The 112,642-nt window shown below is 38.8% G+C and overlaps 1 protein-coding gene and 1 pseudogene across 2 annotated transcripts; one reads left to right on the top strand and one right to left on the bottom strand.

Annotated features, from left to right (window-relative positions):
• Positions 1–6,405: 6,405 nt before the first annotated feature.
• FBXO34 (F-box protein 34) lies at positions 6,406–89,050 on the bottom strand. 2 transcript variants are annotated; one of them, XM_063091476.1, is made up of 2 exons: positions 88,908–89,050; positions 6,406–9,583 (listed from the first exon to the last, which is right to left on the bottom strand). In XM_063091476.1, the coding sequence occupies exon 2, from the start codon at positions 9,571–9,573 to the stop codon at positions 7,444–7,446; it is 2,130 nt and encodes a 709-aa protein (XP_062947546.1). In that variant the 5' UTR covers positions 9,574–9,583; positions 88,908–89,050; the 3' UTR covers positions 6,406–7,443. The 2 variants fall into 2 exon arrangements, with proteins under 2 accessions (XP_062947546.1, XP_062947547.1); XM_063091477.1 differs by lacking the exon at positions 88,908–89,050 and adding an exon at positions 88,538–88,645.
• Positions 89,051–105,389: 16,339 nt separating this feature from the next.
• LOC134372759 (large ribosomal subunit protein eL31-like) lies at positions 105,390–105,750 on the top strand (annotated as a pseudogene).
• The last annotated feature ends 6,892 nt before the right edge of the window (positions 105,751–112,642 follow it).

Below are 112,642 nucleotides of genomic sequence, written 5' to 3'. Positions count from 1 at the left end.
ACCAGTGTGACAATTTTTTTCTCAGAGAGGATGGTAAAACAGCAAGAGCCACATCAGTGACATTTTTGTTTGTGCCTTTTGGTGGGGGGGGGGGTGGGAGGCAGATCTGAAAGTGGGCTAGAGCCAGTTGTTTGAAAAAACCTCAGAGGCATATCGTATGGCTGAGGTATTAATACCTCCAGATCCATATCAGATTGTTCCTAATCTCCTTCCACCCCTTTGGGTGTGGCTTTATTTTTTTTTAGCACTGATTGTATGACTTCAGAAGAAGACACCTGGATTTTAAAGAAAGAGCTTTCTTACCCTTTCCAGCAGCTTATTCTCCTAAATTTAAAAAAATCAGGAAGACATTTCTGAAACATAAATATGTGGCTCTCAATTTGAGTAAGAAAGTATCAAGTGGTTTGGAAGTGGTAAATGGAAGAGACACACCTCCCAGTCCAAGGCTGATTAAGGAATGATAGGAGCAGAGCGTATCTTCTGTGATCGGCAATTTAGTAGTTGCCTTCAAAGTAGGGAGGAGTATGTCTAGCATCCACAGGGGCAAATACCTGTTTTCTGGTTCAGGGGACACTGGTACCGGCTTAAGGGAGTTCTGCTACCCTCTTGATGGCCTTTGAGAAAAACTCTTCTAAGAGCTTGAGAGCTCCATATAGAGCTCACCATGCCAAAGGCCCTTTTGCTCCTAAATTTCTCCAGATCTTTGTTACTCATGGTGTGATCCTTGGAACTGCAGAACTGACATCACCTGGGAACTTGTTGGAAATACAGGATTTGGGGTACCATCTCAGACCCACCAAATAAAAATAGTTTCAGTAACTCATATGTGCGTTAATGTTTAAGGAGCACTGATCTAGAACAGCGTTGTTAAATGGAAATAGTGCAACTCAGATTTTAAATTTTCTACTCATTTCATTAAAAAGGTAAAAAGCAACAGGTGAAATTTGTAATTCAATATCCAAAAGTATGATTTTAACACGTAATCGATATGAAAAAATACGTATTTCATAGCACATCTATTTTGGACTAGCCAATTTCAAGTGCTCAGTAGCCACCTGTGTGTGGCTAGTGGCCAACACTGGATGGCACAAATTCTATTGAGCTTGGTGAGCACCTTCCCTTGTGTGCATTTAGGGCCTCTCAGTGATCGAGTTTTGGGAAACAAGTTCCCTTCCTCCCCAGGCACAGAGGAGGACAGACATCTGCAGTGGCCTTTAGGGAGCCGAAGGAGAGCCGGGGAAAGGCTTGTTCTGACATAATAGCCTCTGGTCCTGCTTGAGATTTTCCCACAAGGCCTTTTCTGGTCATCTCACATTTGCACTCCGAGATCCAGTCCCTTCCCTCCTTCATCCTGCTCACTGCCAGGTAGACTGTGCTTGGTGGGCTGTATCAACAGGCGCCATGAGACTTTTGACGGTCAGGGTGTTTACCTGGCTCCTTCTCTGCCATGTGTCTAATTCTTTCCTCCCTCTTTCTGGTCCCAGAGACCACTCTCTTCCTTCATCCAGGACCTAGGAACCCTCAGCCCCATTACTGTGCTCACCCTGTGGTTCTGTTACACATACCAGTGGTTCTCAACCTTGTCTGTATCTTAGAATCACTTGGGGAGCTCCCACCACCAGAGGTTGATTTCATAAGTCTAGGATGGGCCCTAAGCATTGGGCGTTTTAAAACCCCACAGGTGACTGATTCTATTTTTGTTTTTGGTGGCGGGCCTGTATAGGGATCCAAACCCTTGACTTCGATATTATCAACATCATGCTCTGACAGAGTAAGCCCCACCACACGATTCTAATGTGCAGCCAAGATTGCAACTCACTATCTGGCCAAGGCAACTGGGGCTCCTGCACATTAGAAGGGCCCACCCCCTTTGGCCTTCCTTCCATACTCCTCTCTCCATGGGCAAGCAGTTGGCAGGGGCAAGGGGGCAGGCTCTCCCAGAACCTACATTCCCCTTACAGACCATTATCTGCGTTCCTAGAACCCCAGGGTCCTCAGAGCCCTTTCCCCAGCTTTGTCCTCCAGAGCAAAGTTCCCGTAAGCCTGAGGAGTGGCCAAGGCAGAGTACTGTGCAGAGTGGGAGGTGGCGGCTAGGGTGAGGGACAGAGTGGGGTAGGGAGGATAGGCTGTAGGAGGGTTCTTTTTGTCCTGGGTCCCTCAAATTTTGGGGAGGGCTCGCCCCTATATCTACATCCTTATAATAAACCCTTCTTGAATTTGCTCATTTCAAATATGCAGCAGTTTATGTCGAGACCCAGCACAGAGCACAGACTTAAAAGTTGAGGGGCCTGAAGCCAAGACTACTGACCATGGAAAAGAAAAAGGTCTTGCAAGAGCCAGCTTGGACACTGGGGCAGCCAAATCACCATCTCTGCTTAGAAGGGGAGTAAATAAAGACTGGAATTCTACAGGAGGTGGAAGGAGAATTGTTCATGGCAGGCCACATACCTGCAGCAGAATCATACTGGGTTGTCTGCATAGAGGAGGATTGGTGAGGAAGGGCAGAGTGAAGGGCAACAGCTCAGTTCCAGAGTAGGGAAGGCTGAGTGGGCCAGGCCTGGCTCCATCCCCACCCCCACCCTCAACCAGACTGCAAACAGTCACACGAAATGTGTCCAACTTCACAATGGATAGAAGACAGATGCAATTAAATACAACCATGCTTTCCATTTTACTGATTGTTTGGCAACTAGTTCATTTTGATTCGGGTTTTTTAAGAACTTCAAACTCTTCATATTACTTAGTAGACCTCTGAGACTTCAGTGCCAGTTCATAAAGCAACTATTTGGTTTTCTGATACAGTGAGGAGAGGAGGGGAACAGAAAGGAGGGAGATAATTTAAATAGCACAGGTGATGCTGCTCCGTTTACTGGGAGATGGGATCTGCTATTCCTCATGTTGCAGCGCATACTCATTGCTCACCACTCGGCCTTAGCGTCTCATCTTACACGGTTTAGCGTGCATTGCATGCCACTGTACACTACTGTATAGGTACCTTCTGATGAGTGGTGGACACAAAGTGTTTTTAAGAGTAATTTTAGCCATGTGCCATTTTCCCCTAAATGCTAACTAACTTGAGAGCTTAATTCCCACTGTGTTTTATCATTCCAAAGAGAAAAACATTTAGTAGAGACTTCAAATTTTAAGCTCAAAAAGAATTTGAAACCAAGGGTCCCAAAACAAATTTGTTCTGAAGCCTGTTCTCTGCTAACTGAAGAGTGGATGGCGGGCCTTTGGAGAATGGAGAGGAAAGGTTTCGTTTTGCTTTTTAAAAAGGACATCACCTACCACAAGGGTTGTTGTGGCATAAGGACTGCCATCTCTGCTCCTAACCCAGGTCTTTTCTCCCTCCCCACTACCAACTCTGCTCCCCTAAAATAACACCAAGGTCAAACCAACCACCTAGAATGGTAGTGCTGCCTCACTGTGGTTTTTCTTAAGCCAGTTTGGTATAAATACACTGGATGTCACCCAAGGGTGCATAACCACAATGTTTGCTCTTCCCATGAGGTTGCGCAAACATCAGGTACAAACTTAGGAATGACGTGCATGTCGGTAGAAGGGACTACACATCTCCTACAGGTACTTGCACCAACTCAAAAAGATTGCAACGCTAGCTTATTTGAACCTAAAGGAAAAACAACAGAGAGAAATGATCAGATTCCCCAAGTGCCAAACACTGCACAGAAGAGAACGCATTTAATGTGGCATGGTACCCAACGTATAGCTAAGCAACATCAGCTCTCATTAGTGCAGTCTGTGGTGTACATAAAGAAGGGTTTGGTGCAGACTGGCTTTATGACGTTTTTGAAGCAGGCTGTATGAAGGAGGATGAATAGCCAGTCTGCTGAGTGAGGAAGGAATGATGGCAGTTGAAGCCATGGAAAATGCCTGGGAATAACCCACATAAAAACAGTGTCTGAGGCTGGTCCAAAAAGCTTGGCAGGGAGGGTCTGACAAGCCCAAGTTACAGGGGGTAACTGGACGAAGCCCAGGCAGGGGAACCCCTAGGTCATCCCATAACCATCAGCCCTCAGCCTGTTGCCTGGGGAGCTACTGGCAACAAGAGCCTGGATTATACCAAATACACAATGAGTTACCTCTCATGGCTGCTGCAGGAGTTTCCCGAGCCAAGAATGCTCCCATGGGACCAGCTGTGGCCAGAGGAAAAGATCTTTCCAGACCGCTTTGTCCCCACCCCCCACCTTCAGGTTTCTCATACTAAGACAGAAAATTACAGTATGGCCCAGAACAGTCAGAACCTGCCAACACCCCTCACAGTAAGATGGCCACTAGAGAGGAATGTGTACGTTTTATGGAGTGCATACTGTGTGTGAGGCACTGGGAGTGGTGACACGAATAAACTGCCCTGAGTCCAGTGTGCAGTGGGCAAGAGAGCTCTGTATTCAGTGACATGCAAAGGTGGCATGCGAAAGGCACCCAGCCAAACAAAAGGCAAGCTGCGGGGACAGAGTTGGATTTCCAAGGGAAGCGTTTCCTGAGCACAGGACTGTCAGTGTGCTTAGGCAGGGTATGTGGTAAATTTTGAACGGTCCTTTTTAACACCGGAGTCATTTTGACAAGGACCAAAAAGGCAAATTTTAACCTTAGCCCTTTTTCCATTTCCACTCACTCCTTCCTTCAGTTTCATACACTGGGCAGGGGACAGGGACGAGGAGCTCTCTGACTCCTGGTTTCTCTTTCAAACAATCAAGTGTGGGCTTGAAGTAAGAGGTTGGGGAAGAAGAAACTAAGCCAGGCGTATCAGAACCTCTGAACGAAAGCTGGAGGAGGAAGTTTCCCTTTTTTGCCAGGGGTGGGAGAGACTAGGGGCCTGGTGCCCACATTGTTTCCTTTTTAAGTCTGTGATCCTACAGCAATGCAAGAAAGCAGGTAGGGCTGCATTGTTGCAGGAAATAATGTGGGCTGTTTCCACCAGCTTGGCACTAGGGGGCCCTGAAGCACAGGGTCTTTCTCCTAAGATACACTAGAAATGAAGACCGGTGGGGGTTGCACTCTGATACCACCTGCTTTCATTCGCACAGCACCGGGAATGGGTCCTGCTACATAGTTCAAAACAGGTCATCAGTGATTTCTGAGGGCTCCAAGTACTGCAGGCCAAGTGGGGTTGGGAAATTCTTATTGTACCCTCCACTCTTGGTCAGTTCAACCCCAGTCACAGCTCTGTGTCCCACGTGAAAACCAGATCAGGAATGGGTGACTCATGACAACAACTGAAAGAGTTGTTTATCTTGTGTGCCCACACTGGGCAAATGCAGAAATGTAGCCAACAAGTGATAGCTAACATTTACTGGGCACTTTCTAACATCCCATGCTGAACTCTGAAGTCCTTTATGTGCATTAACTCTTAACCCTAAATTACAAATCATAACAAACCTATTAGGAAAGTGCTACTGAGATTGCCAGTTAACAGCAAACCAAAGGGGAGTAGTCCAGGGGACTCCAGGATTTAGAAGCATTTTCCAATGTACCTCAGCTGGTGAGTCATGAGGAAAAACACTGATCTGTAGAAGGCAAAGCAAGCTGTTCCCAGCCTCCTCTCGGTCCTGTGTCACAGACAAATCCAGTGAGCTTGCAGGCTCCAGCCTAGTATGTCAGAGGGCATCATGTGCCTGCTGGGGGAAGACTTGTTCAGCACCAGTAGATACTATTTTCAGATTTAGTACCCTCTTTTGAGGGAGGAAGCAGTTACTGCTAAGGATAGGACAGAAGAAACTGCAGTAGATTCCTGCTTGTGCCAATTTACTGCCTCAGCCACAGGTGAATCTGGCTCCACCCAACTCTGGTCCTGCCCCACTCTGCCTGGCAGACCTGGCCGAAGTCTGCTCAACCTTTACATCTTTTTCCTTGGGACAATATAGCCCTCACTCATCACTTCCACATCAGTACCTCCCCCCAGAACATTCACTATCTGTTCTCCACAGCTTGGAGCTTCCATTGGGCACAAAGTTTTTTGGTGGCTACTTGATTTCAAGCCAACCTGGTTTTAAATCCTCCACCCACAGCAGCTTTAGATCTTTTAATGACTTCCAAATAATTATGCACGGACAAGTTGTAAGAATATACTAGATAATACCTCATCAAAACAGGAAGTATTGTGGCTGCTGGACAGACAATAAACTCAAAAGTATGTGTTAAAGGATTGCAAAAACTTAAGCTTATAGTGTTAAGTGAAGAGGGTCTCTTTTCTGTGGCAGAAAACTTTTTAAAAAATCTCTCCCACCCCCAACTAAAAAAATCCTTAATTCTTACGACTCAATTCACAAGAACCTTCTTCATATTACATCAAAAAAAGAAAAAAAATCTTTGCAAAACTCAGGTCCCATTTAAGATGCACGTTTTTATTGAAGTTTTTAAAAAAAATTTGTAGCCAGACAGAAAGGATAGAGTAGACAAGAATGTTATATTCTGACTATATAATATTCTCTCATTCTTGGTGGATCACTAAAATATAACAAGGGATTGTTCTCTATGCTAATTTTAAGGTTGTCCAGTTAAACCATTATTTGGTATCCTTTGAACAGGTTAACCTTTTAACTATTTAGAGTTTCTTCTCAGAAACATTTATATATTATACAGAAAAACATTCATAGTTTATTTGGGAAACATTCATATTTTACACAGGATATACAAATTTGAAACAAGACAATAAAAAAACACAATTGTAGCCGCAACACTATCCTAGCTGCATTGTGGTGAATATGTTCAGTCAGCTGTCCATTATATACAACAGGATTTTCACTGTGTTATTTACAGAGGGGCCAAAACACTCATCTAAAGGTAAAGGCGCTCAGGTTTAATGTGCACTTTCATAGCCCTATGAAAACACAACCATTATATATACTGTAAACACCACAGGGCATGAAATCCATCTCCAACCACAAACATCAATCTCACAGGATCAAGCATACAATATCTAAGGTAAAGTGCCTGACTTTTCCTTTTTTAGCATACTTTTCATCCAAGAGTCCTGCTATTCTTTTCATAGGACACTATTCACTTCTTTCAAATACGGTGCCAATGCTCGAAACATTTCTGGAACCCCTTTTTGGGGGACTGCCTACAGAGTTTGTGGTAAACTCTTCTGCATGTCCTTGATAATAGCAAGTCTTCATTTTTTGAGGATGGATCTGATGCAGGAAAACTGGCAAAGTTATTCACAATCCAGTGATTCAAACTGTGGGACACCACCCTGGAACAAACGTGAGGTGTCACTATAAAGCAATGAGGCCAATTTTCTTGTACAGCTCGTAAATTAAGAATTTTTAAAAACGCCTGAGCAAGGGCAGTCCTGATGGAATAAGTACAGATTCTCCTGGAGTGGTGACTCTGAGAGGCTAGAAGGCAACAGTCACTTGAACGGTATATCTAGGTGTTTTGCAGTTTTAAAACTTGTTCCTTTTGTTGCCTCTCACGTGGACTTTAGTATTCCTCTTCAGTTTCAGTCCCTTTTGCTTTCTTATGGATTGCCCGATTAAAGCTGTGACAGGCAGGGACCCAATGATTGTCATGAAGCCCCAGCTTACAGCCAGGGAAGCCCTTCTGAGACCGGTGGCAGCACATCCAGTACCCTGGCCCATAGGGCAGTGCCTGGCAATATGGCTTGGGGTGCCACCGGCACAGGGACACATCCCCTTTCACATATTTTTTCTTGCACTGCTTGCAAGGATCCTCTCTATAGCGTGGATCTCTAACCCAGCGAGAATCTGCTGGCCTGATGTTGTAGTATTCAATGATAAACTTGAAATAGCAGCAGGTACACTTAAGAGCAACTAAACTCTTGGTGGGAAGTAACCTGAAGATTTTCACCATAATGTGGTGGGGCAGAAAAGCCATGTACTGCTGAGGCTCCAAAAGCTGCTGGATTTTAAACCTGGTCTCCAGAAAGTCATGAGATACCTGCTTCTTCCAACTGGATGCCTCCAGCACACGTATTGTACTTTCCACAGAGGAGGCCGGTGGTACAAATGGCTTAGCTGAAACACTTTTTTCCTCAGATGCACTGTCACTCTTAGCAACATCTTCAAGCTGGCTGGCCTCAGAAGACTCTCCTGTTGTGCTTTCATTCAAGTGGGAACAGTCTGACTGGTGTTGACCAGGTGGCAAAAAAAACAACATCCCTGGAAGTGGGTCTTCACAGGAGTTTAAACTAGAAGGCTGCTCATTCTCAACCTTGGACACAGTGATACTAATGCACAAAGATTCTTTTCTTCTCTGATCAGGATTTTGGCTAGGAAGCAGCACAAGCTCTGTGTTCATATAATCAACAGCATCTGTGGACAATTCAGTGGCTTGGTGACAGGTGTGAGAAGGAAAACGTAACCCAACAAGTTCATCTGTCATTTCCACATCATACCTGTTGCTGTTTTTCATGGCAGTTTGCTGACCTGGCCCTAGTTCTGCACTGTCCATGAAACTCACACCTGCTGGCAATGAGGGGCAGCTCTGAGGAGCACTGTCCCAGGCCTGGTCCCCCTTAGGAGAATAATGGTCAGCTTCTGAGGGGCCACAGTCCACCGATACAGACCCCACAGGATGTACCTGAGTGTCAGGTGCCTCCAAGGTGCCTCTTCTTGTTTTACCTTCATCATCCTGAGTGCCATTTGCAAGCAACACCCTGCCCACATTTCGACGGAAGCTATTATTCCTTGAGAGGCTCCCAGGCTCACGCTGGTTCTGCCGCTTGAGGCACTCTGACTCCAGCCTGGCTACCATGTCGAGGACACGAACTGGTTCACTCTGTGGTTCACCAACCTCAGGATTTCCCCTTTCCGAGGGTTCTTCACAAGCTCCTGGGGCACAGAAGGGCTCGGAGGCTGGGGGCACACCTCTGGATTGGCCAGAAAACCTCACAACGGTAGGTGAGTTTGTACAGTTTTTTGCACAACTAGCTAGTAGAGTACTGGCTCTTTGCTCCAGGAAAGCAACCATCTGTATAACTGACAGATGCCTCCCAGCATAGACCCCGTCCCCACTGTCACTCACATAATGCACAGAACAGTGCTCAATGCCACATGCAAAAGGCTCAGGCTGGTAGCACCTGCTGTTGACTTCTCTCATCCTTTCTAACTGTATCTTTGCTTTAAGATCTCCTGATTTTTTCCTTCTTTTAGTAGCTCTCCCATCAATATCCCAGGAGCTTTTTATTTTCATAGATCCGATTCTATTGCTACATTGGTGGGCTGCAAAGAATGCAATTTTTTCCTTGGTATTTCCAGGTTTTACCACAGCCCAGATATCAAGTGGTCCTTCTTCACCCTGGTGGATAGTTGCAGATGGTGCATTCTTTTTGGTTTTAACATTCAAGCTGCTCTCTACAGGACTCTTCCCACTCATATTGCACAGAACATTTGGAGAAAGGATCCCAAAAGGCTTTCGTGATGATGCTTTACCAAGAGAGGCTGAAGGAAAAACACTTGGTTTCATGTACCTAGCTTTGCATTTTTCATCATTTATGGCCTTTTGGAGGCTTATAGGAGTTCTCAGTGTTTCCCTGTTGACTTCCAGAGGGTGCTCTGTCTTCTGGAGTTTCCAATATGGCTTTAGGTGCATAACAGAAGCCCTATAGGAAAGAAATACACATTTGATTTAAAAAAATCAATTTTGTTTTCAGAAAAGTTTTTTTTTTAAAGCTCAGATGGTTCTAGCATGTAAGAGAAACATTTTCTACAAGCTTACTAAATCTTTACCAACTCTCTCATTCCAGCTAGTTTTTAATGCACAGATCAAGAATACAAAAGCAAAATAACCACTTTCCATAGTATATAGGCCAGAAAATACATTAGTTTTTGGCTGATGAATTTCAGAAACTGACAGTTAATGTTCTATACATAAAATTAATCCTCAAGAAATTTGAACTTACTAAAAATACCTAAGTATTAGGCATAATATAGGAGAAAGGAAAGTATAAAAGGAATTCCTACACAACCCCTAGTGGATTTTTTGAACCCAAGCAGCCTGGCTGCAGAGTCTGAGCTCCTGACACCCTGGCCATACCTCCTTCCCCAGTGGATTTTTTCAACACGATTTCCTTCTAGGTCATCACAACTAGCATTTTATTAGTTGCAAAATAGTCCTTCAAAATTATTGTATTGTTTTCTAAACTATTCCCATACTATTGAATATTTTGAAACTTTTTCACTTGTTTGCTTATGTACTTTGCCCATCCACTAGTCTTAATTTTCTAAATAATGTTATTTGTATAAACACAAATGTCATTTCCTACAACTACAGTCATGTACCGCACAATGACATTTTGGTCAATGACAGACTGCATATATGACTATGTTCCCATAAGATTATAATGGAGCTGAAAAATTCCTATTGTCTAGTGATGTCACAGCTGTCATTATCACCTTAGCACAATGTTACTCATGTTTGTGGTGATGCTGGTGTAAACAAATCTTCTGCAAAGTATGTTGAGGATGCATGCCTACCTTACCCACCAGGTGACCATCCCAAAGGCTGCTCAGATCTTTAAGACTGAAAGCCAAGCATCCGACACATTAGGTCTAACGCCAAGTGAAAGGTTGTCGACTTTAGAATTATCACATTTTTAAATGATTCCCACCCATCCCCATAGCAAAATAGTTAATAACTGTTAGCTAACACTTACTGAGTGCCTGCTGAGTGCCAAGCACAATTCCTACCTATAATTTAACTTCATAACCTTGTGGGAGTGGTATTATTCTAATTCCCATTTAATGGATGAGGAAAATGGGGCACAGAAAATCAGTAACATATTTAGAAGGCCCACATTCATTTAAGTAGTGGCCAGTGTAAATAGGAAAATTCACCGCTGTTTCCTTTCATAATACACTTTTGCACAACGACAAAATCACCTAACAACGCATTTCTCAGAATGTGTCCCTGTAGTTAAGTAATGCATGGCTGTATCTTTTCTTTTCCCACCACTGGCCAGTACAAGGATCGAACCCCAGACCTTGGTGTTATCAGTACCACACTCTAACCAAATGAGCTAACTAGCCAGCTGCATGACTATCTTAAATCAAATGTAGAACCTATAGCCCTTATTAATTCTAAAAACCATTTTATCTAGTTTAGAAAAACAGTACCTAGTTTCATTCCCCAATGAGGGGTAGAGATGGGACCCATTTCAGAAACGAGACAGAAAGATGATATATAATAATACCTGTGTTCTAGTCCCTGGCATATCACTGATTAGCTAGACAGGGTGATTATACCTTGGCCAACTCACATTTTCTCTGGGTCTGACTTGTTAAATGAGGGGTTTAAACACTAAATAATCTAGTGATCTTGTTAGTTTACATGCCCAAATAGCCCACTGCTACACAAAACACCCTGGATTGAGGAAAATATGTTTTCTAGGGATACCTGCAAAATAAACCTGAAAACCAAAACAAAGACCTGCAGTTACAGGTTGGTGGGAGTGAGGCAACAGCACCTACAGCTCCAAGCACATGAAGTTTCACCTACTCCCACTCACTGGGACAACAGTCTAAGACATACATCTTGGGCATTCTCATTTGTCCCACACTTACCAAGTGCCTACAGTGTGGCAGCCTCGACGATAACTGCTTTCACATTTCAGTTTTAATTGTCAAGAAAGAAAGTGACCACCTGGAACAAGTTTACTTTTCATTTCAACTTTTAATTCCTAGAGTCCAGTCTCAGGTAAAAGAAGAAATATGGACATGAATTATCTTCTAGCCAGGAAAAGAGAAATCTTGCATTTAAAGCACACAAAATATCTTTTAAAAGATACCCCTGAAATAGAACATATCAGGATCTTTCTGATCTTTGGCAATTTGTATCCTAGCCATCTGTAGAGATCTTCCCCCTTTCTGCACTGTAGCATTTTTAATAGCTTTCTATCATGACATTCTAAAACTTAGTCTTATAAAAAGAACCATCCCGAATTCTTCAAGAATGGGATGACATAAACAAATAGTGCTGTCTCTCTATGCCAACTACTTTATGGTTTTTCATATGTCCCTTCAACCCCTCTAAGTGAAGTGAAAGAAATGGAGGTTGCTGGAAAAAAATAAATAAATCCTTATATAATAATTTCAGTAGACTGTGAATAAATTTAATTTAAACTTCAGCAATGTGTGTGCCATTCTGCACTGCACAGTATGTTCTCTTAGCCTTCCTCCCTTACACATTATTTTAGGTGCTATTATTGATAGACAAGGACATTAAGGAAAAGCTAATATAATTACAGAAAGCTTTTGTTTGCATTTAACCTGTAAAATCAGCTCAATTGACACATTACTTGTATACAAGGTTTTAGCAAGATTAAAGTAGGAGATGATCCCAGGGAACAGAAGGGAGGGAAAGGTTCAGCAGGGAAGGAGAAGAGCCAATAAGAACACATAATCAAAAGGGGGGGGGGGGTGATTCTGTGGGGGCTGGAAAAGTGAGGGCAATTCTGTGGGACCCCTGAAGGAAGCAGAACACTTAGGCACTGGCTAGTATCCCCCACTGGTTGAAGGCTGCCTGGGGTTAACCTCTTCTCTTCCCTTGCTGTGTTTGAAGGCCCTGGGGCAGAAAATAGGAAGGTGCTGAACTGCAAAAATCTGAGTTTTGGTTGAAATCAGTGGTGGACTAAAGGATATGATGCAGGGGCACCAGAGACATCTGCTGCAAAAATCCATAAAATAAAAACTTTAAATAGCCAACAGATTATACCAGATGGCAGCACTTTGCCCCCGCCCCCAACCCCCCAGCAGAAAGCTCCAGCTAGGTTTCCATGGTCGATAATCTCTTCATCACAATTATATTTTATATTTTAAAAGTTCACTATAATAAAGTCCTGCTCTCTTGCATTTAAATAAAATGCAGGTTTATAGCACCTATACATCAGTGTTCTTCAGACTCAGAAAGGCCCTTATAAAAAATTAAGGTCCCTGAGCCCACTGAGTCAGTGTTTTTGGGACTGGGGCCAAAATCTGTTTTTAGTCTAAGACTGAAATTGGAAGGGGCTTCAAAGGTCCCATGTTAGATCCAATATAGGAGTGTCAGTGGGGCTCTGGATTTGGGATGGGGTTCTAGGCTACTGATAAGGGTAAGGTAGAAATGCCCAGCAAAAAGCCAAGCAGACAGTCCAAACTGAAGCATCCATTCTAAGGGCTGAGTAAAGACAGACCCATTTCCTTACTTATTATATTAATGGCCTTTTTATTGCCAAATTCCATTTTCAGCTCCAACCCAGCTTCTTTGATATACTCTTCCCAGCTCTTTTCTTCTTTCCCAGCCCTTAAACATCAGTGTTCCTCAGAGTTCTTTCTGTTTCTACACCATTATTCTTCTTAAAACTATATATCTAAGTGATTTCTTGTAGTTTTAACTCCCACATGCTGATGACTCCCCACCCTACATTTCCAGTGGCATACTCTCCCCAAACTTCATATCCTACTGCCTGGTAGACATGTTCACCAGGATGTCAAAAAGAATCTCAAGATCAACACTTCCAAATAACGACACCTTCAAGTATCTAGTCCATCAACCCAGAAACTTGAGTCACTTAGATTTCTACTCCCTGACCCCTGAAGGAAACCAAATATATGCTACCCCAAAATATACCACTTTGGCATATTTCTAGATGGCTATTCAGAGGGGCTGCAAACACAAGGACAGCCTTGAAAAGCTGTCTTTTGTGGGGCATATTTGCATCTGTAGAGGAAATCTATATTAGTGAATAGCACTAATATATAATAAGGCCCCCCTTACCTAAATCTAGGCAAGATAAACTCACAGGAAAAAGAGATAAAAAGTCTAACACTTTTAAAGGTGCAACAAAAATTTTTACTACAAGATACCCTCTATTCTTTCTAAGGGCTTCATCTGCATAACAAGACAACTTTTGCTTACCAAGCTTTCCTTCCCCCACTCTCTCAGTGCTGACACCTCTTCCCCCTCCACCTCCCCCCCACCAGGAAGCCCCAAGCCCCTGTTCTTCCTGTAACCTCAGGATGGTATGAAAATTTCAGTCATCTGGCCCCTCTTTTGAGTCTCATACTTTGTGCGTGGCTCCCGTATTTATGCACATTAATAAATTTGCCCTTTTTTCCCTGTTAATCTGTCTATTGTCAGTTTGTTTTATAGACTCAAATTATCAAATTTTCATGGGGGAAGGAAATTCTCTTTGCCCCTACAGTTTGGCATAGTCAGCAGGATGACAAATCACTCTCCTCATTTTGGAACCTACAAATGGGGATCCTGAGACAACTAACAAAAAAGCCAGCATGAAAAGGTAAGATATTTTACCAAAAGTCAGCTCCACAGATCTCTGCCTGTAGTGCCCAGTCAAGTGAGGATGGTAAGAGTCTTGCTCTTTTTCCCTTTCCAAAAATGGGTTAGCAAGGGGAAGAAAAGTATGTAAACTAGTTCACTTTTGAAACAAATGAACTGGCTATATTTATAAGACAGCTTAACCAAGTCACTAAAATGTACTCTCCTCCTCATCCCTAGCACAACTGCCCTAGCTGAAGCAGCCACCTTATCTGCTACACTGCTGTCAGCTGAAGGAAAGCCTAGTCTCTGTCAATGCAATACAAAGTGCTAGAACACACCCCAGCCAACCTATCCGCTTCACTCCTACTTTGCCATACCATACTTCAAACTTTGAAAGCTTGTTCACAGAACTGTGACTACAGGACCAGGTAGGTAAATGCCAATCATATCACTAAATTACAATTTAAAGGCAGCCAGGATCATAAAACTAACATAAGAGACTCAAATTTTTTTCATACTCCACCCTACAGATGTTCATTTTCGTCTACCCATTTATTATCAGAAATTTATCACTCTAGGCTGGATATTATAAGTACAATTATGAATAAGACATAGTTGCTGCCCTTAAGGAGCAAGAAAACTAAGTAGACAATTACAACAGAATGTTATAAGGATGTATAGGGTACTGTGACAGTCTGTGGGAGGAAAGGGAGAAGAAAGAGGGAAGAAATGGGCACAAGAACAGGGAAGAGGGGACTATAAGCCCCAAGCTCAGTCTTGAGTGTGCAGGAACAAGTCAGAGAAGCCCTGATGTTTTAAGCTAAACCCAGAAGGAAAACATACAAAAATACGCAAAGTCCTCAGAGGTTAAAAACTAGATGATGCTTTTGGAAAACAGAGGAAAAAAATAGAGTGGATCTGAGTTAAGGTGTAATGAGACAGGATAGAGATAGGACTTGGCCCCTCAACTCAGCCCTTCACCCCTATTTTCAAAGAATCCAGGACACCTAGCTATTTTTGCAAACTAAGATAAGCAACTTTTTAAACCACAAACTTCCCTCAGGTAGTTAGCCTGACTCCCACATGTGCACAAAGTGTTAAGGTGACTGCTACAATGACCCACCTGAGGTCACAGAAATGAGCACCACCACCATCTTGGAACTACTGAGCAGGTAGGTGCAAGGACCAAAGCTCTGAGCATGTGCCCATGCCACAACCAGGAAGAAAAGAATGGACCACCTGCAGGGACACAGAATAATGATTCTGGCCTGCACCCCTTGCCGTAAAGTTCCCCTTAGAGATCCAGCTTCTCTATAGCTATCTCTCCTCTTACACATAAGCTCTCTTCTCTTTAAATAAAGCATTGCTTGCTTTACTGCTGGGTGCATTGTTCATTTCTATGACTTTCAGACCCAAGAACCTGGTCTGGTAATACTAAGAGTGGAGAGACTACAAGTAAATGGATTAATTAACAACAAGAACAAACAGAATTCTAACTACTGATTTAAAATGGGGGATGAGGGAGAAGTCAAGGATGGATCGTCCTAATCTTATGGCTTCAGCAACTGCATAAGGAGTGATACCTCCCAGCAGGATGGTGATATAGATGCATTTGGAGCAGTGGAGGTAGAGTAAGTTTTAAAAAATGTTAGGCTTCAGAGCCTGCAGCATAGAGATATCCAGTAGGCAAAATGATACAACTCTGGTCAAGAGAAACAAGAGGAAAGAAAGGAGGCAGTTATAGAAACATTTCTGTGAGGAAAATGTTTTCTGGATGGAGATTACAAGTCTTTTTCCCAAGATTTTAAATAATAAACATTTATTACTTTTATATCAGAAAAACGTTCATAAAAGGAAGGAGCAGAGCAGTCACTTGTAGACTCTGCAGCAAGGTCAAATAAAGAACTGCATCCAAGGCTGGCCGGTTACCTCACTCGGAAGAGGGTGGTACTGATAACACCAAGGTCAAAGAATTGCATCCAGTGATAGAGACCCCTGGTGACCATGCTGTGAGGAACTGCAGTGGATGAGAAAAGTTCATGGTGGAGGAGTGACAGGAGGGTAAGTAAGTCAGAACTGACAATAGCAACTCTTTCACAAAGCTTGGCTGTGAAGGGTAAAAACCCTATATACACCTGTCACCTTAAGTCCTTTCAAGAATATGGTGAGATGTAACAACAAATCAATTAAAACTTGAACAAGTTTATTCCAGTGAATGCCAAAATCCTTCTTTCATTATTTCCAGTATTCCTTTCAGATTCTAACATACATTTTCAGTTCAAGAAAGCTGGGAATATTCTCACCTAAAGATAGAGTACAATCCCAAAATGAAGTCATGGAAGATAACTGAAATTTGCTTTTTGAAAGAAAAAAAAAAGTGGATAATTCCCAAAGCCTAAAGAGTCATACTAACTCTTGTCCATACAGGGGTAAACTCAATAGATGAAGAATCAAATGGCAATATGTGGTTAGAATAGGGAAAGGAGGAGATTTCTCTTAGTGCTAATAGGAGGCCATATCAAAGGCAAATGCCTGTTTTCTAACTTGTCACTCTTTGTCTTCAGCCTTGCCTATCAAAACAGGTTGGAAGATAAGGCATTTCCTATTTCTATCTGCTTCACAGAAGGCACAGGAATGCTAATGCAAAAAGGAGTCATTTATTAGAATAAGAGCCACTTTGGGCCGAGCCCATGGCGCACTTGGGAGAGTGCGGCGCTGGGAGCGCGGCGACGCTCCCGCCACGGGTTCGGATCCTATATAGGAATGGCAGGTGCACTCACTGGCTGAGTACCAGTCACGAAAAAGACAAAAAAAAAAAAAAGAATAAGAGCCACTTTATTTACAAAAGTCAGAGTAATAAAAGTAGAATAGAACCCTTCCCATGATACCTTTAGAGGGAAAAAAGTACAGTATGTAAATTTACCATTGTTTCTTAAAAACTGTAAAAGTTTCCAGAGGACATCTTATGACAGCCTTCTTTACTGAACCACTATACAAATGATGAGCAACTCCAACAAAGTACCACAGGTATATATAAATAAAATGCTTGTTTTTGCAAACGAGGAAGAAGAAGTAAAATGACTTCTGAAGCCCCACAGCTAAAGAGTGGTAAAATTAAGATTAGTATTAGACAGGACATAGAATCTCCTGGATCTATATTCTTCCTGCTACAAAAAAAGGAATATCAAAAACTTAGGTTCGCAGCCTTGTAATACCAAGGTCATGGGTTCAGATCCCCAAACTGGCCACACACACGAAACAATAAAAGAAACAAATGAAAAACACAAAAAAACGATCATACAAAAAAAAAAACACCTAGGTTCAATTATGACACAAATTAACTTAAATAATTTTGACAGCATCTATTCAAAGAGCTTTTATCTTTCAAATTAGGTCAGTTTTTCTTCAGTGCTACATAAAACGTCTACACAGAACTGTGATGCATTAAAACAGACACACATGACATAAGCCATTCTAATCTTAAAGTATGTAAAAGCCACTTCCATGGCTAGTAAATTGAAAAAGTGCCAAGACAGGGAGGCTGTAAATATAGGCAGAGGAACAAGAAAGACTTCCCACTCCATATTCCTCTGAGCACTCACAGAATGTACCCAATTCCCACAGAGCACCATAAAATAAAATAAGATAGCACTATAGATCAGAAAAGACAGTATTTCTCAAATTGAGCTACAAAATAATGGGGGATGGCTTCTTTTGAGTAGAGATTTCACCCTTTTTTTCTTTTTAAGGAATATTCTCTAAAGCCATTTCATGCAACCTCTGAATTTTCCCTCAGGAGGATTGGTGATTCATACTCTTCAGTGAAAAATACTTTATTGATACAGAGTAAAACAAAGAATGGCCTTTAGAAACACATGCATGGTTTTCAAGAACTCACAGCTTCTATCTTAGAATTCACAATGGTAATTAAATGCAGCACCTACTTGCTTCAAGGTTATCTATAAAATAGAGTCTATATCATAAATAAAGACCAAACAAAGCTAAGTCCCAGAAAATAAAGGAAGGCTTATGATGAGCTTGGTGGAACAACACAGTACCCAAAACATTAAAAAGGAATATAACAAGTTGGGAGGGATAGCTATTTCTCTGCTCTTCTATTGGGATCACAACAGAAGCAACACTTAACACAGTTTGATAGTAATGTATTATAAAATATTGAATTAGTGATTGCTATGGTTAGAATGTGTCCCCTAAAAGTTCATGTGTTAGAAACTTAATTGCCATTTTAACAGTATTAAGAAGTGACTCCAGAGAGCAATGCCAGGGTCACAGGCATGAGCTGATGGTAGCTGCCCCCTTCACCCAGAAGAAGGCAAGTCAGCAACGCCCTGAGTCCTAGGCAGGAGCTGAGGGCAGCTCCCCACTCCGTCCAGAGGCAGGCAAGAGAGCATCCAAAAACACCACTTTCACACAAGTGGTCCATCAAAGCCGCTGCTGCAGAAGCAGCTTAATGCCACAGCAGTAGCCATAGTCACCGTGCAGGTGGCCCACCAGACACTCAACTTCACTGACACACGGAGAGTCACGAGCAGAGACTGGAAAAAGATGACGTCTCTCTCCTCAAAGCCCACTCCAGAGTGACAGAAGCAACTGCTCTACCAAATGACCAGACATCAATGTAAAGGTCACTAGAAATACGAAAATGCAAGAAAATATGACACCACCAAAATACAGTAATTCTCAAATACCAGACCCTACACAGCAGGAAACCTTTGAAAGGACTGAAAAGGGATTCCGAGGAACAATCCTAAGGAAACTCACTGATTCACTGAGACACAGTAAGACTCAGTTAGACAACATAATGAAACAAAAAAAGAAAATCCAGGATACAAAGGAGGAAATTTACAAAGAGATTAATACCTTAGAAAAGAACATAGCAGGGCCAGCCCATGGCCCATGTGGGAGAGTGTGGTGCTGATAACACCAAGGCCAAGGGTTCGGATCCCTATATAGGGATGAGCGGTTAGCTCACTTGGTAAGGTGTGGTGTTGACAACATCAGGTCAAGGGTAAAGATCCCCTTACCGGTCATCTATTTTTTTTTTTTTTTAAGTAGGTATTTTTCATATTATTACATGGTCTTCAAACGCATCATCTATAAATGTGTAAGTGCCAGAATTTATTTAACCACTCCCCTCCAACATTGGACATTATAAGGTCTAAAGACCAAACATATATACTATATTTCAAAATAACAACTTTTATAATTAAAACATTATTTTTAAGAAACCCAAAAGGCTGATTTAGGAAATTATCGCTATAGTTGTTCAGCATGACTAGAGCTGGGAAATTCTGGATTCATCACGTCTCTTACTCATTTGAGAGTATGTCCTTAGAAAAGATTTTCTTTCGTGAAATTCCTGAATCCAAGTATGAGTATTTTTATGACTGATTATATCTTGCCCAACTATCTCCAAAGAAACAGTGCTAATTTTCACTGCTACCCGCAAGACAAACATGCCAGTTTTATGGCAAGGGTTTTGTTGTTTCAAAAGGAGAAATTGTTTTTATACCTAGGGAAAGAAACCAATGTAGAGTTAGAGGTAAAAGATATAAATAAGTGAGAACAGAACAATTTGTTTTTATTCTAGAATAGTACTAAAATTTCTAAAATATTTAGGATGTGCCAGGCACTGTTCTAAGCTCACAATACCCATAAAACCCTAAGAAGTGCATACTCTTAATATCTCCAATTATAGATAAGGAAACCAAAGCAGGAGGAGGTTAGGGAACTTACAAAGACACACAGTAAGCATATCATGGACCCTGGATGTGTATGCAGTCTGTAGCCAAAGCCCATGCTCTTACACCTACCACATTATGCATCTAGGAAAGGAAATGAGAAGCCAACAGATGGGGTACTCCCTAGGCAAGCTTATCCTCGAGTCTTAAGTGAAGATTAAGAAGTCTAACTGTGAAAGGAAGCAGAATTCAGATGATAGGTTCAATTTTGGATGCCTTGAGTTGGATACCTTACTTAAAATTAATCTATTTATCAAATATTTAACTTCCCTCTAAGTATCAGGCATTGTGCTAGGCACTGGGGCTTCAGCACGAACAAAACTGAGGAATTTCTGCCCCATGGCAAACTTGAGAAATACACATTGATCCCTTAGCTTTTCAAACCTAAAATTTTCCAGTGTATTAAAATCAACTTAGAAATAAAAGCAAACTTGATTTAAAACATTCAAACTTTATTTTTGGCAAAAAAGAAACTTCAAAAATTGAATGACAGTCTAGAACAGAGGCGGGCATAATTCAACCCATAATGATGAGGTAAACATAAGAACTCACAGGTTAAAATTTGATGTTTTATGATCACATAAAATAATGCTATTTTGATGAAGTCTATGTAAATCTACGTTGGCTCAAGAGAATGCCTCAAATGATTCAAGAGTTCACTGCTCCAATACTAAGCAGCTAGATAATTTTCTAACTTACTGCAAAATGTCTGGAAGGGAGGAAAATGTTATAATTCCCATTAATTAAAATCCCCTTTATACAGAGTACAGTGGTTATTAAACTGTTGGGCAGTATCCACATCCCTTGAAATTCTTGAATGAAATTTCTGAATGGGTCCCTCCGGAGGAAACAACCTACAAAGCGTGGCATTAGTGTTTCTGGAGATTCACAAACCACCTTTCTAAAGCTCATCAAGTCCATGGACTCAGGTTAAAGAGCACTGACCTAAAGGACCACTTATCTAAATTAAAAACTAAGCCTATCAAAAAATGGGAACAAAATAATTGAAATTGAGATTACCTTGAAAAATACAAGACATGCGGTAACCATGTTTACATTCAGCTACTTCTCCAAAGGACTGGAAGTAGCTAAATCATCAACTGAATAACATCAGAATAAAGTTTAACCCTACTAACCAAGACTAAAGATGGGGAGAGGGGAGGAGAGAGAGAATTATTATTTCAAAAAATCTAAGAGGAGGGACACTGTCCCACATGGAGTGAAACATGGAGGAGCAGAGGAGTTTCCAGCACCATCCCCAACCTGTCCCAGCACTTTTCTCCCACCATCTTTGCGCCTGCAGCGGCTGTTGGTGGAGGTGGTGGCGGCGGTGGCGACCGTTTCGAGGCGGCTGCGCGCTGATCTGTGAGAGTGGCGGGTGGCAGACGGCCTGGGCCCTCACTCCTGACACTTCCCCTTCTCCACCGCACTGCGGAGTGGAGGTCAAGATGGCGGAAGAGGAGAGCTGCCTGCCACTTTTCCGCCCCGAGTAGAAGCAGCCTGAGGCCCGCGCCAGATGCAGCTGTAGCAGAATCGGGGCAAAGGAACGGCTTCGAAAGGGTGTCTTTACCCTGCCGAGAACTGGGAATCTTCCCCCAACCCGCGCACGCGACCCGCCAGTGCGCCACAGCCCGTGTCCCAGCCACAGCTGCAGATGTGGAAACATGGAGGCCTGAGCCAGCGTGTGTCACCCTGGGCTGCAATGGTGACTGCGGCTTCTGACCCCCGCCCCCACCCGCCGTCCCTGAAGCTGGAAGCGAATCAACCGGCGCCAAAACAGGGAGACGTCCAGCGGGAGAGGCAGAAGCTCCGCAGAGACCACACGCCCTGCGGGCCACCACTGCCTGATCCAACAGGTAGGCTTCACCGCTGTCACCCGGCTTCATTCCCAGCCCAGCCCAGTGCACACAGAGTGGGGAGTCGTCCGGCAGGGGAGGCGGGAACTACACAGGGTCCACACTGCTGCCGTGCAATCCAGCAGCAGGTAGGCTTCACCGCTGCCACCCGGCTCCATCCCAAACCCAGCCTAGTGTGCACAGAGCAGGGAGACATCCTGCAGGGGAAGGGGAAGCTCTGCAGAGACCACACGCTCTGTGGTGCCTCGGCGCACCCAGCAGCCCGGGCCAGAGCGCAGGGAACAGGGAGTCACTGAGGTAGCGATACCAAATTGGAAACCACAGCAACATCTTAGTCAGTCAATAGTGTCAAACCTGTGGACTGTGAAACCCCTTGCCACAATGAATAAACATCAAAAAAAAGATACCAGAAATACAAAAAATCAAGAAAGTACACCACCAAAAGATAATAAATCTCAAGCTCTGGATCCTATAGAACAAGAAGCCCTTGAAATGACTGACAAGGAATTTCGAGTGATAATTCTAAGGAAACTGAATGAGATACAAGAAAACTCAGCTAGACATCATGATGAAACGAGGAAAAGTATACAGGACCTGAAAGAGGAAATGTACAAGGAAATCAATGTCCTGAAAAAAAATGTAGCAAACTTGCCTAACTGAAGAAGTTATTCAGTAAAATAAAAAACACAACGGAGAGTTTAACCAACAGGCTTGTGGAAATTGAAGAGAGAACCTCTGAACTTGAAGATGGGCTGTTTGAAATAACACAAGCAGACAAAAAAAAAGAAAAAAGAATCAAAGGCATTGAAGAAAATCTGAGAGACACATCAGACAACCTTAAGCGCTCAAATATCCGAGTCATGGGTATTCCAGAAGGGGATGAAAAAGGAGATTGTATTGAAAACATATTCAACAAAATAGTGGCAGAAAACTTCCCAGGTATAGGAAAAGTCACAGATCTTCAGATCCAGGAAGCTCAACGATCTCCAAATGTATTCAACCCAAAAAGGCCTTCTCCAAGACATGTTATAGTCAAATTGACAAAACTCAGAGACAAAGAGAGAATCTTAAAAGCTGCAAGAGAGAAGTGTCAAATCACCTTTAAGGGAGCCCCAATCAGGTTAACATCAGACTTTTCATCACAAACCCTAAAAGCTAGAAAGGAATGGGATGATATATTCAAAATACAAAAAGACAAAGACTGCCAGCCAAGAATACTCTACCCTGCAAGGCTATCCTTCCGAAATGAAGGGCAAATAGTATATTTCTCAGACAAACAAAAACTGCGGGAGTTCACTACCACACGACCACCCTTACAAGAAATCCTCAAGGGAGTACTGGGTTTGGTTCCTGAAAAATAACTACCACTGCCATAAAAACCCAAGAAAAATCTAAACCCACTAGTATACTAAAAAGGGCATTCATAAAGAGAAAACAACAAAAAGGCTATCTACAACCTAAGGAACCAACAAACACAGAAGACAAACAGTAAATCAGAAAGCAAGTAACAACAGACACCTAAGACAACCAAACAACAATCAACAAAATGCTAGGAATAAATCAACACCTTTCAATAACAACTCTTAATGTGAAAGGCTTAAATTCCCCAATCAAAAGACACAGACTGGCTGACTGGATTAAAAAGGAGGACCCAACTATATGCTGCCTTCAAGAGACCCACCTCACCCATAAAGACTCACACAGACTAAGAGTGAAAGGATGGAAAAAGATTTACCATGTAAACAGAAAAGAAAAACGAGCTGGAGTAGCTATTCTTATAGCTGACAAAATAGACTTTAAACTAAAAACCATAAAAAGAGACAATGAGGGACACTACTTAATGATAAAAGGACTGATGCATCAAGAAGACATAACAATCATAAATATGTACGCACCCAATGTTGGAGCAGCCAGATTTATAAAACAAACTCTATTAGAACTAAAGAAGGAAATAGACACCAATACCATAATAGCAGGGGACCTGAACACCCCACTGTCAATATTAGACAGATCATCTAGGCAAAGAATCAGTAGAGAAACACAAGATCTAAACAAGACTCTAAACCAATTGGAATTGGCAGATATCTACAGAACATTCTATCCAACAACCTCAGAATATTCATTCTTCTCATCAGCACATGGATCATTCTCCAGGATACATCACATATTAGGTCACAAATCAAGTCTCAACAAATTCAAAAAAATTGGAATTATCCCATGTATTTTCTCAGACCATAATGGATTAAAACTAGAAATCAATAACAAACGAAATTCTGGAAACTATACAAACACATGGAAATTAAACAGCGTTATACTTAATGACATATGGGTCCAAGAAGAAATCAAGCAGGAAATCAAAAAATTTATTGAAACTAATGAAAATAATGATACATCATACCAAAACCTGTGGGATACGGCAAAAGCAGTATTAAGGGGGAAATTTATTGCATTAAATGCTCACCTCAGAAGAATGGAAAGATGGCAAGTGAACAACCTAACACTTCACCTTAAAGAACTAGAAAAACAAGAACAATCCAAACCTAAAGTTAACAGACGGAAAGAAATCATCAAGATCAGAGCAGAACTGAATGAAATTGAAAACCAAAAAACAATACAAAAGATCAATGAATCAAAAAGTTGGTTTTTTGAAAAGATAAATAAAATTGACAAACCATTAGCATGGCTAACAAAAAAAAGAAGAGAGAAGATTCAAATAACAAAAATTAGAAATGAAAAAGGTGATATTACAACTGATTCATCTGAAATACAAGGAATCATTCAAAACTACTATAAACAACTATACGCCAACAAGGTTGAAAATCTGGAGGAAATGAATAAATTTCTGGACACACACAAGCTCCCAAAACTAAGCCATGAAGACGTAGAAAATTTGAACAGACCGATAACAATAAAGGAGATTGAAGCTGTTATCAGAAAGCTCCCAACAAAGAAAAGCCAAGGACCAGATGGATTCACAGCAGAATTTTACCAAACATTCAAACAGGAATTGACACCGATTCTTTACAAACTATTCCAAAAGACTGAAACAGATGCAAATCTCCCAAACTCATTCTATGAAGCAAACATCATCCTGATACCAAAACCAGGTAAAGATATAACCAAAAAAGAAAACTACAGGCTGATATCCTTGATGAATATAGATGCAAAAATCCTCACTAAAATACTAGCAAACAGAATACAGCAACATATACGTAAAATTATTCACCACGATCAAGTGGGATTCATCCCAGGGATGCAAGGTTAGTTCAACATACGCAAATCAATAAATGTGATACACCATATTAATAAAGTCAAACACAAGGACCATATGATCATCTCTATAGATGCTGAAAAAACATTTGATAAAATTCAGCACTCATTCATGACAAAGACCCTCTATAAGTTAGGTATAGAGGGAAAGTATCTCAACATAATTAAAGCCATATATGCCAAACCCACTGCCAATATCATCCTGAATGGGGAAAAGCTGAAAGCTTTTCCTTTAAGAACAGGAACCAGACAAGCATGCCCACTCTCACCACTCCTATTCAACATAGTGTTGGAAGTACTAGCCAGAGCAATCAGAGAAGAGAAGGAAATAAAGGGCATCCAGATTGGAAAAGATGAAGTCAAACTGTCCCTGTTTGCAGATGACATGATCCTATATATCGAACAGCCTAAAACCTCTACAAAAAAAACTGCTGGAATTGATAAATGATTTCAGCACAGTAGCAGGATACAAAATCAACACACAAAAATCAGTAGCATTTCTATTCTCCAATAGTGAACATGCAGAACGAGAAATCAAGAAAGCCTGCCCATTTACAATAGCCACCAAAAAAATAAAATACATAGGAATTGAGTTAACCAAGGATGTGAAAAATCTCTATAATGAGAACTACAAACCACTGCTGAGAGAAATGAGAGAGGATACAAGAAGATGGAAAGATATCCCATGCTCTTGGATTGGAAGAATCAACATAGTGAAAATGTCCATACTACCCAAAGTGATATACAAATTTAATGCAATCCCCATCAAAATTCCAAAGACATTTTTCTGAGAAATGGAAAGAACTATCCAGACATTTATATGGAATAACAAAAGACCACGCATAGCCAAATCAACGCTGAGCAAAAAAAAATAAAGCTGGAGGCATAACACTACCTGACTTTAAACTATATTACAAAGCTATAATAACCAAAACAGTATGGTACTGGCATAAAAACAGACACACTGATCAATGGAATAGAATAGAGAACCCAGAAATCAACCCACACACCTACAGCCATCTGATCTTTGACAAAGGCACCAAGACTATACACTGGGGAAGGGACTGCCTCTTTAGCAAATGGTGCTGGGAGAACTGGATATCAATATGAAGGAGAATGAAACTAGACCCACACCTTTCACCATATACTAAAGTCAACTCAAAATGGATTAAAGAATTAAATATACACCCTGAAACAATAAAACTTCTTAAAGAAAACATAGGAGAGACTTTTCAGGAAATAGGACTGGACACAGACTTCATGAATACGACCGCCAAAGCACAGGCAACCAAAGGAAAAATAAACAAATGAGATTATATCAAACTAAAGAGCTTCTGCACAGCAAAAGAAACAATTAACAGAGTTAAAAGACAACAAACAGAGTGGGAGAAAATATTTGCAAAATATACATCTGACCAAGGATTAATATCCAGAATATACAAGGAACTCAACTTTACAAGAAAAAAACAAGCAGCCCGATTAAAAAATGGGCAAAAGAGCTAAGTAGGCATTTCTCTAAGGAAGATATACAAATGGCCAACAGACATATGAAAAAAGGCTCAACATCACTCAGCATCCGGGAAATGCAAATCAAAACTACACTGAGATACCATCTCACCCTAGTTAGGATGGCTAAAACCCAAAAGACTCTGAACGATAAATGCTGGCGAGGTTGCGGAGAAAAAGGAACTCTCATACATTGTTGGTGGGACTGCAAAACAGTGCAGCCTCTATGGAAAATGGTATGGAGGTTCCTCAAACAATTGCAGATAGATTTGCCATATGACCCAGCTATCCCACTGCTGGGAATATACCCAGAGGAATGGAAATCATCAAGTCAAAGGTATACCTGTTCCCCAATGTTCATCACAGCACTCTTTACAATAGCCAAGAGTTGGAACCAGCCCAAATGTCCATCATCAGAGGAGTGGATATGGAAAATGTGGTACATCTACACAATGGAATACTACTCAGCTATAAAAACAAATGAAATACTGCCATTTGCAACAACATGGATGGACCTTGAGAGAATTATATTAAGTGAAACAAGTCAGGCACAGAAAGAGAAATACCACATGTTCTCACTTATTGGTGGGAGCTAAAAATAAATAAATAAATTCACACACACACACACACACACACACACACACACACACACACAAACCGGGGGGAGGGGGAAGAAGACATAACAACTGCAATTCCTTGAAGTTGATACGACAAGCAAACAGAAAGGACATTGTCGGGAGGGAGGGGGGAGAAGTAGAAGGGAGGGAGGTATCGGTAATGGGCCACAATAATCAACCACATTGTATATCGATAAAACAAAATTAAGAAGAAGAAAAAAAAATTACTGAGGACTCCAAAAAAAAAAAAAAAAAAACTTAAGAGAATCTATTGCAACTCAGCACAAAATCTTATCTCTGGAGGCCAGAATAAAAAGAGAAAATACTAGCCAAAAAAAAAAAAGAAAGAAAGAAAGAAAAGAAATCACTAGCAGGTTTCTTGTTTTATTGAATGATGACCCATTTTCTGCATACCAGACTCATAGCCAACAAAGATAATGTTATATTGTGAAATTCTAAAATCTGGGTTATACTTTTCTGTCTGCACACAAAGGCACATTCTGAATTTTCTCAAAAAGCAACTCTGGATATGTTGAGACAACTGGGCAGAAGAGAAACCAGACAAATTGAATGATTTGTCTCTCAGATGTGTTCATCAGTTGAAGAATTTGTCCCTGAATATTTGTACTAAAATATGCTACAACCAAAAATCATATCATCATATTAGTTAACAGGAAATTTTTCTGATATATACAGTAAAGGGGAATTGGAAAACATTATTTCCAAATCAATCATGCCACATAAATTTAACCAAATATGAGTCTAATACATCTGAATGAACTCCTCTCACAGTTTTGCGCTCTGGTTTACATTTGTTCCAAAGGACTCGATGTTTTGGGTATGCACATCAAGTGGTGACACAAAACAGAAATTGGGATCATGATGGTTAACCTGAGCATGTGGGAAACAAAGGAGAAGGTGAATGTCATTATACACAGTCCACAGATCAGAGTTAATGGTAGAACCAGGCTGAACTACATGCTGCAAAACAGTCAGCTAACTTTGGGCAGAATGGTTGGCAACAATATCCGAATAACCAATAGCTGGTTGATATACAGTACTGATCACAATTGAGGAATATAACCTGCAAGAAAAAATTGTTCGATTGGTCACAGAAACCTACATGGAATGCCACTATTTTACCTGGGGAACTCTGTAGATGTAAGCTTCCAAGGACAGTGATCTTATCTGATTTGGTTTACCACTATTGCCCTAGAGTCTCACTCAAAAAATGTTTGTTGAATTTGAATGAATGACGTATTTTAGATGAGACAGCCTTAATCTGGATAACAGAATGAGAATTCAGTGTCCATCTTACTGTACAGAATGCCTCAATCGGATCACTCTAGCCATGTGTTGGATCCAAGAATGTATTAGTGGCAAATGAGCCAGAAAAAAAAACTGTTCTTTCATTCTTTTGTGTGTGTGTTGTTGGCCAATATGGAGATCCAAACTCATGACTTTGGTGTTATGGGGCTGAGGCTGCATTCTAACCAACCTCAGCCTCTGGCCAGTCCCAAAACTGCTGCTACTCTTTAGAAAGTAATGGTGTAATAAATCTGTCTAAAGAAGTACCCAAAAAATAACTTGCTGAAGACCCATCTGGCAAACTGCTGAAAAACAAATTTTATCTCCTGATCTATCACTTAGCCTTCTATGTCCATATACCCAAAAGTCCAAGTGCATTTAGAAAGAGGACTCAGAAAATCCCCCAAAGAAAACTGAAAACACATTTATTCAACTGTAGATATATCTGAAGAATTAACTCAACCATACTTTTTAGCTTTAGGTACCAAGACACAAGTCTGCTCACCTCAACAGTACTGAGCTTGAACAAGACCTGAAGAGAGTAAAGAAGAAAGGCAATAAAAATATATAAGGGGAAAGCAGTGACTCTGGTCACTTTCAGGGAAGAAAATCTCCCCTTTTAACTCCAACACAGGTATTTTTATGAGCTTTATTAAGCTGGTCAAACCACCAGGCTTTATCTAGTCCACTACCATGAATTGTTTGCTTTAAATGAAATACTTAGAGATGATTTTTTTTTAAATATATTAATTCTTTCCACAAACAAACAAAAATATCATCATAAACATTCACAGAAGACTATTTGAAAGGCCCTAGACACCTTTGGGTAATACTGAAATGTAAAATGCAGCAGTTATGAAATTGGACTTTACTGTAAACTGGAAAACTGAACAAAATCAGATTATCTTCCAAGCCTCCCTTTTACAATTTTACCAAAAACAAAAACGAAACCTGCTAAACTTAGAAACCAAGGTCTTCAATAAGTAATACCAAAGCTAACTGTACTAAGCAGACTTATTTTAGACTCTATTGCTCCCAGATTCCGAATCAAGCCCAGAAATGTTTAGAAAATTAAGCACATGAACTCATTTAAAAAAACTTACATAATCAGGTAAGATGAGAGAACAGCTGCTTATAATGTTATACAAAGTAGAGAAATCATACACACTAATCTGAGTGCATACTAATCCCTAATTATTATTTCTAGCTGGGAAATAACCATTGTAAGCACTCTTAAGACAACTTCCTAACTAGATGAACTAAATGGGTCTGCAGTCATTCTGCAGTAAGCAACTACCCAATATAATGTGTAATACCAAATCATTTACTTTATTTCAACCACTGCTACAATGTAAGAGAAAATACTAATTCAAAACAAAATACTCTTAAAGCTATTAAATGCCTTAAGTAAAATTTTATTTCCTGATAGATTAAAAATAAATGGAAAGAATGATAGAATTAGATATCACAATTTTGCAACTTTTACTAAATTAATGGCTCTAGGCATTATCAGCAGCTGCTAATATCACAAAACTGAAACACAGACATTAAACACCTCCTGATGGGGGGAAAAATACACTTTAAAAAAAAAATCAATTCTAATCTGGTCAATCATTTAGAGCCAGCCACCTATTTACAGGAAATACAGCAGACAGAAATATGTTCAACAACACTTGAGGGATACAAAACAGCAAAATCTAGACTGCAGGAAACTACACTCAATTCCAAGTTAAAACAAGAAAGACAGCAAGAGATAAGGGGGCTTTATACATTAAAACAGACTTACGACCCATCAGCTAAATAGACCATATACGGATCCTGAGTCAGACACACCATAAAAAAATTAATGTGTGTGTATGAATATGTATTATGTATGTATTTTTACATTTATATGCATTTTAAGTCCTCATCTCTTAGAGACACATCCTGAAATACTTTTAGATTAAATGATGTGATATCTGGGATTTCCTTCAAAATAATACGGCAGAGAAAAAATGTTTGGGCATATAGATCAAACAAGACTGGCCATGAGATGATAAATTGTTGAAGCTGCATGATGGGTAAGTGGGAGTTTATCACTACTATTTCTGTACAAAGCAAATTTTTTCCATAATTATTGGTTTTAAAAAAGGAAAAATAAACATATGAAAGCATTTGGAAAACACTTCATGTATGAGGCTTGAAATGATCTTTACGCACACACAGCGTGGAGCTGCATACCATCCTATTTGAAGTGAGGAAACTGTGGAATTCAGTGGTTCCCTGGGTAGGGCAGCTCCTCAGGAACTCATCTTAAGTCCTTCCCCACTAAGCCCCAGGCTGTCTGATGCAGTCACTCCTTCCTGGTTCAGACAACGGGCAACAAAATAAGTTCTTCCCCTACTCCACACCCGTTACTGAAAACTGAACAGGAAATCAGAAAGCAACTAAAAAAAAGATAAAGGAGAAACACATGGGAAGTCAACAATAAAAAGAACTGAAAGACAGCAGTGGTCAAAAGACCAATTCATCCATTTCTTTTTCCTTTTTATTTTTTTGTCAACTAGCCGGCATGAGGATCTGAACCCTTGACCTTGTGGTGTTACAACACTGCACTCTAACCAACTGAGTAAACCGACCAGCCTCCACTTCTTAATTAAAAACATGTGACTTTCAACCCCTCATTCTATAACCTAAATGAGCAGTCTAGTTAGTATCTGAATATGCCTGTATAAAGTGCACTTACCTTTCACAACTTTAAAGATATATATATAAACTAAACATTTAAATAGGAAATTTTGTTATTTAAAGGTATCGCATTGTAAATCCTTTTAGAACAAGAATAGCCACCTCTCACATTCACCCATGGGGGAGGGGGAAATAACAGTATTAATTTTTAAATATTCACAATAATGATGAAGCCATTAATATTTTTTGAATATCATGTAGCTATACACAGTTCTAAAGAGTTTCATTATGTATGTATATGTACTAATTTCATCTTCAGGACAAGTCTATGAGATAGATATAATTTTTATTCCAATTTCACAAATGTGGAAACTGACCAATTTTAAAGTGCAATGAATATTTTTAAATGATCAGTTATACAAAAGGCAGTTCTTAGAATATTCAGTACTGGTCATTTTTTAAAATGGGCTTTATAGGGCTGGTCAATTACTCAGAGCGGTGTCACAACACCTGGGTCAAGGGTTCGCATCCCCATACTGGCCAGCCATCAATCAATCAATAAAAATGGGCTTTATAGTATTTTAAACAAGCCATATGAAGGTACTTGAAATAGTTTGTGGAAAAATGAAATTAAAAGATGATACAAATCTTTCCATGAACTTCTGAAGACCCCCTCATACATATGGACACATACACATAGCAATTAATGATCGCAGGAGTCAAATAAATTGCCTAAAGTCATCAAATCAGCTGCACAGAGGTTCCTAATTTCAAATACAGTATATTTATGATTGTTTTCTAAAACCCTCTAATCCCATGGTTCTCTATTCTCTTTAAAAAAAAAAAAAAAAAAAAAGGAATATGTCACAGACCAAAGTCACTTCAAGATCATTTTAACAAATATTTCTCTTTAGCCAGGATATGGTCAAAGACAACTGAACATAACGCAGATCCAAGATGAAAATGCCAAAGGAAAGCACTACATACCATCAACGCCTTAAAGGCAGGGTCCCTGTCTGCTGTTTTTAAAGATTCCCCTACAGGATCAAGTACAGAACACTTTTCACATAAGAGGCACTTTTCCTTGAAAAGTAAACACCAGAAACTACAATGGCATTCTTGTCTCCCACATCTTCATCAATCTGGTCGCCAAATACAGGAGGGGAAATAATGCTTAGGAACTCCTTTGAAAATACCTGCCCATCACTGTCAAACTACTGCAATGGATCAACCTAATGTGCTGGGTGGGAAACCCAGTTTGAGAAGGCAAGCCACCCCCCCTGGGGACCAGTTCATAAGCCCTATTCCCCAAATCCCACCTTATCTCCCATGAGGAAAAGTCTGCTCTACCACAAGCCTTCCTTATACCTCTACAGAGCCTCAAAGATTGATAACACAGGGGTTGTTGATATTTTTTGGATGCCGGACCTTTTTCAGAATGAGAAAAGGTCTGAGTTCTCTGACCCCCACAAAAACACGCCAAAGCACATATAAACTATTTTGATAGGATTCTGGGGAAATCTCAAGGCTTCTGATTAGGAGCAATTTAGTTCTTCCCTCTGTTTTGCCCTTCACATTCACAGTGGCCTAATCCTGACAATTTGACCTTTCTTCTCTACTGTTAACATGTTTATCACCCTTTACCCAAGGTAACTACTGAAACCACTTATTTAACTGGGTTCCTCCTTGCTCAGGTCTCATCGACTGTCCCACCCCAACCTATCAATACTACCAAATGGCTACTGTATGCCTCCTTTGAATTCCCAGAATTGGGCCTCCCTTAGAACACTTACCATGTTCTATCTTGTCTTCAAGGTAGGGGTAATCTTATCTTTCCATATCCTTCATAGAGCATGCAGCACAGTGCCTTGTACACAGCAAGCATTCATTAGACTGAATCTGTGTCAAACCTAAGGACTTAACCCAGCCAATGGCAAGAATCTCTTAAGTGGAACATTATGAGAGTCTGACCAATACTTGAGCAGCCCAGGAAGTTGATGCAATTCAGCAACTCCACCTATTGTTTCCTGTTCTAGCACCCAGCTTTTTCAGAGACTAGAGGTGGAGGAGGTAGAGAAACAAAGGATGCTGTCCAGGCCATGGTCACTCTTAATCTGGGTTACCTTTCTGCAAAGCAAAAAGTACTTTGGTTTGAATAGTAGCTTTTTTCTAACACTCTAGTTACCTGAAACATTCCTATGCAATATCATATTTTAAAGAAAACCCTACTCACCAAGCTGTGCAAACAAATACTTCCACAATAAAGTTATTTAACTTAATACTGTCAGTTTAACTAAAGAAAAAACAACTTTCATGTTACTAATAACCTCTAGGACAGAACAATCTAGACATGCAGGCAATCAGCTATGAGTTAGGTGACCTCCCTCTCATTTTCAAAGCACCAAACCACATCCTTTAAATACTAAAATACACAGACACTAAGTCCCACAACAAGAAACACTGAAAAGTCTCCCTATGTGATACTTTACTATATTAAACACAGCTGTCTAAAGTCATGTTTATGTTTACATAGGTTTTTTTAAAAAAGCCAAATCGGCATCAGAATTAACAAAATGTCTGATAAATAGACTCCTACCCACCCAATCTAGAAAGGAAGAGGACACCAAAAAGCTTTAAAATACTAAGATTTATGTTAAAACATAACTAAAGTATGTCCTATTACCATGTTGTTTTGGTTACTTCTGTATAACAGTTTTATATGTATTTTTAAAGCCATAATGCTTTATTAATTAGCTCAAAAGAAAACCCTAACTTCCCTGGTTCTAAATTAATTATAAAATATGCACTGTTCACACCCAGAACCCTTAAATACTTCAGTTATTAACAAACATAATCAAAAAGGAGAATATGACACCCATGATCAGTGTTGGGTTAATAGATGTCAAAACTATAGCATACCAAACAGCAAAGCCAAGAGAATCAAAGTAAAGGGGAATGTGGTAAGACTCAGAAATGATTCAAAAGTCCCTCACCCAACATTTCTGGTAATAAGCCTATTCCTCTCTTTCCTATGGCCAATTCTTATAGAAAGGACTATTATGTTAGCACAAATAAATAACAGTAACCACAGTTCAAATACTGCTGGAATTCGTGACTCCTGGTCCAACCTTTTCCTTTCCACCCTCAAAGCAGGATCCTACTTCTTAGGTGAGGTCACCCTGTAGCTAACCATAACCCATTGGGAAGAGAAAGAGAAAACAATCTTCCCTAAATGTAACAGTACCTGAGCTGTAAGGAATGTTTTAAATCTACAAAGTATTTTCACAAACATCTCTTCTGGCCCTCTTTCTGTTCCTAAACTCATTTGTATCTTGGGGTCTTGGGGGCCCTTGCACCAGCTGATCTTTTTCTCCCCAATCTCTAGCCCCTAGCAGTCCTCATGTCACCACAAACAACACCTCATACTCCTTAACGTTTTCGTACCTCACAGTCTGCAACCACTGTGCAGAAAAGGAGAATAAAGCTCAGAAAGTGAATCTTGCTCAACATCACATTAGCCACAGATGTAGCCATTACTTCAAAGATCAACATTTCCTGATACGCTAACAATTCAAAACATACCACATTTTAAGTTATAAAAAATTTAAATAATGAGGTACACCAGGTTCTCCCTATGAAAACATTCAACCATATGTCTTATTTCAGGAGCTGATACTCAGTCCCATCATGTATTAAACAGTTCCCCTTGCTTTTAAAAAGCAAAGTAAAAGACAACCTGAGTAAGAACTTTTTATACAAAAAGCCCTCTACAGTGATCAAGAAATAACTAAACATTACCTGGGGTCTTACATGATAGCACTAGACCTACATTCACACTCAAGTAGACACTAAAAGTCAGTTGTTTTACATAACACTTTTTCTATTTTTTATTTTTAGTTGTACATATTTGAGGGATACAGTGTGTTGTTTCAATATATGCTAAGTAACAGTTTTTTTTTTTTTTTTCTTAAAATGACCGGTAAGGGGATCTTAACTCTTTGACTTGGTGTTGTCAGCACCACACTCACCCAGTGAGCCAACGGGCCATCCCTATATGGGATCCGAACCCATGGCCTTGGTGTTATCAGCACTGCACTCTCTCGAGTGAGCCACAGGCCGGCCCCTAAGTAACAGTTTTAAGGAAAGTAATATTTACTATAATTTCTACTATGAATGGAATGTATAGGTGAGAAAAATATTAAGAATGACAAACAAATGAATCTAAAGAGCAGGTATCAGCATTTATATTGCATGCATCAATTTAGTTTTTCAAACTTTAGTCAAACATCAAAATAATATTAAAGTATTACATGTATTATTTATTTTCACTTTATGGTTGCACACATTAAACATATAATGTAACACTGAAGAACCTCAAAAAGTTTCTTCCTTTGGCTGGAGTTCATACCTTACTCAAATTTACCAATACTACTTACTCTATGCAGTACAAGAGAGGATGAGAGCAGCATAAAAAAAGCTACTAATATATTTATACCACAGCAATCTAATAAAAACCACAAAGAAGGTGGAAATCTCCTGCCAAGCCTTGTCCAGATCTGAAACACTCAAGTCGTGCTCAAACTGAAACTGTCTTGTGGGGCCTAAAAATATTAGAAACCCAATCCTTAATCTTGGTGAATTTTCTTCCATCTCACATCATAAGTATAAAACAATTTTTGGTCTCTAATTTGAATGTTCAAATCATTTCTCCTATTCATATCCCACAGTTTAGGAGCTAAATCATCAAATATATCATTCACTAAGTATTTACTGAGTATCTACTATGTACTAAGTACTCTTTCAGAGACTGGGGATATAGAAGTGAACAAAGTACAAAAATCTCCATCCTCATCAAGCTAATGTTCTAGTTGGGAGACAGATTAAAAAGGTACACAGTATATAAAAGGGTAAAGGTTATGGAGAGAAAGGGGAACAGAGTGTGTGTGTGCCACACGCAAATGATACGTTTAGACATAAGATTACAGAAGGCTATTTTATAGTCAGTCAGATCATGAAATAAAATTTTTGAAAAAAAACCCATAAAAAAGATATGAGTGCCCATTTATATGACAAATCCAGAAACTGGATGATAAGAACATCAGGATAACACACAGAAACAAAATGGCACAAAAAGCAAGGTCTTTTTGGAACTGATCCTGGTGTATGCTCAAACCATTACTGAAACACTCAAATTGATTTGAAAAAAATTTTAGAAAAACATCTATGGAGACCCAAAAAAACTTTACAGGGAAAGAACATACAGGAATCAGGTTAAAAACTCAGTAGATTATTTTTTAAGTCAATCTCTGTTAGCAGTAATAAATACATAGTATTTCCCAAGTTTTACAATGCTAAAGCTAAATTTGGATGGAAAGAGAAAAATGACATCATGGCTATCTGATGCCACTCAGTTCTAAATTGCATGAATCCAGGAAACACAAACCTAAAATTACATAGGCTCTCATTTGGGAAGCGGGTGGGGGGGGGGGGGGGGCCCGCACGGCAGGGAGAGAAAACCAGTAGTTAGAGGATCAAAAAAGAGGCAAGCCAAGCAGTAAAAAAATTATCTTTGATTGAACTTAACATGAAAACAAAGGCTAGCCATAAGGTAAAGAAAAACAGCACCGAAATTAACTTTTCCTAGCATGAAACTAGAAATGAAATAGGAAGACTCAAGAGACTAAGAGGAAATCTTAAATGTACTAGTCAAATTGTATCAGAAAAAAAATCAAATTATTGTCAAATTTTCTTTTTGGTCTTAAAAAGAGACTTTAATCCCCAAATGCCCTCTCCCCCCCTTATATAAAAGCCCACAGATATTTTAATCCTATTCCACCCTCACTTTTCTACTCAATTCCTGTAAATCTCAGAAGAAAATTCAGTGACTCCCCAAAATACTATTGAATAGAAAGTTAAACCTTTAGAAAGGGAGTGATTCAAAAGCGTCGAGAAACTTAAAACCTGATGAAATTCCCTTTACGATCACGCAATTGGTTTATTACATGCTTTCTTCGGCTGATAAAATTGAATGGATTAACTTCCTAAATGATCATATTCCTCTGACTTTGAATACAGACAGTTCCTAGTCCCTGATTTATGACTGTTCGACTTACTATTTTTTTATTTTTACAGTGCTGTGAAAGCAATACACATCCAGTAGAATTTGAATTTTTATCTTTTCCTGGGCTAGATCTCTTGTGATGCTGGGCAAGAGCTAAGCTGCAGCTCCCACTGAGCCACCCGATCATGAGGGTAAACAACTACAGTGTACTGTGTTGCCAGCTTTTTTTTTGGATACTGTGTTTTGTGTTTTGCCATCCTATTGTGTCTATATAATAGCCCATCTGTGTTCAGGCTAATGTAAGTGTTCTGAGCAGGTTTAAAGTAGGCTAGGCTAAAGCTACGATGTTTAGTAGGTTAGCTGTATTTAACGCACTTTCAACATACAATGTCTTCAACTTACATTGGGTTTATTGAGATGAAACCCCCATCATAAGTTGAGGAGCATCTGTATTCTCAATCTTTCTAGATGCTGATTTACTGGATTATGTTCCTTCTAATGATCTCATCCATTACTACCCAATTTTCCCTAGTTTTCTGAGAGTCATCTCAAGTTTAGTATACTTATTTACTAAAGAAAGAAGCCTACTTACCCATTCACTCTATTCCATGGAATTAATTTTAAATATTTTTTAAGGTATAAGAATGGGTTAATATATGAGAAAATAATTCAAAATATGCATGAATTTTAGAAATAAACTGCTTTTTAAAGATATTTTGCACAAATCTCCATTAGCCCTTTCCTACGCCTCTAGGCAGTGTTTCTAGATTCTCTACCTCACCCTACAGCAACTCCTGATTAAGTACAATCGGTTCTGGTAAAATAGGACTGATTGATAAATCGGGGAACAATTTGAGTAAAATCCAAATTTTCTGTCTGCTTATGTAGAATTTCTTCTGAGAGAAATACTAAGTACACATATAAAACTACACACAACTGAACCCAGCCCCACAGGAATATACAAAGTGCACACACACATACATCTCAAATATCATTTTTAAAACACAGATGTCAAGCATACATCCTACCACACTGTTTTCCTGGAGTTTTTTTTTTTTTTTGGCAGCTGGCCAGTATGGGGATCTGAACTCTTAATATTGGAGTTATAACACCGCGCTCTAACCAACTAAGCAAATTGGCCAGCCCTCCTGGAAATTTTAAAACATCTTGCTGCAACCCCTGTGAGTTAGATGCAATGCCCCAAGGCACCTAAAAAGGACTGGAAACTGATCCAGCCACCCTCAGTCTCACTGCTCTAAATGTCACCTACATGCCAAGTGGCCAATCCAAACCTCTTTCCAGGACTCCAAAGTTTATATATTGCCTATTCGAAAATCTCCATTTGGGGGGCTGAGAATCAAGATGGCAGAACAGATGGTCCCCAGCATCACTCTCTCCCACAACTGACCAATTTACAACTATTTAAAAAGCAATGACAGCCAAGCTGGGACTGCTAGAGCTCAGGGGAAGAGGAAGAGAGACCTATGGAGTTCATGAAGGTGGGAGAAGCTGTGACAAGAAAAAGAAGAGACCACTCCAACTGTTTCGAGCCCTGGCCTCTTCAAGGCTGGCCTTGGTGAGCACATGGAGCAAAAGCTGGCAGAAACCACAGCTATGCCCTTTGTGTGAAGTCACTTGGAGACTGCAGGGGAGAGGAAGGCCTTGGTGGCCTCCAGGTCAACAAAACTACTGACAGAGTTCCCGTGGACCTACATATGAGCCAGGAGCCACAGACAGCTAGAAAAAGGAGCCCCCAAAAGGCTGGTGAGTCATCACGAGGGACTGGAGCACAGCCTGCCCCATGGGGGTGGGGGAGATGGGCCCACCAGGGGAACACTGGGGGACAGCAAGGATAGCTGATCTGCCCTCCAATCAGCCAGCACAGGACCACTTAGTGGAGACTGGTCAGGATTATAGAACTGCAGGGGGTGTTTTGCTGAAGAGACTCAGGTCCAGACCAGAGTTTCCACACAACCCAGGTGTATCAGACCTCACAAGACCCAGAAGTGCTTGAAAGGTCAACTATTAAAACCTAAGCTGCACAAAAAGCCTTCCCCAGGTAATCAACAGCAAAGCAGCAATTTAGCTCAACCACAGAGCTCAAGTGCTGGTCCCCACAGGAAGTTCCCCCATTTTAGAAGTAAGCAAAGGACAACAAATTAATTCCAGTGGAGGGGGTAGCTAATAATCCAACACAGAAGTTAAAGAAAACACAAAACACCCACAGACCAGAGACAAAGTTCTGATATTAACCAGTAAAGAACCAGTAAAGGTCTAACACCACCAAACAACACCTATAAAGCCTAAAAGAGCCTTTAGGTTTTCACCCTTGAGCTGGGGTGGGGGGACCCATGGGCCTCAGCAATGCCCCTGCTACCCTCCCAAACCAGGCCAGCAAGGAGCTGGCCATGGGCCAGCCCCACTCCCACACCTCCCCCTCCGTTTTCCTATCTCCTTTACTGCGCCCACATGCCCCTCCCATTGCTCCAAAACATCTTTGAATGTAAATAATGATAAAAAAAACTTTTTAAAAAATCTCTATTTGGATGCCAAATAAGCATCTCAAACTCAACATGTCCAAAATAAAAAAAATCCTGATTACCTGTGCACCTTCCACCATCACCATTCAAAATCCTCCCCATTTTAGTAAAGAGCAAAGTTATTTTTCCAGCTGCTAACACTAAAAACTTCAATTAATCCCTGACCCCTTTTTGCTCTCACAAACCACATAAGCAAATTCCATTGACTATACCTTCAAAATATATTCAGAATCCAACTACTACTCACCACCTTCACTGCTTCTACCCTGTTCCAAGCCACCATCATTTCTCACCTTTTTGCACCCCATATCTACTCTCAAACTCAGTAGCCAGAGTGATTCTATAAGAAAAATGGGACGTTCCATCTTATTTTCTGAAGCACAGTTTCCCCTAAGATGCCTCCCTCATTTCTCATTCCCTATTTGTCCCCTCTCCCCTCAGCTCACTCTACTCCAATGAGTAGTCTTCTTGCTCTTCCTCGAACATGCAAAGCACAATCCCACTTCACAGCCTTCATACTTGCTCTCGTTACCTCTGTTTCATCCCCAGATATTTACCTGTATCACTCTTTCCCTTCTTCAGGTTTTTGTTCAAATGTCATCTTCTCAGAGAGTCATTCCTTGACTGTCCCCATAAAGTACTATTCCCCATACTCCCTATTCCCCCTTCATCCTCGCTTTGCCTTCTCTGCAGTACTTCCTCCCTCCTTTCTGACATGTGTCCGTGTTGGTGCACCTTTCTCTACCACAACATCAGTTCTAAAAAGACAAACTTAGTTTTGTTCACTGTTGTAGCTAAGGGGCCCAAAATAGTGTATTATAGACACTCAAATACTTGTTGAATAAAAATTACACCAATTATTTTAGGAGGTAAAGTTACGCCAATTTTGTTCTAATTAACATTAAAATGTCCCCAAAGTTTGTATTATTGGGAGTTTTTCTATCCTGTATCTCAAACTCTCCTGTTCTAATAATAAAATTTAATGCTTTCTTTGATCATCACTATCCAAAAAGAAGTAATTATTTTGCTAGTCCAAAATGAATTATACTTTGATTTTCCTAAACTCTTTTATTCTATTTGTAAGTTAAAAGATTAGATAGCCCTCTATATCTTCCTAGCTACCGTGAAATTTAGTTATATTTTTGATATCCTCTAAAAATCAAGGTATTTTGGAAAGCAAATCTCAATTCCTGACGTATTCTTTTTCTCTCCCCACCAATCCACTCCCCCAGATCTTAGCTTCAAACATAACTCTAAGGAAAATCTCTAAGATTTAGGCTCCAAACAACCTTGCCCCATAAGACATAAAAAAAAACACACTTCAAAATCTAACCACAACATATTTAGACCAAAGATTACCTATGGCACCCACCTAGGCAATTTAACCCATGTCTAAAAATCACTTTCCACTTTTGCCTCATTTAATCCTCTGGTTCCCAAGACTTTCTCGACCAGTTGTCCTCAGTGTGGATTAGGAAAGGTTGGGGAGAAAGTAAGGAGCCTTAATAGGAAACTACTTGATTACCCTGAGGCAGAAGTAAAATCTGAATTTGTTTTAGAGTCTTTGTAATGTGACAAAACCTCAACTCAGGGGATGTTACTTCCTCTACAAACAACCTCAGTTGTGCCTTGTGTATGCTAAGGATGTTTAGACACACCTTGAGCAGGCCAAGTCTACAAAAACGTATTTGGTTTTTTTTTTTTGTTTTTGTTTTTTAAAAGATGACCGGTAAGGGGATCTTAACCCTTGACTTGGTGTTGTGAGCACCACGCTCAGCCAGTGAGCGAACCTGCCATCCGTATATGGGATCCGAACCCGGGGCCTTGGTGTTATCAGCACCGTACTCTCCCGAGTGAGCCACGGGCCGGCCCTACAAAAACGTATTTGGATTGTTTTAGATGCTTCTGAAAGCAATAGACCAGCATCCTGCCCCACTTCAAGAATAAGTTGACTCCTTGTTACCATGGTAATAAGCACCCTATGAACAGAGATCATTTGCCACTTTGCTGAAAATTCAAAGCATTCTGTAGCTTTGCTTTTTTAAAATCAAGAATGAGGTGGGAGGAACAGCAGAACCAATTATGGAGTATATTTATAAACATGTAAAGAAGTATGTTTCTTGACTCCACATGACAAGATTTTAAATTGTTTAGTTTACAGGAAAAAATGAAGGGAATATGAAGACCAAAGAAAATAAACATGTTGGACTGTATACTAACATGTACAGCTCTACACCATCAGGGAATTCAGCACTACAGATTTTACAGAATAAACAGAGGTTTTCAGATTGGTCACAAATACACAAAACACATTAGGAAACACATATGTCCAGAAGGTTCCCATTCTACAACAGTCTGGTTGAGAAGAAAAGTCCACTTAAGCAACAAGGAACTAATGAAGGCAAAGTGTGCAAGCCCAATGCTGCTGAAATGTTAACAGTTTAAAGAAGCCGTATCTCAGTAAATTCTTAAAAGAGAAATAATATTCAACACTGCTATAGATTGAATGTTTATGTCCCCCCAAAATTCATGTTGAAACCTAATCCTCAATGTGATGGCATCTGGAGGTGGGACCTTTAAAAGGTGATTAAGTCTTAAGGATGGAGCCCTCATGAATGAGATAAGCGCCCTTATGAAAAAGACTGAGAGAGCTCACTTGTCCCTCCTGAGAAGGTGACCATCTAAGGTCTAAGAACCAAGAAGCAGGCTCTTACCAGACTCTGAATCTGGTGGCACCTTGATCTAGGAATTCTCAGCCTCCAGAACTGTGAGAAATCAATCTCTGTTGTTTATAAGCCATCCAGTCTATGGCATTCTTTTATAGCAGCCTGAACAAATTAAGACAAGCACCTATTCCTGATAAAAATTCTTAGCAAACTAGGGATAGAGAAAAATTTCTTTACCTTAATAAAAGGAAACTACCAGAAACTTACAGAAAATAGCACTCACAATGGCAAAACATTAAAAACATATAAAGCCAGAAATAAAACAAAGATGCCAGCTATCATTTTATATAAAATTAAAATACTAAAAGGGAAGAGACAAAAACCTGTTGTTACTTGCAAACTACGTGTTATCTGGGGCTTTCAAATTAAACCACCAAATTAAAAATTATTTGGCCCAATAGTAACTTCAATAAATGTAACAGATAAAGGATCAACATTTAAAAAAAAAAAATTAAAGAATACCACATGACCCAGCAATGCCACTCTTAAATATACACCCAAAAGAACTCAAATAATTGTAAACAAAAGCTTACAGCAGCACTATTCAGAAGAGCCAAAAGGTGTAAACAACCCAAATATCTAATCAACAGATGTATGAATAAACAAATTATTGCATAATATACACAATGGAATATTATTCAGCCATAAAAAGGAATGAATTGCTGATATATACTACAACATGGATCAACCTTGAAAACACCATGCTAAGTGAAAGAAGCCATACACAAATGGTCATATACTGTATTATCTTTATGAAATGTCCAGAATAGGCAAGTCCATAGAGACAGAAAGTAGAATCATGATTGCCTAGACAGTGGTGATGGTTGCACAACTTTGTGAATACACTAAATACCAGGGAACCATGTTCTTTAAAGGATGAATTTTATAGTATGTGATTCATATTTAAATTTTAAAAAGTAAATAGAAGAGGTCAGTAAGATTTGAGGCAGGAAAACAACTCCCAAAACAACTTTGATTAAGCTATAATAATCAAAACAACGTAACAGTAGTGCAGAAATAAGTAAGTAGTTCACTAACACTGGATTCCAAATGATTTAAGAGGCCTATCAAGTAAGTGAGGAAAGCAGAATGTTTGAGTAAACTGAGTAAACTGAATATATGAGTGATAAGGTAGATGACTACATCATAAACAAAAAATTTAAAGTAGAAAGTTGAATAAAATGTAAAACCTGATACTGTCAAATACGGGAGAATGATTTTATGGGCCCAGCACGCTTCCGCTGCGCCACTCTGCTAACTTGATTTTATACTATTAGTGGGAAGTAGCTCCTCCTTCCTAACCAAAAGATGCAAAATACTAACATATCTGACTAAACAGCTTCTATTAGGAAAGGACACCATAAAATTAAAAGACAAGGAAAAGAACAGGACAATAGTATTTGCAATATACATAAAAGATATATGTCCCCGATACTGAATAGTACACCCAAGCCACCCGGGAGAGGGGACACAATATTTGAACATAATACTAGTGACATAAAACAAAACTGAAAAGATTATACGTATACAGTTTTCAAATACATAGACATACAGTAACTAGCAAACTGGGTATTTGGTAAGGCAAGTTAGGGATTGCTGTGGACTGCATGTCCCCCCAAACTCATTAAAGCATAATCCCCACTGTAACTGTTGAGCGTGGGAAATCCTATTAAGGTAATTGAAAGTTGGGGCCTTGAAGACTACGGGGCCTTGAAGACTATGGGACCATGCCATAGTGAAAGTATTAAATCCACTTGAGAGTTTAATGGTAGTCATGGGAGTGGTTCTGATGGCTTTAAAGGGACAGCACATGAGGAACTCACCCTCTCTCCACTCAAGCCATCCACCATCTCACAATGTGACCCTGCTTTGCTGAGGTCACCACCAAAAATGGCCCTCACCAGATGTGTTCCCGGCACTTTGGACTTATCAGCCTCCAAGGTGTAAGCAATAAATACTGTTTCCTCATATATATAATCCATTTTTTAACAACTCACTGAATAGAAAACAAAAAGCTCATATCAGCCTTGCTCTTACAAGTAACTGTCTTATTTTTAAGATTCTCTGACTTTGGAAAATCCATGTCCTAAAAATGTCTGAGTGAAGAAATTCCAAAACAACCCCTGGTCATTTTCTCTGTGTCTACTTTTTACTCTGGTTTTGTTAGAAGATAAATAAAATGAGCACTATCACATTAATAGTTAACGCAAAGGCAACATATTTTAGTGAATCAGAGATATTTTAAATTATGATTTAATCCACACTGGTTTCTTTTTACCGTGACATGTTCTCATTTTACCACAGACATCTGCTTTCTCAACGGTACCCTAGTTTTAACAAAAGTTTTAACAAAGACTATGACTGTACATTAAAATTTAACATTTTCACCTTAAAATTTATTTTTAAAAAAGCATTCACTATGAGAAAGGAGACAGAAAAAAAGAACCTGCTGATAAGTTTGGCAAATAATTCATCCAATTTCTTTTTCTTTTCTTTTTTTTTTTTTTTAATGGCTGGCCTGTATGGGGATCTGAATCTGTGACCTTGGTGTTATATAAGGCTGTGCTCTAACCAACTGAGCTAACAGGCCAGCCCCAAAGGGATTTTTTTATTTTAAGACATAAACCCACAGGTATTAAGAGAACTGGAGGTTACAGTCACAAATTTTTGGAAGTTGGAAAATAAGAAGTAAAGGACTCAAAATGTTTTAGTTCATAATTCCTTTTTCCAGATTAAAAATCTTTTCAAGAAGAATTTCTTTCAATTGTTGTATTCTACAATTCTTCTACAACGAGTTTACTTGTATAAATAATAAAAACCTAATATAATCATCTTATTACTGTCTGATATGCAAAATCATCTGTAATTCCAACCATTATTTTCAGATGTTCCTATTTCCTATGACACCCAATCTGGCCCACCTCAGAAAAAGACAGCAGCTTCCCTACCAGTAGGCACTTCAGAAGTTTACACTGAGGCATGTACTTAGGCAACCTCTCTCACGCTGGGTTTCCCTCTGCAAGCCTACATTTTTTCAAAGTACCATAAAGAGACTGTTTTCATTTACTGTAAGAAAACAGCCTAAGTGATTGATTTTCAGGAAAAGCTTAACAGAAGTTGTTTAACTGGCTCAATCCGTTCCCAGAGAGACCCTGAACAAACAGAGCTCAGAAAGAGGACTCACCCTTGAGAAATGACTTCTCAAGACGGTGACTAGTCACCAGCCCTTTGTTCTCTTCATTTCCTGGTTCTTCTCCCTTCTCAGAACTTTTGGTGGGCCTTTTTTACAGGCTTGTCCTGAGCCATCAGACAAAGGAATGCCATTTAAGGAAACAATAAAACTTAGGCGATGTCCAGGAAGATTGTATACCCCATAGTACTCAGCCAATGAGGAACTGGAGGAGGGAGTTGTGCACTAGGGATAATTTGCCTGCTGTAACCGTTTGGGGTGTGCCTGCCCATCAGACACCCAATCTTGCAAGACTGCTATTAAAGTCTGGCTTCACTGTACCTCCTGTCTCCATGTCCATTCTTTGGCATTGGACAGGTGAAGGTATTTCTCACACTTACACTATGAGCAACTGAAATGATAAACACAATACTCTAAAATGTGCCTCAAGGTGGCAACAACTTTAATTTCTCTCATAACTTTATTGTTCCAGACACTAAAAGTTCAGGATATGTGAACTGCAATACGCAATATATTGTTTTAACAAAATTGGACAGCATTTGTTTTTAGCTTATGACTTTGTACAGCTGTCAGGTTGATTTTTATCTAGCTAGAAAAGTTATTATGGTCAGAGTTTAAAGAACAAAGTTAAGTAAAATAAATGCTGTCACATCTTTTGTTCACCTCCAGATTGGATGATGATAACAGTGATGGTCATCATAGGATGTTTAAAAAGGAATTTGCTTAGGTCAGAGAATTGAACCAATCTGCAGACAGATGTAGTCCAGCCAAGGCAAGCTATACATGTTTTCATTTATTCCCTTAAGAGTGGTTTGATTTGTTTGAATTTGGTATAGAATCATTTCTGGATTTAAGGAAAACCAAACAAGATTTTACAACTTGTCATGTTGGCAGGCAGGCAGTCATGGAGAAACCCTAATCTAAAAAGATTTTTGCACTTAAAATTGAAATGGCATAGACATACCTGAAGGCATAGTCTATTTTTCTCAACTACTTTCTGCCTAACAATGCCAAAGATTATCTCGTCTCCATTATTAATTAGTAAGCAAGCCCTGGTAGTGTGGCCTGTAGGTTCATGAACACTCTCACACCAGTAAAATACTTCCTTGGCGTGAAATGCTACTTAAATTTTTTTCTCTCAAACTGGCAACAAAACCAACCTGCTACCAGAATTTTTTTCTCAGAGTCAAATTAAATTTTTCCAATTTACACAGAGAACGTACTTCCAGATTAGTAACTGCTGCCAACTTAATGTTACTTAGAACTTCATGTTCACACTGCAATACTTTAGGTAAATAATAATAATTTCTTCTGGCTTCTAGATAGCTCACAGATTTCAGGGAAGTTCATCTGCTTTCTTGCCACCTCCATCCATCCTCATCTCACCCTCCCCAAAAAGCAGCTTTAGTTTTGTTTTTGTAACAGCTTACTTTTTCCATCCTGAGTTTTCCCAAACTATTTAAGAGTTCTGACAATTCTGCCAGTGACTAAGTCTCCTCCTGGGAATAGCTGCCTCATTATCACTATTAAAAACAGTCACTCCTAATACTGACTGATAAGGATCTGGAAACGCATTGTAACTTCAGGAATGCAAATCCCACCCTACCCAACCGAAAGATAAATGCATTACAAATGGAATAACAGGCTCACCACAGGACAGAACTCCAGCAGCCTTTTGTGTTCCAAATAAGCTACTGAGTTTTGTGTGTATTCCTAATTCTTACTAATATGAAGAATTTGTTACTACTTCCTTATAACTAGTTAATACATAAATTACCAAGAGCCAAGCAAGCAAAAAAGAAAAAACACCACACAAACTCAGCAGCAAATGCTCTAATATTTTTAAGATAATGCAGCCTTCCAACTGATCTTCCGTTTCAGAAATATTTTGTGCAGTACATGTGTTGTGTGGGTAACTTTTGTTCTTGGCAAGCTAGTCCTCCTGCTTGGAAAATCAACAGCAGATAACCTCAAAAAAGAGGTTTTTTCCTACATCCCTGAAATGGAACAACTGCTTAGAAACTTAATTCTTGCAAAAAGGATAATTAAAATGGAGATGATCATAAATTTATTTGTATCATTTTTCTTCTATCTAGTTTGCTCAGTATTAGAGGAATTTGACATCATCACAGTCCATCAGACTGGAAACCTGAGATACAGTTACAGAGACAACTAACTCCCCCATCCACACTAATGATTTCCAACCAAAAAAGTCTAGAAAGTTTTTTCACATCACCCAGAATCAACTCAGGCCATTTTGTATTCACTGTGGGAAACATGCAGCTGAGGGGTATTCAACTTTTTGTGTCATAAACTCCTTTGGCAGTGTGTAGAGACTACAGACTCAGAATTTTCTGCTGTTCTTTTTTTGAAGGCTAGTACAAGGATCAAACCCTGGACCTTGGTGTTATCAGCACCACACCCTAATGAACTGAAATAATCTGCCAGCCCCTCTCAGAATAATTTTTAAAGCACACACAGAGAAAATAAAAAATGTTAAAATATTTTTAAAACTTACAGTATTAAATAAACTTTTAAAATATATTAAATGACAAGTCTATTAGCTACCATAATTTGCAAATTGTGACCAACACAAATGGTATTTCCAGGATGTCTGCAACAACTACAATGTGATAAGAAAATATCTGTGATTTCTATTGATGACAGAGTCACAAGGCATTGCTAATACTGCTGTGGTTGGAAGGAAATGCTAGATTTCAGTTACAGATCAGTAAAAACAAGTAACTTTTTTCTCATTCAAATTCCTGAATTTGAATTCAAATCCCTGAAGCTTTTAAACCATAATCATGTGGCACATTTAAAAAGATACTGAGGTCACTTAGTTCAACTTCTTCAAAATAAGGGAATTAAGGAACTGATGATACTACTTGCCTGAAGTGTCTTGATTCCAAATCATTGGGTACTGTTTACAGTACACCAATTTCTTCTGAAAACCTGAACCTCAAATCTAGCAATACTTAGCACTTCTGATACCATGGAAAGAATATACCTCATGCTAAAAATCCTATTATAGTTTTAGCTTGCACCTCAGCTTTACCATCAATAAAATAAAGATAATAAGCAGGTAGCATGGCCAAGTGGTCTAAGGTGCTGGATTAAGTAAAATAAAGATAATCAATTCAACTATGGAAGAACCTTAATGTGAAAATCAAATTTAAAAACCCATGGTTAAAGCACTGTAGAACCTTTATTTTTATTTATTTATTTATTTTTGGCAGCTGGCCGGCACAGGGAACAGAACCCTTGACCTTGGTGTTACAAGGCCACGGTCTGAACAGCTGAGCTAACCGGCCAGCCCCAAAGGTAACTTTCACAAGTTATTTTTTTTCCTTAGTGTACTTTAAGTATCATCAAATTCTGATTTATTTGATACATTAAATAATTTATGCAGTCCACTGGATCTCCCAAAGGGCAAACTAATCCTAGAAACAAGCCACTTCAAGTGGAAGATGATATGTTTAGAAGGAAAAGAACTGCCTTTAGAGTCAGACTATTATAAGATACGTGCCTGTAATTCTAGGCAAAATGCTTGTTTTTTTCTGATCCTCCATTTCTGAATCAGTAAAATGGGAATAATTGCTAACAGCTACCTGAGATTGCCATGAAGATCACTGTCAGTTCCCTTCTCTTAAAGGGGTATATGAGAAATACATAATTCACAGGTAACTTCCGAAAGCAATAAGGAAGCTTTTCTGATTTCTGCATTATGGATGTTCACTTTCTCCTCTTATATCACTTGATAAAGTTATTTAAAATTAGAATAAAGTATGGCACAAATAAAACATTTCCTCATGTCAGTACAGAATCTCTCAGCCACTCAAACAGCCAACCATTTTTTCCACAGAAACTCGTTTAAAAAGAGATCAACGAGTTGGTTACAGTGCGGTGTTATAACACCAAGGTCAAGGGTTCAGATCCCCATAATGGCCAGCCACCCTCCACCCTCCCCCGCTCAAAAAAAGAAAAAGCAATTACACAGTAAAGATTTGCATTGAAGAAGGAAAGGGATTAAAACCAAATTTCTATCCTTTTTGGTGGGGGGGGGGGGGGTGCTAGCCAGTACAAGGATCAAACCCTGAACCTTGGTGTTATCAGCACCACTCTCTAACCAACTGAGCTAATAGGCCAGCCCCAAAACCATATTTCTAAACCAGACAAAAGTAAATAAACATTTGGAGGACAAGAGTCACACAAAATAATTCAAGTGCTTAAGTATTTAAACATACAAATGGGGATAGAGGACAGGCCACTCAACTTTCCACACATTTTGTTTTGCTTGCCTCCATAAGAAGAATTCAAAGTGGTCAACTGTAGACATGGTTAAAGTGATAGTGACAAATATGCAACACACTTTAGTTGACCAGGAACAATATACAGAAAAAATACAGTAGGTAGGCCAGGGCACACAAAGGCTTATAGTGCAAAGCAGATCTGCTCAACATTAAGAGTGGAAAAAAACTCATTATCTGTCATGCTCTCCAGTCGCACCCTTTTATTTGTAGCCATAACTGCAAGCTGTTTTTAAAGACAATGGCAATGTTATTAAGGGTACCTTCATGCCGTGCCAAAGCACGTATGTACAGCAATTCAGAACAATCAGTCTTACTTTCATGAGAGCAAAGGTTGCAGCCAAATGAAATGGGTGGATACCGTATTAAACAATCTTGGAATTAGCTAATAGGATATAGGAAAAAATGATCCTAATGCAGATGCTAAGTTCTCTTCCTCCTTTACACAATAAAAATTTTTACTATTTGAAAAGCACTACTCAAGAAAGGTTTCCATCTACTAAGACCTAAATATGGCCTGTGTCTACACATAAAGGTTTGAAAGACCATATATCACTTCCTTGTATAATCTTTAAACTTTAAACTGTATGTACCGGATGCTAGATTTGACATCATATGCAGAACCTACTATAGTAGAGACCTTTAAAACTATGTAAGCATTGCAACTCTAGAGAAAACCACATGCTTCACAAACATTTAATGAAAGGAGAGACTGAATGAAGGCCACAAGTAGCAACAAAAAGCCTAATATGCTTGGTTTGTTATGTGTATTCTGCTTTCATTCCTCAGGAAACAAATTATTCTTCCACATGATATTCCTGACCCCATTTTCCGAATCATAATGAAGTCTAAAACATTAAACGATTATTTTTGAAAGTTTAGTGTTCACATAAACTAAAGCAGAGAATAAACCCAAATTGTTTTTTTTGACTGGGAAAAGAGGAGCACTATGAATTACACACACACACACACACACACACACACACACACTCTTAAGTAGGTCTTTCAGCTGGAATGTACAGTTCATTTGATAAAACACTGAACTACTCTACTACTAGACCACACAGGTGTACAGCGTGGCACTTTATCTGTCATTGTGGGCTGTCAATATTTTATTCAATGCATTCAGTCTAAATTAATTAGTTAATGCTTTGTTGACTGGCTTCAGAGTAAAAATCAGAAAAGGGATAAAAACAATGTCAACAATGATAAATTACAACTTCACACTCAAATCAGGCCTTATACATAAATATAGAACTTAGCAGTAAGGCAGACAAAAATGGGGAAAGAATGCAGATCTTGGGAGAAATCCCACTACTGAGCTGATTCAGTGAAAATTTTCATAATAAAACCATTTCGTTGTTGGCTTTAAGACTTTTTAAAGACTCATTTTTGAAATAATTTTTTTCAGTTGCAATTCTAATTGCTAATTAGAATTTATATTTTAGGTTGGTTAATTGCTGGTGTGAGAGAAGTCTATGGCTCAAACAAAACTGAAAGAGGAGTTGAAAAAGGAGTGTTTTGTCAGACAGGCCATTTTTCAAAGAACCACATAGGGTTAATTAAAGCTCTTCTTAGGCAATGCTTGCTCTAGATTCAGCATCTCCTCCCCAAATTTAATCTAAGAATATAAACCAATTATGATAATTTCTGCCCAAAAAGCACAAAAAGAAAGTAGACAAAAATCACATTTATAATAAATCTTCTTAAAAAATAATTTGAAAAACCAACTGGTTTCACAGAGCTCCAAACCTAGAAAGGTGATTACAATAAAAATGGGCTGGCCCCTAAATTATTTGCTATTTACAGTGACTTTAGGCAAAAATCACTTATAAGATTGAGGCTGTACTTTTAAACTTATCCACCAGATTTAAGTGAGAATGAGGCAAGAAGTTTAGCAGTTGCCAAGAGCACTGCAAAAGGCAAAACAGAGGTACAGCTCACACCCAAAATGACATTCCCAAAAAACTACCCAAAGCAAATTTTTCTATATTTGGTTTTTTTCCCTCTTTATCTCCAAAAAATCAAAATATTTAATTCTTTGTGGAGGGGAACATGGCCACACATAATAAAGAAAAACGTATACAACATAGCAAACCTTTTCAAAATTACGTATTTAGAGAGAAGCAATTATTTTTAAAATAAATTAACAAAATAAGAAAATATAAACAAAAAAATCTGTTTGGAAACTACTTGAAGGCCAAAGAAAAAAACAGCTTAATTGAACTGAACACAGAATACTAATAAATCATTCATTTCAATCAAACCCCAACCTTATCCTCTCTACTTTAAAGCACAGGAACTCTGCTATTTTCTTGACACTTGTGGAAGCTGCAGTTTGGGGTGTTTTATTTCGTTGCTTTTGTTTTGCAACTAGCTGACTGCTAAGGATCAAAGAAAAATCACAGAAAACGTAAAATTCTTCAACTTCACAATAAAACAAAGTGGTGGGAGAGAGAGGAGAGACAGTAACACAGAAGAACTCATGAAGGATTCTCACCATCCTCCCCAGGATGACAAGATGTCTAATTAGCACCCCAATTCATATAAAGATATTTTTAAGGATGAAAATGACAGTGATGGTGTTAATGAGTTAGGGGGCTGGTGTTTCAAGTACTGAACATTATCTGCTATTCCCAACACAAAAAGTACAGCATTCAATGTATGGCAGGGGCTTTTTTTGTTTTTGTTTTTGTTTTAATGAAACAGAGAGGTAAAAGCTAAAAGTACAAGAACAAACAGTGACCTAGAGCTAATTTCACTGGAACTGAGACATATACTAACTCATATTAAACAATTTTATCACTTTAACAGCATACATGTTGCTGTAACAAAGCAATTGTTTTCTTTTCTGATGTAAAATCCCAAATTGGTTTAATACATAAGCACAATTTTTTAAAATTAATACATGATACTGAGGTCTTCTTAAACCCATTTTTTAAAAAAATGTATACATCTATTCATATTTATACAAGTGTACTTCAAAAGATTAGTGGAAAGATTTGTATTATCCTTTTTTTTTTGCACCTGGCTGGTACAGGAATCTGGACCTTTGACCCTGGTGTTATCAGCACCACCCTCTGAGTGAGCTATCTGGCAGCCCCTTCATATTATCTTTTAATTCTATTTTTCCACAAACCTTTTGAAGTATACCTGTATATGTTAAATGAGGAAGTTTATCCCTCCATGACTTAGCCTAGTCCCAGGAATTTTCTTACATGATTCTATGTCTGAAGTAAGTCTAGCAATGCACCTATATTCATTTGGTTAATGCACTAGTTATACATCTCATATTAAAATTACTTTATGACAGCAATCCACTAACACAAACAAAAATCGGGTCCATTAGCCACAATATTACTCATTATCAACATGCCATTTCTCTGTCCTCAAAAGATTAAATATGCAGGTTAGTGATGACAAAGTCTACATTATCCTTGAAAGTAAGTCACGGCAGGCAAATTTAATATGTCAAAGCCTACATTTCAAATGCCACCCTAACCCCAAATCTACTATTACAGGAGAGGGGTAACACGGTCTATGGTAAGAAAAACCCCACAAAATCCTCTTTACTGATGGAAATAATCAGAAAATTGTCTTTCAATACCTACTAGAGATAGCATCAGATTGCCTGAAAGTGCCAAGTAATTTTTATCAGAAGGGAACACAGAAGTTTAGAACCATGGCACTTGCTCATTGGTTTATTCTTTAAGAATCAGTGATAAAGAACAGAGTAATAAACAACGCTCTCTAAGTCTAAAAGCAAATGCATGAAGTACTTGGCTACAAAGCCCAATTTGTAAAGTTAAACAGACCAGGTTCTGAAAACTGAAGAGCACAATCATAACAAACACACTTAAAATTCCCTAAACTTAATCTGCACTTTAATTCAACTCCTGGCAACACTAACAAAATATAATATTTGAGTTCCTAGCTTTAAAAACCTACAAAAAGGGTTAAAGTTAGGTGTTAAAGATACTCATTTGTATAGAAAGCCTGTGTAAATCCTGCACAGATTTAATACCCTTTGATAATATCTTTTTAAAGTCTTTGTCTTTCCAAAATCACTAACAATTGTTATTGAACATGTAGTATTTTCCAAGCTCTAAACTAGGCCCAAAGAAGAAATGAATAAGACAGACACTAGTGAGCCATCAATGGAAAAAGAAGAGACATCAATATATTCAAACACGCTAATAGGAGAAACACCTTATACAATGTTACTTAAAAGTGTTTCCAAATGAGACATTCAATTCTGTAGTGATATTGAAGCACCCTTTTATCTCTCCTTTTTGCTATTATTTTGCATTGAGTACTTTCAAAAGAGAGTAAAGGACTGAAAACAGCCACTGTCTTCCAAAGTATAATGCTTTCTTTGTGCCCTTTGCCCAATGATGTTAGCAAGTCTGACTACTTTTTCTCAAAGAGATGGGCAAACGCTGAGTAAGCTCATTTAAGGCTGTCAAATCCTGCCATCTTCAACCAAGATGGCCAGTTTCTTATAAATTTAGCACAACAAGATAGCTCTCAAATAACTTGGGATATGTCACAAGACCAAAAGAACAAAAGCTACCAAAAATTCAGTTTGGAATAAAGAGTGAGAGTTGGTTTTATTTGGTTGGTGTTTGCTTTACCTGAACAAACTAATGGTATATATGTATTACAAATGTATTAGAATTATATATCTTAAAGATGAAATATGTATAAAAATACCAAAAGTATCCAAAAACACTCAAAGACCATCCTTTTCCCAAAAAATGACTATTTGGATTCTGAGAAGTTTTTAATTTTTTTTTTTTTTTAATGAACACTATTCCAATATGATATAGGTCATTTTTCTAACCAATCACCAAAGCATCCACATAGCCTGAACCTCTCCAATGGCAGGGAATTCACTCCCCCAGCAAAGGCTGTCCAACTTCAGAAAGCTTTGCCAAAAAACTAACATCATGCTTTTCAAACTTTAAAACCTAAATGCAAAAAGAGGAAGTTTATTTAATACTGTCATGGTATTAGACCCTTGCATATCGAGAGTCTCAAGTTCACGGGCTATATTTTTTCAGATTTTCATGCCATCAGGGAAAGAAACCACGAGAAGTTTCAACAGCAAACAAGCAAAAATTAGTTAATTCAACCATTCGTATATTTACTATTATAAACTAATCCCCAAATTGCTCAAATTTAAGGCACTGAGAATTGTTTTGTTTTTGCTGTTCTTCTCTGTCACACCCAAGTATGATATTGTATTGTATCAGAACAACCTAGGCCAACTATGGGTATCTTCTACTCCAGACAATGAATGCACAATGTCCTTGACTATTTCTTATACTCCACTCTGCTCCAATATGCTCAACATACCTCTCACCAACTTGGAGAAACACAAGGTACACAGAATAGCAAAGGCTTTCCAGTAGGTCTAGTGAAAAAACTCCTTTAAGTTAGCCCCACAGGATCCATATGAATGACAGTAACTAAAGGGAATTGAAGTTGACTCTCCTTTTAGTACTCTTGCACCAGACTCTCCTCTAAGGGCACATTTCTTTTCAGAGAGTCACGTGGCCCTGGTAAATACCGCTTCATGCCCTCCGCATTAACAACACTTGTTTGAACCTGCTGAGTTCACAACACCTTTCTCCCTTTCATAAAAGAGATTTTTATTGGTGGGAGGGGGAAGCAAAATGGAAAAGAAAATTAAGGGGGTTAAAAAAAAACAACCATGTTCCAAGGCTTCAAAATTCCTAGAAGCTTTACAACTATAAAAATAGATTAGGGGATCCAGATTTCTTCCCAACAGCTCCCCACAGGCTAACACCTATGAAAATGAAGATTCCAGTCCTAGTTTAGCCCCACATTGGGGGGTAGGGGGGGAATCCTAGCTACCAAATACTAATTTGTGATATTTGGTAAAAGTGAGCCTATTTAGTAAACTATGATATCATGACCTTAGTATAGATATAGTCATTAACACATAAAAGACTTTCCCCCCTCCTCAAAGATTTTTAAAGCAGAACATCTCGATTCTTGTAAAGCCTGGATTCCACTCTAAGAGTAGCCACTTCTTGGTTCTATCTATGATCTTAGGCAAGTCACTATTTGAGTCTAATATTTCATACAGTTGTGGTGAGAATTAGATTGCTTAGCACAGTACCCAGCTGATGCTATAAATCATGCAGACTAGTCTTGTCTACTTTGTTCAAAACAAATCAGAATTGGTGCTCATTCTTCACTTGACCTTAGCCAAAAGGCCGAGAAGCAATTGGTGCTCATTCTTAAATAATTTTTTTTCACAGCTGGGACAGTTCCTGTAACAATGCTAACACATAACTGGGCCACTCAAAAAATAAGTAGCTTATGCTTTATTTTAAAAAGTTTGCAAAAAGCTCTGGAAATTAATGCACATTAAAACAAACATTTGTTTTCAGAGCTTATTCTAGAAGAGGAACATAAAACTACCTTTGCTTAAATTATGGAACCTTAGCGGGCAAACACTGGTGGCAAGACTTACTTGCCTCAGATCTATCCACACTATTCAATTCCATGATCTCTTTACAAGCCCTGACAACTCTTAGCCTCTTTACTACTTCCATTACTCACCGGAAAAAGGATACAGGGCAAGCCCCTTATTCTTTGCTGCATTTGCCCAAAGAGTACTTAGATTGGATTTTAAAACAGATTTTCCAAAGAATGAAAAACAACTTTTTAGCCTTTAATCAATTCCCCTCTAAACCCAGGAAACACCATATAATTTATTCCTCATATCTAATAAGTAACCACTTAGCACTACTTTCTAATTATAATGTCTGTTCTAGCTACAGAGTATAAAGATCCACTGATAGCTATGAGAGAAATAACTACTAAAAGGAGTTTCCTTGAGAAGACTAGTATATCTTTATACCTTCTCCCCAAACAAGACACAGTCATACACCACTTAAAGACACTTGGGTCAATAACAGACCGCAATAGTGGTCCCATAAGACTGTAGTGGCTATGATGTCAGTGGAAGGGTCTGGAGGGCCCAATAGTCAGCCTCAACCCACCCCGTCCTCCTCCCAGGTTCTTGACTCTGCCACAGGAAAGAATTCAAGAGCACAGTCACAGTAGAAAATGAGAACAGGTTTAATATAATGAAAAGAGATAACAGATTTCACAGAGTGCAGCACAGCTCTTGAGACTGAGCAGGGCCCACACCAAGTTTAACACAAGTTTAAAGTTTAGTACAGAGTGCAGGCTGGGTCAAGTGAGTGAGCAGCTGCTTGCTGAAAATAAGTCTGGTACAAAGTAAAGCATACACACCTCAGCCAGTGACACGTGGGTTGATACCAGAAAAGTGAGCGATAACCCTGCCTCCTGCTCAGATTCAGGCTTTTATGGTTTCACTACCTAATGAATATTCAGTTAAGGGGATGGTTCCGTTAGGTAACATGGTCTTGCACATACTCAGTTGGTCTCTTGTTGGAGCATATTCATTGGTCAAATCCTATCACATGCACCAAACACATTCAAGAATATTCTGGGTTCTTTAGCACCCCAAGTGAAGGTCATTCAGCTACCAGGGTTATATAACTCTTCTTTACTGAGCATGCCCAGCCACTGAATTTGCATAAGCCAGCCCCTTTTGCTCTCATATTCCCCATGTTGGTGCTGAAAATAGGTCTAACTAGCAACAGTAGCTTTCCTCTAGGGGAGGACTTAGAGGAGGGGCCTGAGACCTTGTGGAATGGCTTGTATGTCCTGTAACCTGAGCACCTCCTATCTCATCTGTACCATATAACTTAAGTGTGTAGTAGACTATTCCATTGGGGTTTGTATAAGTTCACTCTATGATGTTCACATAATTACAAAATCATCTAACAATGCATTTCTCAGAACATATTCCAATCTTAAACAACTTATAACTGTATTATGAAATCACTTAATGTGAGCAAAGGCATTTAAATTTCTATCCTGTTTATTACTCCTCTAACATCATACAAACTTCCTGCCTGATCAGACAGACGTAAACTAAAGATGACCATTATCCCAGATCCAAATGTCCGATTATAGCTGATAAACAGAAATGAATTCCAAAATTCATTTCCATGTGATGGCCTGCTATTCAGACCTAGAGGCTTAGCTGGAATACTCATACCAGGAAACTGTTTTGAGGTCTCATAAAAGAAACTATCATTTAAGGAGCCAAGAATTCCTCCTTTATTTTGTTCTTAGATTTAATGCATGTAACTTTCCAACTACTTCACCCTTCCTTGCTGCTGGAGCTACGCCTACATTCTTGGAGAGACTCTTTGCTTTGTTCCAGCTCCCTATTGTCTCCTCTGAAGCTCTGTCTTTCCAGTGTTCCAGTAATTGTTCTTCCTGTATTCCTGGACTAATCTAATGCCTATCTTCAGAACTGTACTGTCTGCCAGACAGGGACCAAAAAAGTGAGCATGGGAGGGTTCAAGAAATAGTGAAGTGCAGTGTGGGTACATGTGACATGACTCACCCATTCATTCTAACCAACTGATTCATAAACTGTCCTGACCAAATGGCTCAAATTGTACACCCTAGCTCACTCTGACAGATCTGTTCTTGACCCCAATGTAAGCATCCCGTCTGGGTATGACTTCCCTGACCACCTGCCTTGTACCTAAAACTTTCTACCAAAGACAGAAGAGTTTCACAATTAATTATGGCCATGCTTACAGAAAAGAAAACTAACACTCAAGTGTACCTTCCATACTTGGTACTGTGCTAGGTACTTTCTCACTCAAGACCTACCAAAGGCCATTGATAGAAATACTGCCCTCATTTTACAGATGAGGAAACTGTGGAACTTCTCTATCTTCATATTTAAGAAAATAAAGCTAACAATAGTAGATACTGCATAATGTTAATAACAAAGATTCTTTTTAAATGTTTCCCTTAACAGAGCTGTTTTTCCTTGTTCATTATGTGAAAAGTAGTCCACTGCAGTGACAAGAAATCTGGCTCACAACTTCTAGTTAACTATCACTTCACCTTACAAATTCTGCTTTACCAAAAAGAAAAGGCCACACCTTAAAAGGTGACTAGCATCATGTGCTTTTATAGTACTTAAATTCTAATATTTACAAAAGAATAACCGTTATACTTCAAAATTATAAGACTATTTAGTATGCTGAATGGGCATATAACAGCTTAATAAAAAAGGATCATTCATTTTAGACACAATAATTGCCTCTGGGGAAGAGATTAGATCTAAGGAACGGTGTGCAAAAATGACTTACTCTTCAATATATAGCCTTTTGAGCCATTTTAAATTTTTACCATGTGCATGTATTATATATTCTAAAATTAAATACACCTCTAGATCCAACTGCCAATTTACAGGAAATAAAGAGAACATAAACCCATGTTGAACTAAGCCACGGGATATAATCCTTAAAATCCAGGCTTTGAGAAAGGTTAGAGGACCAAAAACCTGGTTTCTATAAAAATTGCAAGAAAGGGGTCCTAAGATGGCGGTGGTTGCGGCGGTTGGCGCGGAGTAGCTGAGGTGGAAAAGGCGGCCACTGGGCCTTAGGCAGCCGGGAAACTTCTGGACCATCCTCTTGCCGTCTCTTAAGGGAGGACCGCTGCTGGTGGCCAGTCATGGGGGCTGACCGCCACTTTGCCCTTGGCAGGAGAGGCTGCCTCGTTTACAGGCAACAGCTTTGAAGTATGGAGCAGGAAAAGAACTGTTTCTTAGCTGCAAAAGCGAGTCTCTAAACAGGGAACACGGTGCCGGGGCTGCTGTTGACGCTGCCAGGATCCCGGACGCCGGAGACACGCTGAAGGCGGCCATCTGCCCTATTCGGGATTCGAGGTTTCAGACCGGCATAAAAGAAGATTCCTGAGAGGGCACAAGCCGCGCTACGGGACCGAGTGAGCGGACCGAGTGAGCAGCCCGAGGCGGCGGCGGCCGAGAACGGGGAGAGTGATGATGCAGAGACAGAGAGGGAGTCGCCTGACCCGGCACAGCCCTGTGAGTGACCCCCGGCCCGGGACTGCTTGGGGGGTGGATGCCTGCCCGGCTTCTGCCTGCCCCACCGGGCCACTCACCGGCCCCAGGGCTACCTCCATTTTCTCAGCTGGTGGCAGCTCCGGCCCAGCTCAGCCAAGCCTGTCCTCCTCGCCCGGCTCAGCTCCTCACTGAGCCTTCCCACTTGCTTGCCCCGGAGCGGGGCTTCCCGGGGCCTGCGGGCTGGCCTCCCCTCCCACTCCCTCCGCGGTTCTCTGGCAGGGCTGGTGGCGTGGGGCATCCCCGGCCAGTGTCGGGAGGGCAAGGAAGTACAGGCTGGGCCGACTGTCATTCCAAAGCACCCTGGGCTCCGGCCCCCCAGTAAACTTCCTGTTACCGGGAGGCAGATACCATCTCTGTGGCCACCAGTTCGGAAAAATGCCTAACTGATTTCTGGTTAGGAATAGTGTGGTCGGAGAGTTCCTGAGTTTGCTTGAACCTGCCGGAGAGCTGACTGCGGGCGGGCACCGGACTTGGTCCGCGCCAGGGGGATGTAAAGGTGAACCGTGTGCTGCACACTCCTCCCCTGAGGAGCTCACGCTCCGGTGTGGAAGATAAGACAAGTACACAAATAACCTCAATACCAGGAGGAAGGTGATAAGTCCCGAGAAAGATCTACACAGTGCTACAAAGGCACCCAGAGCGACTGGTCATCTGTGCCTAGCAGAAACCTGGTAGACGTTCTGGGCGATGCGGTGCCGAGCAGGGTCTTGAAGGCCAAGCTGATAGACGAGGGCTGCAGAAGACACGTCCCAGCCCAGCCCAGTGCGCATAGAGCGGGGAGACGTCTGGCTAGGGAGGCGGAGACTCAACAGAAACCACACACCCTGTGGGGTCGCCACTGCGTGATCTAACACCCCAGGCCAGAGCGCACGGAAAAGGAAGAAGTCCGGCACGGGAAATGGAAGCTCAGCAGAGACCACACACCCTGCGGTACCGCCCCGTGATCCAGCAGCCCAGCAGAGTCCAAGCTGACCAGAGAGGTGGCTCTCCAGAGAGGCCCAAGACCAAAGGCAACCACACACACAAGGCACTAGAGGCCAACTGAGCAGTCACGGAGGGAGCCATACCAAATTGGGAACCACAGCAACATCTTAGTTAGTCGATAGTCTCAAACCGGTGGACTGTGAAAGCCCCTGCCACAATGAATAAACATCAAAAAAAAGATACCAGAAATACAAAAAATCAAGAAAGTACACCACCAAAAGTGAATAAATCTCAAACTCTAGATCCTATAGAACAAGAAGCCCTTGAAATGACTGACAAGGAATTTCAAGTGATATTTCTAAGGAAACTGAATGAGATACAAGAAAACTCAGCTAGACAACATGATGAAATGAGGAAAAGTATACAGGACCTGAAAGAAGAAATGTACAAGGAAATCAATGTCCTGAAAAAAAATGTAGCAGAACTTGCTGAACTGAAGAAGTTATTCAGCAAAATAAATAACACAACGGAGAGTTTAACCAGCAGGCTTGTCGAAGTTGAAGAGAGAACCTCAGAACTTGAACATGGGCTGTTTGAAATAACACAAGCAGACAAAAAAAAAGAAAAAAGACTCAAAGGCATTGAAGAAAATCTGAGAGACATATCAGACAACCTTAAGCGCTCAAATATCGGAGTCATGGGTATCCCAGAAGGGGAGGAAAACGGAGATTGCATTGAAAACATATTCAACAAAATAGTGGCAGAAAACTTCCCAGGTATAGGAAAAATCACAGATCTTCAGATCCAGGAAGCTCAATGATCTCCAAACATATTCAACCCAAAAAGGCCCTCTCCAAGACATGTTATAGTCAAATTGACAAAACTCAGAGACAAAGAGAGAATCTTAAAAGCTGCAAGAGAGAAGTGTCAAATCACCTTTAAGGGAGCCCCAATCAGGTTAACATCAGACTTCTCATCACAAACCCTAAAAGCTAGAAAGGAATGGGATGATATATTCAAAATACTAAAAGACAAAGATTGCCAGCCAAGAATACTCTACCCTGCAAGGCTATCCTTCCAAAATGAAGGGCAAATAGTATATTTCTCAGACAAACAAAAACTGCGGGAGTTCACTACCACACGACCACCCTTACAAGAAATTCTCAGGGGAGTATTGGGTTTGGTTCCTGAAAAATAATTACCACTGCCATAAAAACCCTAGAAAAATCAAAACCCACTAGTATAATAAAAAGGGCATTCATGAAGAGAAAACAAACAAACAAAAATGCTATCTACAACCTAAGGAACCAACAAACACAGAAACCAAACAGTAAATCAGAAAGCAAGGAACAAAAGACGCCTAAGACAACCAAACAACCAATAAAATGCTAGGAATAAGTCAACACCTTTCAATAACAACTCTTAATGTAAAAGGCTTAAATTCCCCAATCAAAAGACACAGACTGGCTGAATTGATTAAAAAGGAGGACCCAACTATATGCTGCCTACAAAAGACTCAACTCACCCATAAAGATTCACACAGACTAAGAGTGAAAGGATGGAAAAAGATTTACCATGCAAACAGAAAAGAAAAACGAGCTAGAGTAGCTATTCTTATATCGGATAAAATAGACTTTAAACTAAAAACCATAAAAAGAGACAATGAGGGACACTACTTAATGATAAAAGGACTGATCCATCAAGAAGACATAACAATCATAAATATGTACGCACCCAATGTTGGAGCAGCCAGATTTATAAAACAAACTCTATTAGAACTAAAGAAGGAAATAGACACTAATACCATAATAGCAGGGGACCTGAACACCCCACTATCAATATTAGACAGATCATCTAGGCAAAGAATCAGTAGAGAAACACAAGATCTAAACAAGACTCTAAACCAATTGGAATTGGCAGATATCTACAGAACATTCTATCCAACAACCTCAGAATATTCATTCTTCTCATCAGCACATGGATCATTCTCCAGGATACATCACATATTAGGTCACAAATCAAGTCTCAACAAATTCAAAAAAATTGGAATTATCCCATGTATTTTCTCAGACCATAATGGATTAAAACTAGAAATCAATGACAAACGAAATTCTGGAAACTATACAAACACATGGAAATTAAACAGCGTTCTACTTAATGACATATGGGTCCAAGAAGAAATCAAGCAGGAAATCAAAAAATTTATTGAAACTAATGAAAATAATGATACATCATACCAAAACCTGTGGGATACTGCAAAAGCAGTATTAAGGGGGAAATTTATTGCATTAAATGCTCACCTCAGAAGAACGGAAAGATGGCAAGTGAACAACCTAACACTTCACCTTAAAGAACTAGAAAAACAAGAACAATCCAAACCTAAAGTTAACAGACGGAAAGAAATCATCAAGATCAGAGCAGAACTGAATGAAATTGAAAACCAAAAAACAATACAAAAGATCAATGAATCAAAAAGTTGGTTTTTTGAAAAGATAAATAAAATTGACAAACCATTAGCATGGCTAACAAAAAAAAGAAGAGAGAAGATTCAAATAACAAAAATTAGAAATGAAAAAGGTGATATTACAACTGATTCATCTGAAATACAAGGAATCATTCGAGACTACTATAAACAACTATACCCCAACAAATTTGAAAATCTGGAGGAAATGGATAAATTTCTGGACACACACAAGCTCCCAAAACTGAACCATGAAGACGTAGAAAATTTGAACAGACCAATAACAATAAAGGAGATTGAAGCTGTTATCAGAAGGCTCCCAACAAAGAAAAACCCAGGACCAGATGGATTCACAGCAGAATTTTACCAAACATTCAAAGAGGAATTAACACCGATTCTTTACAAACTATTCCAAAAGATTGAAACGGACGCAAATCTCCCAAACTCATTCTATGAAGCAAACATCATCCTGATACCAAAACCAGGTAAAGATATAACCAAAAAAGAAAACTACAGGCCGATATCCTTGATCAATATAGATGCAAAAATCCTCACTAAAATACTAGCAAACAGAATACAGCAACACATATGTAAAATTATTCACCACAATCAAGTGGGATTCATCCCAGGGATGCAAGGTTGGTTCAACATACGCAAATCAATAAATGTGATATACTATATTAATAAACTCAAACACAAGGACCATATGATCATCTCTATAGATGCTGAAAAAGCATTTGATAAAATTCAGCACTCATTCATGACAAAGACCCTCTATAATTAGGTATAGAGGGAAAGTATCTCAACGTAATTAAAGCCATCTATGCCAAACCCACTGCCAATATCATCCTGAATGGGGAAAAGCTGAAAGCTTTTCCTTTAAGAACAGGAACTAGACAAGGATGCCCTCTCTCACCACTCCTACTCAACATAGTGTTGGAAGTACTAGCCAGAGCAATCAGAGAAGAGAAGGAAATAAAGGGCATCCAGATTGGAAAAGATGAAGTCAAACTGTCCCTGTTTGCAGATGACATGATCCTATATATCGAACAGCCTAAAACCTCTAAAAAAAAACAACTGCTGGAATTGATAAATGATTTCAGCACAGTAGCAGGATACAAAATCAACACACAAAAATCAGTAGCATTTCTATTCTCCAATAGTGAACATGCAGAACGAGAAATCAAGAAAGCCTGCCCATTTACAATAGCCACCAAAAAAATAAAATACTTAGGAATTGAGTTAACCAAGGAGGTGAAAAATCTCTATAATGAGAACTACAAACCACTGCTGAGAGAAATTAGAGAGGATACAAGAAGATGGAAAGATATCCCATGCTCTTGGAAGAATCAACATAGTGAAAATGTCCATACTACCCAAAGTGATATACAAATTCAATGCAATCCCCATCAAAATTCCAAAGACATTTTTCTCAGAAATGGAAAGAACTATCCAGACATTTATATGGAATAATAAAAGACCACGTGTAGCCAAAGCAATGCTGAGCAAAAAAAATAAAGCTGGAGGCATAACACTACCTGACTTTAAGCTATACTACAAAGCTATAATAACCAAAACAGTATGGTACTGGCATAAAAACAGACACAGAGAATCCAGAAATCAACCCACACACTTACTGCCATCTGATCTTTGACAAAGGCACCAAGTCTATTCACTGGGGAAGGGACTGCCTCTTCAGCAAGTGGTGTTGGGATAACTGGATATCCACATGCAGGAGAATGAAACTAGACCCATATCTCTCACCATATACTAAAATCAACTCAAAATGGATTAAGGATTTAAATATACATCCTGAAACAATAAAACTTCTTAAAGAAAACACAGGAGAGACACTTCAGGAAATAGGACTGGACACAGACTTCATGAATACGACCCCCAAAGCACGGGCAACCAAAGGAAAAATAAACAAATGGGATTATATCAAACTAAAAAGCTTCTGCACAGCAAAAGAAACAATTAACAGAGTTAAAAGACAACCAACAGAGTGGGAGAAAATATTTGCAAAATATACATCTGACAAAGGATTAATATCCAGAATATATAAGGAACACAAACAACTTTACAAGAAAAAAACAAGCAACCCAATTTCAAAAATGGGCAAAAGAGCAAAGTAGGCATTTCTCTTAGGAAGATATACAAATGGCCAACAGACATATGAAAAAAGGCTCAACATCACTCAGCATCCAGGAAATGCAAATCAAAACCACACTGAGATACCATCTAACCCCAGTTAGGATGGCTAAAATCCAAAAGACTCTGAACGATAAATGCTGGCGAGGTTGCGGAGAAAAAGGAACTCTCATACATTGTTGGTGGGACTGCAAAACGGTGCAGCCTCTATGGAAAATGGTATGGAGTTTCCTCAAACAATTGCAGATAGATCTACCATATGACCCAGCTATCCCACTGCTGGGAATATACCCAGAGGAATGGAAATCATCAAGTCGAAGGTATACCTGTTCCCCAATGTTCATCGCAGCACTCTTTACAATAGCCAAGAGTTGGAACCAGCCCAAATGTCTATCATCGGATGAGTGGATATGGAAAATTTGGTACATCTAGACAATGGAATACTACTCAACTATAAAAACGAATGAAATACTGCCATTTGCAACAACATGGATGGACCTTGAGAGAATTATATTAAGTGAAACGAGTCAGGCACAGAAATAGAAATACCACATGTTCTCACTTATTGGTGGGAGCTAAAAATTAATATATAAATTCACACACACTCACACACACACAAAAAAGAACGGGGGGGGGATGAAGACATAACAACTGCAATTCCTTGAAGTTGATACGAGAAGCAAACAGAAAGGACATTGTTGGGGGGAGGGAGGAGAGGGAGGAGGGAGGGAGGTTTTTGTAAGGGGCAACAATAATCAACCACAATGTATATCGACAAAATAAAAGTTTAAAAAAATTTTTAAAATTAAAAAAAAAAAATTGAAGAAAGGAAATAAGAACAGTATTGAGGTGGAACCTATAGATTAAAAGGGACTTAAAAGTCATCACCAACAAACTACAAGGTAAAAACCTTACGTGAATCCTGATTCAAACCATTATCAAAAATACTATGACATTTGAGACAAATGGGAAATTTAAACACTGGATATTTGATATTAAGGAATTGTGGCTGTGTGTGTATGTGTATATATATATATATATATATATATATATATATTTTTTTTTTTTTTTTTTTTTTTTTTTTTTTTAGAGAGTCCTTACCTTTTAGAGATATAGACTAGACTGCAAATAAAATAATATCTGCTCTCGGATTTGCTTGAAAATAACTCAGGAGGGGGATGTGGGAAGGGAACAGATGAAACAAAATTGGGCATGAGTTGATAATTTCCTCTTTGTTGAAGCTGAGTGATAGGTACATGAGAGTTTATTATACACATTCCATCTACTTTTGTGTTTGAAATTTTCCGTGATAAGTTAGAAAGTCAAGCATTTACAAAATACAAATTTTTAAATAAAGAAAAACGAGTCATTTAAACATGATACCACTAAGTTTGATATATCTGGGTTTTAGAGAATTTGATGATACTAAGACTCAGAACAACTGGAGGCAATCTATTCGTTCTGTTAGGTGGGATAATGGCATCATGGACATGAGGAGAATGTCTTTTTTTAAAGATACATACTGATGTATTTAAAGCTAACATGGCATGGTTTCTAACCAGGAAACCTAGTTGAACCTATGTTCAAATAAGGGTCAAGATTTGGGGGAGGGAGAAAAAGAACCACTACATAAGAGTCTAATTCATTTAACTCACCTGAGTTTTGCAAACAGACAGCAGAGGGCATGGTGAGGGCAGATTCACAGACTTCTACCATAATGGGGGCATACTTAGGCAAAAAAAGTTTGTTTGGGGAAAATAATTATTTCCTCCTGCCAGTCCTCCCCTAAACATCAATTTATCAAAAAACTTTCAAGATTTCTGAAGTCCAAGACATAGACTGTTAGTGTGTGTTTTGTATGGCAACAAAGCTTCTTTAACATCCTGACCATATGATTCTAATTGTACACAGAGTTTCTGGGAGTGAAAATAGTATTTTTTTCATTCCCAGTTTTCTGGCTGTGCTTCAAAATTTCTTTTTTTTAAATCAAGTTATCATTAGCGAGATGTTTGGGGGGGGAGAAGTAGCTTTTCAAAGACTTTTACAAAAACATTTGTACATACACATAGATACACATTTCAACACTTCATGTAATCATACCAAGTGTTCTTTGAATCTATAATAAGAAAAACACAATCTGAAACTACCCAATCCTATCAAAATTTCTGCTATGGGCTATCACCACTATATCTAAATCTCATAATTGTTATCATTGGTAGAGAGCAAAGGAAAATTAACACCTTCTGAGAATTTAGGGTATGTCAGCATTTAATAAATATTTTTAACTAAATCCTCTTAACAACCCTAATGGGGGGGGGGGTACTATTGTCCAAATATTACAGATCAGAAAACTGGTGCACTGAGAGACAAAGTAACTTGTTAAGTAACTTAGGGCACCAACTAGTAAGTGGCAGAACCAGTATGTGAACCCAAGCAGTCTGGCTCCAACCGTTGGGCTGCTCTGCTATACTACCCTTTACCCTAAAACCTTCCATTCTCAACACAGGAAAGATGACTGTACATTTCTAGACCCTGGAACATTGACCTTCTTCAAAATCTTAATTTTCTTTGAGATTTTACATTCTGTTTATTTATTTATTATTTTTTTTAACTGGCTGCTCCTTTAACAAAATTAAACTATCTGGAAAGAATTAACACTGCTATTTAGGCATTAGCACCACTCACCAAGAATAATGGGGACCTCCTAACTGCTCACCCTAATGCAAAGCATACCAGCTGACAGGCTATGTCTGGTATAGAGATCCCAAATCAGTTTTATATTGCTTCACTCTTCAATTTTAATGATTAAATCAGTATCAACCATCTGTAACATGAAAGAGACAAGGAAACAAAAAGGAAAAGAAATGTGACAAAGGAGGAAACAAAATGTGTAACAACAGCATTTGTTAAAAGCCACTTAATCAATACTCCTGTGAACATTCAAGATGGTGCATCCATATAGCAGAACAAATAGCTTTGAAAAAAGCAAAAAAGAATGAAAAAAAGAGTCAGAAAAAAAATGTTAAGGCAGTATAAGGTTTGAAGTTGTTGAGATGAAATGTAGAAAGCAGACAAAAACTGAGTCAAAAAATTATCAAAAGGAGACCCAGCATCAATCCAGGACAGGTCAGCAGTTGATTAACAGGAATTCCAGAATGAACAGGGAAAAAAATGAAGGGAAAATGTTTTCAAAGAAATATGAATTTTCCAGAGCTAAATGATTAAATAGGTTAATAGATTATAGAAACCTTCAGAGTAACAGGGGCCACTTAGTGCTCAAATAAATAGAAACCCACACCAAGACATATCATTGGGAAATTTCAGACAACTAAGATAAGAATTCTATTCCCAGCCAAACTTAACACTGCAGTTTAAGAATAGAATGAAAATATTTTCAAACCTGGAACAACTCAAAATTTACCTCCCACATATTTTGCCTTAGCATGTACCCCATCAAAACAAAGCAATAAAACAAGATAGAGGAATATATGGGAAACAGGAACATACTGAAGGCAAGTCACAGGATGTCAACTGAGTAACAGTTCTAAATAAAGCACAAAGATTGGAGCAGGAGGATAGGGAGCATCAGGGGTGGGAAACTAGGAAAAAGGGAGACTAGAGATTTGATACTATCTTTAAGAAACTGGACATTTTAAGGTTATAAAAGCAAATAATATAAGCAAAATAATACAACTGAGAACTCTGATATGGGGAGGTAACAATAGCACCCTGTTTACATTCAGGGAACTACCTTTTCACCTCCCCCAACACATGTGATTCAAATGGGGCTGACCCCACACTCATCTCCAAGGACGGGCATGTGACCAAGATCTAGCTATTCTAATCCATTCTCTTCTCCTTGCTATAGTGACCTTTTCAGACATAAAAACATAGCCTAGAGCCATTACTGGTGTCAGGAGAGGATAAACAGGGAAGATCCTGGGGAAAGAAAGCCAAATGTAAGAAAACAGACTGATACAGCAAGAGAACAATTCCTCAAAGCAATGTGTGAGCACCTGGATCTAAGCCTACTTTATCCTCTTGGACTTTCAGTTCCTGGAACCAATTTCCTTTTTCAATTATGACTAACACTTGCAAGGATCCCTATCTAAATACTCCTCTCACAAAGCAGGAAGTCAAACGATACCATCTACTGTTAGTGAAATAAAGATATAGTATTACCAATACGACTAGAGAGCTGCAAATGATATAACTGTATCAAAAAGAAGGTGGAGAGTATGGTAGTGTGTTGGAAAATAATTCTTCATGGGTCTTTCTACATGTCTTGAAAGCAAGGCACTCTTTGTTCTGTACTATATTTTCAAGGATGTTCATATAGCAAACAGCCTGGAAAGACAGAAATGATATCTCCCTCCAGAGCTTACTGCCCATTATAAAATATTTGGAGGGCTGGCCAGTTAGTTCAGTTGTTGTGAGTGTGGTGCTGATAACAACAAGGTTCAGGGTTCAATCCCTATACCAGCCAGCCAAAAAAAAAAAAAAAAAAGCATCAGGTGTTCTCCAGTAACTAAACCCACTACATTAACAGGTGTTATCTGGCCCTCTCTGTAATGCCTTGTGGGAAGGCTCAGGAAACTGGTACATAAATGGTGATACTCTGGCTACTGCTATTGCTGTAATAAACTGTACTGTACTTTATCTCTGACCCAAGAGTCTTGTATCTTCTACAGCTCCACCAAACTGTGGCAGGCTAACTCGTTAGCTTGCAAGTAGGGTACAATCTCAGATCCTTCACAGTTCTTGACAGGTGATAAATGGGAGCAAAATATTAACTATCACTGAAGAAAATCAACAGATAATACTTAAAATTGACAAGTCAAGAAATGGAAATATAAGCACATTAATATGTGAGTTTATCACTACAAGAATAAAAACCAGAAACAACTGAAGTGGTGCCCCTGGATAGAGAGAACTGAGGTGGGGAGGAATGGGGCAAAAGGACTATTGTTCTCATCATAAGTGCTTCTGAACCCTTCCATTTTTTCTCCACCATGAACGTGTATTTGAGGAAGAAAGCTTTGCTGGCTACTTCAAAGGGGGAGAAAGTATACTAGGGAAACTTTTTCTAGTTATTTTCATCCACTAAAATTGTGTGGAAACATCAAGAAAAGGACTTAATTGAATATAATGTTCTCATAACAAGTTCTAGAAGGGAAAGACTCACTAATGATCATCTCATGCCAGAAAACAGTCTCAATGTACTTCTAAAAAAATACCTAATGTGTTGCTCTGAAAAGTTTTTTTTAATAAAATAAATAAAATGATTCTACCAGCTATCTACACAATGGCATCCTACAGCCTCTCCTCTACAGAACACATTACTGGCTTCAGCATATAAATCTGTATGTATCCTTACACATAATTTCCTGTAATTGTAGATTCTAATTTACCCCTCCTAAAACACCATTATTTTAAAACTGAAATGAAAATTAATTTAAGGTACTGGAGATAACCAGGTATAGTCTGAGGCTCCTTAGAAAAAAACAAAAATATTTCTACGGCAGCGGGAATAAAATATGCCCTATTACAAGAAAAAAATAGATAAATTGCTAATTAAGGTTCGGAAAGTAACTCACATTAAAGAATCAGAATATTCTAATCAAAACTTTCAATTAAAAATTATTTCATATGGTAGGCATAGGAAGACTATTTTCATTAGTAAAATTTTATATAAATTATGGGGAAGTTTTTCTCTTAAAAAATCCAGAACAGGAGCTGGCCCGTGGCTCACTTGGGAGAGTGTGGTGCTGATGGCACCAAGGCCAGGGGTTCAGATCCCTTCATGGGGATGGCCAGTTAGCTCACTTGGGAGAGCGTGGTGCTGACAACACCAAGTCAAGGGTTGGGATCCCATTACCAGCCATCTTAAAAAAAAAAAAAAAAAATCCAGTACAGCAAAACCTATCCACTGTCTAGCCCTTCTACTCCTCCACTAAATTATACTGCCTATACAGCTATACAATCATAACTTTTGCCTTCCTGCTGCATCTAATTTTTAGAGTAGATTAAGGAAGAGCATACAAATCCCACGCCAGAGATAAGCTAAATTGTTCTTGAACTAAACTAAGTATGAGAAGTAGAAGATCTAGTTAGGAGACAACTCTGGCCTCCTGTAAAATATACACCACTACTTATTTATTTAAATTAGTATTGGTTAACTTTAACATAGCATTACTCCTTCAATTTCAGTGGGTTCATTCAATCTACTAAGTCATGGGAAGACAGAACAAATAAAAGATAAAGGTCTCTTTGAGACATTAGTGTTCACTAAGCTGTTCCTAATTTATTTTTCACCTCAAGGTAGTCTTCACTAGGAAAGCATTTTATATAGTGAAGTTCCTCTGGAGGTCAGACTGTCTGGATTTGAATTCCATTTCAAACATCTAGTAGATAGGCAAGATGCTTAACCTGTAAAATTCAGTTTTAAGCAAGAAAAAAGGGACAAGAATAATTACCTCATAGTTGTTATAAATTGAAATAATATATATAAATGCTTAGCATAAAGACTAGTACAAATTAAGAAAGAAATAAAGCTAGCTATTAATATTGTGACACCTCACTTTGTGGAAAACTCCCTCCAGTAGGAAGAGATGTTCCATTTACACACTGTGGAACACACTCGAACCTAGAGAGTTGTTTTTGGTGGGGTTTTTTTTATTGTTCCCTATCCCATTAACTAAACCACCACTGAAAGCTATGAAAAGCAACTTCAGCAAAAAGACACTACAGGCTTAAGGCAGACAATGTATTTCAGCAAGCCAAAACTCAGTCCCTTTTCCACAATAGAATATATACTCCTTAAATTTAGCATAGGTTTGTCTACTTTGGTATCATTACAAAACCGTGGTCTCTAAAAGCAAAAATTTTAAATTATTTTAAGTTTTTAATTATTTTTAAAATAAGGCTAATAATACTTCTAAATACAAATATTTAAAACATAAACTATTTTATTGGGCCGGCCCGTGGCTCACTCGGGAGAGTGCGGTGCTGATAACACCAAGGCCCCGGGTTCGGATCCCATATACGGATGGCCGGTTCGCTCACTGGCTGAGCGTGGTGCTGACAACACCAAGTCAAGGGTTGAGATCCCCTTACCGGTCATCTTTTAAAAAAAAAAAAAAAAACATAAACTATTTTATAGCTAACTTTCTTTTTATTTTTGTCAGCCGGTCAGTACAGGGATCAAACCCTGTACCTTAGTGTTATCAGCACCATGCTCTAATCAACTGAGCTAACCAGCCAGCACTTACAGCTAACTTTCTGTGACATTCCTTCCTACCTTCACTCATGCAACAAATGTTCTCTGAGCATCTATTAGGCACTTGGAATACAGTGAATAAATAGACAAAACCTTCGAGGAACATTCTGGTAGTGAGAAAGACAATAATCATAAGTAAATTATATAGAATATTTCTCAAGGAGATAACTGCTAAGGGGAAAAAACAGACTAGGGTAAGGGGGTTTGGTAGTGCAGAGGACAAGGGACAGTTCCAATTTTAAAGAATGGTCAGCATAGACTTCCTTGAGAAGGTGATATATGAGAAATGAGTCTAAGGAGGTGAAGAAATTAGGCATGAAGATTTATCTAAGGGAATAGTGTTCTGGGCACAGGGAATAATAGACAATGCAAATCCTAAGGCAAGCACATGTCTACTTGACTGACCGATAACACCACAACCAAACAAATAAGCAAAAATGTCAGCTATTGCTATTAGTTTCTTAACAATACATCCCTCTCTCTCCAAATAATCTGTGCTAGCAAAACAAAACAAAAATCAATTCATAAATATTTATTCATTCAACAAATGTTTACTGAACACCAACCATGTAGGCATCACCTCCAGTGTGAAGGACACAGAAAAGAACAACAGGCACCACTGTCTATTCTAAGCCAGAAAGACCTTATGAAAGGGCCTGAGGTTGACTGCAAAGTCCATTTAATACGCAAATGGAATACTCTGGCCTATTAAGCCTTCACTGTTTTTCCCCCCTATAGCAGAGATTTACAGAAATTTGACCTCCAGATAAGTGGGATGATAATGTACTAAAACTATCTAAAAGTCCCTATCTTTAGATCACAGATACCAGGCCCTCAAGTTTCTTTACCTAAAAAAAAAAAGAAAAAGAAAAAGACAATTTCAAAAGTACTAACAATGACATTATATTAATATCTACCCCCCCAACCCAGAAGGGCCAAAATATTGCTATTGGGAGTCTAACCATTTTTCTATCACTTACTATGATTTTTTTTTTTTTTTAACTTAAGTCCGACCAAAAGCTCATATAGAGATAAAATACATGTTAACAACACAATAGTCTATTTTAAAAATTAGCTTTAGCAGAATACATTTTATACAAATTATTTGAACGCATTTAGCAACTGGAGAATAAAAAGTGAGAAAGTTGAGAACCACAAAAAATATATATATCATATAAAAGAAGAAACCAAATGGGATACATCTATTGGTTACTTTCTTTTCAAGATAAGTTGAAAACATGTTTCTACACGTTAAAGAATATACATGAGAGAAAACAGAGGACAAAAAAATTTAATGCTGAATTAACCTTATGCCCTAATTTATTTTTTCATTAAGATTAACTCCTACTTCCCCCAACTTAGCATTACATTAGCTACCTGTGTAGTCTATGTTTTTAAGGCACTGTCAATATGTTAAAAAAGAGAAGTACTTTCTCTGCCTAAATGTCCTATCAAGCAAATTAGAGCTGCCCTGTGATAATTTTTTACCTCTGAGATTAGCAAATATAAAAAACTGTCAGCAAGCATATGGAAAAAATAGGTGTACTCTCCAACTGCAAATACTGACACAGCAGATTCCACTTCTAGGAATTTATCTCATAAAACAACATAAGAATCAGGTTATTCACTGCAGCATTATTTAGAATAGAAAAAAGTTAAGCCTGAATTTCCCAACCTCCTTTGCATTCAGATGTGGCCATGACACTAGTCCTAGCTAATGACACATAATTGGAAAAATAATTGGAAGTGCTGTGAAGTGGCAACTTCCAGAAACCTTCCTTTAAAAAGGCTGACATGTAACCTTTGCCACTTCTTGCATCCTGCTGCTTGGAATGGGTTGCAATAGCTGGAGACCCAGCTAGGTCAGTGAGGATGCCAGTAACACACACAGAACAGCAGCAGCATAGAAAGAGCCCAGACAATTACAAAAGTGATGGAGGGGGGCAGGGGAGGGAGGGAAATGAGGATAGACTGGATGGCTCTCTATCTTGACTACAACATTTGTTACACAGGTATATACAACTGCCAAAACTCATTGAACCATCCGCTTAATATCTGTGCATTGTACTGTATTTATCATGCCTCAATTTAAAAAGAGCAAAAGGGTAAGAGAAAAAGAGCAACCCATGAGTGCTATGTCAGCCCTAGACCACGTATAAGAACTTATATAAGAGAAGTATTTTTTGTTAAGAAACTTATTTTAGGTTTCTATCACAAATACATTATGTACCAATAAAGAATGTCTAAGTCTAGCTACTGTTAAGTGAAAAAAGGCAAGGTAACAGCATGTAGAGTATGCTATCATATTTGTTTTTTAAAAAGGTAGGGAGAATAGAACATATATACTGGAAGAATAGATAAGAAACTAGTAACATTGGTTGCTTCCAGAGAGAAGAAAAGCCCGCCGGAGACAGAAGGAAGAAAACGCACTTTTTTTTACCTTTTGTGTTTTGAACCATGTGAACACATTATCTAAAAACTAAATGTTCTTTAATCCTATTAAATACTCATTTTAAATTTTTTTTGGAAATTTTGGTATATGCAGATTGTAATGAATTGAAGATTTATATTAGATGCTGGTCTCAAGATGATCCCCCATTGAACTAATTACCAGAAGAAACACTAGATACAAAAATGACAAAGAAGAAAAATGACATATTGAAAGCGGGAAAGTGGAAAGACAATGCTGAGAACTATTCTTTTAAGGGAGAAGGGCAAAAAAACCTTTCAACCAAAAAGAGAAGCATTGGGGTAATTCTGCTGTTGAAAACATACACTATATATCTTTTGTTTTCTCATTATCTGCTCTTGGTGTAGAACAAACAAAAGCAGCTAGATAAATCAAAAAGGCCAACAAGCCTTTTCTCTGATTAGCTGAGGGAATCATATAAAAGGTTCTTTCTTGCTAGAGGAGTAAAAATTTTAAAGAGTTACAAATATGAACATTTGAAAGTCTGTGAATCAGATTAGAAATTGAAATAAAATGAGGATTTCTGAGAAATGTATCAAAATGACTTTAGATAGTTTTCTAAACACTTTTTAAAACTATGCACATATAAACCCTATTAACATTTTCATGGCATAAACAACAAAACAAGACTTACTCAAAATCTTACTCTTAACTAGACCACTTAGTTTTGAGTCAGCTGCCCGAGTCTTGGCCTATTTTTGTGCAGCTATGATTAATGTATATAATTTTATATTCCATTTTCACATATTCATTTGTAGTAATGATTACAGTTAAATTACAAAATAAAAAATGTTCCTTTACTTTAGAAATATCCATAAAATTTTAGATTTTCCTTTTTGAAAACCCTGTTTCTCATACCAGTGCCAAAAGATGACTATCTAGAACATAAGGTATAAGCCACCAATCTTCTATTGACCCATCCCAATTACAAACAACTTCTTAAGCGATAAATACATACATTAAACCCCATAAAGGAGACATCATTTATACCTTCTAGCTGACAGTAGTACAAACATCAAATTGTTTCTAACAGGGTTGGAGGGTTACAAACAAAATCACTAACCCTTTAGAAAGTTCTAGTAACTAGCAGGGAAATTTCGTTTGGGGCCTCTGGAACACGTGTAGGTACAAACAATAATCATTAACCCTTTCAAAGTAAATGCTCCTGAGGGAAAAGACCACACTTTCCAATACAGTTTTTTGTGTTATCCTATAAAGCAGAACTTGAGCAACATAGACTAAAAGGCCATTCAAATGTAGAAAGCTCAAACTAGGCACACAATTAATGTTTGCTGACTGAACTCAACAGTAACGGTTTAGAAACAAATACAATGCACGGGAAAATAAAATCAAAATTAAGTTTTACTTCTTTTAATAAGATATCTACACTATAACCATACAATACAAATGGCAAACTTCTTAAAGAAAACAGTAATTTCACTGAGGTTAACTAATGAAGGCTTAACAGAGGTTAACTAATGAAGGCTTAACAGGGTTTTCTTCCAAAGGAGGAAAAAACTAAGTTTGGGTCTGCCAAGGATATTAAATTGAATTCATGTTGACTCTTCAAGAATGGTATCACTGTTACTTTAATAAACCAATAAACTAACTATTTATGCTTTGTAAGTGGAAAACTGGGAAGTTACACTCATTTCTTAAAAACTGGGAAGGGGAAAAGGTAGAGATTAATTTTCTCCTAACTTCTAAGTTATCAATTTGTAGGGAAAAAATGGAGTAATCAAATTAATTTCATACATCGCTCTCCGAGAATACTAAATAAGCAGTACAAATACAAGAACAGAGGTTACTCAAATTCAATTCTAACCAATTTTGATTGAATATAGAGGTCGCTCTTGATTCTACACGTAATAAAGGTTAGTAACTATCAGACCAGTCCTTAAAGGACTTAATTCAAGAGTGCAAAACCTTAAGACTCTTGACAGATTCTGGATTATGTCTGTAGTCAGAAGGTAATACGTATTTAAATAAGATCCATTAACACGAGAAAAGTTCAACAAGTGTTCAGTTCAACAAGTGTTCAGTTCAAGGAATGCTTGGAAACACTAGGGACACATGAAAAGAACTTTAATAAAATAAAACTGTAATATTTAAGTAGTCCAACAAATGAGCTACCAAGCAGACTTTAATTTTCAAATTAATTATATCTTTTAAAGAGGCATGCTTCCCTTCTTTTTATGTCCCTTAGAAGGGGAAGCGGGAGAAATACCATCAAACATTCACAAAGGAACAATTCTTAAGTGAAGCTTTACAACTCTTCATACTTCATTTTAAAATAGGACAATTGAAATTCAAGCAAGATAGACAAGGTAAAGATTCACAAAATAGAAACAGTAAGAACCAAGGTGATTTTTTTGGTAACATATACAACAATATTTTAGGCGACTGAGAGCACTCATAATACAGAGGCTAAGTCCCTAAATCAAATAAAAGAAGAAAATTTTAAATAATTCATTTTTCACTTGCACTCCCTTGTTCATCGCAGCTCTATTTACAATAGCCAAAACATGGAACCAACCTAAGTTTCCATCTACAGATGATTGGATAAGGAAAATGTGATATATATACACAATGGACTACTACTCAGCCACAAGAAAAGAACGAAATTCTGCCATTTGCAGCAACATGGATAAGCTTGGGGAAAATTATGTTAAGTGAAATAAGCCAGGCACAAAAAGTCCCCACTCATAATGGAAGGAAGAAAGGAAGGACCACAATAAAACACTGAACTTTCAGAAGGAGAGAAAAGACCTATAGTTACCAGAGGTGGGAGAGGGGGGTAAGCCAGGAACAGAAAGAGAAATACCACATGTCCTCACTCATAAATGGGAAGACAGACAGATAGAAGGAAAGACAGATAGAAGGAAAGACAGAAAGAAAAGGAAAAAGAAAAAGACCACAATAAAACGTTGAACTTTCAGGAGAGAACAAAAGAGACCTATAGTTACTAGAGGTGGGAAAGGGGGAGCAAGTTAGGGAGTAACCGTATAAGGGTCCCAAAGAATAGTTATGATTTGTAATGATGAACATGCTAATAATATTGATTTGATCATCTCATACTGTACACAGAATCATCTCTGTACCCATAAGTTTTTTAAATAAAAAAATAAATAAGTAAAATAATTCATTTTTTAGATTCAGAAAGAAAACAGTAACTAATAAGGTTTAAGTTTTCACCTAAATTTCAAGACCCATCAAATTGTAAAAACGAAAAAAAAAAAGTAGTTCTAAAATTTTTTTTACTGGAATTTAAATATAAAAATATTTTATACTATATAGTCTTCAAAAATATATGCAACTGGAATGTAAAGTTACATTTTAATTTGAAGAAAAGTTATAAACTTCCACCAGCTAATAAAACAAAAATGTAAACTCTCCAATAAAGTTAATATTTACTTGGACTTTATCAATTTTATTTAAGATATTTGCCAAAAAAGGGGGCAGGGCAGGACACACACAAGGAGTTAAAAAAAAAGGATAATAATAGACAAAAGAATAAATTCTTAAAAACTGCTATTTACTAAAAGAATATAAATAAGATCTGTAAAACTGTACTGTGAGAATAAGTGACAGAAGTTAACTAATGCACTTAGCAAAAGGCCTGGCATATAAAATATACTATACTTTTTCAGTAAATAATAAAAAGGCCTTGAAATTTTACAACTTAAAGGTTGGTATATAACTATTTTATCAAGCTAATCATGTTACATGTTAAATAAAATACAGGCATAGAAAATGTCTAATGAAAGATAATGATTCCTTAAAGTATAAAGCTCAAAATCTACTTTGGACTTATTTTCAGGATACATTTTGATAGTCCTTTTGTCAGTAACCCAAAGGAGCTAAAATAATATGATAATGGTTAGAGCTCTTCATTTAGGAAAAAAGACAGCCTGAATTCAAGAAACCTATTCCCTAGAGCTAAAGTGACTGGGGTTTGTCGAAAGTACTGAGAACCTCCAGAGAATAATACTGATGACTGAATTTGAAATACTTGCCCTACTTTGGAAACAAGTTGGCCTCTCCTGGCTCCTGGACAATAGAGCAAATGTGTCCTTTGAGACTTCCTTATCAAACTCAAATTTCATATTCAGAAACTCCAGCTAATCAATAACTCCCGTATGTAGTTCCAAGAATGATTTTATAGCTTCAAATGAACTATTCTATACACAAATTTTTTTTAATTTTCAAAAAGCAAATGAACACTTTTAATACACCAACTCCTATACTGAATCTGCTAAAAGGTGTCTAAGTTAACCAGCAGAGTAGAAAACAAAACAATTTCAAAAAAATTTAAAGCTACATATTTAAATAGCCCAGCTATCTCCTTATTAAAGATTAGGAAAAGCTAAATCTTCAATTACATGCCTACAATTTAGGGACATAAGATATGAAGCTTAGAATTTAGTAGAGGAGATAAGCCTTATTACACATGAACAATTAGAGAGCAATAAACAGCAGCATGTAATGAAGTGCCAAAGTGCTAAGTGGCTAAGTACTCAATATACACCATAGGAGTTCGAGGAAATGGAAAGGTTATTACAGAGGAACTGAGGAGTTCAAGGAGCTTTTACGGGAACAGGCTTCTTATAATGGATGATTACATTTGGAGAAACATAAAGGGGAAGGCAAGGCTGGGGAAACTGCCTGAGTACTAGGTATGCTACAGAGTGTCCCAGAAAATGGAGAGAAAGGGTGGGACCATCTAATGAAGTCTTAAGACTTTTGTTCGGTGGCTGGCCAGTAACAGGAACTGAACCCTGGACATTGGTGTTATCAGCACCACACTTTAACCAACTGAGCTAACCAGCCAGCCCCTTTAAAAGCTACTTTAAACATGATGTTGCAGAAACCTTGAGAAGGTTCTTGTTCAGGAGAGTAACATCATCCCAGGGGAATTTTTGTCCAATTAACCTGGCAACTATGTACAAAAAAGATTGAAGGGAGCAAATAATGGAATTATGAAAACAATCACAGTGACAATTATGGAAATCTAAATTCAGAATGATTGGTCTAGATCTGTACTAGCCAATAGAGCAGCCACTAAGCACAGGTGGCTTCTGAACACCTGAAATATCACTAATCTGAGTTGAGATGTGCTTTAAGTATAAAATGCACACTGGATTTCAAAGAGTTCATATGAAAAAGACTGTAAACTATCTCAGTTTTTTTTTTAATATCAATTATATGTTGAAATCGTGATGTTTTGGATATATTATGTTAAATAACATTAAAATTATTTTCCTGATTTTCCTTTTTTAATGAAGCTAACTAGAAAATTTTAAACTTATGTGGCTCACATTATATTTCTGTTGGACAACACTGCTCTAACAAAAGTTACTTTGATTCTCTAACAAAACTTTTTATTCTCTAACAAAAGTTTTGCTCTAACAAAACTTTTCTGATTCTCCCATTCCCATTATTTGAAACATTTTTTAAAATGTACGCACTAATATGTGTACATATTTATAAATGACAGATATACATATACCTCTGTACTATTTTACATACATTATAAAATGCATGTAAAAATAAATGCTAAAAGGATGAGAAAAATAAACAGAAATTCTAGTATTTTTTTTCTTTGCAATCCAATGGACAACCCCACACATTCCACACAGTAGGCTTAGAATATCAGCACAGAGACTGAAAGATTCACTAAAATTTAATGACTGGTTGACTATAGGAGCAAAGGAGAAAAGATGGACTAAGGATGACATAATGCACATCTGCTATTCGCTACTGGGAATTCACTGGCCCTTGATTTTCCCTAGTGAATCCACTCCTCTCTCAGCATGCTGTTCAGGTAAGAATGACCCTCAGCTCCAGAGAGGTAGGCCCAGGCTGGATAAACCGATCAGCATATCCTATTTCTCTGGCCTTGGCGGTTGGTTCAGAAATGTCAATATAACCCAAAGTTAATGAGACACAAGAAGACATTTCTTGGGTTTCTGGGAACAGAAATTCTCTTCTAGAAGTGGTTCATAAGCTGAGGCTCACAGACCCTCCAAGCATCACTATCCTCCAACTGAAATTTAGCATTTCCTTCTACCATGAACGCAGGTACTACACCAGAACAGTATTAGCAATACCTGTCACTCTGTCATCAGTAGAAATCGCAGGTATTTTCCTATCACATGATCATTGGTTGCAGATATCTCCCAACAGTGATAATGCTCATTACCACTCAGAAATGATTAGGCTCACACTAAATCTTTTTAATAAGGAAGCACATATTACTCTATCACAATTTTTAAAAATATTTTTATAACTGTAATTTAACATAACTGGTTTTCTTTGTCGTCCTGTGTATTTTCCTTAAAAATACTTCTCAGATAAGGAGCCTATAAGCTTTCAACTGCCAAAAGGGTCTATGGAACAAAAAAGGTTCCCTGCCTCTCCTTCCCTTCCTCTGGACTTGGGACTGAACTACAACAAACATGCCATGACCACAAAGGGACAAATACCAAGAAAGCCGAGCTCAAAAAATAAACGAAAAGATGAGGTCTGATCATGGAAGGACAACTGAATCAAGCTTCACCTTTAGACTTTTCAATGTTGTGAGCCAGTGAATTTGAGTTGGTTTTCTGTTACATTATCATAAAAAAATCTAAATGATAGTTGCTTTCACTAGTTTCTACCTCAAAAAACTTGAACAATACCCATGTCTTTGGACAGAAACAGCAAAATTAGAAAAGGCTTAACTTTGTCACACTGAAGGAATCTGGAGAAAATGAGTTCAGTTTTTCACGAACTGAGTATACTGGAGACTCAGACCAATCAAGTTCTCACATGAACTTCTTGAAGCTAAGGTTTCACATATGACCTAAGTGTGGACAAGAAAACATACCTGCATAAAATGTGGAAGGCAGAAAGAAATAACATGAAATGACAGTTCTACCCAAGGAAGTTAAACTTCTGCCAGATTACAGTGGCAGTAGCTTTCTGATTCAACAACATGGTTCCAGGGTCTGTGATGGCAATAGCCCCCTTAGCAGGCAAATTCTACATTGTCATCCTGAGGTTTGTTCCTAGAAGGTCATTTTATTCTAATCTGTTCATTGAGCCCAAAGTTTATGTATCTTTCTCTCTCAGTAAATCCAATTTGCTACAACTACTTAGAGCAAATGCTCTTACTACAGATTCTTGAATGGTAAGTGCAAAGAAAACAGGGATATACAAAAGAAGCATTTTCTTAGGAGCTAGAAACCTAAAAATTAATAACTTATGGATATAGATGTAGGTATGACCTGCTGAAAGAGTAACAACTGAGAAGCCTTAAGAGGCAAAGGCTGGACTATATGGAACAATAAAGGGTCAAGAACAGAGCTTTAGACAGTCTGGATCTGGTAGATAAAGAATTGCCAGCAAAGTTGAGAAATCAGACGTAAGTGAAGAACCAAGTGAGAATACTTAAAAAAAATAAATAAATAAAAAATAAAAAAAAGGATGTCTTCTACACAATTAAGTACCAAAGACGACAAACAGGATAAAGATTTAAATAAAAGATCGACTTTTCACATTACTTCCTTTCGCAAAAATTGTCACTGGGTTCAGAAGAATACTCGAACTCCCTCCAAAATCTAGTCCAAACCACCCTTGTCTGCCACTGTCCATTTAAACCAAAGCTTCTAATCAGTCTTTTTTTTTTTTTTTTTTTAAAGGATTTTCTCTGGATCCTTAAATAAAGGCCTGTCTTAATCCAGTCAGGTTGCAATAGTAAGATACCTTACACTGGGTAATTTATTAACAGAAATTTATTGCTCACAAAAAGATCTAGGCATCTGCACATGTGGTGTCTGCTGAGGGCCCCTTCCTCAGAGATGGCTAGTTCTTGCTATGTCCACACATGGTGAAAGGGGTAAAGGGCTCCCTCAAGCCTTTTTTATAAAGGCACTAATCCCATTAATGAGGACAGAGCCCTCAAGATCTAATCAACCACTAAAGGCCCTACTTCTTAATACTATTACATTGGGGGATTAAGTTCCAACATACAAATTTTGGGGGACACCAACATTCAGACCACAGCAAAGCTCAATTCAAGACCTACACCTAGGAAGCCTTCTCTGGAAGTCCCAGTCGCCTCCTCTAAATTCATGTAACATTTATTTCTCTCTCTTCAGACAACTAACTAAAGTATAAGCTTAAAGACAGCAGGGGCCATGTTCTTCATTTCTTTATACTCTGAACACCAAACATAACGCCACCCAAAAGTGCTGCTAATAAAGTAGGTCCTTTGAACAGGAAATTTCCGAAGAAACTGGTGGAAGTAAGATTGCAGGGGATTAAAAAGCTAATTAAATTAATCTGAAGATACATGAAGGAACTGTTTATGATAATGGTAACGTTCTGCATCTTGACAGCGGCATGGGTTACACAGATGTACGAACTTTTTCAAACTAAGGGAATGGTATACACAGACTTGTACATTTTACTGTATAGAAGTTTTACCTAAAAAGCAACTAAACAAATCATTAATAACAGACATACTGAAGTATCTAGGTGTACAGTATACTTAATTTGAAATACAATAAAAAACATAAGATTGACTGATGAATGAAAAGAGGGATAAGATAAATAGGTAAAAAGCAAATACAGCAAACTATGAATTACAGAATCTAGGTATTTAGGTACTCAACATACAAACAATTCTTTCACTGTTCTGTCATGACTGAAATTTTTCACTGTAAAATGTTAGGAAAGAAAGCAAAGACTGGAAATGAAGGCTATGAGAGGCTCAAGTTCATCAATTAAAGAAAAGGATGACTTTAAAGAGAAAGAAGGTATGTACATGCCTGAGAAAGGAAAGAGAACAGATATTTGGATTATCCTTCTTCTACCTCTAATTTTAGATCGCCTACGTAGACTAGTTCTGGCCTTGAACACTTGTTCTTTCCTAAAAGAAAGTGCTAGCTCACTAAATTCCATTCACAATCCAGGTCTGTGGAGTCTAGGCCTTTGTCTGTCTTGGGCCATAATAATCTATTCCCTATTCTTTTTACCTGAGTTCCATAAACTGACATTTAGATGAAACTTCTGGCCAATCTGGAATGATATAAATGGTTCATCCTCTTGGCCCAAATTCTAGCCTCTCAGACCCAAAGCCCTCCATGACAAGGGAATGTTAAGGTCCTTGCAGCAAGGACATTTCATCCATTTTCACAGCCCCTGGCTGAGTACCTGGCACAGAGGTACTCGAATGTTGGATGAATGAAACCTGTGCCTGATAATAATGTAATAATTTACACAGTGCATAGTTCACATTTACACCTACAATATACTGAGGATATGAAATGTATAAGCTAGATTTCTGAAGCTGAATATTTAAAAAGGGAAGATCTAGAGCCTCTTCTATAAAGCACTAACTAGAAGAAGGAGTTGGAAATGAAAGGTTGATAATTTCGTTTAACATAAGAAACACCTACATCTTCATTATTAACACTCTCCTGGATAACAAGAGTATGCTCATCAGCTTTAAAATACCATAAGCATGAACTAAAGGAGAGAAAATAAGTTATGCAAAGAATTGACAGGAATTCAATTTCCAGATGACCTAAATGCCTTTGGAGTTAATCTGTTGTTTTTTGTTGTTGTTGCTTCGAAAGGACTGCAGATTATGCACTTGCTGAATTTTGCTTTTGTCACACATGACCTAACAAGGAAGGCATTCATTATACCATAGTAGCTTCCCCAAAGTATCTGGTTCTCAACAGCTGCAAATTTTGGAAGATAACACTAAAAGATGTCTCTACAGATAAGTATGTTCTCTCTCAAACAAATACTAAAACAAGATTGAAGTTTACTAAAATATCAAGTGTCCAAATTAAACTAGATGAGCATAAATTAAGTTTAGAAAATAAAGTAGAAAATTTATAAGAATTTAAATCCTTAATACGTTATGTTGAAATAACTGATCTAATACACAGATCCTAAGGAATTTCTAAAATATACCACTCTCATTCTTCACATTTGCCTTTATCTGTGAGGAAGATGCCACATCACTAATGACTGGTTGATTTAGAATGCTATAAGCAAATAAACAGTCTTAAAACAATAAGCCCAATCGCAAATAGATTTCCATAATACCATTTATAAGAAGTAAAAGCTGGCCAGCCCCGTGGCTCACTCAGGACAGTGTGGTGCTGATAACACCAAGGCCACAGGTTTGGATCCCATATAGGGATGGCCAGTTAGCCCACTGGGTGAGTGTGGTGCTGACAACACCAAGTCAAGGGTTAAGATCCCCTTACCGGTCATCTTTAAAGAAAAAAAAGAAGTAAAAGCTCCTTCCCAGACTCAAAACTGCAAAGCGTGGGTGAAAAACATCCTGCCAAAAGTACAAACAGACTGTAAAAATGTTTCATAAGAGTTATGGCTTGTTAAATAGTTATACAATGATACATATTAGCTGGGAGGTTTTTTTTGTTTTTTTGCAAGGGGGGGGCAGCTGGCAGGTGCTGGGGATCAGAACCCTTGACCTTGGTGTTACCACACCGCACTGTAACCAACTGAGCTAACCAGCCAGCCCTAAGCTGTTTTTTTAATACATGTCATTGTTCCTGAGTCACATCAGATATATACACTAAGACATTTACTCTCCACCTATTAACTCATTTTCCATAAGGAAAAATAAAAACTTCGTAACTGCTAAGCAACAGAGAGAAAAAATGCACTGCCAAGCAGCAGCTATTTTATTCATCATTAACTATAATAGGTCTTTTAATTCACATTTAGTTTGACTTTCATCCCCTTTCCAGTCACACTAGTACTCTTAATTTACAGAGCCATGTAGCCTACCCCAGAATGGCTACTACTTGGTAAAGACACATCCAAGTGTACTTTTTGTACCTCTTTCAATTGAATTACCTATTATCTTGCCTCAATCCTTTCATCTTTAAGAGTAGGCTGATTAAAACCACCAATATCAGCAATTACATGTTAATTCAGTCTTTCATAATCCAAAAGTTCAAATTTTATCTTTAGAATCTTCACTCAACATTGTCACCATACAATTCCCAATTTCTTAAAAAGGGGGGAGGGGGAGGAGGACAAACAACTTTCAGTAGTACACACAATGTTGTCAAATTCCCAAGGTTTAAGATTTAAGAGAAAGCCTTGTTTTGTGAACTTCCAGTCAAATCCAATAGGAATTAACAGGTAAATTTTGCTTTCATTTCCTGTAATAGGCATAGTATAACTTCCATCTGCATGTTGATGCAAAATCCAGAGAGACAATATCTTATCAATCACCTTTAAAGAGTAGAGTAGGAAGTATTAGAAAACAAAACAAAAAATTCCCTACCATTATAAGTCAAGGTCAGTGAAGAAGGATTGAGAATACCTACCCAGGATAACTACCCAAGCTTCCTGCTCAAGACCCTAATTGTAATTATGTTTCAATTTTAAGCCATCTACCTTTTGAACTAGATTATATTTACATGATTCTACAGAGAGGAGGAAATTATTAAAGTACTGATATGCTGGAATACATGAAGAGAGTCAGTATGGCAAGTGAATAGCTTCTCTTCTGGTCTGATCTCTTTTGAAAGCTTTGGAAGAAAAACAATATTCATAGACAAATCACTTTTTAAAAAATTCTGTATTTCACATTTGAAAGCACTACAGACAAAATTTGTTACCTGTTCAGACAAGCAGTCCTGGGATATGTTATTATATTAAGTTATAGACCAGTCTGCATAAGAAAGCAAGAAAAAGGCTTGTTGCTGAGCTATAACCATAGAAGACCCTCAATTATCCATGATACCATATGGTGAGACAGGGACAACCTGGATAAATGAAATCCTCCGGTAATTATTATTTAAGAAGAATGCTGGATTATTTCAAACTCCCCCCCCCCCTTTTTTTAACAAGACAAAAAGTTCATTTAAATTAAGCTAAAATAAGCTCTCCCTCCCACTGGCTACTCTGTTACAAAAATGCTAACAAGCAGACAGATGTCTAGCAAAAAAAAAAAAAAAAAGTTAAGGCAAACCTAATTACATCTGGTTCTATCCTCCACCCGCCCCCCCCCCCCCAGCAACTCTGATCACAAACCAAACTACGAGTTAGGTTCCTGAAAGGCACTTAAACATCCAAGCCCTCCCTCCCAAAATTTCCTACTCTGATTTAGATTTTTCTAAATCAAATGTGCCTTGTATTAAACTGTATTAACTATAGGAAAGCAAAGTATTTCAGTCCCAAAATGTATTTCTTCGACATATTTTAAGATGGCTAAAGCAGGGAGACTGGAAAAAACGAGATCAGCTGGAAGGCTGTCCTTTTGTAGAAAGAAATTTACATCTATAAGTGCAAACAGCCAGGCTCCGTCTGAGGCACCCCTCCTTTGGCTACTATCTATTCTTTGAGGGCAGCTGTGAGATAACCTGAAATATTTTCATCTGCATACAAGATGTCCCTACTTAACTTCTGCCTTCCTTCTTTCACCTGTGAGGACACCTCCCCCCCACTGAGCTTCAAGAGATCTGGTCTCAGGCCATTGTTCTGGGGCTTGTACCTCCCTCCACCTTCTCTCTTACATATACTGTTATATAAGCTTTGTTCCCCATTAGGAAATAGGAAATTACTCTTATGATTCCTCTGTGCTTTGCCCCTCCCAGTATGTTAAATAATAAAATTTGTTATGCCTAAACTAGTCAGTGACTTTTGTTAATGAAGCTTCAGCGGTGAAGTTTTCCCTTGGTCCCTACAAATGCTCGCTCGAAACGAAGTCAAAGAAATTGTCAATCATTACATTAAAATTGTAAAACGCTGATCTCGAACTCTGATTCAAATCTGCTGCGATTCCAGGCACTGATAGAAGGCTGAACTTCCTTCTCCCCTGTGGGTCCTCCCGGCCCTTCCGCGTGCCAAGGTCCCCACCCGGCCTGCAGTGAAGTCACGGCCCATCTCCTGGAAACCCCTGACGTCACAGACACGCGAACCCACAGCACTATGACTTCATCGCGGACTGGGGCGAACCGTAGTCAACCTGCGCCAGCCCAGACGCCAGGGAAGCATCCAAGCCTCCTTCCCGCACAGTCCGGAGGAAGGTTAAGGACAAGCGCCAGCTCACCTGAGCTGGGACAGGGAAGGACGAATGGCCGCGCCCCGGGCGGGCGCCACCCGGTCGACGCGACCCCCACCCAGAGCCCGACTTCCTCACCGGCCCCGGTGCCGGAGGTGGGAGGGCCGGCCCGATGCCTGCTCACGGCCTATCCGTGATCTCCTCGGCTTCAGCCCGGACCCGGACCCCGCTCCAGCTCGCCACCCGCCCCTGCGTGGTCCGCGGGGGCGCTCAGCCCGTGGGCGGGAAGAGAGCCGCCCGGAAGGAGGCGCGGGCCGCCGGGGTCCCTGTCCACACGCGCCGGTCGGGTCGAGAGCTCCGGCCCCGCGGCGGCGCCCCTGCCCCCACCCGCCCCGCGCCCCGGGAGCACAGGCGGGCGGCGGGAGGGGGCGGGGAGCGGCCACGGTGGCCGCCGCCGGAGCCCGGCCGCTCTGCCCTCGCGCCACGCCCCACCCCGGCCCCAACCCACCTGCGCTCCTGCCCCCGCCGGGGCCTGGCCCGGAGCTGCGATAGCCCGACGCGGAGGCGGCGGCGGGAGGCCTGGCTCGCTCCGCACGGCTAAAGCAAACCGAGCACCCAGCGCGGCGCGGCGGAGCCCAACGCTCGCCTCGAAACCCATTTGTTTGGCTAAAACGGCGTGACGTCACGCGCCGGCCCAATAGACGGCGGGCCGGGGGAGGGGTCGCGGAACCAGCGAGTCGCAGCGCCCCCTGCCGGACGCTGGGAGCGGGAGGGGGAGCGAAAAGGGAGAAAAGGGTGAAGTATCTGCAGGCCCCCAGGTGGTGGGAAGAGTGAAAGCTCGAGCACGCCTGGAGCCAGAGTGGTACTAACTCCCGGGTTCAGTTAGCAGACATGACAAGTTTACTAATAATACTCCTGGGTGGATCTGAAGCTATAAATAGTAGTCGAGACTGTTAGGAGATTGGGTCCCAATCTCGGTTCTGCTACTAGCTTGGAAAGCTGGGCTGCAAAGTTCTGATTTGTAAAATGAAGGTGATGGCAACGATCACAATTCCTTGAACTTGTTAAGACAAATGAACAGATATGATGTTGATGAGGAGGGAAGAGGGAAAAGGAGGAACTGGTAAAGGGACACAAAAGTCTATATTGTATATTAATAAAATAAAAATAAACAGCACCCCCCCCCAAAAAAATAAATGAATAAGATGAAGGTGTTGGGGTCCCATCTGACTGTCATTCTTCTTCATGCAAATCATGGCAGGAATACCTATCAGAAAGTAGATCAACTTCGAGGTTGTTGATCTCAAACTGTTAAAGTCTGTAGAAGCTTAAGGGATTGTTGATGAATTTGAGTATAGAAGAGGTTTTTAATATTTTATAGTCAAATCAAAAGTGAGGACCTTTTTGTCCCCAACCTTTAAAATTATCATTGTTTTCATTGTAAAAGTAATTTAAACCACACTGGACAATAAAGAAAATGTCCACATGAGGACAATAGATAAAAAGCCTTCACCATAACACAGCCGCTCTTAGCATTTAATGTATTTTTTTTAGACCTTTTGCCCCATATTTATTTTTACAATGTTGTAATCATAGTGTGCACACAGTTGTGGATCCTGTTTTTCACTTTTATAAGAATTTTTCATACTTCTATATAAGCTTCATAACCACTTTAACGTCTGCGTAAAACTACATTGAGCAGACATACTAAATTTACTGCACTGATTCCCTATTCTTGGACATAACTTATTGCCTTTTCTTTTTGCCATTCTAAAGAAGTTATAGAACATCTTCATGAATGTAGATTTTTAAAGATAGATACCCAGGAATGGAATTACTAGGCGAAAGAGTATCGATTTTACAGTCACTAATACAAACTGCCAAATGATTTTTAAAAGGATGTACGAAGTTACACTTAAATCAGCAACTTCGATTTCAGCCAGCCCTTTAAAGTAGTTTTGTTCAATTATAAAACTTCTCTTGTAAAATATGTATTAAATCTTCAATATCAAAAAGGAAAAAAAAAGATAATAAAATAATTTCCCATAATCTTACCACCAAAAAATAACCATTAGACCTTTATCTATATACATATTTTTAATAAAAATTGGGGAGGAGTGTTATATTGTATATCTTTGCATCAAACTGTATGTCTTCTTCAACGTGATTGATATTATCTCAATACATCATGATCACTTGAAACTTCTTTGTCATATTTGACTCAAAGTTAAAAAATGTCAATCTATCCTTTCAGATTCATCTCAAACACTGTCCTCCTTAAAACCTCTTGATTACAGGAATCAAAAAGTTGATTACTCTAATTTTTTCCCCTTCCCTTATTGGCCCTTCTTTTACTCCATACGCATTTTCCATGTGTGTATTTAATATCTGCTGCTAGATTCTAAACTGCTGAAAGACAAGGATTATATCCTGGTATCCACCAAAGGGCCTTACGCTTGGTATTGCTTAAATGGTCAATGAATAATTATAACCATGTTATTGATCTGCACTTTTCTCATGACAGTAAATGAGTATGATATCCATTTTATAATGTTTACTGCAGTTTGTTAATATCCAATACTTATTGCATTTACAATGTATGATCCAGACATTATGCTAACTACTTTACATATATTGATTCATTTAATCAGAAGTGCTGTTGTTATTAGAGATGAGGAGACCAAGGCTTAAAGAGTTAAGCCATTTGATCAAGGTTGTACAAGTAATATAGAGCCAAACTTAAAGATTCCAGAGGCTTTACCATGTCACTATATTGTTACTGAGAGTTTCAGATGAAAGATTTTGAAACCACAAAGCACAACACAGATATCATTGAACTGAAATAACAATGATCCATGTGAACAGCACATCTTTGTCAAAAGTTCCATCAGTCAGTGTGGTCTAATGCAGTACTTCTCAAGTTTGTGGTTAAAGACTACTTTTTTTGTTTTGTTTTTAAATATTGAATACATTGTGAACTGACCGTTTTGTAAAATGCAATCAAACTGAATAAAACCACTATGAAAATGAAATTAATAAGACAACATACACCCAAATTATTAAAGTCAACAGATGTAAAATTACTCTGTCAAACTGCCAGCAAAGTTTCTTGACTCTGGACTGGCCAGTTGCCTTAATGGGTAGAGCATGATGCTGATAACAGCCAGGTCAAGAGTTCAGCTCCCCATACCAGCCAGCTGCCAAAAAGAAAAAAAATGTCTAAACTCTTACTCTCAATTTCTGTTCTTGTCACCAACTGGCCAGTGGATCACACTTTGAATAGCACCGGTCTAGGAGAAACAGGAGGCAGCGAAACCACATTAGGCAAGTACTTCCCTTGATTCTGTTTCTCCATTTGTATAATAGGAATGATCCCTGAGAAACAAAGCCAGTAGAGCCAGTACAGGACATCAGGCCACAGGCCCTGTGACAGGTTCTCAGGAAGAGAGTTCCCCAGCTGGCCATGGGGTAGCACAGTGAGGCTATGGGACTGATAGGAACTGAAAGATGAACAAGACTGAGGTGGTCTGAGATGGCACAGTAGCAGAAAAGGTCTCAGTATATATAGTATATAACTTTGATTACTCCCTCACTGATTAGAACTTAGTTGTCTCAAGCCAGCAAACATTGTATTAAAACCCAGTACGATGGGCTCATTTTGTGTAGACTTGGTTTCATTACACCTCTCCACTCAGGAAAAAACTAGAAACCTACCACTTATTCCTCATATGCTCATTTCTACTTCCAAAGGAAAAATACCCACCATCCCATCTTCTTGCCCACCCCCAAGATCTTTGTTCTTACCAAACTTACTTCCCCCACCGCTGGAGAAAGGAAACCAAGGGACAGACTTCGTTAGACTTTGAATCCAGCCCCATCTTCATGGCAGAACCTAGGTCAAAGGGTGTGATAATGCCTTTCCCTACCTACTTAACTCTGGATCTCCTTACTGGCCAGCTAGGGGTGGGGGGTGGAGGGGGTTGTTAAACTTTACAAAGGTAAGGCATACACTTAAATATGCCTGGAATATAGTCATTGGAGCATGTTTGAAGCACTGAGCTTTTGCCTGGTTTTATGCATGTGTGAAGCACAGCGATGGCAGTGGGAGACTAGGCAGGGGCTACTCAGCCATGAGAGTGTAAGTAAACTAAAGAGAAACAGAAGGACCAGAGCAGCAAACTGCCAAAAGATATGGGTATATCTCATAATTGAGATGTGGATTGTGAGGGATAAAGTTGAATAAGTATTGAAATCAGAAACATACCAGAAAACTCATAGTTCTTATCCTGGTTTTTTTTTTTTTTTTTGATCTTGTACCCCTGTGAAAATCTGACAAAAGCGAAAAACCAAGAGTCAACCTCAGAAATAAAAAAGCACGTTCTGATATATACAGAGACTATTTTGAAAACAATTCTAATTTCTTTAAAAAGTCCCTTAGATCAATTTGCTTTATAGTGATCTGCACTCTCATAAAGGGGAGTAAAGAACATGTAGAGAGATGACCAGTAAGCCTCCTCCAGTGAAATGGCATGGCAAAACCTAATTAAGGTCACAGGTCCTCCTAACCCCATGATATTGCCCTCAGAAGATTCCTTTGTTGTCAGTACCTTTGACCTTTCACCAACATTCAGAAGATGGTTTCAACACCACCAACACAATGGACCACAGCAATTTCCATATGTACCTCACTTTTTGATTGTATATGAAAGAGGCAATTCCCTCTCCTGCCACAGAATTCTGAGCCAGGCTTAGACCCAAATTTTCATGTCCTTATCATCAAAATTAATACTTGGGCAGATTAGATACCAGGCCGTAATGGTCTCTAAGTCCCTCCTTAATGTTTGACTTTTATTATTATTATTATTATTTTGATGTTTTGACTTTTACTAGAATTCTAGGCAAAGCAACAATCTCCATTCCTGATGTTCCCATAATTTAAAATCTTTATGTAGTCTACAGAGCTCAAGTGCAGTACAGCAGAAATCCACGAAAGTGTTTTGGTAGTTCCTCTGTCAAGTCAGGCAATCTCTGTTCCATCTCAAGGCCTTTGGGCCTACTCATCCTTCAGCCTGGAAGATTCCTCTCTGTTCTCTGCACCTGGTTAGACCCCAACCTAGGTATTGGCTTAAACATCACCTCAGAGCACTGAAGGTGCCAGAATTTGTATTTAGGAGGGACTGTGGAGGAAGAGGGAGGTAAACTGGGATGGCAGATGAAAGGCAGAGGAGGTTAAAGCCTCTTCAAGTCAGGATTTCCCTAGCCATCCTATCTCATCTCCCCAAAATCATCCTCTTTCACAAAACTAATTATACTAGTTTTTATTTATTATAAACCCCTGTAGAGTGATGGCTTCAAAAGGACAGGGATTGGGTTTTGCTCATCACTGTTTCCCAATACCAATCTCAGTGTTTGATACTTAGAAGGTACTCGATAATAACGGTTGGATATTTGTAAATGCTAGAAAGGTTTTTCTGCAAGAACGCCAGTGATCTATATTAAGAATCATTTAACCCCTGCAGTTACGTGAAAAAAATATATGAAAGGGAGACGGAAAAAATGGAGGGATCTTCTTGCTCCTAGAAGAGGCTTCCTTGTGTGGGATTTTCCGCAGGAGATGTTCTCTCCACAGCCAACAAGTTAAGACGAAAAGAAATGGTCCAGATAAGGCCACAGACCCTGGAGCCTGAAGCCACTTACGTGAGAACACCAGGTCTAAAGCCAGAGGTTGGGGCTTCTTAAAGGACCAGGAGGCCTAAGAGCTGTGCATAGGAGACTAGAAGCCAAAATAGCAACGCTGCCTTAAGAAACAGAAGGGGAAAAAAGTTACAAAAGGAGAATGCAGGTTTGCATATCTCACTAGTTATTATAGAGCAGAGAGAATTAAACCCAGCTGCATTCCAAGTACAAAAATATAGCAGGCAAAAGGAAAGCAGCTAATCACACTCACACACACACAAACACACACTATTCCCAAGCTCTTTGATCCTTCATCCTGCTCTTAGAATAAAATTAGAACTCTTCACTATGGTCCATCATTATCAGACAAGGCCCCTTCCTCAACCTCTCTCCATTCTCCCCATCTCAGCTGAAATGTCACCTTCTCAGAGAGACTTACCTAACTACCCAATTTAATATTTCGGCCTTGTCATCTTCCTGCATAGTACCCCGCCTACTGCAAAAAAAGGCACCCAATAAATATCTGTTGAATTAATAAAAATATTCATACTTTTTCTCACCAAATGATTTAATCCAGTACACAAATGTTAATCCTCAATGGACAACTAATTCTAAAATAACAAGAGCAGAAAGTCTTATACATTAGAAACGGGTCCTGAATAAAGACGGAATCTAAGGCATTGTTTGAAGAAGAGGCTCAAAAGTAGGAACATCTGAGCCCTACAGAACCCAACCAGCCAGCCAGTCATGATTTGGTCAATTAAAGACAAATTACCTTTGATTAAATTTTCTAGATCACCAATTGATTACAAGGATTCTTACATTAGCCACTTGGCATTTGGACAGGGACTAACATTCATTATGTAATGCCATTGTGTAACTCATTCCTACATCTAGGAAGTCCCCAGTCTGTTTGTTGAAAAAAGGCAAGTGGTGGGTTGGCGGGGAGAGTCACTGCCGACTGACTGCCTGTCAAGCAGCAATTTCTCCTTTTGCCCTTGTTAACAGGATCTGATCTTGGCCACCCTCTCTGAGCTTCAAAGAGGTGGGCCCAGAACCATGGGTGAATAATGATTGACCTAAGCTGATCTTTCTCAACTGAGTGATTTATTTTCCCCTCCCAGCAATGACATTTATGGTTGTCGTTCTCTGAGGGGAAGCACTATTGGCATCTAATAGGGAGAGGCCAGGGATGCTGCTCGACATCCTACAATGCACAGTTCAGACCCCACAACAAAGAATTATCCTGCCCAAAATATCAACCGTGCCAAGGTTGAGAACCCTGGCTCTAAGGTAAGCAGTGCGGTCCCAATCTCCTTGCCAATGATCGGTTCAGCAATGAGCATGTGACGCAATTCTAGTTAATAAAATACAAAGGGAAGCCTGCTGAGATACTTCTGGAAAATACTTTTAAAAATTAGAGACATTCATTTTCTGTTGAAACACATGACTTTCTCAAATAAAATCATATTTACCAACAAGAGTGAGAAATGTACAGGAAGAAACAGTCTTTTATCTGCTGCTAGATGCCTTTGTGTCTGCGCTGTGGTGTCTGGAGCTGTGGCTGCCCTCTTGGGACCACGAGAGGAGTTTGCTGAAGAAACATCAGAGGATGGCAAAGCAGAAAGACAGGTACTGGCATCCTTGATGACATCATTGAACTTCTGATTTAACCAATCCTTGAGACTTCTAGTTATATGAGATAACAAAGTCCATTATCATTTGTGGAGAAAATAGGATAATTTAGTCAGGCTCCCTCAACATTTCTTGTAAACAAGTTGTGTGGGTGGAGTTAGTGTGCATGTTTGCCAATGTATCTTTTTAGTTAATTGCTATTGTGTGTTCTTCAGTTAGTTAGCAGAGCTGGCCAGCACAGCTCACGTGTAAAAAATAGAGCATGTTTACTCTGCTGGCAGCTGCTCAGTTTTTCTTTGGACTTTGCTGGTAGCAGTTGAATTTCTGAGTTTCTCTTTGTACTGCCCAGCTCATAGATGTGTGTGTGCTGAATAAAGATTATTCCTCCTTCAACTAAGGCTCCAAAGACCTTTTTGCCGGTTACCGAGCTCACAGACCCGCGTGTGAAGGGTTTGTGAACGGGCTCAAGGGGTCTGTGAGCTCCAGGCCCTAGCTCTAGCTCCACACCATTTAAATCATATAGAGGGTTTTTAAAAAGTTTGTAGCTGAAAATGTCCTAACTGATATACATTTCATATTTTTATTTTGTTTAAAATGTTTAATAGAAAATAAAATGTAAAAGGAAAAGACATTAACCTATTCCTTTGGGGGCAAGCTGTACAATTGTCTAGCAATAAAATAATTTGGCTTTGCTGTGCTTCCAGAAAATCTTTAGTGATATCAGAAGTTGATAAAATAAATCAGCGGGAAAAAATACTTGTCTGTTAATACATAAGATTGTGTTCTCTAAATAAGTGAGTAGGAATTCATATGACATTTTCAAATCTTTAAGAAAATGATATTTCTAATTACTTAAATTTAACTTTGGGGGGCCTGCAGTACTAACCCCAGACCAACCAGCCTGCCTGCCTTTATTCTTCTTAAGCCCAGCACACCTTGTTCATAGACACCTGATAGAGCCTGGCCAAAATAACCTAGTTATATCAGCTTGCTAAAATGGTCCAGTGGACAGATTTTGCTCAGAACTGAATTATTTGAAAAGGACAGCAACTTATTCTGCTGTTGTAGGGTTTGCTGACATTTTCTTACAAGGCATAACTATGCTTTTAATGCTAAGTCTTGCTTTGACAAAAGACACTACCAAAGACACTTTTCAAAGAGTACAGAGCTCAGGTATCAGCATTTCCCTACCAAAAAAAAAAAAAAATCATTTGTTTTGTCAATTAGTATTGAACCAGAACTAGGATTACCCTCAGATACTTTTCTTGAAAAAGTTTACAGTAGTTTGGCTTTTTTTAATGCACTATCATATAGGCTCTATCATATCTCTGTATTACAGTTTATTGTCACTCTAACAGAGAATCTCACTGATCTTTTGCCACACCTCACTCCCTGTCCCTTCCTAAGACTGCTGAACTGTATGTATTTTTGTGTGTCTTCAGCAAGACACAGTTTGAACAGTAATACATAAATGCACTGTTAAAGTAAATTTAGCCTATTTTGTCCTTTCTCTGGATACCCCGTCAACAAAGCCAAAGTCTGCCTTCAAAGTAGCATAATGTTGACCTTGTAAAATTACTGAGGGTGTGAGCATCTGATTGCACCCCCTTGTGCAAAGCTACTCTGGTTTTCTTATCTTGGAGCTGACATTTTCACACTCAGATTATATGCTCCTTAATGCCCCACTGCTCCTGTGGCTTCTGCCATCTGTTACTTTTACTATTGCTGTACTTCTCCAGCTTTCTGTATGTTTCCTTATCTCTTCTGCCCATCCCTACTATATCTCCCACAATTTTTGACTTACCAATAGGCTTGACTTTTATAGTCATTACTAGCCAAGAAAAAGACTCCTGTTGGATTGTACATATATCACTTCCATCTTTTGTGTTCAAGTATACATTTGAATCCTCTCTTTCTCAGCCCTGTTCTTCATTCCCTGCTTCTCAGGGGCTACTTTTGCATGACTGCATGCATTATTTTTTTACATTTCCAGTACTAGCAAATTTCTAGAGCTCCATCTTCTGAATAATCCAATGTGTGATTAATAAGAGCTGTCTTCAAAAAGTTCATGGAAAATGTGTATTTACAAAAACTCTGCATGGATTGTAAAAATTTCTTGCACCAGAATAAACTCATACTAACTTGTTATAACATGTCTGAACAGGATCTAGTTTGAGGTACTAAGAAGGATAAAACATCATTTGAAAAGACCCCCATCAGAGAAACATAAATTCAGCTCAAATTGAAGTAAGAACAAACATCAAATTTATGGTGACACTTAGGTGGAAGAATGGTAAAATTATTAAGGCTTTACAAAAAGTTTATGGGAGTAATGCCCCAAAGTTGAGCAGTTTATAAACGGATAACTGGTTTTAAGAAGGGACGAGACAATGTCGAAGATAAAGTCCACAGTGGCAGACCATCCACATCAATTTACAAGGAAAAAATTCATCTTGTTCGTGCCCTAGCTGAAGAAGACCAACAATTAATAGCGGAAATAATAGCCAACACCACAGACATCGCAATTGGTTAAGCTTATGTAATTCTGGCTGAAAAGTCATAGTTGAACAAACATTCCACTCAACAGGCGCCTAAACTGTTGTGCCCAGATCAGCTGCAGACAAGAGCAGAGCTTTCAATAGAAATTTCAGACAAGTGGGATCAAGACCCTGAAGCATTTCTTCAAAGAACTGTAACAGGGGATGAAACATGGCTTTACCAGTACAATCCTGGAGATAAAACATTATCAAAGCCATGGCTACCAAGAGGTGGAAGTGGTCCAGTCCAAATAAATGGAGATCTGAACAAATAAAGGATAGATGACCATGTGAGGGTAATGTTCATATGAATAAGAAACAGCAGTTAAAATGAATGATCTAGATCTGTGTGTACCAACATGGATAATTCTCAGAAAACATTTGTTTCAAGTGAGAAAAGCAAATTGCAGAACAATATACACTGACTGTCACCATTTATACAAATCTTAAACACACAAACACACAACATTGCTTACAGAGAGCCACAACAGCAATAAAAGTATAAAGGCATGGGTGAGAAAAGTCCAAAACAATTTCAGAATAATAGATAGCTCTGGGAAGAAAGGAAGGGGAAAGAATTGGAATGGGATACAAAGGAGGGCTTCAGCTATATCTGTAACATCTTATTTAAGAAAGAAAATATCTGAACCAAATATGGCTAGTTAACGGTTAACATTTAAAAAAATCTAAGTGGTGAGTGAATGAATATTTGTAAAATTACTCTGAAATTTTTTGCACCTTAGATATATTTCACACATGTAACAAGTGAATGCAATATTTTCACTTGAAAAATTTAGGAAACATTGTGATGTGAAGAATACCCGTGAAAAGAAAACCAGTTTATTTATTACCTGGAGGTAATATTGACATGAAGCAAAACACCTTACGTACATTCTTATTTTTTCCTCTCAAAGAATGTGTGAAACATACACACTGTTAGCTAAACATGTAGAAGTCTTACTGTTTAAAGCTGATCATTTTTTGTTAAGTGTAGGAAGTGAAGCTAAGTCTCTACTTAGTGAAGCTAAGTAAGTCTCTACTTACTCCGGAATTATGACTCTATTTTTCCACTGAAAAAACAATAACAAATCCCAGGCATTTATAAGCCACCTGGAATTCAAACTCTAGGGGCAAATGCTTCCATAATGCTGTGAAGAGCATCCATGGAACTGGCAATGAGACAGAATATCAAAGTTCTCTTCTCACCCCTAAATCCCATCAGCTTTCTTTCTAGCTGAGTCCATAGGCTCCAGAGTTGCACACAAATAAAGCACAGAAATAATGGCTGACCTATTACAAAGCAGTACCACTCAATGACCAACCACAATGGAGTACCCAGGGAGCCAAGAAATACATAAGGAGAAACTCACATGATTCCATCCTGTGTCTGTATGGAGATACGGCAAAGGCATTGTCTGTGGCCACCTTACCAAGTGCCCATATTCTTGACCCCTGTGCTTTATGCAAGATAAATTTCAAACATATTGTTAGGGCTAGTGAAGCCTCAACAAGCTCTAAATTAAAAAATGAATAATCATTAAAACCTTTTATTTTTGCATAAAAGGTTTACAAACTTATGAAAAAAAGAAAAGGCACCACCTATTTAAAATGAGTTAGTGCCAGAGACCTAGATCAAAACCAGCATCAAATAGAAAGAGATCATTCTGTGATAATATTAGATACCTCATGGGAAGGAGAGCTAGGAACACCAAAGTACACTCAGGAGAGATTTCCAGCTGAGAAAAGCCTGGGCTCCCTGCAAGGCATTCTACAGTCTTTTCGCAAGCTGTTCTTTACTTGCCTCAGGGCAGAGAGGTCCCAGTAGATGAGAACTTGGAACTCAATAAGGTAGATTTGTGTTTCCTTAAAGAAATGTTAAGGAAACATCTAAAGGTCTCTTCCACAACAAAGAGATCAAAGGCTGATTGAAAATATCACAGGCAGCGGTTCTCAGCCTTGGCTGCACTTTAGAATCACCTAGGGAGCTTTTGAAAAGTGGGATGCATGGGCACCACCACAGACCAATTGAAATAGAATCTCTGGAAGGAGGAGCCGAGGCATCTGGGATTCTGATGAACAATGAAGAATTACTGTCATAGGACAGAGTGTGCTGGTAAATGACACTTGGGGGTGGGGGTCAGCTCTGTGAGGAAGCTCTGATTTACACAGCGTTTGCTTATTTCATGGTGTAAATAACTCCTATCACGGCCAATTTTGAGCTGATAGTGTGGAGGCACTAAATGTGAAGTTGGGAAGGGGTGTGCATGATTGGCTCCCATTAGCCCCAGCACTCCACAGTTAGGAGCTTTTCATGAAGTTACAGTAAGGGGTTAGAAAGAAATAAGGGCCGGCCCGTGGCTCGCTTGGGAGACTGTGATGCTGATAACACCAAGGCCACGAGTTTGGATCCCTATATAGGGGTGGCCGGTTAGCTCACCTGGGAAAGCGTGGTGCTGACAACACCAAGTCAAGGGTTAAGATCCCCTTACCAGTCATCTTTTAAATTAAAAAAAAAAAAAAAAAGAAAGAAAGAAATATATTGTTTCCTTGGGCTTTTCTGTCCCCTCTGTAACATCTGACCCCTGACGGGAGGATGAGAGAAGAACTACCTGAACCAGTGTTTCCCAGTTCAGGTGAAAAGTTGAATCAAAAGAAGATCCTGGGTGTCTGTCAGAGTGAGGTGCACTAGGACAAGGTCTCTTGCTCTTATAGAGGATCTATGTCAAGATGGAGTTGGCCTGATGGAGGGATCCTTTTTCTGGGATCCTGACCCTATGGGGGTGGCATATGATCCATGCAGGACACTGGACTTTGAATCTCCATGACATTACAATTGGATGTTTCTTCTTTCTTGAGGATCTGGTCATCCAGGGGATTCTCTAGTGATCCTCTTGGGCCTCTGACAAATCCCATTTGGAATGTCAGGATAGTAAGGATCCTCTTCCAAATGTCTAAACACATGCATTTTCTCTTCTTAAATTATCAAGATTTCTCTCAGCCAACAGAGCTCTCAACTCATTATCATGAGCCTTTTTATTGATGGGGAATAAACTAGCTTTGATAATAGCCAGCAGTTCTTTTGAATTTTTCTGAAAGAATTTTAGCTTCTGTTTTATAGGTGTTCACCTCTTCACACGCATGACTGATCGTTACATCTTCTTTGGAAAGACTCTCCTCTATATTTACAGGGTAAATTTTCTGAAAGTTTTTTTTTGGTGAAAATTTAATTCTTTTTCTTGATGCAATTCTGAAAGAACTTGAAGTTTCTGCCAGAGCTTTGGCCTCTCCCTTCCTGGGTTTTTTTCTAACTGCATTAATTCTTACTCATTTGGAGACTTTTAATGTGATCTTTAAGTGCATCAACTAATTTACCTTCTTCCGTTAATTTAGTGTACATTTGGTTTCTTTTTTCTTCAAGAGGTTTTAAATAAGTAACTCTCCAAAAAGTTAAAATACTTAAATAAGTATTTCTCCAAACTCCTTTTGGTTCATCTGTGCTATACCCAATTCCAAGTTCCCACTGTCTGTGTTTTCTTCTCCAAGAACAGCAGCCCAACTTCATTTTCAGCATACAATCACCCAGAGGCTTGCTCTGACTTTGTTTATCATTTAGAACTTGCTCCATGGGCACCATGGAGTTACTATTTTTTCTGTTAGATAAGTTTGCTCATTCTTCCCTTCCCTTCTTCAGCTTCTTGTGAGCAGTTTTATGCTTTCCTGAAAACCAGAATTTTCATCCAAAGCATCTTTTAGTGCTTCTGAAGTCATTTTCATGCTTGTCACGTATTTTGAAGGCTGTTTTGGTTACAGCTACTTGAAATTTTATATTTTTATGCATCTTCTAAAGACTGAATATTTCTTATAATATCAGTCTTCAGCTCAATTTGTTTTCAATGTTCAGATTTCTCTTTTAGCAGTCCTTTTCTCAAACTTTTTAAGCCTAAGATTTGGAAATTTCTAGCTCCGGTTTTTAGCTTTTTTGGTCATTTGTCCTCAAATGGCTTCCATTAAAACTGATTCAAGGCCTCTAAATTCTTTTTTTCTTTCTTCCTGAGATGCATCCTTTTTTGCTATAAAGTATATTACTGATGAAATTTAATGGGGTCTCAGGATTATACAGTATTACTTACCAATGTTAATTTCCTGATTTTGATGGTTATATTGTGATTATTATATAGGACAATGTCCTACATACACCCTCTAAAGTATTTGGGGGTGATGGAGCATCAGGTTGGCACCTTACTCCCAAATGTTTTAAGATTTAAAAAAAGTTTTCTTTCTTGTACTTACAACTTTTCTCTAAATTTCAGTTTTTTTAAATTAATAAACTTTATTTTTTAGAGGAGTTTTTAGGTTCCCAGCAAAATTAAAGAGAAAGTACAGAGACTTCCCATATATCCCCCGTTCCCACACATATACAATCTCCTCCACTATCAACCTCCTACACCACAGTGGTACATTTGTTACAATTGATGAACCTACATTGACACATCGTTATCACCTAAAGTCTATAGTTTAAGTTAGGGCTCACTCTTGGTGTTGTATATTCTCTGGGTTTTGACAAATGTATAGTGACATGTATCCATCATTGTAGTATCATAAAGAATAGCTTCACTGCCCTAACAATCCTCTGTGCTCTGCCTATTTATCCCTTCCTCTCTAAAATCCCTGGCAACCACCAATCTTTTTACTGTTTCCATAGTCTTGTATTTTCCAGAATGTCATATAGTTGGAATCATATGGTATGTAGCCTTTTCTAAATATTTTAAAGTGTGTTTTAGCTTGTCAAAACTTTGATGTCTTTCTACAAAAAGGCAAAAATCCCACTGACCAGTTCTTTGTCTCTATATGCATAAAGTAGGCTTTTAATAATTAAAAATATGACTGCAAGTACCACCATTTCCCACAGCAATCCATGAGAACCTGGGCCTGGTCTGAGGTCCCCTGGCCATCTTGCCACTACCTGGCACAGTGTCCCCATGACAGATGCAACCCTCTGCATCATCGCCACTGCTCTGAACCCCACAGGTTGCCAGGACTCTGTGGGCCATATCAGACTGCAGAGGACACCAGCGAGCATTTCACCCACTACCAAACCAGTGGCTGGCAACAGGCACAGACCTCAGTGGAGGTGGGGGAGGGGAGCCAGTAAAACACTGGCCAATGGCTCTCTGTCTTTTGAGTAAATATTTTATTCTGAGGCCCTGAAGGCTTTATCCTGGCCACAAAGATCACAGAAAACTCCCTATTCTAAGCTCCCTCCTTGGTTTTTGCCTGCTTTTGAATGCGAGTGGGGCAGGGAGGGTTCTGGAGGGCTCTACAAAGGGTTTCAAATTACTTCACTAATTTTACATTTAAAACACTAAGGGGGCTGACCAGTCAGCTCAGTTGGGTAGAGCACAGTGTTATAACACCAAAGTCAAGGGCCAAGCTCAACCCTGTTGACAGTGAATTAAATTTGAGTTTCTAAGGGAACCTATGTCTGATTAATTTGGGTATCATCCCAAAGCATGCAGTACTTATGGAAAGCACTCAGGAGATGTTTGTTGAAAATGGAAATGAGGGTTTGCAATAAGTGCTATGGGACTCAGAGTAGAGAAAAATCACTGCTATAACACCTGTGTGCTACACATTCTGGGTTTTTCCTCTCACCCCATGTCCATCATCTGTTCTTCCTCTGCCCTCTTGTGTGGCTTAGAAGGTTGATCTCCAAGGACTACCTGCCCTGTGCTTCCTTATCCTGTGGATTCCCACTGGGAATGGCCAAAAAGAAGCACTGCTCCTAGTATGGGATGGGGGATAGAGATGGGAATTTATTCCCCACCACCCTGCATGGTTTTGGCAGGGGCTGTGTTACTCTATGGCCAGAGCTACTGCCAGGTAGTCTCTCTTCCATGGCGCCAGCTGCCTGAGTTTCTGGTGACACTGCTCCCTTCCCTTGTCTCTTCAGGCCTACAGTGTCAATAGCTTTCAGCTGTAGTTAATTCCTGGGTATGTCACCAGACTTTGCTGGGCCCCTTAACCTCACACACATACTTCAAAAATAGTCCCTTTTTAAAATTCTTCAGTGAAACCCATAAGTGTGTCATCTATTTCTAGCCAGCACCCCGACGGATACATTATATTCATATTTTAGAAAGAAAGGGATAGTTCCACACTTGTCCCCAAGTAGTCTTAGTACTTGACCTGACCAAGTAGGTCAAGTTCACACAGTCCGAAATAACGTACAAAACAGCCTTTTACTTGTAGCAGTGAAGTTACAGGAGTGACTCCACTGTTTCTTCCATCAGTTTCTACTCCCCCAAATTCTCTCAGTGGGGCCAGGTCTCAACCTCTCCCTCCCCCAACCCCTTAGCAGAGAGGCCTCCTCCCCTATAGTTAGAGTGTCTCTCACTTTTAAGTTTCCCTTTCTCCTGACTCCAGAGACCCACTGCTTCTTCTGCCAATTGTCAGTCTTTTGACTTAGTCTGGTTCCTCCAAATGGGTTTGGGATTTCCGATCCTGGAGGTTCAAGATAAAAAGAGAAAAAAGAGGCCTTTAGTGGCCTGCCCTAGGTGTGGGATCTGTAAAATTATCAGATCATTCACAGGTAAGGTTAAACATCCTGTAGATGTTTCCTGCACTTGCTGGAACATTTGTTAAAAGTCTGGGTGTTTTCTGTAATGTTGGCCCGATATGTATCTGACTCTGAGAAAGGAAAGGTAGAAGGTGGAAAGGTGACCCCCATCCCACCACCTTAGAAACTACTTCTTTGAGGAAGCAGGACTTAAGCTTAGTTTTGAAGAAGACATAAGATTAAACAATGTATAAGAAGAAAGAGTATGTTTCAGAAAATGGGGAAGGATATGAGCAAAGACGATAGTAACGTGACATTTGGGAAGAAATGAGCACACCACTTTGGTTGATGTAAGCAAGTAGAGGGAGATCGGCTTGGAGATCTGAATCAGGAACTGACTTGGGAGGCCTTAAATGCCAAGGTAAGCGTTTTCAGGAGTCTTAAAAGTTCTTAGCAAGGCAGAATGCCAGAATTCACATATTAAATGGGTTGGAAAGGTAGAGAAAATGACAAGCTGGAAAAGAAATCAGGCTTTCTCTCTCCCACGATCCCTCCAGCTCTTCCTTTCCCACTCATGCATAGCAGAATGGCTCCCGAAAAGGAGGGTGGTGAGAAGAAGGGCCGTTCAGCCATCAACGAGCTGGTGACCTAAGAATACACCATCAACATTCACGAGCGCACCCACGGAGTGGGCTCAAGAAGCGTGCCCCTCGGGTGCTCAAAGAGATGTGGAAATTTGCCACGAAAGAGACGGAAATTCCAAATGTGCACATTGATATCAGGATCACCAAAGCTGTCTGGGCCAAAGGAATAAGGAATGTCCCATATGTATCCCTGTGTGGTTGTCCAGAAAACGTGATGAGGATGAAGATTCACCAAACAAGCTCTATACTTTAGATACCTATATGTCTGTTACCACTTTCAAAGTCTACAGTCATTGTGGATGAGAACTAACCACTGATTGTCAAATAAAGTTACAAAAAGGGAAGGAAATCGGATCCCCATACAGGCCATCTGCCAAAAAATAAATAAATCAATAAATAGGGAAGGGGAGGAAAGGGGAGGGAAAACAATTATCCAGATGTGAGATTGTAAAGGGCCATGTCAGGGTAGTGGTCCTTGGTAACATTATAAAGGAAGAAACTACACTTTGGTTATGGGCTAAACATGGTAAAAAAGGGAAAGTAGAAGATAAGGATGATAGATAGAGCGCAATGTTAAAACACCAAGGTCAAGAGTTCAGATCCCCATACAGGCCAACCATCAAAAAAAAAAAGATAAGGATGACTTCAAAGTTTTGAAATTGAGAGACTGAGAGAATGACTTCTTAGAGAGAAGTAGTTTTGGATGAAAGATTAGTTCAGTTTTAAGTATATTGCATTTAGTTGGCTACGGTGCCTCCTAGCAGAGGTGGAAATGGAGGCTTGAAACACAAACAGTGGGTTGAAAAGGTGATTATTTGAAGTTAAGAAAGTTAGAAGAGTGGGCAGTACCGCTGAGAAAGACTTCACTTAAATCAAGGGATCAGGAACTAAGTGTTGTCATTTGTGAGAGCATGGATGAACCTGGAGGACATTATATTAAGTGAACTAAGCCAGGCACAAAAAGACAAATGCTGCATGTTCTCACACGTGGAGGCTAAAAGAGTCAAACTCACAGAAGCAGAGAGTAGAATGGTAGTTATCAGAGGCTGGAGGGGTAGGAGTGGGGATGGAGACGGTTGGGGACATGTTGGTTGAAAGATACAAAATTTCGGTTAGACAGGAGGAATAAGTTCAAGAGATCTATTGTACAATACTATGACTATAGTTAATTAACAATGTATTGTTTACTTGAAAATTACTGACAAAACGTCAGATTGTACTTCATAAGCATGTATAATTACACTGTGTCAATTAAAATAAAATAAAATAAATCATTTTGTAAACAAAAAAAGAAAGAAAATTGCTGAAAGTAGATTTTCAGTGTTCTCATCATAAAAAAAAGTGAGGTAATGCATATGTTAATTAGCTCAATTTAGCCATTCCATAATGCATACATATTTCTAAACATCATGTTGTACACCGTAAACATATACAATTCTTATTTGCCAATTAAAGAAATACATTTTAAAAATAAAACAAAACAACAATAACAAACTAAGCCTTAGGACATGCTTACCTTTTTGGAGCTAGAAGAGCAAACAGAGCTGTGAAGGCATCAGTACAGAAACAATCTGAGAAATGGGCAAAGAAAAAGAGCAGAGAAATGAGATAGCATTTGAAAACCAAGGAATTTCCAGAAAGGGTGAGCTCCACATTTGAATTCTAACACATCGATTCAGCCTTTCCAAAATCATCCTTCAAGGCTTTGAAAATAAAATTAGAAAATAAACCAACAGAGCAGTGTGAAAAAGTTGTGTTAAGTTGGGAGCACCTTTCAAAAAAACTCACCTGGAAATGTCAATCTACAATATTGGACATTGATAAAATCCTGAAGCCATTGGAAGTTGTATCAGTTAAGATGTCTTTGGATGTAAATGACAGAAAACCCAATTCAAATTAGCTTAAACAATATAACAGGATGTTTGTTGGCTCTCTTTCCTCAAAAGACCACCAGCTGGGCAGGTTTTAGGGTTGGTTCAATCTGAGAAAAAAACATCCACAATTCTCTTGTTTCTTCCTTCCTCCAGCAGCCAGCTATACCTTCAGCCTGGTTTCTCTAAAGCTACATGTTCCCGTGTTTATATCTGGGACTACATCCTTCCCTGGGGAGAGGATGCCTCTCCCAAACTTGGCATTATTTGTGTCAGGGGAAGGCCATACGTAAGCTGATTGGTTTAAGCACTCATCACTGAACCAATCACTACCCCCATACATTGAAATTAACCTGAGTGGCCCTAAATCAATCAGGGCTGGCTTCTAGATGTGGGTGTGTGGTCCATCTCATTCAACTGCCAGACTGGTACATAATGGGAAAAGGCTTAAATGAATGTTGGAAAGATAAGTAGAATTCACAGAGGGATACTGAAAACATACATTAGGATGTGATTGGGCAAGTCAAAATATCAGGGGCTTAAACAAAGTAGAAGTTCTCTCTCCCAGAAGTCTTGGAATTTTGCAGTACAAAGATTGGCATGGTAGCTCTGCTCCATAAAGTCATTGGGGCCTAGGAGTCTCCTTTTCGCTCACCACCCTGCCGACATTCCTAGGGAGCAGCCCTAATTCTCATCATCCAAGGGAGGATCTCTGCTCCAAGCGACAGCATGGAGGAAGTGACGAAGAAGTAGGAGCACAGGGGCACATTCAAAGGAAGGTTCCTAGTAGCTGTCACACATCTTCTCATGGCCACATCCACCTGACAAGTAAGCTATGAAATAAACTTTATTCTGGGGTGGCCATTTTCCTGGGTAAATATTCTATTACTATGGAATGAGGGGGAAATAAATATTGGGAGACAACTGGCACTTTTTGCTACTCTGAAGAAATAAGATCTGTTAGAGTTGACTGAATGATCTCAAGCTAAGTGACATAATTGGTATATTACTTGGGAAAGTAGTTATCCATTTACAATAGGGCAAACAGGACAGCAGTATGATGAGAGAAAAATCTCAATTCAGAGAAATAAAATAATGAAAAGGGAGCAATAAATTATGAGTTAAAAGAACTGTGTTTACATCCCATTTCTGCCACCTAATAGTTGGGCACTCTTTAACAATTTGCATAACCTCAATAAGCCTGTGATCTATCTTTAAAATGGAAAGAGTGTCATCTACTCCACAGAGCTGGGAAAAGATTAACTAAGATAACACTTGTTAAGTGCTTTGTAAGCAATGATGCTTGTACAGACAAAAGTTATTATTATTAATAATAACAAAGCTTATAATAATGTGGTAAATATTTTAGAAACACATTTATTGAGTTAAAAGAGAGATGTGAGACTTTCATTACCTTTTTAAGATCATTTGTTTAACACAATTGATATTTGTGGTTAACTGAACTGAAAAATGCTCACTACTTTTTTTCTTATTGGTCAGGTCTCATTTGTCAAATCATGTATCCAGAAAATAATTGAGCAAATATTCTCACTGTGTTACAACAAACTCATAAACACAAAGCCAAAAATTTCAGATTAAAAAATTCTAGTTATATTATTTATAGCATTAATTTCTACAGTAAAATTAATTTCTCAAAATTCTAATAAATTATATAAATGGAGTCCCAAATTTCACATATATTCTCTTTTGCATGAAGAATAGGAATTAGTTAAAAAGAAAATGTCTCATTTACTTCGTAAAATGCATTTTACTAATGACAGTGGGAAGAGCAATGGGTCTGGCTGACTGCGGAAGGCCTTGTTTCTGTTATACAATGGCCTCAACGCGGGGTGATGTCTTGGTCTGCAAGGCAGCTATAAGAGGCTGTTTATATACTCATACAGGGAGATCAGTTAAGTAGTGTATAGAGAAAATGGGAGCCAAATTTCTCACTATCAGAGAAGGGAATTAACAATACAGAAAGGGAAGACCAAACCTGGAAGCAGTGATCTCCTAGTAGCAAAAAGCACACAGCACCCAAGTGAGGGCTTCTGAATACAATTCTCCTCTAAAAGGATCCAGAAATCCTTGAAGAAATGGTAGATTTTAGGGCTAGGACAGGGAAAGTACAAAATGTTCCTGGAACATCTTGTTGAGCGTGAAAGTAAAAAAGTACTGAAAGAATGATGAGGTCATGTTAGAAGGACAATAGCCAGTTTGAAAGGCTCCCATTAGCTAAATCTGGGACAATGTGAACATCAGTATAAATAATGATAGCAACAGATTATCACCCACTGAATAGAATAGGAATCCATGAGTTCATCCTGATATAAATATTGTGGATAAATAAATAAATGAGGGAGAAGGGAAAGCCTTACCTTACAATAGAATGCCAACAAATAAATGTAGAAAGAATGATGGAATTAGAATAACATTTGTCAACCATTATTGTAATAATTGATTCAGGCAAGAACTGACAATGGATGCTGAAGCTAGTGGGAGAAAATGTGATGAGGAACAGAATATTTACATAATATTAAAGTAGTTCTCCACAAAATACTTATTAACAACCTTTAAATTAATAAGTACAAATATTTATTAATTTTACAGTGAAAAAAATTGACAAGACACCATCTTAACCAAATGATGAAATCCACCACTGATAGAAATAGGACAAATTAACATCATTGCCTCCTGATGATGCATTGAGAACATAGTATCACTTCTGTGGTACTCCTCCAAAAAAAAAAAAAATGAACCACCTGAATGTAATCATGAGGAACATAAGGCAAACTCAAAAGGAAATCCTAGTACTTGGCCTATTCTCTTTAAAACTATCAACATTATGAAAGACATGGAAAAACTGAGAAATCTCCAAGTTGAGGTAGATTAAAGAGACATGGCAATTAAATATAATATACGATCTTCTATCGGTTCCCAGATCAGAAAGGAAATGGTGATTGTGAAGCACATTATTGGGGCAATCGGTTAAATGTGAATGAAGTCTGTGAATTGGATGGTAGTATTGTATCAATTTTAATTTCTTGACATTAATAGTTTTAATGGTTTTTTATATGTAAAATGCATATAATATATATATAATGTGCATATAATATATACATAATATGTTAACATATATTTGATATATATAAATATAGAGAGAGAACATGAGAAATATGGTAAAATTTTAACAATTGATAAGAGAATCTGGATAAAGAATAAAAAAAAGTCCTTTGCATTATTCTTGCAATTTTCTGTAAGGTTGAAATTACTTCAAAAGAGTTACTTTTTAAAAGCATAATGCATACTATAAAATATATTACATTTCAGTTAATTGAAAGTTTTAGCGCTTCTAGAAAGATGACAGTGACAGCATGGTTTTTTGATAGCCTCAAATTTCTACATATAAACAGAGAAACTAGAAAACAAAATTCAAATTCATGGATAACGTTTACAACAAAACACGATGGCAAGGCATCCTTACAAACCACAACATATAAGCCGGTTAGAGATAATCAACAGCCACAAGACCTGTGTAATGTTGGAGTCTGTGTCAGAGAAAGGAATGGGAATCAATAAGACATTTGATGGCCCTGAAAACAGGAGAGTGCCAAAGAGCAACAGGTCTTCACTGGAAAGCACAGTAGGTCAATCTGTGAGTGGCAACTGAAACTGGGGAGGGTTTTGTCCATTTCAATAGCAGATGAGTGCAAGGGGACCCAGTAAGAGTTAAAGGGGGGGAATACCCTAGCCCTTATGAATTCCCAATACTGACTGGCCAAATCTTACTTCCAGGACACAGCTCTGAGAGAAACTGCTGGGTGTGGGATCAAAATTGGTCAGGGTAGGGTCAACACGGATAAAGTAAACAGAAGATTCAGACAAAATGTGAGTGAAGAGAACAGAGCCAGGAAACAAAAGCAAACAGTTATATATTTTATTTTATTTTTATTTTTTTAAATCAGTTTATTCATATTCTATTATGACACCTTGACACTTACTGAGCTGCAAACTATTTACTTTTTATTTTTATTTTTTTTTGTGACCGGTAAGGGGATCGTAACCCTTGGCTTGGTGTTGCCCACACCGCGCTCAGCCAGTGAGCGCACCAGCCATCCCTATATAGGATCTGAACCCGCAGCCTCGGTGCTTCCAGCACCGCACTCTCCCGAGTGAGCCACGGGGTGGGCCCAACTGTTATATAGTTTAAACTTTACACAAAAGCAAAGAAGTAACTCAGTGATATTAGAAAAGCTATCTGAACCAACTCTTCTTCTAAAAGTTCAGGAAAACTAATTTTACTTAAGAGCAAGCAATAGAAAAGTTTTGAGATCAAATTCTAAATTTAGGATAAGAATAAAATTTACTTTAAGAAGAAGAAAAAAGAAGACTAATATCCCTACCAAAAAAATGAAAGTACACCATAAAGACATTCAAGAGGCAGATCAAAACTATATATAGTATAATTTCAAAATGAGCTAAAATTTTAAAGAAAATAACACAAAACATGAAAAAAATCCACATAAGTCAGAATTTTAAAAACTCAGTAGTTAGGTGATAGAACTCAAGGAGAACTTGAAGAGAAAAATAGTGTTATTTTATAGATATGAAACTAGCAGGAAAAACAGCAAAATGCACACATACATAATACCTTAAGAGAAATAGAAGATGAAAGTAGAAAATTTTTTAAACTGAAAAATAAATTAATATTAAAAAAAAGAAAGAAGAAAGAAAAAGTAGCCAAAATTGAAGACAGGCAAAGAAGATGCAACACGCAGACTATGAGATTTCCTAAAAAAGCAAACCAATGGAGGGAACAAAACAAATACTAAATACTGTAATTCAAGAAAAGTTTTCTGATATAAAAAAGGCTTGAAATTACATATTGAAAAAGCCCTACAAGTATCTGAGAATATTAATTAGAACAACCAGCATATTTAGTAGAATATTAAGACATATTCTATTAAAATTACTGGACTTTAAAGAAAAGAAATCCTTTGGGCATCTAGGCAGAAGGAGTATGTGAATTATAAAGGAAGGACAGTTAGATTATCATCAGATGTTTCAACCGCAGCATGTTATGACAGAAGAAAACTGAGTAGAGTCTGTTTTTAAGAAACCCAGGAAAATAAAATATTAGCCAAACAGTTTATATCATGCAAAACTGACATTCAAGTATAAAGGGCACAAACAAATTGTTATTGGGAAAACTTGGAGCATATTATCCCCGTGTGCCCTTCCCAAGAAATCCTCTAGAGAGCAAGTTTCAGACAATCAAAATGACTAGAGAGGTATTAACATAAGAACCAGGTGGGGGTGGTCAT

Source organism: Cynocephalus volans, chromosome 3 (assembly GCF_027409185.1).
Source record: "Cynocephalus volans isolate mCynVol1 chromosome 3, mCynVol1.pri, whole genome shotgun sequence".
Classification (NCBI taxonomy): Eukaryota; Metazoa; Chordata; class Mammalia; order Dermoptera; family Cynocephalidae; genus Cynocephalus; species Cynocephalus volans.
This window is presented reverse-complemented; position numbering and strand designations above follow the sequence as displayed.

Excerpts from the sequence above, each read along its gene's own strand:
- FBXO34 (XM_063091476.1), bottom strand. The coding sequence starts at position 9,573 with ATGCACCTAAAGCCATATTGGAAACTCCAGAAGACAGAGCACCCTCTG.